The sequence below is a fragment of the Cololabis saira genome, chromosome 11 (assembly GCF_033807715.1).
Source record: "Cololabis saira isolate AMF1-May2022 chromosome 11, fColSai1.1, whole genome shotgun sequence".
Classification (NCBI taxonomy): Eukaryota; Metazoa; Chordata; class Actinopteri; order Beloniformes; family Belonidae; genus Cololabis; species Cololabis saira.
Genome location: NC_084597.1, coordinates 46018489 through 46162667, shown reverse-complemented (window position 1 = coordinate 46162667; position 144179 = coordinate 46018489). Strand labels below are relative to the sequence as shown.

At 40.5% G+C, this 144179-nt stretch overlaps 3 protein-coding genes across 3 annotated transcripts in view; 2 read left to right on the top strand and 1 right to left on the bottom strand.

The window, feature by feature from the left end:
* ccni (cyclin I) overlaps positions 1-14508 on the top strand; it is a 15823-nt gene extending 1315 nt beyond the window's left edge. Inside the window, exons 2-10 of the mRNA XM_061734608.1 lie at positions 1171-1330; positions 3078-3212; positions 8281-8355; positions 8489-8629; positions 9510-9638; positions 9789-9890; positions 11358-11520; positions 12769-13004; positions 13393-14508. Coding sequence (XP_061590592.1) covers positions 1217-1330; positions 3078-3212; positions 8281-8355; positions 8489-8629; positions 9510-9638; positions 9789-9890; positions 11358-11520; positions 12769-13004; positions 13393-13623 — 1326 coding nt within the window. The 5' untranslated portion in view covers positions 1171-1216 and the 3' untranslated portion in view covers positions 13624-14508. The remainder of the gene's footprint in view (positions 1-1170; positions 1331-3077; positions 3213-8280; positions 8356-8488; positions 8630-9509; positions 9639-9788; positions 9891-11357; positions 11521-12768; positions 13005-13392) is intronic.
* Positions 14509-16109: 1601 nt separating this feature from the next.
* Positions 16110-26374, top strand: LOC133454820 (ankyrin repeat domain-containing protein SOWAHA-like). The gene is made up of 5 exons (XM_061733547.1): positions 16110-16459; positions 18109-19150; positions 23607-23989; positions 24106-24293; positions 25190-26374. Exons 1-5 carry the CDS (start codon positions 16169-16171, stop codon positions 25638-25640), a joined length of 2355 nt encoding a protein of 784 aa, XP_061589531.1. The 5' UTR covers positions 16110-16168; the 3' UTR covers positions 25641-26374.
* A 5947-nt stretch (positions 26375-32321) lies between these two features.
* shroom3 (shroom family member 3) lies at positions 32322-130024 on the bottom strand. The gene is made up of 26 exons (XM_061733212.1): positions 129426-130024; positions 118036-118190; positions 92569-92745; positions 68232-68351; positions 65886-66101; positions 63752-64056; positions 63411-63651; positions 62023-62072; positions 61796-61926; positions 61288-61403; positions 57896-58163; positions 56890-57023; positions 56361-56498; positions 54953-55350; positions 53483-53710; positions 51838-52018; positions 50586-50871; positions 45364-45440; positions 42743-42834; positions 41224-41932; positions 39924-40047; positions 39592-39737; positions 37462-37561; positions 36428-36593; positions 36195-36319; positions 32322-33117 (listed from the first exon to the last, which is right to left on the bottom strand). The coding sequence occupies exons 1-26, from the start codon at positions 129579-129581 to the stop codon at positions 32719-32721; spliced, it is 5238 nt and encodes a 1745-aa protein (XP_061589196.1). The 5' UTR covers positions 129582-130024; the 3' UTR covers positions 32322-32718.
* Positions 130025-144179: the final 14155 nt, after the last annotated feature.

The following is a 144179-nucleotide window of genomic DNA, read 5'->3' as shown; positions in this document are numbered from 1 at the left end:
AACGGTAAAATATCACCCATTCCTAATGTAAGGCATAATCAGCAATATTAAAATAATAAAAGGCTTGCAATATTTCAGTTGATTTGTAATGAATCCAGAATGTATGACCTTTTTGTCTTTTTAATTGCATTACAGAAAATAAAGAACTTTATCACAATATTCTAATTATAATTACAGTCCTGTATAATGACTGGTGTATTTACTAATAGTCCAGGGGCCAGAGCCCAAAATTTCACTTGTCAGAACCACTCAAGGTGACAAAACTTGCTTATGATTTTTAAAAATATCCATGTCTGTAGATGATATTTTGGTATGATAAACCTTCCTGAGTGGCAGCTGGATCATAGTTTGAGTGACATTATGTGATGATTCTGTACTTGGTTAACCTTCTTAACACTATCTTAAGTACACAGAACTTGATAGCCTAACTATCATCAGATCTTGATAATTTATAATGTTTATAATGTTGTTTATAAAACTAAGCTGGTTCCTTATCTCATCGTTATGTCGTGTATTTGATGATAAAGACCAGTTTGTGACATCAGCCTAGTGGCTGGTATAGTTTCATAGGAGCCTAATGATGCTCTTCTAGTTTAAGGCTCACAATGACCTGCAACAATGATATATGAGGGGTATATTATACATTTCCTGAATCCTTATGGTCCTGTGAGTATTCCAGTTTTTGTATTTTGTGTCTCTGTTGTTCCAAGATGACACAGGGCTAAAAGATAGTATACCATTTAGGCGAAAATGGTGTAAAAATGTGTGTTGTTTATAGTTTAAAGAGCTGCAGTGACCTCAATGTTGGTCAGAAAGATTCACATCTTAGCTTGAATGAATGCTTAAAAAGTCCCCTTTAAAATGATACCAAACACAATATAGTGAAACATTGACAGATATCTTGTACATGAGTCTAAACCAGGATATGCAGCAGCATCTAAAGTGTAATTTTCTGAAGTTTCTGAAGTAGCATCTACCTGCAGAGGAGCTGGTTTAGTAGCTGGTTTAGATTATACACCTCTGAAAATAAATAACCTCGGTGTGAAATATAACACAGCGCCGATAAATGAGCATTATAAAAAAAAAAAAAATGTTTTATGTAGAATGTGTAAATCAAATTCATCTTTGAAGAATGTAATGAGTTGTTGCTGGTGATGTGTTGAAATGCAGGTTACTGTATCCAGTGGGGAGGTAGGCTCAACCCAGGGAGGACGGGATGAAATGTGCCGAACCCTGGGGACCCCAGAGACTGTCTTTTCTTCTAGAAAGGGCAGTCTCTAGGGAAGCCGAGACGTGGAGGGTCTACATGCCAAAGAAGCCCTCCTCACAGGTGAGGATTTACCTCTTTGCCCTGCTTGACGTGTCATTCATTCATACATTAACCCCACTGATCCAGGTTCTAGTTGTGAGGGCAGTAGCAGATGCCCAGACTCCCCCGTCCTCAACGATGCTCCAGGAGAATGCTTGGTTTTCCCTGGAAAAACCCCATCTGAGATGCATCATCTGTCTCGTGTGTTCTGGGTCTGGTATTACTTAAGTCAGTAATCAATTTATAATTATTTTAATTTGGGTCCAAATTCAAAGTTCACGTAATGCTGATTCACCCAAAAAAACCCAGCCCAGCTAAGAAGCTCAACGGACTGCATCTTATCTCCACTTGGCTGCACTTTCTGACCAAGCACAAGGTGACGGTGGAGAGGAAAGCTCCCACTGAGATGGAAATCAACATCCTGCACGTTGCTTGAACAGTGGAGCCCCACAAGCAGCGTGAGGCGTCAGATTAAATATGACACAAACAATGTCAGCATGTGTTGGTGGTGATGATGATGCACAATCTTGAAGATTAAAACTAAAACCAATAATTCACTGTTTCTACATGGCAGTTGCTGATGACTAAAAAGTGCATATTTTTACATTTGATATACAGGACTGTCTCAGAAAATTAGAATATTTTGATAAAGTTCTTTATTTTCTGTAATGCAATTAATAAAAAACAAAAATGTCATACATTCTGGATTCATTACAAATCAACTGAAATATTGCAAGCCTTTTATTATTTTAATTTCAAAGTTTATTTAGACGGGACAATGCATATTAATGTACACAACATTAAGCAGTGTAAATACACCGGGTTTAGCAGATATGCTAGTTTCTACCCGCAGTCCCCACAAACAACCAGACACACTCACACCTACGGGCAATTTAGAATGATCAATTAACCTAGCATGCATGTTTTTGGACTGTGGGAGGAAACCGGAGTACCCAGAGAGAACCCACGCAAGAAGGGGAGAACATGCAAACTCCACACAGAAAGGCCCTGCTGGGCCTGGGAGTCGAACCGGGAACCTTCTTGCTGTGAGGCAACAGTGCTAACCACTAAGCCACCGTGCTGCTTAATATTATATTATATTATATTAATATTGCTGATTATGGCTTACAGTTTAAGATTTAGATTCCCAGAATATTCAAATTTTTTGAGATAGGATATTTGAGTTTTCTTAAGCTGTAAGCCATGATCAGCAATATTAAAATAATAAAAGGCTTGCAATATTTCAGTTGATTTGTAATGAATCCAGAATGTATGACATTTCATGTTTTTGTAATTGCATTACAGAAAATCATAATATTCTAATTTTCTGAGACAGTCCTGTATGTAATCTTCATATATACAGTTTTTACACCCGGGGGACTAAAATACCTCAGATGCAGTGATGAAAAACTAATGTTTTAATAGCTCTGGACAAATTATAAGAGCAAACGGCAGTCCTGGCTCTTCAAATGATCTTTTTGTGTGTGTGTGAGTAATAACACAACTTTTGTACACTTGGGGAAGTTGGGGTGGTTCATATCAAACATGGTCAACTGGTTGAAGACAATGGATTCGTGTGCACCAAGCACTTCTCATTTTCCAAACCTTTCAACTTGAGGCTTGTGGGTGGTTGGGAAAAACAAGCAATAAACCAACGCTCATAAACCAAACACTACATATGGATTAGTTAATCACGTGCACCAATGTGTTACAGCACATTGCAACACAGTAATGATAACGCAGTTGTTTTGCTTTTGATTGGATCCAGGATACAGACATCTCCCCGGCCCAGCGGGATGAGGCTGTGCGCTGGTTGACGGAGCTCCACAGGAGGCTGCAGCTGTACCCAGAGACCCTGGTGTTGGCTGTCAGCATTCTCGACCGCTTCCTCGCTCCCATTAAGGTACATAAATAGTGCCAGTTCTACTGGGATCCTGCTGTCAGCTTGACTATTGAGCTGTCGTAGTGTCAAGTAGAGCCATTTTTATTTCAGTGAAAAAAAACCCACATTAATTTTTAAGCATAAATATCCCAGGTGTGAAAGTAGATAGAGTAGTTTCTTGTTGTAGTAAATGCACCTACTATCTTAGTTTCACATATGCCAAAAAAATAAACTTTAACTCATGTAGGGCTGGTTACCTTTTAAAAATCTTTTGTACAGATACGTTCACTTCGATACCAATTTTTTCTATACCAATTTTATGAAATTAATTGTAAAGAGTAAAGAATTACATTACACATTACCATACTAATGTTGACTTTTATTTTTCAATGTTGGTAATTTTAGTCCAACAAGTTTCAAACAAATACATAATTTTAGTGCAAAAGAACATTAACAAACTATAACATAAAAAAAATGACTTTTGGTGAAAAACAACTTAGTGCACATTGAGTGCACTTGCCAATATTGCATTGCGCACTAGTGGTATCAATAGGAGACATGTTTAATGGCCTCGACAACAAGACAACCCATACGTGAACCCGTTTTTGGGCATAAACACAACTAACACACGTGTAACATTACAGCCAAACACAGGCACCACCTTGCGCATCCTAGGAACCGAAAGACCAGGCATCTTTCGATTCCAGGTGGTACCTAGTGATTTCGGTCGGTGCCATTAAAGAACCAAAGTTCGGTACACAGCCCTAAACCATGACAGGGCATTTCAAGATGCTGAAATGGCATCTTTAATGCAATGGCATCTTTCGAAGCCTTAACAAGAAATCTATCAGGCAGCTGCAGCTGATCCAGAACGCTGCCGCCAGAGTCCTTACAAACACCAGGAAACTGGACCACATTACACCAGGAAACTGTACCATATTACACCAGGAAACTGGACCATATTACACCAGGAAACTGGACCATATTACACCAGGAAACTGGACCATATTACACCAGGAAACTGGACCATATTACACCAGGAAACTGGACCATATTACACCAGGAAACTGGACCATATTACACCAGGAAACTGGACCATATTACACCAGGAAACTGGACCATATTACACCAGGAAACTGGACCATATTACACCAGGAAACTGGACCGTATTACACCAGGAAACTGGACCGTATTACACCAGGAAACTGGACCGTATTACACCAGGAAACTGGACCGTATTACACCAGGAAACTGGACCATATTACACCAGGAAACTGGACCATAATACACCAGGAAACTGGACCACATTACACCAGGAAACTGGACCGTATTACATCAGGAAACTGGACCACGTTACACCAGGAAACTGGACCATATTACGACCAGGAAACTGGACCACGTTACACCAGGAAACTGGACCATATTACACCAGGAAACTGGACCACATTACACCAGGAAACTGGACCACGTTACACCAGGAAACTGGACCACATTACACCAGGAAACTGGACCATATTACGACCAGGAAACTGGACCATATTACGACCAGGAAACTGGACCATATTACACCAGGAAACTGGACCACATTACACCAGGAAACTGGACCATATTACACCAGTAAACTGGACCACATTACACCAGGAAACTGGACCGTATTACACCAGGAAACTGGACCACATTACACCAGGAAACTGGACCATATTACACCAGGAAACTGGACCATATTACACCAGGAAACTGGACCATATTACACCAGGAAACTAGACCATATTACACCAGGAAACTGGACCACATTACACCAGGAAACTGGGCCACATTACACCAGGAAACTAGACCACATTACACCAGGAAACTGGACCACATTACACCAGGAAACTGGACCACATTACACCAGGAAACTGGACCACATTACACCAGGAAACTGGACCACATTACACCAGGAAACTGGACCACATTACACCAGGAAACTGGACCATATTACACCAGGAAACTGGACCATATTACACCAGGAAACTGGACCACATTACACCAGGAAACTGGACCATATTACACCAGGAAACTGGACCATATTACACCAGGAAACTAGACCATATTACACCAGGAAACTGGACCACATTACACCAGGAAACTGGACCACATTACACCAGGAAACTAGACCACATTACACCAGGAAACTGGACCACATTACACCAGGAAACTGGACCACATTACACCAGGAAACTGGACCACATTACACCAGGAAACTGGACCACATTACACCAGGAAACTGGACCACATTACACCAGGAAACTGGACCATATTACACCAGGAAACTGGACCATATTACACCAGGAAACTGGACCACATTACACCAGGAAACTGGACCATATTACACCAGGAAACTGGACCATAATACACCAGGAAACTGGACCACATTACACCAGGAAACTGGACCGTATTACATCAGGAAACTGGACCACGTTACACCAGGAAACTGGACCATATTACGACCAGGAAACTGGACCACGTTACACCAGGAAACTGGACCACATTACACCAGGAAACTGGACCATATTACACCAGGAAACTGGACCACATTACACCAGGAAACTGGACCACGTTACACCAGGAAACTGGACCACATTACACCAGGAAACTGGACCATATTACGACCAGGAAACTGGACCATATTACGACCAGGAAACTGGACCATATTACACCAGGAAACTGGACCATATTACACCAGGAAACTGGACCATATTACACCAGGAAACTGGACCATATTACACCAGGAAACTGGACCATAATACACCAGTAAACTGGACCATATTACACCAGGAAACTGGACCACATTACACCAGGAAACTGGACCATATTACGACCAGGAAACTGGACCATATTACGACCAGGAAACTGGACCATATTACACCAGGAAACTGGACCATATTACACCAGGAAACTGGACCATATTACACCAGGAAACTGGACCATATTACACCAGGAAACTGGACCATATTACACCAGTAAACTGGACCACATTACACCAGGAAACTGGACCACATTACACCAGGAAACTGGACCATATTACACCAGGAAACTGGACCATATTACACCAGGAAACTGGACCATATTACACCAGGAAACTGGACCACATTACACCAGGAAACTGGACCATATTACACCAGGAAACTGGACCATATTACACCAGGAAACTGGACCACATTACACCAGGAAACTGGACCATATTACACCAGGAAACTGGACCACATTACACCAGGAAACTGGACCATATTACACCAGGAAACTGGACCATTACACCAGGAAACTGGACCATATTACACCAGGAAACTGGACCACATTACACCAGGAAACTGGACCATATTACACCAGGAAACTGGACCACATTACACCAGGAAACTGGACCATATTACACCAGGAAACTGGACCACATTACACCAGGAAACTGGACCACATTAGACCAGGAAACTGGACCATATTACACCAGGAAACTGGACCACATTACACCAGGAAACTGGACCATATTACACCAGGAAACTGGACCACATTACACCAGGAAACTGGACCACATTACACCAGGAAACTGGACCACATTACACCAGGAAACTGGACCACATTACACCAGGAAACTGGACCATATTACACCAGGAAACTGGTCCATATTACACCAGGAAACTGGACCACATTACACCAGGAAACTGGACCACATTACACCAGGAAACTAGACCATATTACACCAGGAAACTAGACCATATTACACCAGGAAACTGGACCATATTACACCAGGAAACTGGACCATATTACACCAGGAAACTGGACCATATTACACCAGGAAACTGGACCATATTACACCAGGAAACTGGACCATACTACACCAGGAAACTGGACCATATTACACCAGGAAACTGGACCACATTACACCAGGAAACTGGACCTTATTACACCAGGAAACTGGACCATACTACACCAGGAAACTGGACCATATTACACCAGGAAACTGGACCTTATTACACCAGGAAACTGGACCATATTACACCAGGAAACTGGACCATACTACACCAGGAAACTGGACCACATTACACCAGGAAACTGGACCACATTACACCAGGAAACTGGACCACATTACACCAGGAAACTGGACCACATTACACCAGGAAACTGGACCACATTACACCAGGAAACTGGACCATATTACACCAGGAAACTGGACCACATTACACCAGGAAACTGGACCACATTACACCAGGAAACTGGACCATATTACACCAGGAAACTGGACCATATTACACCAGGAAACTGGACCACATTACACCAGGAAACTGGACCACATTACACCAGGAAACTGGACCATATTACACCAGGAAACTGGACCACATTACACCAGGAAACTGGACCACATTACACCGGTCATGAAATCACTACACTGGCTTCCAGTGAGTCAAAGGATAGAGTTTAAAATCTTCCTGCTGGTCTACAAAGACCTGAATGGTCTTGGACCAAAATCCATGCTTGATCTGTTAGTTCCTATGAAGCTCCCAGACCCCTGAGGTTCATCTGGATCTGGTTTGTTGTGGTTCCAGAACCAGAACCAAGCAAGGTGAGGCAGCGTTCAGTTATTCTGCTCCTCACCGGTGGAACAAACTTCCTGTAGACCTGAGGTCTGCTGCAACTGTCAGCTCCTTTAAATCAGGATAAAAACATTACTGTTTACTGAAGCATATTCCTAAATTAAATACTTACCTGCTGTACTCTACTGCCCTTAGTTTTTAAGAAACTTGTGCTTTTTATTATTTTACCTCTTTTTTTATCATTTTATTTCATTTTGTTATTTCTTATTTCTATTTACCTTTATAATTGACTTGTTACTGTTTAATTGTGTCTTGCTGCTTTTAATGTCAATGTAAAGCACTTTGAATTACCTTGTGTTGAATTGTGCTATACAAATACATTTGCCTTGCCTTAATGGTCTTTAAAGAGACATTAACATGGGTTTGTCCTGCCAGCTTATGTCACGTTTTTATTAAGCAACTCTGAACATTTTATTGATTCACTGGCTGCATTTATTTAATTTATTTGAATTATTTGTTGGCAGGCCCGTCCAAAGTACCTGCGCTGCATAGCCGTCACTTGCTTCTTCCTGGCTGCCAAGACCTGTGAAGAGGATGAGGTGAACACCAACAACATGCAACAACAGAGAATACAGAGTTAAAGGATTATTTTGCAACTGCTGGAATGCATAGACAGGTGTCTGGTGTGTGTTTCCAAGGACAATTAGGGTGATTTCTGTGTGTATGTGTCAGTGTGTGCCCTCTCTAAAGGAGCTGGCTGGTGCCAGCAACTGCGGCTGTTCTCCATCAGAGATTCTGAGGATGGAGAGGGTCGTCTTGGATAAACTGAAGTGGGATCTGCACACCACCACAGCACTGGACTTCCTGCACATTGTACATCTTTCACACACAAGCACACTCTCGTGTACCTGTGTCTTTTCCATATAAGGAGACTCCAGTAGTTAATTGGGAAAAAGCATGACCGTATTTTCTGGACTATAAGCCGCACCTGTATATAAGCCGCATCCGCTCTATTTTTTAAAAGATTATAAAAAAAAAGATATACGAGCCGCATCTGCTCTATTAAGATATGCAAGCCGCAGATATTTATGTTGTTACATTAGATATTTACTACATGTACAGAAGGATTTTGAACTGTAAATGATGTACATGTTTGTACCTAAATAGATCCTTTCCTAACAGTGTCTTTTAACACGGCAGCAACTTTGCTGATTAAAACGGGACAGAACCAAGAGAAAATAACCAGTATTTATTTATCTATTTATCTGTTTGAAATCTGCTTCTACCTACTTCTATCTGCTAAAGAAGAAGTAGTGTATTCTTCTTTGCATTTATTTTGTCTTAGTTTTGATTCTAATTCTGGTTAGAGCGCCCCGAGCAGTGGAAGAAAAATCCACAGAATAGCTGCACCTTTGTATAAGCCGCATGGTTGAAAACCTATGAAAAAAGTAGCGGCTTATAGTCCAGAAAATACGGTATTTGTTTCTTAATCAGTGAACATTTCTCACATTCTGTAACAAATCAATTGGAAGTCACAGGTGACCAGTGCATAAACACTGACATCTGGGGGCAAAACGGAGTCACTACAGATGACTTTATATTCAATCCATATTAGGTACAGCAGTAAAATCTACCATTTATCAAATATATCATGTCGGGTTTGAATAAAAAATTGTAAAACCAAATTATTCAACATATAAACACTTCTGGCAGTGTGGTTTGAAGTCTTTTATGCCTTTGCTTTCTCCCGTAGTTTCACGCCATGGTCTTTTCACGTCGCTCTGGGCTTTTGGACACCAGGTTGGGAGTTAACCTATCGCAGCACCTCGCCTTGCTCACTCGACGACTGTACCAGTGTCTGGCTGACCACACACTCATGCTGGTACGCATAGTCTGGCATCACATATGCAATTTGAACATGTTTTGTGTTTTTGATCAAAACATCAAGTTTGATTGCATTCTGAGGGTTATGTATCCTCAGCCTCCGTCTGTCTTGTATCTCTCACTCACTGGTGTCTGTGTGTTCTGGCAGCTGAAAGGATCCATGCTGGCCTTGACCCTCATCACCTTGGAGCTGGGGACGTGCTGTCCTGACTGGCTGGCTTTGACCATTGACCTGCTGAGGAACGTACAGGTCTGTCTTAAGATTATGGGCCAATCCCAATACACCCCCTACTTTCTACCACTACCCCTAAAAAAGAAGCCACAAATTTTAGGGACCTTGTAATCTTCCCAGGGCCCAGTCCCAATACACCCCCTACCACTACTTTTCAGCACTACCCCTAAATTGTGCGTGCTACGTCACTGCGTGGTTTACGTTCGGGTACGTAAGCGACTGCGTAGTTACGTTTGCACAAACGTCACACCATATCAGGAAGCCCAGAGCTAAAAGCTTTAATTTCAGCTGTAGCGCTGTTAATATGCCACTTTATTAAGTTTTATATATTTTTTCAGGTGTAAAAGTAACCGTTAAGATCCCCAACCTGGGCTCAGTTTATACAAATAACGCCTGTTAAGAAATTTGATCCGAAAATTTCGGGATGAGAACAGTCTGCCGGCTCGGGAGCTGATTTATGGTTCCACGTTAAATCGACGCAGAGCCTACGGCGTAGGGTATGGCGCGAGTCGCCGCGTAACCTACACCGTAGGCTCTGCGTTGGTGTAACACGGAACCATATATCAGCCTTTATTCTGGCGTGATCTTCGCAACAACAGGCAAGCGAGTGATTATGTACATTCACTGAGTGAATATTATGAAAGTAAAATATATATTTCTCGCTAGAAATGTAATCAAAACGCATTTTTATGCAGAAACTAACTCAAAATATAGATTTTATTCACTAAAAAATAAGAAATGTCCGCCATGTTTTTTTTTTGATTCAGTCTGCAAATGATGACGTAAAGCATTCTGGGAAATTTTTCTAGCCCTCGGTCAACTAGTGTGCATCTGAAAACCCTTGCTCTGAAGGGCTAGATTGATGCCCACTAACCCTCGTTTTCCCCACTCCCCCTAGGTGGAAAGAGGAGTTGGGACACCACTACCCTCACGGGAACGCGCAAAATTTAGGGGTAGGAATGAAAAGTAGGGGTAGTGGGAGTATTGGGACTGGCCCTTTGCTTCTTTTACCAGTCTTTTATGGGTATTTGGTCAATTTACTTTGCTAGTACAAACTCCCGTGTTAGGGTTGTAGAGAGATGAATTTAAATACAATGCCTTACATCTGAAAACAACGTTCAGTAACTGTCGGTGGTGGGTCTAACTTCTGATCACCCAGAACTTTGTGAAGCACGGACCTTGTCTACAAGCTTGTTCAGAAAGCTCCCAAAAATCATTCCTGATGACTGTGATCTTATTTCTCTCCATTGATCAAAACCCTTTTGGTTTACTATTCATACATTCTCATAACCGTCAAAGTTAATTATCTGGTGCCTTTTTAAAATTGGAAACTTTAGTCGATACCGGAACTTCACTCGTGCTGCAGCCGTCTGAATTATAAACTTCTGTTTTTTACTGTCTGTAGCAACAAAAGCCTGTAAAGCCTGTTTGTTTTGCGTTCATTTATTTATTTGTGGGTTTTTGTCTGCCTTTCCCCTCTCACAGATTGACTGCTTTGAGTTGGTTCGCAGCCAAGAGCTCGTGGCAAGCAGCTTGTCTGCTAAAAAATCCCTGCCTGCAAACAGGGTGTACATCTACCAGCCTGTGCAGTGTTGCGGCCCTCTGCAGCCTCCAGCCCAGGACGCCTCTCTACCCGGCTGCACACTGGGTCTGTATTGCATTCTGTGCGTGAACTGGGATGAATAATGGGGCTAGTAGGTAATGCAGTTGAAACGCTTTTTTAATGTATTACATAATATCGGCACCCCAGTGGGTTGGTGGTCGGCACGTTTGCCTCGCAGCTCGGTCCCTGGTTTGAATAATCATCTCGGGCCTTTCCACGGGGGGGTTGCATGTTCTCCCCATTCTTTGGTGGGTCCAAATGGGGCTGGGATATGATCCAGCAGACCACTGTGACCATGAATAGGAAGAAACGGGGTACAGGTGTATGGGCTCAAATTAAAGCCATAAATATTTTGTATCTGTAAATAAACTTTGTACTTGTAGAAATATTTTGTGCATGTGCGAAACATATTTGTACTTGTAGAAATATTTTGTGCATGTGCAAAAAATATTTGTACTTGTAGAAATATTTTGTGCATGTGCAAAAAATATTTGTACTTGTAGAAATATTTTGTGCATGTGCAAAAAATATTTGTACTTGTAGAAATATTTTGTGCATGTGCAAAAAATATTTGTACTTGTAGAAATATTTTGTGCATGTGCAAAAAATATTTGTACTTGTAGAAATATTTTGTGCATGTGCAAAAAATATTTGTACTTGTAGAAATATTTTGTGCATGTGCAAAAAATATTTGTTCTTGTAGAAATATTTTGTGCATGTGCAAAAAATATTTGTACTTGTAGAAATATTTTGTGCATGTGCAAAAAATATTTGTACTTGTAGAAATATTTTGTCAATGTGTAGAACATATTTGTAGCTGTGGAATTAATTCGTCTGTGTGCAACATTGGATATACAAAGCTACAAACCTTTTTTACAAAAGCTACAAACTTTTTTTACAACTACGAGTTATGGCACTGTTTTGACGTGCCAATAATAAGAGCCAATCAGCGATCTTTGGCACGGGTTTCAAAGCGTTTCTGGAGAGCCAATCAGCACATTGCATCGCCTACTGGGGTCGCAGCCATATTGGATGTGGCAAGACAAAGTAAATTAAAAGTAAAAAGTAAATTAATACAAGTAAATGGACTTATTTTCATAAAGCGCCTTTCTACAAAGAAATTTAAATTTTAGGTCTCATTTATTCATTCACACACGCACAAAATATTTATGGCTTTAATTTGAGCCCATACAGGTGAAGTGTTTAATAGCTTGTCTGTGCATGCACTGTTTTCGTACATTGATTAAAAAGTTTTCATATTTCATATTTATATTTTCAATTTCATATTTCCAGGCACCATCACCTCCTCTACCGAGTCTTCAAGGGACCACGTTCTCACCACCACCACCACCACCACCACCACCACCACGACTGCCTGGCCACAAACAGCAGCTGGAGAGAAGCAGTGGCGCTCTGCTTCCTGCTCCTCAGACGGCAAAACCCCAACTCTCCCCTCTGCAACCAAGCACCTCTGCCATCGGGACCCGCTGATCTTCACATTGCGCTGCAAGGCTTCGGCCAAACGCAAGGTGACCCTGTCTTACTGTGTTCAAAAGAAAAATAACTCCTTAAGTAGAGCAGAAAAGTGTTATTGTCATCGTCGATGAAGAAAACAACTATTCATGACAACCCACATTAATTTTTAAGCATAAATATCCCAGGTGTGAAAGTAGATAGTGTAGTTTCTTGTTGTAATAAATGCACCTACTATCTTAGCTTCACATGTGCCAAAAAAAGAAACTTTAACTCATGTAGGGCTGGTTACCTTTTAAAAATCTTTTGTACAGATACGTTCACTTCGATACCAATTTTTTCTATACCAATTTTATGAAATTAATTGTAAAGAGGAAAAAATTACATAACAGAACATGCCAGAAATGATTTGCAGTGGTGGAACTCAGTTGTTTGCATGTTCAGGTGGAGCAGATGGACGTCGATGACTTTTACGACGGTATCAAGCGGCTCTACAACGAAGACGCCACCAACACCACCGCCATCCCAGAGGGAGCCATTCCCACCGCGGGCGTCATAGCAACATCAGCAGCAGGAGGAGGAGGCGCAGCGGGCCGTGTTATATGCAATCTCAGATCGTCCCCGGAGGACGGCTCCAGCCCCTGCCCGCCTCTGCAGCCAGTCAGTGCCACCTAGAGACCGCCGGGAAGCAGGTTACCAGGACCAGTTCAACACCAGATTACTCCTCACAAGTCTGATCCAATAATGTGCTTTTTTTTGTTATGTTTTTTCCCCCTGCAGCTGTCAAAAATAGCTAAAAAAAATAAAAAAATGAAAATGGATAAAAACATTTTGTTTGCTTAACACATATAAAACATTGAGAAATCATTTGAAAAAAAAAAAATTAGTTAATTAAACGAAAGTTAGAAATGTCTACTCTGTCCCCCGCTGACCTGTTGTGGAAAACCCTTTTGTCTTTGTTGTTTTGATCTTTAAACTCCATTCCTTCATTTCCTATATCCATGTTTTTATTTTGTCCTCTTTGCCCTTTCCTGTTACTCTTTGGTTTATATTTATAACTTGGTCAGCAAGAGGCTAAATCATCCATGAAATGTCTTTTTAGAGACAGTAATCTGTGTTTGGCCATGTAAGAAAGAGAATGGTAATGTAAACATAATTTAAATCTGTTACTCCTTCCTAATGGCTGTTTTATTCTTTCACAATTATGATAAAGGCTCAGCTCAAAGTTGTCTTTTATCTGGTTAACCAAATTATAAAGACCCAAAGAAGCTGCGGTTTGAAGTTTTTTCATTTCTAAGATTACCTTGCAACGTTAAGTGTATTTACAGACGGTGTTTGACTTCCTATAGCCTGTTTCCTCCCACCGGTTCAACGTACCACCAACCCCCAAATGTAATAGCCTTTCTAAACTCAAATCATTCAGGAGATAAGTGACGATCCTCACTTCTGTTTGGAGGTGCGTTGTCCTGACGTTCTGTTGTACCCCTTTTCTCCACGGTTGTTCAGGTCTCTGCACACGCTGTAGCTCCTCTAAATAAAGAGTGTAGAGTGTGAAATCCAGTCGACTGCTTTGTCTTTTGTTTCTCGTATGAACATATTTTACCCCAGAAACGATAACTGGTTCAACAGACTTATGATTTTAATTCAACATACCAACATGACTCATGTCGTGTTGGGAGCTACACAATGTACACCAGAAAAAAAACAAAATAAATAAATCAAATTAAAAAATAAATAAATAAAATAAAAATACTTAATATTTCTTTCTCCCCAACAAAAAACAGAATGGATATTTTCACATATATTTTACTTCTCTTTGTTTATCCCACGCTTTCTCTAAATAGTCAGCAAATACTTTATAATCAAAAATCCAATTGAGCCTCTCAGCATCACTTACCCACATCAAATCCAAATTCTGAGTGTACAGGACTGTCTCAGAAAATTAGAATATTGTGATAAAGTTCTTTATTTTCTGTAATGCAATTAAAAAAAAACTAAAATGTCATACATTCTGGATTCATTACAAATCAACTGAAATATTGCAAGCCTTTTATTATTGCTGATTATGGCTTACAGTTTTAGATTAAGATTCCCAGAATATTCTAATATTTTGAGATAGGATATTTGAGTTTTCTTAAGCTGTAAGCCATGATCAGTAATATTAAAATAATAAAAGGCTTGCAATATTTCAGTTGATTTGTAATGAATCCAGAATGTATGACATTTTTGCATTACAGAAAATAAAGGACTTTATGACAATATTGTATTTTTCTGAGACAGTCCTGTATTCAGTACTCGAGTTGTAAAAAAAAAATCATGGGGGATGGTGGATTTTATCATATGGGGACAGATAATTTGTGCTGATTACAAATATTATAATATATTACAAATAATAGCAGTGACCAAAACAGCTGCAGAAATACTGCAGGAATGACATAGCAGCAGTTAAATGCAGCCTTCTGTAAGCTTTAAATATCCACCGGGCTTACATCAAATACATCAAAACACAAGAATAAAAAACACTTTTCTGAACTTATCAATATGACTCTGTCCTTCAAAGGATAAGTAAAATGGATCACTGCAAAAACTCACAATATTAACAAGAATATTTGTCTTATTTTCTAGTTAAAATGTCTAATTTTAGTAAAAAAGCCTCATTACACTTAAAACAAGACTCATCACTGGAAAAAACAACAATTTTCATATGTTTCAAGTAGATTTTCACTTAAAATAAGTAGAAAGATCTGCATGTGGAACAAGATTTTATTGCTTGTAATGAGAGGATAAATCTTGTCCCACTGGCAGATTTTTCTACTTATTATTACTTATTATTGTATATTTCAAGTGAAAATTTACTTGAAACAGGTGAAAATTGTCAAATAAGTTATTTTTCTGGTAATGACTCTAAATGTTGAAATAGCACATTCATTGATGAAATGACATAAGGGATGGAAAGGGGGGATGATTTGGACCGTTTTTATTTCAGGGGGGATGCCATCCCCCCTCATCCCCCCTCATCTCCAGTACTGCGTGTATTCCCCCAGTCCTCCGTCAGGTGTCTCCTAACATCCGGGTGAGCAGCTGGAATGCCGCAGGTGAGTCTCGGGATAAATACCTGTGGTGGGCGGACCGCGTCCTCTCCTGGAACTAAACTACTGCCCGACCTTTGAGACTCACAACGCGGGGGAGAGACGCGTAAAAGTCGAGTAGAGAGACGACAATGGCCACAACTCTCACGCAGGACTCGGTTTTGCAGTTTCTGCAGAACAACGGCGGCTCGGTGAAAAACGCGGACCTGCTTTTGCACTTCAGAAACTTTATCCGCGACCACGCGGAGCGCGATGCCAACCGAGAACTCTTCAAAACGTTCGTGAATACTCTGGCCACCGTCAGGCAGGTCGACGGGCTGTCTCATGTGGTGCTCAGGAAGAAGTTTCGGAGAGGGGGCCACGCCGAGAGGGGGCCCCCCGGTCCCCGGCGAGGCCCCGGGGGCCGCACCGAGCCGCGCCAGGTTAGTTCAGCCTGATTTATGGTTCCGCGTTACATCGACGCAGAGACTACGCCGTGTGGTACGGCGTAGGCTCTGCGTTGATGTAACGCGGAACCATAAATCAGCCTTTAGTTAATATTTATTTCGGTCAGTCACAAGCATAGAAATCTACAAACCAGATAACAAACATCCACAGGGTTTTTCCCTGGTCAACTTTGTGATTATTTTGACCGAAAAGGTCTGGGCTTGAAGCATAAAGACGGGAAGACATAAGTAGACGGTAAATAACAAATAAAATGAAATAAAATTATGAGAAAAGAAGGTAAAATAATAAAAAGCACAATTTGCTGATTTAAGAGTATGCTTAAATAACAAATACATTAAATAAAATTATAAGAAAAGAGGTAAAATAATAAAAAGTACAAGTTGTTAAAAAGTAAGGGCAGTAGAGTACAGCAGGTAAGTATTTGCTTCAGTAAACAGTAATGTTTTTATCCTGATTTGAAGGAGCTGACAGTTGCAGCAGACCTCAGGTCTACAGGAAGTTTGTTCATAATAGAATATACAAAAAGAACAAATGAAGTATCATGAGGTTACACAAAATAATAATAAAAGTAGTAATAATAATAATAATAGCTGTAATAACTGTAGTAATAATAATGATGATAATAATAATAATGATAGCTCTGAAAACAGAAAGTGAAAAGATGCTAACGAAACCGACAAAACCAATTTAGGTTGTCATTTCATCTCATGCATGTGTACATTCTTCTTTGTTTGCTTATTGTGCTCCTATATAGGTGTCCATTACCTTTGCTTTGAATAATATCTTCTATGCTTTTATTAAGTTTGCTAATTTAAAGGGGACCTATTATGAAAAACAGGTTTTTTCTTGCTTTAACATATATAAAGTGGTCTCCCCTCAGCCTGCCAACTCAGAGAAGGAGGAAAGCAACCAAATTCTGCAGTGTCTGTACAGCCGCCCGGATGATCCATCCAGTGTCATGTGGATCTACGAACCGTTCAGATTCTGCTCCTGTCATTACGTAACGACGGGAGTGATTTCCATCGGTTGGCCTCCGATGCGTGAAACCACGCCCACAACTAACTCCGCCGGCCGGAGCTTCCACCATTTTTTGGTAGCGGTGTATCGCGTCATTCAGGCAGCCAATCAGCACAGCAACGACGGGAGTGATTTACATAGGTTGGCCTCCGATGCGTGAAACCATGCGAACAACAACAAAAACTCTGCCGGCCGGAGCTTCCGCAGCGGTGTATCGTGATGGCGTCTGTTCGAGCTAGACATGCAAATTGCTCTGTTGTTGGTTGTAAAAACCAACACAAATGTCTGTATTCTGTCTTTGTGCCCTCCCCTGCTACGCGTCATTCAGGCAGCCAATCAGCACAGAGCCTCATTATCATAGCCCCGCCCACTCAGAATCCTGCATAGATAATGAGGTTAGAGAATGGGAAGATAAAGACATGGCTCAGAGGCTGAATTTCTAATTTATTTAGCAAAAACAATCAAAAGCTTGTTTTTAAGACATTCAAGGCCTGTTTAAAATAGGTATTAGATGCCATAATAGGTCCCCTTTAAGGTCGTTGTCTAATGAGTTCCACAGTTTTACTCCTAAAACGGATAAACATCTGCCCTTTGTATTTGTTTGAAGGTGAAGGCTGCTCGAGCCCCGCCTGCGCGCACAGACGACCCGCGGCAGAAGCTCCCCCGGAGGAGGGACGAGGAGACCGCAGTCTTACCCGCGGCCGGCTTCCTGGGAAAACACGACGACAACCTGAAAACTAATCTAAACACAAAATATGAACAACCAGCACAGTCAAACTCCCCTCCTGGACCGTGTGAAGGACCAGGGCCGGCACCAGCAGGGAGGGGGGCGGGTGTCCCGGGTTTGCCCGAGGCCTCTGCCTGTGACCCGGGGGGGCAGAGGCTTGTTTCTGCCCCCAACCCCCCAGGGGTGGGACTTCCCCAGGACATTAGGAGGGCCCCTCCTCCCCATCAGGCCTCTCTTGATCCTCAGGCGGCCCCTCGCCGCGCCAGGTACAGGCAGAGTTACAAATCAGCGATGTCTCAAAGTGAAGATGATGATGATGATGGTGAGGAGGAGGATGTTCCAGTGAGGAGGGGGTCAGCAGGAGGGATGCTGCCTCTAAATGATCCTCCCAATCACATGGGGAAAGACATGTCTGCGTCCTCCCCGTGCCTCACAGACGTGTCTGGACCCCCCCCTGTTATCTCCCCGCTTTCCTCTGCTGCTTCCACAAAGAAGCTCCCGCAGATTTACATCCAACCTGCCGAGGGGGGGATTCTGACTCCTGGTACCCCCCCGGAGACGGGGCTGAAGGAAGACAGGGGAAGGTTAGAGGTGGAGGTCAGGTCCCCCCCCGGGAACGTGATGCCTGTCAGTTGCAGTCTGCCCCCAGAGCCGGAGTGCTTCGCTCCTTGTTCCCCTCAACCTCCAGAACCAGAACCAGAACCTCACCTTAACCTTTACTGGGACCAGGGATGCACGCAGTCTTCGGGGGCTCAGCTGCAGTCCAGACAACTGCCGGAGGAGATGGGACTGCTGTCGTCCAGCTGCCCCAGCGACGCCCCCTGGGCTGATGCCGGGCTCTCCAGCAGCAGCTGGTCCCTGCTCGGGTCCACAACATCCCCAGGAAGATACAGCAGCTCTGCAGACCTGGACGCCAGTGGAGGTAGGGCCGCAGTCTCCATGGCAATAAGCCCATTTCTCTTTTAAACCAATAACTGAAGTGTTTTTTCAGTGCCAGAATGAACATTACACATAAATAAAAATATAAATACATTTTTCCTTTAGTAATCCTACAATGGGGAAATTCTTCCTCTGCATTTAACCCATCTCTAGTCAAACTAGGAGCAGTGGGCTGCTGTTTTTTTGTACAGCGCCTGGGGAGCAGTATGGGTTAAGGGCCTTGCTCTGAAGGAATAAACACATACACACTGTGTAAAAAAAAACAACAAACCCAACAGTTTCATTTACACATTTTTTAAGCATATGCAGAATAGGGATGTTAATAATTAATCGATTTTTGATTAATTGCCGTTATGAAATTACCCGATTAAAATTAACGATTACAATTAATTAATTTATTTATTTTTTCGTTTAATTTCACCAGCTGGTATTACGCCCGGACCACATTTAATGCGACACAACGCGCCGCACCGCGCACATAAAGTTAGAAGAAAGAGGCGGATATGTTTGGTTTTAGTAACATCATGCTCAGGCAATGAGTCTGCAATGGCCCAGACGGGAGACACATGTAGCTCAGTGCTTAACTTTTATTTTGAATCCACTCTATATTCTTCTGGTTGTTCTCCGATATGCTCCCCTAAAGCCTGAATTATGGTTCCGCCTTAAATCGACGCAGAGCCGCCGCCGTAGCCTACGGCGGCGGCTCTGTGTTGTTGTAACGCGGGACCATAAATCAGCCTTCACCCAGTACATACATAGGTTTCTCTAAACATCTGTCCCCGCTACAGTTTTAACTAAAAGAAAATGTTCTCCAATACAGCAGGTCTCATCATTTTATTTTGAACACTGCCAAAACTCTAACTTAAAACGTAACTAGAACTTAAAATTTGCTTGACACAAATTACACTATTATGGCTGCTGCTACTACTAATAGCCTTGAAGTGCACTTTATATTATATTCCTTGTGGTACAAAAATGTCTTTTTGTTACTTTTGTATCAAATAAATATTTGATTAAGGAATACATTAAAATGTCCTTTGTATTTTATATAAGCAAAAAAAATTATGTTTGTATCTCAGATGGGGGAAAAACGCCGCTTATCAACTAATCGATGATCGATCGATAAGGTTATCAACTATTAATTAATGAAATAATCGATAATTTGCATCCCTAATGCAGAATACATGAGGGATTCAAAAACAACATTATTTTATGGCTACTCCAGTATTTCTATCTTGGTGTTTCTTGGTTACTTGGTAACTTTTGTAAAAAACTTTTATTATATATCTTTATCAAACCTTGAACCACGTGTCAGCCATAGATGTATGAAACAATAGATGAAGGATTCAGTCTCACGACCCTTTGGTTTCTGGAAACCGGGTTTCTGAAGAGCGGGTTTCTGAAGACCGCACGTCAATCAAAGTTAGCTTTTGCCTCCAACTCCTTCAGCTGAACACCAAAATATCTCCAGGGCTGCTGTCAGACTCGTTTAGCAGGATGTACCGTTTAACATGTTGTCTCTTTTAATTAAAAAAATGGCTGTCGTATTTACCCGACACCGGGTTAATACTTCACTAAGGGCGCTAGTATGACGATTACAGATGAGGAAGTGATAACACTGGCTGAGACGGCTGTCAATCAATCAATCTTATTAGAAATAAATGTGATGCTGTGTATAAACTCTCCTGGGGTGGTACAAAAACATTCACCCCCCTCAGAGTTGTCATGGCTGTGAAATCAAGTGATTGAGACCAAAATAGTTTTTTGAACCAGGCTGTAAATGTTTATTTCTTCTCTAAAGTTGGACTTTTTTTTTTTAACAATATGAAAAGTTGGACCTTTTTAAAGGAGCTTGAGGCTCCTTTTAAGAAATGACTCTCTAGCGCCACCCTTCACCACGATGGCCGTCGGGGGTACTGCAGCCAACAGTGAAGCCGGCACGGGAGAACGGGGAGAACGCACATGCAGCGTCATGTGACGTCACATCCGCAGGACAGCGCGGGAAATTCGGCCCCAGAATTGCAGCACATTTTGCAGCACACAGCCTGTTCAAGGCAACGGAGAGATACACTAGAGGGCTCATTCTTTTTGGTTTGGAACGCTTCATCTGACATTATTACTAGAAAACTTAAAACGTATACGAATTTTTTTCATAAATCCTGCCTCAAGCTCCTTTAACGTGGGAGTCAGTGGAGATTAACGCACTTTTGCGCCATCTAGCGGTGAGTTGAGGAACTGCGGTCTTTAGTTCCACATGAGGGTCAATTCAGAGGTTAGATGTTTGATGCTTGGTTTATTATACCTGTAAAACTCTTTCGCAATAGCTTTGTACCTGACTGGGTAATTTTAGATGTGTCTAAATCTTTATTTACAGACTGTTTATGTTGTTCTCAACTGTGACACATTTTCCTTAAATAGTTTTTGGGTGATCGATTATAGCCAATATTTTTTTATAGCTTTTATAGATTATAGCCTCAGTTTCCCGGTTTGGCAGAACATACGACACAGCTCTAGGTTCAGGCCAGGGGCCTCATTTATAAAAGAGTGCGTAGGATTCATACTAAAAGTGTACGTGCGCTCAAAAGCCGAAAATGGCGGGCGCACAAAAAAATCCTGATTTATAAAACCGTGTGCACGCACATCTGCACGCAATGTTCTCTTTATAAATCACAGTCCAGCTGGAAGGTTGCGCAGGTGAATTCGCCTCATATCCCGCCCTCTACACGCCCACTTTCTACCATGTATGGGCAATGCAAAGTACATGATGACTGTATTTGCGTATGAATGAGCGTGCTGAGCATGCGCAGCACCACCTGCAGTCTGTTTCTGCTGCACGTCAGGATGAATGAGACGTGTCGAGTCACCGTGCCACTAAATTGACTGAGACTGAGATGGAGATGTTGTGGATGAGGAGGAGGCAGGAAAACCACATTATTTGGTGGTCACAGTAGTAAAAAGTGATTGCCTGCCAGAATCTGATTTCTGGCCGCGGGAGCGCGCACAGCAGTCCGTTGAGCGATAGCGCTGAAACATCAGATTTTCAGATTATGAAGCTCAAGAATGAGCTCAAATCATGTTTAGGTAGAAACAACCTTTCATTAACTGTATTTGGCCTTCAATCCATTTTTGGCAGGTAAAAAGACCCATTTTCAGGGGAGAAATCAGATTCTGGCAGGCAATCACTCTTTGGCACAACACATGCACGGCGTATCCTGCACCACGGACACGCCGTGCAGGATGATTTGACAGATGAAAATACCCCGTCAGATCACGCTTCCACATAGACATCAACATTTATCTATGTGGAAGCGTTTTTTTTTCTTCCGCCAAAGCGTCGTACACATAGATCTATGGGAAGCACTTTCTGACTTCCTGCTGTTAAATCGTCTATTTGCATGAAAAAGCCTTTGAAAAACTGAGACAAAAGAAACGGGGATGGTACGGTAGTATTTTCTGCCGAGGTAGGACACCTTGGCAGAACACCGGCTTGGGTGTACATGGATCTATAAGTCTGATATGTGATGACATGAATCTGGCTTCATTAAACCGCCTGCGTCCCCAGTTCCCCATATCTTCTTCCAAATGTTTGTGCGCGAGGGTCAGGGTTGGCTTAAAGATATACAGATTTTTCGGTTAGTTTTTTTTTGTTAATCCCAACCTTTGCGTAGAAGGTGGCTTGTGCATCTTTCAAGCCCTGTTTTGTGCGCAAGCAAGCTTGATAAATGAGGCCCCAGGTCATGTCACGCATTGACTACTGTAATTCCTTGTTGGTCGGCCTTCCTGCTGCTCAGTTAAACCTCTGCAGATGACCCAGAATGCAGCAGCACGTCTGGTCTTCAACCAGCCCAAGAGAGCTCATGTCACTCTGCTGCTAATCTCTCTGCACTGGCTTCCAGTTGCAGCATCAAGTTCAAAGATCTGCTTCTGGCTACCAAACAATTACCTAAACGGCTCCTGCCTACCATCACTCCTTCATCCAGAGCTACACTCCCTCTCGAGTCTCCACAGCTCCGCTCAGCCGGTGAAAGACGCCTGGTGCTTCCACCACGCTAGACTCTAGTCCTCCATTGTTCCCCGATGGTGGAACAAGCTACCAAACTCTGTCCTATCTGCAGGGTCTGTACCTACTTTTAAGAGCAAGCTAAAGACTCAGCTGTTTAAGGAACACTTCTGCATCTAGTAAACCTCTCTGCTCATCAGAATTAGTTAGAAAATAAAAAATAAATACATTCTAGCACTAGCATGGCAGCACCTGTGTCCAACTGAGCTCTCAGCAGTCTGACCAGCATTTATCCAGCTGGACCCTAATATGTGATTTATTGCTTGTGTTGTTCTCTCAGATGCAAGTCGCGTTGGATAAAAGCGTCTGCTAAATGACTGTAGTAGTAGGAGCAGTAGTAGTATTTTTCTAATCACCTGTTAACACCCTGATAACACAGGTTATCTTCATGATGGAGGCGGGTCAAGCGAGGGCTCGATCCCCTCACCTCAGCTCCGGGAGCACCCCTCCATCACCAGGCGGGTCAACAGTCAGCTAAGGACCAGAATGTGCCTCAGCCTGGGAGCCGATCTGGACAAGCTGGTCCAGATGGAAGTGAGGGAAGGAGGAGGAGGAGGAAATGAGGTGGCCCGACTGCACCGCCTGCACCGGATTTCTTCTTCGCTTAGCCTTCACTATAATCTGTCGTCATCCTCATTGTCATCTTGCGCTACACCGCCTCGCTGCCCCAGCCCTGCCCTCCGCATCGATGGGGAGGAGAGAGGAAGGAGGAGGAACTTCACTAGGGCGGGGTCCTTGTCCTCACTTTACAATGGTGGCCAGGTGAGATGTAAAAAACTCGTCTAATGCAATCCACATGAATAGATAGATAGAGAGAGAGAGTGTGTAATATATATAATTTATTTTGTAATGATTTCTAAAATTGTTCCTGCAATCAGCCATCAGTCCCACTGGAACCCAGGGAGCATGCCTGGATGGTAAAGGGGGCAGAGGGGGCCTGGCCCGACATCTACTCCCTGTTCAGAGAGGACCCGTCGCTCCTAAACAGACGAGACTTCATCTCTGGCTTCACTGTGCTGCACTGGATCGCCAAACACGGGGACCACCGAGTCCTCAACACGCTATGGTGAGCTCCTTGGGCTTCTTTCGATTTGTGCAGCACTTCAACACAAGTTTGACATCAACTAAAGTCTCTCTCTTTGAGTGAACTTCAGACTAGGGGTGTGCAAACAAGGGTACCTTTCGATTCGATTTCGATTATAACGATTCACGATTCGATTATTAGTGCCACGATTCTTCGATTATTGTGATTTTTAATGCTTTTTTCCATACAAGATTGATTTTGTCTTCATCTGTGGCTACATTTGTAAATAAATAGCCAATCAATTAACTCAGTTCCTCTAACATCACTCATTAAGTAAATAACAAGGTTTTTTGAACATTTGACATGTATTTTTCAAAGACACAAAATAATGTATTTTATGACTATGTAAACATTTGCTCTTTGACTTACTTAACTTTGACCAGGGAAAGCTGCACTTGCATGAGAGCGCCCTCTATTGGCGGAAAACACTGAAAACGGTCAAGCCCTGGATTTAATGAGTTCATTAATTCAAGTAAACAAGATATGTACTTCCATCAAATGTATTTAGTGTAAACATATCTGCCATATTTCAAGTGAACAATAAGAAATGTGCATTCTTGAAAATGAAATGATTCAGCAGCTTATTCAGTCTGGAATCTGGATAGGATAACTTAAAAAAAAAAAAAAAAAACTTTTTTTTTTTTTTTAATTAATCGATTCCAAATCGTCACGTGACGCATCGCGATGCATCGACACATCGATGAATTGCACCCACCTCTACTTCAGACTCACTTGAAAAAATTCTTATTTTCAATGCTAAAAATTAGCTGGTAAAATGTTTTTATTGTGCTACACTCAAACCCGTGCCTTTAATTTGTGAAACTGTGGAAGAAAACTTTTGCTGCCATGAAGTGATTTTGCTCTGGACGTGGTTTCAGGTACGGAGTTGAAAAGGTTGGCTTGACCTTGGATGTAAACGCCAAGTCCACCGGGGGTCAGACGCCTCTTCACGTCGCAGCTATCCACGGCAGGAAAAACATGATGCGTTTGCTGGTGAAGAAGTACAGCGCCGACGTGAGGCTTCGAGACACGGCTGGGAGGAGGCCCTGGCAGTACCTAAGCAACGCCTCCCTGGAAATCCTTCATCTCCTCGGAGCTCCAGCCCGAGCTGCCGTGACCCGAGAGGGAATAACTGGGAAAGTGGACTCCAGCTTGCAGCCGCAGCAGCAACGCCGCCATTTGCGCCACCACCCCTCCGCCGCTAGCCCCAGAGACAAACTGCAGAGTCATTCTGGGACCACTAAAGTCAAAAGATCTTCATCTATTGCTGCCCTCCTGAAGCATAAATCTTTGCACCGGTTTTATGGCCACCGCTCCGACTCCCCTTGATCGAAAGTCTTCCTGTGGCTTCCTTTGCGTTCGGCAGCGTGATGGAAAAACCACCAGACCAACCACCTAAACTCAAACAATCAAGACTGAGATCAATGTCCCGTTTGCAGTTTATCTTTATTTTTTCCCAAGGAAAGACTGGATCAGTCGAGGAAACCAAACCGACACCTGGAAGCCAGAGTAATATAGTTGTAGGATGATGTTGACACACTACCAAACTTTTCACTATTAAATGTAAAATATGGTGCAAGATTAAAATGATCTCAAAGCGACATTAACTTGATGATTCGTACAGAAAGCTGCATGTTTTTGTTTACCGGTACACATAACTTGAACCCATTTGAGCAAAACAACTGACACAGAGAGAGAGAGAGACTTCACCAGAGGTGCAGAAAAACGCTTAAACTTGGATTTAACCAAACCTGGCCGCCTCATGTGACACATAATGGGATTTGTATGGTCGCCTACAGCAAGATGGGGCTGCAAATAATTTTTATTTATTTTATTTTTTTATTATCAAGGGAGAAACTACCTCAGGGTGTCAGACGACGTAATTAACAATAATACATGAATACAAATATTGAAGACATCTATATGTAGCTCAGATCTCCCTCCTGTACATTACATGCTCAGGGGTCCCATACCACGTGTCCTGCAACGCACGTGCCCACTCTTGACTCTGGATGCTTTTATTTAAAATATTACCAAATTTTGAAATAAAACTGTCATGTTTTCATATATTTAATATGCATATTGCAATTGTGAGGTGATATTTACTATAAAAGAACAGTTTAATTTAGAGACTGAGGGCATTTTATTTGGTCTATCTAAATACAAATGTATTGGTTTCATTTTCTTTGTTCATTGTAACAAACTGGTTGGACCTGTAAAGCATTTCTTACATAATGTCACACCTGCTTTTATCAAATAAAAAATTCCTTATAAATGACTAAGTATACACCGTTTAGGGTTGTTGATGTCATTGGTGGTGATTGATGAAGAGCAAAGTGAAAACGTTTGTCTTCTAAGCCACACGCCTTAAGTTAATTCATAAATTGGACTCCAGGCATTCAGCTACTGACCCAACCAGCGCCCATGAAGTCATTTTAGCATTGGGAATATTTAATAGGTGTTGTTACTGAAGAACATGACCCCCGAGCAGAGGGCAGGATAATCACCACACCTTCAAGATCCCCCGGGAGTCAAACTGCCGAGCTTGTAGCACCAAAAGGGAGACGGCGGGAGAATTGAGATTCCAAACGTGGCTGCAGGAGCATCTTCTGGACTCCGGACCACACGGGCGTTGAGTTCAGGTCGGTGTGAGCTGGTGCAGATGCACTTATAGGACTTGTGCACAACAGGGGCTGTAATACGGATACTTTGAAGGAGAACCTCAGCTGCGGAGTTCAAATTGTACTTACTGATGCTGGATGTGACAACAAACACAGCACATGACACAGAACAATATTTACAAATGCACAGGATATTTCACAGGTGTGTAGGACGAGATTCACAAATGTATTTCTGACGCAAACACAAATATAACCTGATTTACAGATGGCTTGTGTATTATGCCATAGTAGGCTTGAGGTCTGCTGCATTTGTGTGTGAGTTTCTTCGCCCCACCCCCCGACCTGCCTCAACCCACAGATGTCTTTTTTTAAACACGGTTGTTGGAAGCCATGTTGAACTGACTGAAATTCACATGCAAATAATGCGGTTTGAATGACTTCATGTGATTGGCTTATGAGTAAATCGCCCCCCACGTGGTCTGCCTTCTTATGATTGGCTGAAACAAGGAGGATATCTAATGGGTTGCAGATCATTCGTGTTTAAAAAGACATTTGTGGACTGAGGCAAGTCAGGGGAGTCTCAAAATTCACACACAAATGCTAAGTCCACAGACCACCAACCGTTTGTAAATCAGATTATATGTGTGTGTGTGTGTATCAGAAATACTATTTTAACTCTACACCAGGGGTGTCAAATGTGCGGCCCGAGAGAGGTTTTCATGCGGCCCGCGAGAAGTTTCCAACGCAAAAAACCGAAATGTTAATTTACTAAAAAGGAAGGCATAAATAATTGCCATGAATCGCAGCATATCCGATAATATATTTCTTCTACAAATCCATCGTTATTCCACAAATAGAGCAGTTTTCAAAATTTTTTTAGTTTTCTAGAATGCATTTGCCGATTTTATTTCTTTGTAGACGGTCGTTTATTTTTATTAACTGACTACTATTTTATATTTTCACAGGAAAAATATCACTGCTAAAAAAGATGATAGAAGATATTTATTCAGAGAATTTCAGTTTTGAATACGAGGATAGTGACAAAGTAAAACAGTTAAAAGAGAAGTGCTGACTTTTGAGGCACACTGGTGTAAATATCCGCACCAATTTAAAAAAATAAATACACTTAATTGTACTGGAAAAATCTCTCGGATGTTATAAGAAAGATTTTGCTTTTAATAAAATTTCCTATTAAAAAGCGAAATATAAAAAAAAACATACTTGTTTCTGTTTATCTTTGTAAAATGATATTAAAAGTATCTTACATAATTTGAAAAAAAAAGAAATTTCAAGAAAAGATCCTGAAGAAATATATTTTACATAATTAGGGTGTAAACAAAGTGCATATTTCCTTTAAAATTAACTAAACTGATATTGGATTAGATAACAATAGTAAAAAAAAAAAAAGAATTAGGAAAAAAAAAATTTTGCACCGTTTTTGTTATTTTGAGCGTGATGCCCGCGAGAAAAAAATTGGTCAAATCTGGCCCGCCAAGCAAAACGAGTTTGACACCCCTGCTCTATACATAAAGGATGCTTATGCTAAACTTTAGACACACATGGAACATGGTTGCACCTGAATAATGGGTTAAAATGTCTATAGTTACTGTCCAAGGAAAACAAAGTATCTCTAGTAGTGAGTGTGATATTGTATATTGATGATCTTCTGTTTCTGGTGTCTTATAATCCTGTAAGGGATGGGTCTTCGGACAAGACACAAAAATAAAACTCATTCATTCATTCATTCATTCATTCACTAGTTTTAATAATAATAATAATAATAATATATTATAATAATAAACTTGATTTCTATATCACCTTTCATACAGGAATTGCAGCTCAAAGCGCTTCACAGTAGGAAAATAGACATGTTAAGAACAATGAGAAATAGAAAGATAAAAATAACAACAAATGAGAGTAAGTGATGGAGGAGGTGAGGATGGACTCAATGATGGCCGTGTAGAACTGCACCATCATTGTCTTTGGCAGGTTGAATTTCTTCAGCTGCTGCAGGAAGTACATCCTCTGCTGAGCTTTTTTGGTGAGGGAGGTGATGTTCAGCTCCCACTTGAGGTCCTGGGTTATGATGGTCCCCAGGAAGCGGTAGGACTCCACAGTGTCTGCTGGGGAGTCACACAGGGTGAGGGGGGCAGGTGGGGCTGCGTTCCTCCTGTAGTCTACAATCATCTCCACTGTCTTTAGTGCGTTGAGCTCTAGATTGTTCTGACCGCACCAGGTCACCAGCTGGTCCACCTCCCACCTGTAGGCACCAGGTCACCAGCTGGTCCACCTCCCACCTGTAGACACCAGGTCACCAGCTGGTCCACCTCCCACCTGTAGGCACCAGGTCACCAGCTGGTCCACCTCCCACCTGTAGGCACCAGGTCACCAGCTGGTCCACCTCCCACCTGTAGACACCAGGTCACCAGCCGGTCCACCTCCCACCTGTAGACACCAGGTCACCAGCTGGTCCACCTCCCACCTGTAGACACCAGGTCACCAGCCGGTCCACCTCCCACCTGTAGACACCAGGTCACCAGCTGGTCCACCTCCCACCTGTAGACACCAGGTCACCAGCTGGTCCACCTCCCACCTGTAGACACCAGGTCACCAGCCGGTCCACCTCCCACCTGTAGACACCAGGTCACCAGCTGGTCCACCTCCCACCTGTAGACACCAGGTCACCAGCTGGTCCACCTCCCACCTGTAGACACCAGGTCACCAGCTGGTCCACCTCCCACCTGTAGGCACCAGGTCACCAGCTGGTCCACCTCCCACCTGTAGACACCAGGTCACCAGCTGGTCCACCTCCCACCTGTAGGCGGACTCCTCACCATCAGAGATGAGTCCAATGAGGGTGGTGTCATCCGCAAACTTCAGGAGCTTGACGGACTGATGACTGGAGGTGCAGCTGTTGGTGTACAGGGATAAGAGCAGAGGAGAGAGAACACAGCCTTGAGGGGATCCTGTGCTGATGGTCCGAGGGTCAGAGACATGTTTCCCCAGCTTCACCCACTGCTTCCTGTCAGAGAGGAAGTCAGTGATCCACCTGCAGGTGGAGTCAGGCACGTTCAGCTGGTCTTGGAGCAGAGATGGGATGATGGTGTTAAAAGCAGAGCTGAAGTCCACGAACAGGATCCTGGCGTAGGTTCCTGTGGAGTCCAGGTGCTGGAGGATGAAGTGCAGGGCCATGTTTACAGCATCATCTACAGACCTGTTGGCTCTGTAGGAACTGCAGGGGATCCAGTAGTGGGTCGGTGATCTTCTTGAGGTGTGGCAGCACAAGGCGCTCAAAGGACTTCATAACCACAGAAGTCAGGGTGACGGGTCTGTAGTCGTTAAGTCCTGTGGTCCTTGGTTTTTTGGGGACAGGTATGATGGTGGCGGTTTTGAAGCAGGCTGGCACATGGCATGTCTCCAGGGAGGTGTTAAAGATGTCCGTGAACACCGGAGACAGCTGATCTTGTTGTTGTGCTTCAGGGTGGATGGGGAGACAGAGTCCGGTCCTGCTGCTTTGTGGGGGTTCAGTCTTTTGAATATTTTATTAACGGTATGAGGACTGTCCCTTTGTCTTTCAAAACTACAGTAGAACTGGTTCAGGTTGTTGGCTAGGCATCGGTCGTTGATGGAGGGGGGGCTCTGGGTTTGTAGTTTGTAATCGGTCTCAGTCCCTTCCAAACTGAGCTGGCAAGGTTTATAAGCACAATATCCATCAATGGCTGAAACTCAGAAGCTCCCATCTGCAAAGTGGTCAAAAAGTGGAGGGAAAATCTTCGAATCTCCATATTGCAACGCATTAATACCGAGTCGGTTTATTTAACACAGCAGTACAGGAATTCTGTCCAAAACAGTGTAACCTTTATTGGGTATCCATAAGAAATACAATTATCCAGGAAAACAAGATTTGGTCTTGTTCTCTCAGGAGAGTGTGTTACTGATGGAAGTTTTGCATGTTGTCCATCGACATGTCCAAGAATCCTGACTATGACCAAAGTGAGACGACACGAGACCAGGCTGACCAAGTGATTTTATTAAAAGAAGAAACTTCACGTTGTGATTAAATCAGGAATCATATCAGTTCAAATGAGATTATTTGCAAAATATAATCTCTTGAAATGATTTTGCATGCAGCTGACATTATTCAGTAGATCATTTAAAGAAAACAATATTTTGAGGAAAATATGAGCAATGTGGTCATTAAGTTGTTGTTTTTTTGTTTTCTTTGACGATTATAAAAATACATAAAACTATCAATCTTTTTTCCTTTCTTTTCCTCTGAGGCATCTTGTTATTTAAAGTCTGTGGGAATACGTAAAAATACAAAATTAAAAAGGTTGTGCTTTATAGCCTTTTAAAAGCAATGACTTCCCTCTCGTCAATCTGTAATATCACATATTAATGTGAGTTTGATATACACTCCCAGTCAAAAGTCTGGAACCCTATATTATCCATTTGTATGGGAAAGGGTGTCGAAACTTTTGAGTGGGTGTATATGGAGATTTTTTTTTTTATTCTTTATATTACTTTAAAAATATAAAATAATAATAATAATGACAATAATGATGATAAACACCAAAGAGGAAATAAGCAAACGATTATTGTAGGAACTGTGGCCGCAGTAAGAAATGTACAAAAATAATTAGTGTGTCATAAAATAAAACAAGCTGCAAAACTTTCAACCAATAAATAAACTGGAAATTAAACGTTTACATTTTAGACATTAAATCAGTTATCGAGACCAATGGGAGAACAAAACTTTCAAGTTGAAAAAGCAGACATTGTCATCACTGTGAACTCTCCTGCAAACAGTAGTCAGACAGCTACAAAGTGCTAACAGCTCAGGAACTAAAAGACGTTGCTGCAGGTAGATTACGCTTGTATGTTGATGATAACTCCAGAAGCAAGCCCCCCCGCCCCCCCCCCGCCCCCCGGACATGTGTGCTTTTTCATTTGTTGTAATATAAGAGGCTGGAGCAGGGCAGATTTTGTGTAATAAACATATATATAAATATATATGTGTGGTTACTGAATGGAAACACACCAAATAAAACAGTATTTCTAATAGAAAATAAAAACAAAAACACAGTGCTCCAGAAAAAAAACACGGTGTAAAAGGTGAAAAGTACGACGGAGTATTAGGGCCAAACTAAGACAAAAAAAATTATTGGAAATTACGAGAATAAAGTCGTAATATAATGAGAATAAAGTCGTAATGTTGCGAGAATAAAGTCGTAATAGAATAAAGTCGTAATATTATGAGAATAAAGTCGTAATATTACGAGAATAAAGTCGTAACATTACGAGAATAAAGTCGTAACATTACGAGAATAAAGTCGTAATTTATGAGAATAAAGTCGTAATATTATGTGAATATAATTTATGAGAATAAAGTCGTAATTTATGAGAACTCTAACAGGAAGAGCATCTTCTCCTTGTGTTAAAATGAGGAATATTGAGCATCTTGTGAAATTATATTTATATATTTATATTTAATATTACGACTTTATTCTCAAAATATTACGACTTTATTCTCGTAATTTTACGACTTTATTCTCGTAATTTCCTTTTTTTTCTCCCTCTTAGTTTGGCCCTAATACTCCGTCGTAGAAAAGTATCTAACATTCAGTCAGGTGTGATTATAATGAGGCACATTAAAGACGGTTCTTATTTGTAAAAAAATCTGCATAGTTTTTCAGTGAGAGTGAAGCCTTAGCTTCTCAAGCTAAAGCTGCAGCATTATAGAGCATCGCTTGAGTTTCTCTTTCCTTTATTGCCTGTCCTCAGCATCACAGTGGCGTTACACTGGCGGACCTGAGCGGCTGGGTGGCAGCAGGAGTAACGGAGGGTGGAACCAGTGAGGAAAAGAGAGAAAAGCAGAGCGTGGGGTTGGAGAGGCGACAGGCCTTCAGCCAGCTGTGAGCCTCCGTCACCTCTGCAGGCAGGCTCTCCGCCAGCCTCCTGAGCTGCTCCCCACCGTGCCGTATCAGTTCATCCAGGTGCCGCTGGCGTATGAGGAGAGAGGGTTTAGTGCCGACAAAGCGGCAGTAGTCTTGGAGTTGTTCTGCAGTGAGGTAGCTGGAAAGAATGGCGTGGACCACACGCTGCCGCCGGTCCAAGTTTTCCTTCAGTTCCCGGGCGTCTTCAGTTTGACGTAGGAGTTGCAAGCGTTTGTGATGAAGGGAATCCTAAGCAGGGAAGGGAAGAAGAAATGTCATTACTATGAAAAAATGTGGACACAATTGTCACAAACCCCGCTCCAAATGAATCCCGAGTCATTGGTTCCCATTCGGTTTTGTGTTGTGAGCAGTACTGTAAAAAACATTCAGGGGGGATGGTGGATTTTATCATATGGGGACAGATAATTTGTGCTGATTACAAATAATATAATATATTACAAATAATTTGTTCGTTCGTTCGTTCGTTTTTATTCAGTTCGAACATGTATATATAAAAAAAAACAAGAAAAAAAGATAAGAAAAACAAATACAGGTGGGCATTCCACCACTTAAAGAAAAAAAAAAACCATCAAAAAACATATTTCAGTTACATGTTCGAAAAGGAGTGGGAGGAAGTATAAACTTATTGAATCCCAACCCCTTCCCACAACTAAACATAAATTATATGCCTGTATTTACGCTTTATACTCTACACTAATTTGTATAAATAAATAAATATATATCATTTTTACAAAAATATCCTGTTTAATACCAAATGTAAGCTCTATCATAAATATAATATAACTATGATATAAATATACTATGACTATGATATAAATATAACTATGATATTATTATTAATATAATACGTATATGATACAAACATACAAAGACAGCATGACTAAATAGCAGAACACACACAGCTGGTGATCTTTAAACACAGTCTTCATTTTTATACCTCAAATAAACTGTCTTTATATTTCTTTTTAAATTGTTTTATGTTTGTACATTCTTTTAACTCCAAATTCAAATCATTCCACAGTTTGATTCCAAAAACTGATACACAAAAACGTATTTTTGTTGTACACACAAATAAAGATTTGAAGTTTAGGTTTCTCCTTAAATTCTAACCCCCTTCCTTCCCAATGAATCATTTCTGAATGTTATCCGGTAGCGAATTATTTTTTGCTTTAAACATTACTTGTGCAGATTGAAATGCCACTAAATCCATAAGTTTTAGTACTTTAGACCGTAAGAATAGTGAGTTAGTGTGATCTCAATATCCACCCTTATGAATGTATCGTATTGCTCTCTTTTGAAGTATGAGTAATGAATGTAACCTAGTTTTATAGTTATAGTCACTGCAAAAAACTCAAAATCTTAACAAGAATATTTGTCTTATTTCTAGTTAAAATGTCTCATTTTAGTAAAAAAAAAATCTCATTACACTTAAAACAAGAGTCATCACTGGAAAAAACAACAATTTTCACCTGTTTCAAGTAGATTTTCACTTGAAATAAGTAGAAAAATCTGCCAGTGGAACAAGATTTTTTTGCTTGTAATAAGAAGATAAATCTTGTCCCACTGGCAGATTTTTCTACTTATTTCAAGTGAAAATTTACTTGAAACAGGTGAAAATTGTCGAATAAGTTATTTTTCTGGTGTTATTTTTCTGGTGATGATTCTAAATGTTGAAATAGCAGTAAAACCACATTCATTGATGAAATGACATAAGGGATGGAAAGGGGGGATGGCAGTTTTACAGGGGGGATGATTTGGACCGTTTTTATTTCAGGGGGGGGGGGTGCCATCCCCCCTCATCCCCCCTCAACTCCAGTACTGGTTGTGAGCAATTTCTAGGATGCATGTTTGCCACAATCATGTCATGGGTGTGCTGGTTTCTGAGCTGCAGGTGGCGCTAGTGGGCTTCCCTGGAACTTGGTTGCACTCCTGCACGGCATTAACCATCTTCTCCATCGCTATTTAAGACCAGCAGGAGCAACCAGCCTTCGTCTGATTATTCTGCGAGTCAAGCAGCTCCTCCTACGTGCGACTCAAGTAGTTTGACTTGTGATAAGCTTTGTAATTTCTTCCATCATAATAGATGTGTGCAGTAGCGCAATATGTACCAAAACCCTGGACCCGGTCCTGCAGATGTGTGATCATGGAGTCAGTCTGAAGTAAAAGGAAACTCGAGCATAGTCTAATTCACAAAAGGACAGTTTTTTTTTTGTTTTCTTTTTCTGTCATGTTAAATGTACATTTTTATATTTATTTCCTGTTCCTTGAAAAACAGCATGTTTCTAGACTGAGGAGAGTCAAAGTATTAACAACCACAGGTGCTTCCATGAAATTTTTTTAATTTTATTCCCTTTACTGTCCTTTTGATAGTATCTTTCTCCAGGGACATGGTGGATAAAATTGTGTGTGAGGACACATGCAAGAACTGAACACAGATGCACAAATAATGCATAGATTGTACAAATTTGACTAAAAAACAAAACAAAAATAAGACTAAATAAAGAAAAAATACATCCTTTATAGGCCTGTGTTGATAAAATCGATTTCCCAATTCTAAATCGATTCTCATATTAATTCCTAAAAATTGATTCATATGTCTAAAGATCTATTTTATTTTTATTTTTTTATCATTACATTACAACTTTTGGTTATTTTTTTTGTTTATCCCCAAAAAAGGAATGTTTTGTTGGACACGAGAATAACTGGTGCCATGTTTTTGCCTTTAAATATGTTTAAAGGTATGAAAACAATAAAGTGTTATAATTGCATACATTTTCTATATTTCATTACTTTATATACTGTCTTGGGGTTACATTTGCAAAAAATGCTAAAAACCAAATGCTCAAAAATTAAAAACCAAAATAGGCCAAAAATGGAACAAATAAAAACGGAATGTGGGAAGAAATAAAAGCGATTTCATCCGTCTCTGTTTCCTCCCTGGATCTGTTTGGTAATTCTGACCCACGATGTTTCTGAAAGCAGTTCTATCAGCATTCTGGGAGCTGATTGGTCCTTACAGCATCATTAGCTGCCAATACTTGCTGTTTAATCTCAATATAATACTAGTAGTAATATGTTGCATAACTACAGTCATATCATTCATGCAACAGCTGAAAAAACAGTTTTAATAACACTAACCCAAATCAATATCGGAATCGACTCGGATCGAATCAAATCTTGATAATTGATTCTGAATCTTAAGAATCGGAATCGAATCGATTCTTGACATTTGAATCGATCCCCAGCCCTATTCCTTTATGCATGCAGCTGCAGGTGTGGTGCAGGCGAGTGGGGGCATGGCTTACCCTCTCCTCTTTTGCTTCCTGTGACATCATCGTTTTGTCTTTCTCCAGAGCAAGAAGAGATCTATTGATCCTCGCCAGCCGACTACATAGAGACAGCAGAAGGTTCACAATCTTCTCCAGATCTCCTGGAAACAAATGAGAATCCAACAATGTGAGCATGTAAGCGTCTGCAACGCTGCAGGAGTGATGACGGAACAGTTATTATATTTTTAAGCTCTTGTTTGATGTCGTACCGATGAACATAATGTACTTGTCCCTCTCGTTTGTTTTGAGGCGTTCCTGTACCAGCAGCTCAATGCTGCCCCCCAAAGCCTGGTGGCTGCTCTGCTCCTCACACAGCGCCTGCTTGTCTCTCTCCAGAGCTGCCACGCTGCTCCTCAACGCCTCACACAGTTCAACCTGGTGAAGAGAGGGAAACACATGATGGTTGGAGCAATAAAATCAGAGGTCTAGATGTTGGACCAGTCCCAGGATGCTCACTTTAGTTGGAACTTGTAATGGTCAATAATAATCAGTACTGGAGTTGAGGGGGGATGAGGGGGGATGGCACCCCCCTGAAATAAAAACGGTCAAAATCATCCCCCCTGTAAAACTGCCATCCCCCCTTTCCATCCCTTATGTCATTTCATCAATGAATGTGGTTTTACTGCTATTTCAACATTTAGAGTCATCACCAGAAAAATAACACCAGAAAAATAACTTATTTGACAATTTTCACCTGTTTCAAGTCAATTTTCACTTGAAATATGTTGGAAAATCTGCCAGTGGGACAAGATTTATCTTCTTATTACAAGCAAAAAAATCTTGTTCCACTGGCAGATTTGTCTACTTATTTCAAGTGAAAATCTACTAGAAACCAGTGAAAATTGTTGTTTTTTCCAGTGATGAGTCTTGTTTTAAGTGTAATGAGATTTTTTAACTAGAAATAAGACAAATATTCTTGTTAAGATTGTGAGTTTTTGCAGTGATCCATGTTACTTATCCTGTGAAGGATAGAGTCATATTGATAAGTTCAGAAAAGTGTTTTTTATTGTTGTGTTTTGATGTATTTGATGTAAGCCCAGTGGATATTTAAAGCTTACAGAAGGCTGCATTTAACTGCTGCTATGTCATTCCTGCAGTATTTCTGCAGGTGTTTTAGTCACTGCTATTATTTGTAATATATTATATTATTTGTAATCAGCACAAATTATCTGTCCCCATATGATAAAATCCACCATCCCCCCTGATTTCTTTTTACAACTCGAGTACTGATAATAATGTATACCTTCCTAATGTTGAGGTCTTTCTCTTCCTCATCCAGGTCTGTCTCCTTCCTCCTTTGATCTGTCACCGTCTGAGCAGGATTACGGACACCAGGCTGGACCCTAAGATGACAACAAAAACTCAACTGAGGAACGGCCTCTCTGATCTTAACCTGAGTGCTATTCTGTTGTTGGGCTTCTGTGCTGGCCGCGGTTTGTCTGTAACAAACCCTGTGTCTGAACACAAGGACAGCCTGAGTCGTAGTTGAGGAGAGAAGTTGAGCTTTAAAATGATCACCATGTGGTGGTGAGTTGGAATCGGATTGTCACTAACCAAACAAATAGGGTTTGCTAGGAATATCTGGCAGAGGAACCTGTTGGACGTTTGCTCCATCACAACAAAACAAACCTCATTTGTTTTTAGCGGCGTATAGGGCTTGGTCGTCTTGACGTCATCACCTGGCGGAGCCGCCCTGTTGGATGCTACATTAGCTGCTCTTCCACTGCGCACTGTGTACAGACGTGCTCCCTCTTCGTTGTGTCTTACTTGTAATTGTTACTTTCCATTATTCTGTAAACCATAGTAACCCGTTGCTGTGTTGTGGCTGCAGCAGCTCCACACATAACAGACGTGGGGAAAAGATCCCTAATGGTTTAACTTTTCACTGCTTTCCTGCTCGGAGGCAGAACCACGGAGACCGAGTATCTGAGATAACAGAGTGAAAGAGTCGTCGGCTCGCTTGGATCGCGGCTGTAACGACCAAACATAACCTTCCACAATAAACCACAAACAACCACTCACACAGACCGGGGTCGGATCATTCACACGGGTTTTATTCCCACTTCTCCAGCTAAACGCAGTTGCTAGCCAGCTCTCTGCGGTGCAATTAACCCCAATCTTCAGATAAAACTAGTTTGTTGAGGAAAAAATATTAACTCTATTTGTAGCTGCAGAGGAAAAAATAATCCCACGAGGAAAACAAAGATATTGCTCACGCCTCGGAGCCTCTTCAGCATAATATAGCAGCCAAAAAAGAAAAGAAAAAAGTAAGAGTAATACAAAACATGTACTGTATGTTGTACTATTATACTAATTTATTGAAACACATGGCGAGTCAAACATTTACCAAAGCAGCTGCCAAACACTCCTAAACAAGGTAGCTGAAGACGTGGGTTCTGCAGAACTGCGGGAGTAAATCCTTCTAAAGAGTGGAGCTCCGACGAGGAGCTCCATTCTTTAGTAGGGATTTCATATGGATCCAGACCGTTAATAATCATTATTTTCTCCATATACCGCTCCCTGGCTTCCTTGTTTAAGGTATCCCGGTAAATTCCAGTTCCTTTCCAGCAGTTTAACATCTTTTTTTTGTGTTCTGTCTGTTCACTTGGTGCTACTACACTGTTTGTTTACACTCATGAGGCATCCAACACGGCCGCCGCGTCCCAGAATGCACCTTGGTGACCAAGCCCTATTTTCAGAACTATCCTCATATGATGAAACGTCCCGTTGTAAGGCCCTCTGAGCACGGCACCTTTTGCTCCTCCTGCTGGCAGATTAGCGCAGTGGTTCCCAACCTTTTTTCCTTGGAGCCCCACCTACTTGTGTCTAAGACCAGCCGGGCCCCCCGACCCGTACGTACTAGCACCAAAATAGTCTTTAATTAAAAAAATGAACATTAATTATGTTTTTTTGATACATTTCTCTTTGGTTTACTCTGTATACACATGACTTTGTTTTTCTCCAATGTCACCAATGTATAAAATACGCACAAAAGGACATAAAAGGACATAAAAATTGTTCTGAAAAATGTCTCTTTTAATATGAGACCAACATTTTTTTTACATTTTTCCTTTAACAACCTGTCGGAGTAGATTAAATGTTGAGTAATGATATCATAATAAGGAATGAAATCATTTCCTGTGTTTGTCACCAGTGTATAAAAAACACACAAAATATTCAAGACATTCATAAATTATTCCTAACAATGTCTTATGAATGACTCATTCGCAAATAGAATTTTTACAACTGCATAAATTCAAAGCAGACAAAGTTTTACGCCCCCCCCAGAGATCTCTGGCGCCCCCCCAGGGGGGGCCCGGACCCCAGGTTGGGAGACACTGGGTTAGCGTATAACTCATGAAAGCCATATTACCTGTCCTCCACCTGGACACTGCCTCTGCGCTGCCAACCTGATGTACCAGTCAGCCGGCTGTTCGGAAACATCTCTTCCATCAGTTCTACTATGGATTTACTCCCCCACGTGTCCAAAAAGGATGCCAGAGAGGGATCCTGCAGCACCTGAACACCGAAGATAATGAATATGATCAAATAAGGGAAGTTACAACAATGCAATATCATAAAAGCTGCATCAGAAGTAAGTACAATGATGAACCTTGAGTCAGTGGGTTGCCCCAGACTCATGTCTACTGATAAACGCAGACAATGTCAGAAATGGATTTGACAGTGAAAAAGAGAGACACAAACCAGCTGATGAGCCAGGTCCTCCGCTCGGAGCTCCTCTGATGTCTTCTCCCTCTTGGGCAGCAGTTGGTACTCAAAACCAAGGTTGTGTTCAGTTGTAAATGCTGTGACGGAGGACGGCTGCGGCCTTTGGAAAGGAAGATGGCTGGGCATGAGAGGAGGAAAAACAGAACAAAAGGATATCGCCGGAGAGGATTGACATTACAGGACTGTCTCAGAAAATACGAATATTGTGATTTTCTGTAATTCAATTACAAAAACAAAAATGTCATACATTCTGGATTCATTACAAATTAACTGAAATATTGCAAGCCTTTTATTATTTTAATATTGCTGATCATGGATTACAGTTTAAGAAAACTAAAATATCCTATCTCAAAAAATGTGAATATTCTGGGAATCTTAATCTTAAACTGTAAACTACGACGGAGTATTAGGGCCAAACTAAGACAAAAAAAATTGGAAATTACGAGAATAAAGTCATAATATAATGAGAATAAAGTCGTAAATTTACCAGAATAAAGTCGTAATGTTGCGAGAATAAAGTCGTAATAGAATAAAGTCGTAATATTACGAGAATAAAGTCGTAACGTTACGAGAATAAAGTCGTAATATTATGAGAATAAAGTCGTATATTATCGAGAATAAAGTCTTAATATTACGAGAATAAAGTCGTAATTTATGAGAACTCTAACAGGAAGAGCATCTTCTCCCTGTGTTAAAATTAGGAGTATTGAGCAGCATCTTGTGAAGTTATGTATATAATATATTTAATATTAAGACTTTATTCTCAAAATATCACGACTTTATTCTCAAAATATTACGATTTTATTCTCGTAATATTATGACTTTATTATCGTAATTTTACGACTTTATTCTCATTATATTCTGACTTTATTCTCGTAATTTTACGACTTTATTCTTGTAATATTATGACTTTATTCTCGTAATTTTTTTGTCTTAGTTTGGCCCTAATACTCTGTCGTAGTTTACAGTTTAAGATTAAGATTCCCAGAATATTCAAATTTTTTGAGATAGGATATTTTAGTTTTCTTAAACTGTAATCCATGATCAGCAATATTAAAATAATAAAAGGCTTGCAATATTTCAGTTGATTTGTAATGAATCCAGAATGTATGACATTTTTGTTTTTTTAAATTGCATTACAGAAAATAAAGCACTTTATCACAATATTCTAATTTTCTGAGACAGTCCTGTACTTTATAATTATATTATAATTATGGGTAATGTTTTCATTTCAAATCAAATGTATAACTGCAAGATAAAAAACCCTCCCACTGACTGCTGTTGGGTGTCCTGCTTCAATGGTGGAGGAGGCGGAGGGAAGTCCTCTGTAATGTTTGTCTCGTGCGTCTCTGGAAATGGTTTACAGTTGTTATTTTGGAGGAACACTTCATCAAAGTCCTCCGGTGGAAACCTTGGGACAGTTTCTAGTGGATGCTGTTGGTCGAGGGAGCCAAGAAGACTGGACTCAGAGATTCTTAGAGAGGACAGGTGCCGATGAACAGATGAACGGGAGGATGGTGAAGATGGTGCGCGCTCATCGCTCTCCCTGTTTGGCGAGAAAGTCTCGCCATGTGGTAATAATGCTGACGTGCCAAGTTTAGCCTTTTCTGGGGAATGCCTTTCTCTCATCTCCGAACTGGAGACTCTGCTTCTGCCTGTTTCCTTTTTGGTGTCATCTGATGTACTGCTGTCTCTGCTCTGTCCATCCATCGTCACACTCTTCCTGTTGCCGGGGGCGCCAGCAGCAGCAGCATCATCATCAGCAGGGCCGGTTTGGGGGATGTCTGGGAAGGTGATGGCATCCAGGTTGGCTTGGCTCAGCCTCTCACTGGCTTTCCACTCGGCGGTGCCTCTCTCTGCAGTCATGAGGGGAGAGAAGTCGCAGGGCAAGCCGACAGAGGCCGCCAGGGCAGACGTACTGTTGGCGCGCTGGCGTTCACCGTTCTTCTGACGCTCTCTACGAGTGACGGGGGTGTGGCAGTAGTCTAGGAACAGAAAACAAGAGTGATCTGAGGGACAGTTCAATGCTCCTTCCTTCCTTCCTTCCTTCCTTCCTTCCTTCCTTCCTTCCTTCCTTCCTCCTGCTCTCTCCTTCCTTCTTTCCTTCCTTCCTTTCTCCCTTCCTTCCTTCTTTCCTCCTGCTCTCTCCTCCCTTCTTTCCTTCTTCCCCCCTTCCTTCCTTCCTTCCTTCCTTCCTTCCTTCCTTCCTTCCTTCCTTCCTTCCTTTCTCCCTTCCTTCTTTCCTTCCTTTCTCCCTTCCTTCCTTCTTTCCTCCTGCTCTCTCCTTCCTTCCTTCCTTCCTTCCTTCCTTCCTTCCTTCCTTCCTTCCTTCCTTCCTTCCTTCCTTCTTTCCTTCCTTCCTTCCCCCCTTCCTTCCTTCTTTCCTCCTGCTCTCTCCTTCCTTCTTCCCTTCCTCTTTCCTACCTTCCCCCCTTCCTTCCTTCTTTCTTCCTGCTCTCTCCTTCCTTCTTCCCTTCCTCTTTCTTTCTTTCCTTCATCCTTCCTTCCTTCCTTCCTTCCTTCCTTCCTTCCTTCCTTCCTTCCTTCCTTCCTTCCTTCCTTCTTTCCTTCCTTCCTTCTTTCCTCCCACTCTCTCCTTCCTTCTTCCCTTCCTCTTTCCTTCCTTCCTTCCTTCCTTCCTTCCTTCCTTCCTTCCTTCCTTCCTTCCTTCCTTCCTTCCTTCCTTCCTTCCTTCCTTCCATTCTTCCTTCCTCCCTTCTTCTCTTCCTCCTTCCTTGACCCGAAGACAGCACAAGGTTAATACGATTAAAAAACATGTGTACGGCTCCTCTCACCTTGAGCAGACTGTTCCAGCTGGGTGACGCTGTGTGTACACTGGGATGGCACAGGAGAGACCAGGTCTCCTGACATATGGCTGCTTACAGGACTGAAGGACAGACACAGAGCGAAAGAAATAAACAGTTAACAATTTGACTTTTGGATATTTAAATACTGGCATCGTTCACCTGTAGATTTTATTGTAGTGACACTACAGACGTTTACTTTCCATAAAAGAATGGAAAACCTCACAAAGGTCACTGGTGTTAACTAGATACTGACAGAATGATGAGAAATTACAGGAAACTGACTTCTGATAATCAGACATTTCTGAACTGTGGTTCAACAGAATCATTAGAAAAAAACCCAGAATGAAACTGGCCTGGACAAAAATGATGAGACAACCAACTTAATGTTTTGGTGCACCACCTTTTACGGCAACCTTCCTGCTCACAGGTGTCTTGGTAAACTCGTCATGGGCGAACTACTGCAGATGTCTCAGGCTTGAAGTCTTTCTTCTCCAAACTGTATTTTCAGAACTTTCCAGAGACGTTCAACAGGATTTAGACCAGGACCCACGGATGCACGCTTCAGAGTAGTCCAATGTTTTTGTTCGTAGTCATTATTGGCTGGTTTTAGGTGTGTGTTTTGGGTCGTTGTCCTGTCGGAGGACCCATGACACTACTACTGAGACCAAGCCTTCTGAAACTGGGCAGCACTTTTGTCTCCAAGACAACGGATTCTAGACAGCGTACCAGAACAGAACCGAGCCTCCCCAGTGTTTCACAGTTGTCACAGTCTTCTTTGAAGGCTTCATTTTTGCATCTGTGAACCAGCAGTTTTGTCTCATCTCTTCAAAGGTTATTCTTCCAGGCGTTTTGTGGCTCGTCCGAATGTGTTTTGACAAGTTCTTGTTTAGTTATGATTTGCCTTCAACAGCGGCGTTCTACTCGTAAATCCACTTTTGGTTTGGAGTTCATCTTGAAGCTCTTTGTACTTTGTTCTTGGTTCTGTCTTTCTCTGGTCCAGTGAAGTGCACAGCATGATACCAAACAATAATGACAACTGAGACTGACTGAGAGACTGAAGACCGTTAATGTTAATTACAGGACACACTAGTTAAACTGTCACTTTGGTCAAATCTTTATAATTATCTATCAAGTTATTGTAGACCTTTCTACGGGGGCCTTGCCAATCTTTCAAGGCCCCTTTCATCATTTTTTTTCTTTTTTTAATGATAATAATAATTCAAAAGCAGTGTCTGATTTTCATTATTAAATCAGTAAATTATGGTTTTAATTCAAATTCAATTCAAAATACTTGAAGTCTCCTCAGAGAGTCACTGTAGAGGTTTATAGCTGTGGGCAGGAAGGATCTCCTGTAGAGGTCTGAAGGATCTCCTGTAGAGGTCTGAAGGATCTCCTGTAGAGGTCTGAAGGATCTCCTGTAGAGGTCTGAAGGATCTCCTGTAGAGGTCTGAAGGATCTCCTGTAGAGGTCTGAAGGATCTCCTGTAGAGGTCTGAAGGATCTCCTGTAGAGGTCTGAAGGATCTCCTGTAGAGGTCTGAAGGATCTCCTGTAGAGGTCTGAAGGATCTCCTGTAGAGGTCTGTGTTGCAGCAGATCTGAAGAAGCCTTTGACTGGACACTCTGTTGCTCCATTCATCCATTTATTATTACTTTTGTCAGTTTTGAGTTATTTCAGTGACAACTGTGGGTTTTTCTTTCTCTAATAGAATGGTACCATCACATTTTCCCTCATCTATAAGTCTGGTTAATCTTTTTTTTAACTTAAAAGACAAATTATTTTCTCGCAACAAAAGTGTAATTGAGATATAGTATGTCCATTAAGATTATGCAGTCGATATAAACAATATCCAATATCAAATTATGTGGATGAATTCCTCATTGTTAATTAATGGAAAACCCTTCTTATGGAAACATTTACAGAGTAATGGCATTGTCTTTAAAAAATATCTTCTCGATCTTTCTTTCGTATGACCATATTAATATAAAATATGGACAACTATGTGACAACTTTAAATTTTATCATTGCTCTCTGTTGTGCCATTAAACTGGAGGATGATATCAAAAACATTGAGTGACAATCAGCAGCTTGGTGCTCCAGTCATAAAAACTCTTAAATGGATATCAAAAACAAATGAGGATAAATAAAATCATGTATATTTTTTTCTTATTTAGGAAAGGTCTTTCATTATTTCCACATGCAGTCTGTTTCTTTTGGGAAGACGAGTTTAATAATTTGATCCCCTGGAAACATTATTTTAGATCTGTTTATACAACAATCGATTCATAATTCTAGAATCTTCCAGATTAAGATTTTCTATAGAATTAGGGCTACCAATGACAGGGAACACTATTTATATTTAAGGCTCAATCAAAAAGGAATTTGAATTTGTTTTTTTTTTCTAAATAAAGTGTGAAGTGAAGCCAATTTATTTAGGAAAAAAATCATTGCGATTAATCATGACAAAGTAGAAATGCATAACAGAAAATGTATAAAACTAAGTGTTGAGTAAATGTATAATTATTATATTTAAATTTCATATATTAACATCCTTTTCTGTTTTAGGTCCTGTTGGTTTGTTCGTGTCGTTTGTTAAAGAGGTTGGACATACCAATCAGCAGCATTAGCACAGCCCCCTGATTCAGGAAAAAGGACATCAACCATCCTGATGTCTTCTGGAAGGAAGCCCTGAAACACAGACAAATGCATCACTGGAAGATGCAGCTCAGCTGCGTAGGACCAGGACAAATGCAACCTCCACTTTTATGTCCAGGTTAAGCACAACGGTGGGAATTGTAGCATATATCACAGCAGTTCAATTCAATCCAGCTCAGTTTTAAAGGCCTTTGATGAGTTTTAAAGATGGCTACATCAAACTTAAGCTCCACGAGTAGTTGATCCAACAGAGGGCAGCATGGGGACTGAAAGCAGTTGCACCTTGTTGGGCTCGAACTCTGCAGATTTAAGGCACCCTCTCGGCTCGTTTTCAGAAAGCATGCTGGCTCTTTCATACTGTATTCATAATAAAAAAAACATAAGCTCTGCCCAGGAAGTTGGTATCTGAGCCATATAATCAGAGTCCCTTGAAAGCCCAACCTTCTTTTACAGTCTCTTATTGTCCACACTGACATCTCATAACACCACCTGTAGAAGTTGGACAACGTCCTCCAGACGTTATAATTCGCAGCAAACTCAGATGATGAAGTTGTTTTTCTGGTGGAGAATAAAGAGGTTGTGGTTTCTCTGGATGGCTTGGTAGATCTTATACTTCAGGGACAATACAGTGGTTCAGCAGCGGTGCGTCTTGCTCAGACCACTACAGCAATAAACCTCTAATTGAATATTTGGTCTAATTTCTTCAGCTCTTATAATATAATTAGGTCTCATATTTAGTCTAGCTAATATTTTCAACTTTGAGTGAAAGTATTGAAATTGCAACGAGCTTTCGTAGACCATAAGTGATCCATAAGGGGTTGTTGCATTGAAGACAAAACAAAGAGACCAGACGAACACGTATAGAGCGAATGTCCAGTCCCCTTTTTTGCAATAAGACAAACTATTGTGAGTGTCGGCTGAATTGGTTTCATCTTATCATAGTTCAAAGTATCAATAAAGACCACAATCTTGGAAGATTTTTTTTTTTTGGGATTGTCTGTATGAATATTAAAGATGGCAACATCATTAAGGTTTGTAACTGTGAAGCAGTGCTTCAGAAAACTCATCAGTGTAGTTTTCCCAGCGTTTTGATGATCAGTGGATGACAACTAAAAAGAAAAAACATTTTCGAAGGAGTTAAACTCACCAAGTGAAATCTGTTTGCACTGGAATGTGTCTTTAAATATGGCGGCCACACCACCTCCTTACTGACAGGCAACAAACGGAAATTTGGAGAGGATCCTGCAGCATGCTGGCGAGGACTGAGCCTCCTCCTTATCAACACTTTGTTCATGCTCTGTTATCCTGAGGGCATGATGCACGTAGGCCCCGAGCGGTCTGGATGCAAGACCGTTAAAAGTTAAATTATAGCTCCAAAACATGTTATAATTGTCAATAAACGTCCTTGCAGGTAAGACTAGCTGCTTGCAGCCATGCCCCTAGACCTGCAGAATTGGCTGAGTAATTTGTCTTGGAGTGGTGCCAGAAATGGAAACTTGTGACCAGTACTGGAGTTGAGGGGGGATGAGGGGGGATGGCATCCCCCCTGAAATAAAAACGGTCCAAATCATCCCCCCCTGTAAAACTGCCATCCCCCCTTTCCATCCCTTATGTCATTTCATCAATGAATGTGGTTTTACTGCTATTTCAACATTTAGAGTCATCACCAGAAAAATAACACCAGAAAAATAACTTATCTGACAATTTTCACCTGTTTCAAGTAAATTTTCACTTGAAATAAGTAGAAAAATCTGCCAGTGGGACTAGATTTATCTTCTCATTACAAGCAAAAAAATCTTGTTCCACTGGCAGATTTTTCTACTTATTTCAAATGAAAATCTACTTGAAACAGGTGAAAATTGTTGTTTTTTCCAGTGACGAGTCTTTAGTGTAATGAGATTTTTTTCTTACTAAAATGAGACATTTTAACTATAAATAAGACTAATATTCTTGTTAAGATTTTGAGTTTTTGCAGTGATCCATTTTACTTATCCTGTGAAGGACAGAGTCATATTGATAAGAAAAGTGTTTTTTATTGGTGTGTTTTGATGTATTTGATGTAAGCCCAGTGGATATTTAAAGCTTACAGAAGGCTGCATTTAACTGCTGCTATGTCATTCCTGCAGTATTTCTGCATATTATTTGTAATATATTATCTTATTTGTAATCAGCACAAATGATCTGTCCCCATATGATAAAATCCACCACCCCCCTGATTTATTTTTACAACTTGAGTACTGGTTGTGACACAGAAAAGTCTTTCTGCAGGATCTTTGAGGTGGAAGAACATAAACAATCGATGTACTCTGACTGACGTGTCAGTGATAGTTAAGAAATAGTCAAAAGTTCGCAATGCTTTTCCTGATCCTGTCTGGCGGTAGATTTGGTCTTTTGAACTTTAAGTCTTTAAGTGTAGCATCTCTGGGCTCAGCATTTATTTAGGACTATACCTGTATAATAGACTACTGTCATTTCTGGCGGTGGAGGGCTGGTTCGGTCATCTCAATGGTTAGTCCTGAGACATTAGGACATATCTAAGGGACAGTCTTTGCTAGGTCTGTGGAAGAAGTCTGCACAGCCAATGTAATGCCTTTAATAAAGACCTTTGAAAGTCCGTCACCTTCAGGAGGCTCAGTAGCTGGAACTGAATCAATAAAATGGTCACCATCACTAATATGATGCAGGGATCAGATTCTTATTTCCAGTTCTGCAAGTCTGCAAAGCTCTCAGTCGGTTGTTTGCATTCCAGACAGCTCCCAGGTTTTCCCAGCAACATGTCTTGTGTTTTGTTTTCCACAAGTACAACAAGACTGAGTAAGAGCAACAGTACTGAGCCGACGTCAGCACGCTGAGGTAGCAGGTGATGGCTGAACACAGAACTAAAATAACTCTTTAAATCCCTTCTTGAATAAGAATACCACTGAAATAAGTATCCAAGATCACATTTCTATAGGTTCAGTACAGAGTCAAGAAACAAAGTACAAATACTTCGTTACCTTACTTAAGTAGAAATTTTGGTTATCTATACTTCACTGGAGTAATTATTTTTCAGACGACTTTTTACTTTTACTCCTTACATTTTCACACAATTATCTGTACTTTTTACTCCTTACATTTTAAAAACAGCCTCGTTACTCTATTTCATTTGGGCCTTTAAAATAAACTATCCAGTTAAATTGCTCCATCCGGATAGAGTGAATTTGGTTGTGGTTGTTTCAGATGTTCTTGTCCAGTTTTGTTCTTACATCCGTTCCCTCAGATTCCTGCAACTAAACTTGGATGTACATTCCAATAAAGGTTAGGATAAATGATAACATGCCTCTGAAGTTTGACTTTTTGCACCATTACAATACTTATAGGCAACTAGTCATCATATCCCCTGCTCTCTGAAACACATGTTAATGCTCAATAGTACACATATATGCTTCTTTAATATATTTGCATTATACTAAGATGCATTCATTTTCAATGGCTTTTGTCCTTAATGGCTTTTTTCCCCTTACATTACTTTTACTTTTATACTTTAAGTAGTTTTGAAACCAGTACTTTTATACTTTTACTTGAGTAAAAAACTTGAGTTGATACTTCAACTTCTACAGGAGTATTTTTAAACTCTAGTATCTATACTTCTACCTGAGAAATGGATGTGAATACTGAAGACACCTCTGGTTCAGTAAAGAAAGACGACTGCTGCAATGGAGTGATCAAGTTAAACAGCAAACCCAAGCAGAGAGTAAAGTATCCCCAATGTAGCACAAACCTATGTGTAGGTGTAGGGAACTAGTTACCCACTTATTATCAATCTTTTAAAGCAGCACTGTCGCTCTATGAGCTACTTTCATCACTTAGCACTTAGCAATAAGTGTTTGTCCCAGGAGACAACTGGACACGGAGTCCAAAGTCACTTTGGCTGGTTGTTGACGTCAGTGAGAATCTGAGACTTCAACAGCCGGACAATGCTTCCTAAAAGTGAGGAAATTAAAGTGGCATGATATTTTGACATTAAAAAGCCTCTTGCACTTTTCTGTACAGTTAAACACGTTAACAATCTTCGGGGATGATTGTCTGCTCATTGAATTTTTATTGTTAACAGATAAAAACAGGGTTGACGATTCTCTGTCAGAATAAAAGCATGAAGCAAGAATAATCACTTCGCATTCAACTAGACCAGGGGTCTGCAACCCAAAATGTTGAAAGAGCCATATTGGACCAAAAACACAAAAAACAAATATGTCTGGATCCGCAAAAAATGAAAAGTCTTGTATAAGCCTTAGAATGAAGGCAAATGGCGAAAGGCGGAATGTCGAGAAAAAAGTCGAAATGTCGAGGAAATAGTCAATATTTTGAGAAAAAAGTCGAAATGTCGAGAAAAAAGTCAAAATTTCGAGAAAAAAGTCAAAATGTCGAGATTAATGTTGAAGTACAATTTCGAGAAAAAAGTTGAAATGTCGAGAAAAGAGTTGAAATGTTGAGAAAAAAGTCGAAATGTCGAGAAAAAAGTCAAAATTTCGAGAAAAAAGACAAAATGTCGAGATTAATGTTGAAGTACAATTTCGAGAAAAAAGTTGAAATGTTGAGAAAAAAGTCAAAATGTTGAGAAAAAATTCAAAATGTCAAGAAAAAAAGTCAAAATGTTGAGATTAATGTTGAAGTACAAGAGATTAAAAAGGAAAGGACGAAGGAAAAAGAAGAGAAAAAAAAAGAAAAAAAGGAAAAACAGAGAAAAAGAGAGAAAATAAAGAGGAAAGAAAAAGAAGAAAAAAAGGAAAAAACAGGTCAAACATTTTTGAAAAAGCTCCAGGGAGCCACTAGGGCGGCGCTAAAGAGCCGCATGCGGCTCTAGAGCCGCGGGTTGCCGACCCCTGAACTAAACTACTTTCTTTCCTCAGGTAAATGTAGCCGTTTTTACTGTCATGTTTCAGTTGAAGGGCAACCATGTCATAGTATATATTTCTTGAATTATTTCAGTCCATTCACAAATTGTTTTTCTAAACCACTTCCTGGTTATTGCCTTATTTGTTGTCGGTCAGAAGTATTTTTAATAAATATCCGTCTTGTTTTTTTCCTACTCCTGTTGCACATTTCTCAAACATGCCTGAAATTAAGCTGTGTGTTGATTATCACGCTACCTCATCAGGTCCTCCCACAAAGAAGCAGTTAGAGGACAGGTGAGGTTACCTGGTTGAGTTTCTCTGCTGTCGCAGAGGCGTGAGACCAGTAGTGTTGAGAAGAGGTGGGCCCGTCTTTGTAAGCCAGGAGATCCTCAGCAGACGCTGATTTCTGAGGCCGGCGAGACGAGGCCGTCCTCTGCAGCACCACGTCGTGCTCTTCAGAAACTCCCCGAGCGAGTTGAGTCTCTCTGGCCTGCTGAGGATGTTGGTGGGCCGGACTCTGTTTCCTGATGTCGGCCTCGGGGGGGAGGTGGGGGATCTGAGCACGCTCAACGGTGAAGCCAGGAGAAGCACTGAGAGAGAAAAGGGAGCATGATGTTAAATAAAAAGTCACACGCTTTTATCCAGTGGCCGCTAGGGATGGGCGGTATGGACTAAAACATTTATCGCGATAATTTCTGGCATTCATCCCAATAAAATGACGATAAAAAAAATACCAATTCAACTCCATCTTTTTAACTATAAATCTATCACCACATTCAGTCTTTGGAGCCTCCAAAATACTGCTCTAAAAGAATACTAAATGCTACTAAACTACACCAATTAAATTGAATTGATAAAAACCAATTAAATTAGTACACCTGTACTGCAAAACTGGAATGACTCAAATGAAACAAGTTTGAAATGTAAGAACAGATTCAACATTTATTCAGACTGTATGGCTTAAACAGTGGGATAACAGTGCAAACAGAAAAAGTACCATTGTCCTTCAAGTTTTCCTAGCTTATAAAATCAAAAAGTAGAAAAAAATACAACCTGATAAATAAAGAAACAGGACAAATAAATAAAAGTTCACTGAAAATAAAATCCTATCAGTGATAACCTCTTCTAATATAAATAAAATGTGCAAATTAACCTGTGGTTGGAACGTGCCACAAATTAGATACTACTGCAATTTTTTTTCGTAATAGTCAAACGTTCTTATATCAAAATGTAATAACCATTTCCTTCTGTTTTTGCAGACTCTGCACATAATAGATGTTTGCTCCTCGTCTCTCTTTAAATCCAAACCAGTTCCAGATAATGGAGCTGGAGCCTCGTTTAACAACGAGCTCCTCGCTCTCAGATCCGCCTTCCGCCATGTTTGTTACACAAAAACATCATCAACGGGAATTTATCCTTTTTACCGCGAGATGACAAATTCTTACCGTGGGGAATTTTTTTGACGGTATATCGTGAACGGTAAAATATCCCCCACTCCTAGTGGCCACACTGCCGGGCCTATGATACTGTACCAGCCGGTCTCAGGCTGTGATTACCTGGGTGCTGGACGTGCAGGAGGCCTCTGTGATGTCACCCTGCCCGGGTAGAAAAAGCTGGACTGAAGACTGTTTATGTCTGCACCAGGAGGGACGGTTGGGTAAAAAGACCTCTCGATTTGATCTGGAGCAGAGTCCTGCAGGGAGAGCTGGCTGGAGGCAGAAGACATGCTGAGGGAGTCTGAGGAGAAAAAACAGAGGTAGAGATCTACTGAACAAGTGGAGAAAAATATCCAAACAACAGAAAGAAATGAAGTATTTATTCTTGCTAACACCTGCTTATTCTTCAAATCCCTTCACTCAGTCTTTTGCTCTATCTAGATAATAACAATAATAATAAAATTATTATTAATAACAACAACATTAATACTACTACTACCAGAGGTGTAGGTAGAAGTATAGATACTAGAGTTTAAAAATACTCCTGTAGAAGTTGAAGTATCAACTCAAGGTTTTTACTCAAGTAAAAGTATAAAAGTACTGGTTTCAAAACTACTTAAAGTATAAAAGTAAAAGTAATGTAAGGGGAAAAAAACCATTAAGGACAAAAGCCATTGAAAATGAATGCATATATTAGTATAATGCAAATATATTAAAGAAGCATATATGTGTACTATTGAGCATTAACATGTGTTTCAGAGAGCAGGAGATATGATGACTAGTTGCCTATAAGTATTGTAATGGTGCAAAAAGTCAAACTTCAGAGGCATGTTATCATTTATCCTAACCTTTATTGGAATGTACATCCAAGTTTAGTTGCAGGAATCTGAGGGAACGGATGTAAGAACAAAACTGGACAAGAACATCTGAAACAACCACAACCAAATTCACTCTCCGGATGGAGCAATTTAACTGGATAGTTTTTGGGTGAAAATGTAAGGAGTAAAAGTAAAAAGTCGTCTGAAAAATAATTACTCCAGTGAAGTATAGATAACCAAAATTTCTACTTAAGTAAGGTAACGAAGTATTTGTACTTCGTTACTTGACACCTCTGACTACTACTACTACTACTACTAATAATAATAACAATAATCAAAGTAATAACAACTAAACCCTTGTGCACGTTCAGGCTGCAGTGGAAGCTTGTATGACTTGCATGTAGATTCTTCAGGCCTGGACATTTAGCAGATGACACCAGCCACGACTCTAGGGGACTATCAAATGTCGACCAATCAGATAAAGGGGCTAATTTGTACCAATTATGTTCAAGGACTCAAAACCATGTCCGACGACAACACCCACAACTCTTTATGTCAAACCATTCAAAAGTTATTGCAGAAAATAGGAACTATCGCATATCGACCAATCAGAAGAAGGGGCGGGGCTAATTCAGGCCAATAAAGGTCAAGTACTCAATACCGAGTCTGATGACACCACCCACGAGTCTTTATGTCAAACCATTCAAAAGTTATGTCAGAGAATAGGGACTATCAAATATGGACCAATCACATGAAAGGTGGGTGCGCTTTTTGGCGTCTATCGTCGCCACGGTAACGCTTTTTGACTGAGAAAAGTAATGTGCATCGTCGCATACTGATCAATAAATACATCTAGCCTTACAAAGAGCTTCTTTTCAATGCAGGGTATGGTTGTGATACATGTCTTTATGAGCCAGACGTCGGCTCCTCCCAGTGTCTGTACCAACCTGTGTGGCTGCCGTGTTCGTGGTGCTGATGAGCGCTGTGAGGCCTTGATCCACTCCGCTGCTCTCCCCCCTCTCTCTTTACTCCCCTCTTTCTGTCCACGTAGTCTGCCAGAGCATCTTGCTGAGCCTGTCGTAGTTCGGGTCTTGATATGGCGCTCTGGGGAGCCCTGCCCCCAGCATGACTTACTGCAAGTTCAAACATCCTCCGTCGGTCTGCCACACTCGTTTCTGGGAGGAAATACAGCACATAGATCATCACCAGCTGGGGTTACATGCGACTGAACATCAATGCTGAAAACTCCTCCCCTGATATCCCTGGGAAGGTATTTAGAGTTACATTTAAAGCAGCACTATGTAACTTTTCCACCTTAATCTAATATTTCATCAACATCATTGTGATGGTACATCAACTTCCAACAGGTTTAATGAACCTCTGTCATGGTCTGAGGGGTCTGTATCTCCATCACTGGCACTATGTAACTTTGAGGAGCATGGTAGGAACCCTGCCACACTAAAAAACTACACATTTTTACGGCTTTGACTGCTTTACGGCATACGTCACTTCCCCCTCCTTCCCGATTCGTAGTCCAGACCAAAGCTGGGCGGGGCGTGGAGCGCAGAGCTCAGCAGAAGCTGGTATCATGGCCGAAGCAGCGAAAAAACCCAAGAAAATAAAAGTTTTATCGGAGGAGGCGAAAAAAGGAAGCGGGAGAGTAACAAGCTGAATGCCCGGACAAGAATAAACATTGTCCCGGCGTTCACTCGCTACAAGCCCTTGTAGCCGTCGTCTTGGACAAGAGATGGTTGAAGGATGTAAAGACGTTCATCACCTTCAGGTATGCACTTTTGTCAACACCTATAGTACGTTTACATGCAGCAGTTCAATCAGGTTTTCGTATCGTACAAGACATCGTTCGGACTTTTAAACTGCATGTAAACACCTGAACCCGATCTAGTTCGGACCTATGTCGGACATTTAGTAATCGGGTTGCAGCACCTACATAACCCGTTCGCAGTCGGAATATTAACGCCATGTATACGGGGGATCGGATATTGCAGTCTGCGCATGCTGGAGAATTTTCTCTGGGAAAACAAATGCACACGACGGAGACAGGAGTTTTCCGGCAGTACGCGCTGGTGCTCATGGGAAATGTAGTGTTCTTTCTGGTAAAGCACTACCGCTTTTGTCCAAAGGAGCCGCCAAACTCAACAAAAGCTGAAAGTTACATTGTGCTGCTTTAAGCTAAAAGAAAGTTCCAGATAAAGGCTTGGTCTGGGAGGTTTCATCCATGTGTTTCCAAACCGCCAATTTAAAAAAGGCCAAGTCATTTAGTTCCAGCCAAACGGTAGATATTGGTCACCACTAGTTGTATTTATACATCTGTTCTGAATGAAATGACACAAAACATGCTGCATGTTCACTGACAGTGACAACACAATGGAAGAGGAATAGGTTTTTTGTTTTTTTACCTCCTCCACACTGGAAAAGGGCCTCGCTACCCGAAACCCCGACCTTGTTCATATTCTCGGGCTCTGAATATGAACGTTTCTTCTGATCGGCTGTCAGACGCTTGCGTCCACAGATCCTGATGAGCGGAGCAGCTCCGACTGGTGGGACACTGGGGAGGGCTGGGGGGCTCGGGCCTCGGACGTCTGGGCTGATCACGTGTCTTTCCTTTGGCGTGTGAGGGGAAGGCAGCGATGTTAGAGAACGTGGCGTGACGAGGATGCCCTGGGGCTTGGGCATGGTTTGGGGGCCTTTCTTCTCTTGTGAAAAATACTTGGTAGGGACAGTTGATTGCTGATGACTGCTGGATGAGGACACAGTCAAAGGAGCATTAGAAGGCGTGGGTTTGAGGTCGCTCTGTCTGCAAGAAGATAACCAAAGAATGTTAGACTTGAAATACTTAAACAACTATGTAAGACAGGGGTGTCAAATGTGCGGCCCGAGAGAGATTTTCATGCGGCCCGCGAGAAGTTTCCAACGCAAAAACCAAACGCAAACGCAAAATGTTGATTTACTAAAAAAGAAGGCATAAATAATTGCCATGAATCGCAGCATATCTGATAATATATTTCTTCTACAAATCCATCGTTATTCCACAAATGGAGCAGTTTGACATTCTTTTAGTTTTCTAGAATGCATTTGCCGATTTTATTTCTTTGTAGACGGTCGTTTATTTTTATTAACTGACTATTATTATATATTTTCACAGGAAAAATATCACTGCTAAAAAAGATGATAGAAGATATTTACTCGGAGAATTTCAGTTTTGAATACGAGGATAGTGACAAAGTAAAACAGTTAAAAGAGAAGTGCTGACTTTTTCGGCACACTGGCGTAAATATCCGCGCCAATTTTAAAAAATAAATACACTTAATTGTACTGGAAAAATCTTTTAAGAGATTTTGCTTTTAATTAAATTTCCTATAAAAAAGCGAAATATAAAAAAAACATACTTGTTTCTGTTTATCTTTGTAAAATGATATTAAAAGTATCTTACATAATTTGAAAAAAGAAATTTCTTGAGAAATTTCAAGAAAAGATCCTGAAGAAATATATTTTACATAATTAGGGTGTAAACAAAGTGCATATTTCCTTTAAAATTAACTAAACTGATATTGGATTAGATAATAGTAAAAAAAAAGAATTATAAAAAAGATTTTTCAGACAGTTTTTGTTATTTTGAGCGTGCGGCCCGCGAGAAAAAAATTGGTCAAATCCGGCCCGCCAAGCAAAATGAGTTTGACACCCCTGATGTAAGAGGATCAGAGAAAAGTATACAACAAGGTGATAAATGAAACGTTGGAGATCGTTAGTGCATTAAATGTCGGTTCAAAACATATGATTGGTTTGGATCTCTGAGGGAACTCTAACCTGTTAGACGACATGTCGTGCAGGGGGTCGTTCATATCCTGGATGTCTTGCCTCCAAGGGAAGTCTCTGGGCCTGGAGGAGTCCAGCTGGAAGGTGCTGCGGCTTCTCTGGAGGGCAGAGCTGGGATCTGCTGGAGTCCTGAGGAGCAAACACAGTTTAACAGCCTTTTCTGTGGAAGAAAAACTGTCACCTACGTATCAACATAATCAATGTTAAGAAAGAGTGTGTGGGGCCCTGGATGGCTCAGTGGGTTGAGGGGGCGCCATTTGTAGAGGCCAGAGGTGGTAGTAAGAAGTTACATTTACTCCGTTACATTTACTTGAGTACGTTTTGGGAAATGTTGTACTTTTAGGAGTAGTTTTGAATCACTATACTTTTTACTTTTACTTGAGTAGATTTGTGAAGAAGAAACTGTTCCTCTTACTCCGCTACATTAGGCTACGTTGAGCTGTTACTTTTGTTTTATCCCTTTTATCCACATACGCGTCAATCTCATGACATCACTGGGTGATTCTTACTGTACTTCTACCTGTGTTTCATGTATTCGCTGCTGCCTCCTCTGTAACTCATCGTCCTATGGGCTTTGATTCCTTTGGTGCTTCTCTCAAGCATATTTCTAAGATCATCCGTCCCACAGGGGCCCCCGCGGCCTTTTTCAGTCATCTGAATCAACACAAAAGCACAAAAAATAACAGTGAATCCGCAAAAAAAGCAAAAAAAGGACCAGATTCATGACATCATCAAATTTGAGTATAATAAAATCTTGAAAGGTTTAAAGATAAATAGTAGAAAGCAAACGCTTGTAAATATCTACTTTTTGTACATATTGTATAGTAGGGCTGGGCGATTTGGACCAAAAGTCATATCTCGATATTTTCTAGCTGAATGGCGATACTCGATATATATCGATATTTTTTCTGTGCCATAATTGGGGTTTCCCCCAAAGCATTATAGCATAGCATCTCTGTTAGCATCTCTGTTAGCTTCATTTTTTCTGAGGCAAACCCTTAAAAAAACAGTCAGTTTTAATACAAAGCCACTTGCCAAATGTCACACAGGTTCCTTTATTAACAGAGGTCTGCACAATATCAAAATGTATAAAACAAATGAAATAAAAATAAACTGCCTGCATATATAGAATAAAAATGCTTCTTGAATAAAATAAAACAAATATCCCTTTCCTGCATAACAATTACATTAAAATACACTGTGCAATTAATACAATGTAGACAGTAACAGGCAGACTTTTCCACTGAGGTTGACAGTTGTGCAAATAACAAAACATTTGTGCAAATCTCAAATAAAACATTCAAGTCAATTTGTCACAAAATAGGCTATACCAAAAACATAAATTGTATTTATTTATTTTTTTTTAAATCAATATAAACGATATTGTCTCGTACCATATTGCGTTTCAAAATATATCGATATATATTAAAATCTCGATATATCGCCCAGCCCTACTGTATAGTATTGGCTATGTACAAAGATCAATAAAGGCAAAGTCATAACAGATAGTAAGCTTCCCCGGTTACCCGCAGATGAGCACTTTGACCGCGCTGCTTTTCACTGCGTTCCCGACGCTCAAAACAGCTGACTTTCTCCAAAACAGAAAGACTATGGGCACACCCATGGGCACTGTCATTGACATTAACGTTGTGGTTTTTGGCGGAGAGAACATGGTCGGGGCTGGAGCACCGCTGGACCTCAGCCAGGGCCAGCTCCAGGCGGGTCAGCGGTTTTCTCTGTCGTTGTCCTGGTCTCTGTGGTTCCAGTCCTGACAGCGAGGAGCCGGCGAGTCTTTAAAGTGCTGTGGAGGAAGCTGCGAGGTGGAGGCGGGTGGCTGAGAGGGAACAGGGGGCACTGTCCCTGGGCCACCCTGGAGAAGAAGACGTCACTGGCTCTGAATGAACACTCGTCTGGTCCACTGATCTGAAAGGAGAGAAATGAAGGGAGGGAAGGGAGGAAATGCAGCACAATCAGTTACCATTACACCATCAGGACCAACGACCTTTCTTCATGATCTTCAAACGTCACAGATTAGTACAAATCTAATAAATCTAATCAGAGACACTCCTGTCCTGGCGTTCAGCCTCTCACATGACCCAGCATGAGCATCCCATTCGCCCTTAACCACTTCTCTCTCTGCAGAACTCAGTGCCAAACCGCCCAGTAGGGATGGGCGGTATGGACTAAAAAATGTATCACGATCATTTCTGGCATTTATCCCGATAACGATAAAAATGACGATAAAAAAAAATACCAATTCAACTCCATCTTTGTAACTATAAATCTATCACCACATTCAGTCTTTGGAGCCCCCAAATCACTGCTCTAAAAGATACTAAATGATACTAAACGTCATCAATGGGAATTTATCTTTCCTTCCTTCCTTCCTTCCTTCCTTCCTTCCTTCCTTCCTTCCTTCCTTCCTTCCTTCCTTCCTTCCTTCCTTCCTTCCTTCCTTCCTTCCTTCCTTCCTTCCTTCCTTCCTTCCTTCCTTCCTTCCTTCCTTCCTTCCTTCCTTCCTTCCTTCCTTCCTTCCATAAATCCGTCTTTACACAAAAACGTCATCAACAGGAATTTATTGTTTTTACCGTGAGACGACACATTTTTACGGTGGGGAATTTTTTTGACGGTTTATCGTGAACGGTAAAATATCACCCATCCCTACCGCCCAGCCTGTCTCAGCTCCTTCCTGAAGTTCACACCCTAGCCTTCTTTCTCCATCCACCCCACACTGGATCTTGTCCTCTCTTTGTCCTGGTTTCCTGTTTTGTAGCACCGCAGTCGTCCTACATACTACAATCCTTGCTCCTGTCACCACCCTGCAGTCTCCAGTGTTTTTCAGAGACCTGTGTGCTCTCACCAACCCTCTAATACCTCTAATACCGCACATCTCCCAGTCGGGTCCAATTTAGTGAAAAATACTTTATTAATTCCAGAGGTGGGTGGTAACGAGTTACATTTACTTGAGTAAGTTTTGGGAAATGTAGTACTTTTAGGAGTAGTTTTGAATCACTATACTTTTTACTTTTACTTGAGTAGATTTGTGAAGGAGAAACTGTTTCTCTTACTCCGCTACATTAGGCTACGTTGAGCTGTTACTTTTATTTTATCCCTTTTATCCACGTACACGTTAATCTCATGACATCACTGGGTGATTCTTTGGGAAAAATGTTTGTTTTTGCATGTTTTGTCACATTTACACAGACTCAAACACACACAGAGTACAAAGGCTTGAAATTTTGTGCTTAATTTATTTTTTTATTCTGTTATTATTTTATTTTTTTTATTATCTATTAAAGTACTTGAATTTACTTTAAGATTAATTTATTTAAGCTATTTTTTTTTTTTATTCATTTAAATTTATTTTATTGATTTAATTTGCCTGAATATGATTATTTTGTACTTTTGTCTGTTTGAATGGTTGTGTTAAAAAAAATAAATCAGACGTTACTCAACAGTTACTCAGTACTTGTGTAGTTTTTTCAAGTACTTTTTTACTTTTACTCAAGTAATTATTTGGATGACTACTTTTTACTTCTACTTGAGTCATATTATTCTGAAGTAACAGTACTTTTACTTGAGTACAGATTTTGGCTCCTCTACCAGCTCTGGTTAATTCCCAGAATGGAAAGTAACTATTGGTTCTCCTCCTCAATTTCAGCCATTTCCATCCTTTTTACAAGTCTGCTTCCAAGTATGCTTCCATCTGCCCTTCCATGTTCCTGTTCTCAACACCACATTGCCATCATCTCCTCCATTCCCCTTTTCACAAATACATACAGTGTACACAACAAATGGACATGGTCCTTAACCCTTGTGCTGTTTGGGTCAAAATGACCCAATTCTTCTATCCTTCTTTCCTCCTGCTCCCTCCTTCCTTCTTCCTTTCCTCTTTTCCTCCTTTTTTACCCTCCTTTACTCCTTTTTCTTCATACCTCCCTTACGTCATTCATTCCTTTATTACGTTCTTTGCTTTTCCTTCCTTCTTTCCTTATTTTCTCCATTCCTTCCTTCTTCCCTCCCTTCTTTTTTTCTTTTCTCCCTTCTTTCCTCCCTTCCATCTTTTCTCCATTCCTCACTCCCTTTCCTACTTCCTTCTTTCTTTTCTCCTTTCTTCCTCACTTCCTTCCTTCCATCTTTTCTCCCTTCCTTACTCCCTTTCCTACTTCCTTCCTTCTTTCCTTCCTTCCATCTTTTCTCCTTCCTTCATTCCTTCTTTTCTCCTTTCTTCCTTACTTCCTTCTTTCCTCCCTTCCATCTTTTCTCCCTTCCTTACTCCCTTTCCTACTTCCTTCCTTCTTTTCTACTTTCTTCCTTCTTTCCTCCCTTCCATCTTTTCTCCCTTCCTTACTCCCTTTCCTACTTCCTTCCTTATTTTCTCCTTCCTTCCTTCTTTCCTTTCTTCCTTTTTTTTCTCCCTTCCTTACTCCCTTTCCTACTTGCTTCCTTCTTTCCTTATTTTCTCCTTACTTCCTTCTTTCCTTCCTTCCATCTTTTCTCCCTTCCTTACTCCCTTTCCTACTTCTTTCCTTCTTTTCCTCCTTTCTTCCCTTACTCCCTTCTTTCCTTCCTTCCATCTTTTCTCCCTTCCTTACTCCCTTTCCTACTTCCTTCCTTATTTTCTCCTTACTTCCTTCTTTCCTTCCTTCCATCTTTCCTCCCTTCCTTCATTCCTTCTTTCCTCCCTCCACCCTCCCTTGACCCAAACACAGCCCAGGGTTAGGTGAATGTGCTCCCTCTCCCCCAGCCCTGTACCTGCTCCTGTCTCCCCAGGACTGGACAGCTGTGTGGTGGTTGCTCATATCCTGAGAGGATTGGCTTCTGAAACTAGCGTGGACCTGGCCGATGCTCAACTCCTGGTTCTGTTCTTGGTGACGTTCCTGGGCTGTATGGGAGTGGGAGCCCTGGTAGCTCTGACTGTAAGGCCATGGTGATTTGGACGCTTTTGAGCCCCAGTCTGTCCATCTGCTTTCCCTCCTTTAGTTTTCCCGTGTGGTCTGCAGGGTCTGGTGCTGGGACTCCTGATCCTCGAGCCTGATGAAAGAACAAGACCGAGCCAAGATGAAAACACACTCATTAAGATGGAAGACTGAAATTTGAAAAGGTGGCTTTGATCAGTTAAAAAATGACAATATTACCTGTTGGCCTCATGTAACTGAGAGCTAGGCTGCCTAGAGGAAGATGTTGGATAAGAGGAGTGGGGGTATGGTGAGGAAATGTTATTTCGGTGACCATTTTCTATTGACATCTTCTCATCATTCCACACGTCTGGTACTCCTTCATGCGGGCTGCTTCTGTCCCTGGCGAGGGGAGGGTAAACTCCAGGAGGACTGGGGGGACTGTAGCTGGGTAAATGTGCATAATGGTGCTCAGGATGAGCAGCAGGGTTCATGCTGGGGGGCTGGTGGTTGGGACTTGCAGGCCTAGAGGAGTTTCCAGAGGAGAAATGGGGCTGGAGGAACCCCCCACCTTGCCGGGGGTTTTGTGGTTGGACTGCTTTCTGGACTCTTCTCGATGACGGTGTGGAGCTGACCCTCGATCCCATACGAACCTTTACCTGGAACAACAGTGTTTACATCAGTCATGATATTTCTTCTCTTCCCCCGACCCCTCAGATCATGTGTTGTTATCAGATAATAAACTACAACTGTACCCGAGGCAACAGAGCTGCTGGAATGATGCCAGGAACCTTTCTGCTGAGATCTGAGTGAAATGCATTAAAACATATTTTAATCAGGGTTTATAGCAATATTTGCAACAGTGGCGGCTGGTGATAAAAACATTTTGGGGGGGCGCACTGGCGAGTGGGGATTACAACACAACTATAACTCTACTTGAACATACATTTTTTTGTTTTTTTTTATTACATATTACTACATATAGTACATATACATATAAATATACTACATATACATGTAGCATATTTTACATAAACATATTTTACATTTCAAGTAACAAAATAACATATTTGAACCATTTTTCTGATTTTTTCAGTTATTATATAGAGATATTGACAGATATTGTCCTGAAAAATGGTTCAAATATGGTTTTTTTGTTATTTGAAAAATGTAAAATTTGTTTTGTTGATGAGAAAATATGTTTCTCTATTTTTCTTATTTTCGTGAGGGGGATATATATTGTTTTTCGGTACTACCTTGTTCTCTATAGCTGATATAACATGAATTACTCCTATGTGGGATCAAGTTCTTATTTTTTGCCATCTCAGAAAATTAAATATATTATATTTGGTGCCTAACTGTTTCCCAAGTATATTAGTATATTATTAGACGTAAAACGTACATTTCTTTGTAGAAAGGCGCTTTATGAAAATAAGTCCATTTACTTGTATTAGTTTACAGCGCAGGTCTTTGAACATCCAATATGGCGGCGACGTTGACGTATCGCAGCAGCTCAATTGGAGGAGGAGGAGACCATGGATATGGCTGTGACTCCGTTTGTAGCGAGTGACAGATACAGTCGCGCGTCTACACTGTCAGGGTGTGACTTTGATTGACAGCTCATGAATCAATCAGATTGGATGAAGAATGACAGAAAACACCCTGATTGGCCACGGGTGCAGAGAGCTGCGCCCCGAGGAGAATCTTTGAGTAACCAATTAGAGACCAGCATGAAGTCACATGGAAGAAAAGTTTAAGAACATACAATACACACTCATTTGGCCATTGAAACCTATGTATTTCAGTCTGCACAAAAAACAACTCTGAATAAACCCAGTATGGGATGGGAAGGCTTGAAAAATTAAGTCAGACACATTTTATGAGTGCACAGATGTGATAATTACTTTTATTACGTAATTTATGTGTACTGTGTCCATATTTTTTTTTTTCACTGTAATTTTAATGGGGGCGGCGCCCTAGCGCCCCCTATTGACAAGCCGCCACTGATTTGCAATATACAGTAACATCAAAAAAGAAAGTACACCATCTTGCAAATTTAAAAGACAGACAAAGGAAATGTGTGTTTTTGATTGTGAGGTATTCTGGGCATCATTATGACTTTCATTTGACGGATCCCGCTCACCTGAGCGACCGGACATTCTCCAGACTAGACCAGGAGTTTGGTCTGTCGTGGTTCTTGATGGCGGTGTAGCTGTCGCTGCGTCTGGGTGGAGCGGGCGCCCCCTTCAGGCTCTCATAGGAGCTGTGTCTGGAGGTCGATCCCCATATCGGCCCCACACTGTGTCGGTTTGAAACTGACGTACCGCTGCTGTTCCTGCAACTAGTCTTCCCACTGCTGGTCCCGCGGTAGCACACAACACCACCTAAAGTAGGAAGAAAAACAATAATCTCATAAAGTGACATTATAACACCAGAAAACCTTTCAAGACACAGAAGCGGCGGTGTCACCTGGAAGATTTGGACTTGGACCTGTTCTCACTCGGCCTCTGGAGTTGCTGCTAGTCAGCAATCCGGTGGAGGCGGAGCTCAGCTCACGGTCCTGAGAGCCTCCATGTTGGATGTCATACGGCGTACGGGCGTGACGTATGTCAGCCTGCAGCATCTCTGCACTGCCCCCCCCTCTCTGAGGGACAGTCTCCATGGAGTAGGAGCGCTCTGTTCTGAAACAGGGGTTGGAGGCCAGGTAGTCTGGGATACTGGAGCTGGTGGAGAAGGAGGAGTACGCAGAGTCTCGCTTGCTGTGCGGGTGGTCAATGCTGTTTGACGACCTGAAAAACAAAAAGTGGTTTAAGTCGAAATCCAGAGAGTCTTGAAATCATGGTCTGTCAATCATAGCAATGCTGAGGTTATTTCACAGATAAAGTAGGGACAACGATGACGGAGCAGCTAGACACTTTACACACATGGAAGAAACTTCAAAAGGATCTAAAAATAACAGAACGTATTCCATTGATTGATTTTAAGTCTAGAATGAGTGCACTTGAGACAGCATCTCTGATTTGTAACTGTTTTAAATGATTTCCATTTTTTTTGTTTTATTTCCATTTTTTGTTTCATTTGATTTTATTTGATTTTAATATTTCACATCACACCTCTGTAAATTTTAATATCTGAATTCTCTTGCTGCCTCTTGGCCAGGACATCCTTGCAAAAGAGATTTTTAATCTCAATGTGTTTCTTTTCCTGGTTATATAAAGGTTAAATAAAAAAAAAAAATCTTTGAATAATTTTGACCCTGGAAAATTTTGTGTCAATTTTGTTTTTAATCCCACTTTCAAAAGTTCTTTTTTTTTAAATGTCTTCTTCTTTTATCTTAATTCTTTTTTATTCTGTTTAATTCATTTTCTATAAAACTCCCGAATATCTGGAAAAATTAGGATCTGATTTAACCCTTGTGCTGTCTTTGGGTCAAGGGAGGAGGAAGGGAAGAAGGAAGGAAGAAAAGAAGGAAGGAAGGAAGAAAGAAAAGAAGGAAGGAAGGAAGGGAGAAAAGGAAAGAAGGGAGGTAAGAAGGAAGGAAGGAAAGAAGGAAGGAAGGGAGAAAAGAAGGAAGGAAGGGAAAAAAAAAGGAAGGAAGGGAGGAAAGAAGGAAGGAAGGGAGAAAAGAAGGAAGGAAGGGAAAAAAGAAGGAAGGAAGGGAGGAAAGAAGGAAGGAAGGAAGGAAGGAAGGAAGGAAGGAAGGAAGGAAGGAAGGAAGGAAGTTAGGAAGGAAAGAAGGGAGGAAAGAAGGAAGGAAAGGAAAAAAGAAGGAAGGAAGGAAGGAAAGAAGGAAGGAAGGAAGGAAGGAAGGAAGGAAGGAAGGAAGGAAGGAAGGAAGGAAGGAAGGAAGGAAGGAAGGAAGGAAGGAAGGGAGAAAAGAAGGAAGGAATGGAGAAAAGAAGGAAAGAAGGTAGGAAAGAAGGAAGGAAGGGAAAAAAGAAGGAAGGAAGGAAGGAAGGAAGGAAGGAAGGAAGGAAGGGAGGAAGGAAAGAATGTACGAGGGGAGAAAAGAAGGAAGGAAGGAAGGAAGGAAGGAAGGGAGGAAAGAAGGAAGGAAGGGAAAAAAGAATGAAGGAAGGAAGGAAGGAAGGAAGGGAGAAAAGAAGTTAGGAAGGAAAGAAGGGAGGAAAGAAGGAAGGAAGGAAGGAAGGAAGGAAGGAAGGAAGGAAGGAAGGAAGGAAGGAAGGAAGGAAGGAAGGAAGGAAGGAAGGAAGGAAGGAAGGAAGGAAGGAAGGAAGGGAAAAAAGAATGAAGGAAGGAAGGGAAAAAAGAATGAAGGAAGGAAAGGAGAAAACAAGGAAAGAATGTAAGAGGGGATAAAAAGAGGAAGGGAGAAAGAAGGAGAGAGCAGGAGGAAAGAAGAACAGGAGAATGAGGTCATTTTGACCCAAAGACAGTACAGAGGTTACAGTAAGTGCATTCAGATCTGCCGCCGTATATCCAGGTATCAAACTGTTAGACACTCCCTCTCTTCATAGCTAATCACACTTTATTTTTAAATCACCTGTTTTTGGATATTAATAATCAATATGAGACGAGGACACCCCAGCTTCACTGTGAGATGACCTCAAGCGCATCTTTACGTTGTTTCACGGTAATAGCTCAGTGAAGTTTGTACCTGGCAGAGGACAGCTGGTGGCAGGAGTAGGCCGGGTGGTACCCGATGTTGGCGCGGTGTTCCAGTGGGTGGTGGTGCTGAGCTGCAGAGTGGAGCTGGGAGGACGGAGGAGGGTCCAGGCTCTCCATGCTGCCCCTGGAGCTGTACTGGTCCGGGCTCTTCCTCAGGTAGCTCCCGCTGGAGTCAAACCCGCCACACAGGTCCGCTGTCGAGACACTGACATACAGAGGCAAGTGTGTCACAGCTGCAGGGGAACCATCAGTACTGGAGTTGAGGGGGATGAGGGGGGATGAGGGGGGATGAGGGGAGTTGAGGGGGGATGAGAGGGGATGGCATCCCCCCTGAAATAAAAACGGTCCAAATCACCCCCCCTGTAAAACTGCCATCCCCCCTTTCCATTCCTTATGTCATTTCATCAATGAATGTGGTTTTACTGCTATTTCAACATTTAGAGTCATCACCAGAAAAATAACACCAGAAAAATAACTTATTTGACAATTTGCACCTGTTAGAAGTAAATTTTCACTTGAAATAAGTAGAAAAATCTGCCAGTGGGACAAGATTTATCTTCTCATTACAAGCAAAAAAAATCTTGTTCCACTGGCAGATTTTTCTACTTATTTCAAGTGAAAATCTACTTGAAACAGGTGAAAATTTATGTTTTTTCCAGTGATGAGTCTTGATTTAAGTGTAATGAGATTTTTTTTACTAAAATGACACATTTCAACTAGAAATAAGACAAATATTCTTGTTAAGATTGTGAGTTTTTGCAGTGATCCATGTTACTTATCCTGTGAAGGACAGAGTCATATTGATAAGTTCAGAAAAGTGTTTTTTATTGTTGTGTTTTGATGTATTTGATGTAAGTCCAGTGGATATTTAAAGCTTACAGAAGGCTGCATTTAACTGCTGCTATGTCATTCCTGCAGTATTTCTGCAGGTGTTTTGGTCACTGCTATTATTTGTAATATATTATATTATTTGTAATCAGCACAAATTATCTGTCCCCATATGATAAAATCCACCATCCCCCCTGATTTCTTTTTACAACTTAGTACTGGTAACAATACTAACTAGTGGTAACACCATTACTGTTATTTCTACTTAGTCCTAAATGTGGGTCTACATACAAAGTAGTGATATATCCAAAGTGATTACATTCAATATGGTACTATTCATAAAAACAAGATTTAAAGTAAATGACACAGGTGAAATATCATAAATACTCGAAGCTGCTTCATCTTTTGTATCTTTTGTAGGAACACTTGAGCCTTTCTTTTAGTGAATCTACAACTACATTACATGACACTATCTCTATACGATATAGAGATGAAAATGGTTCTGTTCATTTCTGTGGATGTTGCTCGTTAAATTACTGATACAGTTGCATGAGTGTTGAGGTTTTTTTTTGTCTTTTCTTATCACTTTTTTCCGCTTAGCATGAACAGTATTGACACATAATCGGCCATTATTGTTTATTCAATTGCTTTTGCTTAAGAAAGATAACAAAGCAATGACTTTGGCTTTGTGTTTTGAATAAGGTATGTGAAGTCTTGTATTGCTGTAGATTTTCAGGTCGGTCTACTGGAGGACGTACGAGCTAAGCATGTCACTGTGATCCTTTTGAGACTGCAACGTTTACCCAATGACATTGTACGTGTTTTCCTTGAGCTGGCTGTAAAGGTGGTGCTCTGCAGATGACTGTGCTGGTTTCTTGCTCTAAATGACTGGAATGTGAATGTGTGTGCTCGCACAAATGTCCACGTCAGAGTTTGACCCAGGAAGCCCTTCAGCTGAACGTAATCCAATTACAGTCCTGGAAAAGACGGTGTTTGTATTTCTTATTTTCTTTGTTTTGTGTCACCAACCCTTCTGGGTTTCAGGGACTTTCTCAGTAACGCAGGGCTGCAGGAATGTTGCCATACGTAAGTAAAGTCAGGATTGTGCACATGTGCGAGGAGGGGACGGGCCAAGAGTGTTGCCATAGGAACGGATTGTCTATCAGTGGTCAAAGACATCAGTGGCCCTTTCTCTCTCTTCACGCACACACACACACACACAGGCTTTGAGAGCTAGTTTTACTGTGTCGTTGCACCATTGAGGGTTTTATTTGCCTTTGACATCTGTTTAAAAGAATTAGGGATGTCCCTTCTGAGGAGCTGATTACCTGTAAACTAGCAGCTCCACTAAACATACACACAATCAATGTTTTATCCCCCAGTTTTTACTCATTTAAACCTTATAATGGCTGATGTATATAATAATTAGTGTTAAATACAATTTAAAATGCTGATAACCTCTGAACCCTGATAAAAGCGACTGGACGTGCTCTTTTTACCAACCCACCTGGAATGATAACTCTGAGGCCAGGCGTTGTTCATGGTGTCCATTGCTCCCTGGTCCTGCTGACCTTCACCAATCTTTGTTGAGTGCCATGAATGAGGACGAGAGGAAGGTTCCCTGTGTCTGTGGGAATAAAACGAGGTGATGGGTTTAATATTAAGGCTGGGGATCGATTCAAACATCAAGAATCGATTCGATTCCGATTCTTAAGATTCAGAATCGATTATCACGCTTTGATTCGATCCGATTCGATCCGATATTGATTTGGGTTACTGTTAATAAAACTGTTTTTGGTTTTTAACATTTATGCAAATGTAACCCCAAGACAGTATATAAAGCAAAGAAATATAGACAATTTATGCAATTATAACTGAAAACTTTAATGTTTTCATACCTTTAAACATATTTAAAGGCAAAAACATGGCACCAGTTATTCTCGTGTCCAACAAAACATTCCTTTTTTGAGTATAAAGAAAAAAGTACCAAAAGTTGTAATGTAATGATGAAAAAAAAAAAAAAAAAAAAAAAAACATTTTTTTTTTTTTTTTTTTTTAATCGATCTTTAGACATATGAATCGATTTTTAGGAATTAATAGGAGAATCGATTTAAAATCGGAGAATCAATCTTTTCAACACAGGCCTATTTAATATATGTGCATTACTGGCCACAGTGAAATCAAACTTAGGTACAAGCCGGACCTAAGTGCCAACAACTTCCGGGTAGAAGCTCATGTGGAACAGAGAGGCTGGACACAACAGTGAGTCAATCTCCACTGACTCCCATGTTAAAATGTGCAACTTCACACCAGAAATAAACATACTTACAGCCTGGTTTAAAAAACTGTTTCGGTGTTTATAGTTTGATCTCAAACCCATTACAACCCTGAGAGGGATAAATCTTTTTGTACCACATCAGGGGAATTTATATAAAGCCATACATTGACTCTAATTAGATTGATTGACAGCCATTATTACTTCCTCATCAGTCATTGTCATGCTACGCATCTAAGCAACGTAATCAACAGTTTATACTGAACCAGATTCAAATACAGGGATAATTTTCAAAATCGCCACGTAAACAACATCTTACATGGGATATTTGTCTGTAAACGTCCGTCTGCAGCTCTGCAGCTATATTGGCAGGAATGGGCTGATGGAGCGGATAGCCACAGCTAACTTTTTGTTTTAATATATTTATTAGGGGGTAAGGCACAGTAGAACAGGAATAAAAAAAAGATATACAGTCAACCTCCTAGGATGTTTTTTTTATTTATTCAAGAACAGAACAAACATTCAACAAAAATAATGACAAATAAATGAAAATTATTTCAAGTAATATTTAAGTATTAAAGCTACACAGTAAAAATTAATAAATAGATGAATAAAAAGGGGAGAAAAAAAGAAAACAAAAAAAACCCAAAGCAAAATAAAAAAAACCCAAAAACAAAGGAAAAGTAAATAAATAGATAAAAAGGAGGAAGAAAGAGAGGAATGAGAGAAGAGAGGGAGGGGGGATCCCTCTATCAGGAGGCAGGGACTGGAGAGAGTGGAAGAATGTAAGAAAGGGAAGCCACTTCTAGCCGTTCAAGACGTTCACTTTATAGCCTGAGAATGACCCAAATCTCTGGAAAGCAGATGAAATTGAAGGAATGGAGAGGACAGGATCCGAGACATATAACAATGAGTCATCAGCGTAAAGTGACAGCTTAAATTCTGTTCCCAATCGGGAGATCCCAGCCACAGCTAACTTTGATTGACATACGATGGCTGTGATCTTGTCACTTTCCTGGTCCCAGTAGGCTTCAAAATGACCCCTCAGTCTATGAACTGGACCTGGTTAGCCACCACAATCAGCTCTGGCATTATTCATCAGAGTCAACGCTCAGCAAAGACAAACGTAACCCTTTCAGTCATTCAATTTTGAGAGCCCGTTTATAAAGCTGTCAAAGCTGTTCTGAGGGAGGCATCGAAAGAAGTGTTAGTGTTACTTACCCCTTAAGATAAGAAAACGTTAGGAGAGTAAAAAAACTGCACACGTAAATAATAATTCAAATCCAAAATCAAATGTGCTCTTCTGTGAGGCATCATTAAGTTCTTCTGATGCTGTTTGGCATGGCACACTCAAACATTAAGCAACTTACAACCTTTAACCACAAAGCGGCACTATGTGTATCAGTAAAAAGGAGCATATGGACGTCATCAGAGCTGGACTGTGATCGTATGCAGGATCGCCAGAGTAAATAGTTTGTCCACTAAGCATTCCAGAGTAAGCTATGGTGTTCCACAGGGTTCTGGACTTGGACCATTTCTGTTCAATCTGTATATGTGTACATAACTTTGTAACAGATTGTTGAATCACAATCTAAAAACAACTTTTAATCAGCACTGACGGCAGATGAATATAGCAAAGTTTTAAATACAAAAATAAATAGGATGAATGACTTAATGCTACTTCCATTTTTTTTTTTTCAAAAAGGCACCAAAGTTGCTATAAGCTTAATGCTGCCAGCAAATGGCATTTGATGTACTGTACATCATACATAACCAAACTTGGCTAAAAGATTCCAAACTGCAACCAGACCTCTGACAATTAAAAGGGTCTCAATACGTCTCCAGGTGGCGCGATGATAAGTCAATTTGCCTCATATCTCAAGAATCATATACTGTAGGCAAGAACAAGAATACCTTTTTCCTCCAATTCCTTGTGGCATTCATATTCTGACTGGCCGAGCTATGCTAATATCCATCTGCATCTTGACCAATTACTCAAGACACATGAGCTCATTTCTGAAAAACAAAAAACAGAATGTTTTTGTTTAACAGAGAATTAGCAGAAATGTTTTGTCCAGGTTTGTCAACCCGTGTGTGGTGGACACGTCATACGAGTCAACATTGGTAAGTGAGTGTTGTATGTCAATACAGGTAAGAAAAAAAAATAGTGTGCAACCCCGGTGGTGCTTTTAAACTGGTATGGGAAAGAGGAAGAACGAACGGACGGCAGAGTGGATTCGGTCATAACAGCAGATAACATCTGTGAACTCACACGTGGACGTGAGCATGCAGCAGTGTCAGATATGTGTTTATTTCATGGAATATTTATTTATTTCAGAATTTATTTACTTTACAGTATTTATTTCCCCCATACTTTGCAACATGTTGCCAGTATGAGGAAAAAGAGGTTCCAAAAGCGCTTCTCTATAGTATAGATCAGGGGCCGGATTCACAAAACATTCTTAAGAAGAAAAATCTTCTTAAGTTTCATTTTTTTTCTTAAGTTCTGTCTTAAGAAGAAAATAGAGTAAGTCATATTATCCAAAAAAGTTCTAAGTATTTTCTCAACTTTCTTAAGTTTCTTCTTATGAAAAAACTTAAGAATAAATGGTATTCTTGAAATAAAAGTCAAATTTGTTCTTGACTTTTTTCTTAACTTTAAGACAACCTTGACCCGTCTTAAAATTTCTTCTGTGAAAAGGTTTAGCCTCTAATATCACCTTTTTCAACACATTTTAGACAAGTTTAGACTAGTAGGTCATAGTTTGAGGATATACTTTGTAATTAATCACACAAAGAGCCTGTTAACTGTTAGTTAGCATGTTAGTTAGCGTGGTAGTTAATTGTTAATTTTACCCAATAGTATTTTTTTTGCACATTAATCTCATCCACCATAACCTTGAAAAGTTCCTGCATCTCTTTTTCTCCTTCTCCATGTTTAGTGAGAGACTGACGGTTAAGACACAAACTACCTATAAATGTTGTTTGTTGGCGCGTGCAATATGACGTATTTTAAGAAGTTCTTAAGTAGGAAAATAAGAAATTCGTAAGAGATGACAGTTCTTAAGACGGTTCTTAGGAAAATATTGAGGAATTTCACTTAAGAACTTTCTTATGAACTTCTTAATTTTAGATCTTAAGACATTTCTTAAGATCGTTCTTAAGAACATGTTGGTGAATCCGGCCCCAGTGTTTCCCAACCCTGGTCCTCGAGGCAACACTGTCCTGCATGTTTTAAATGTTTCCCTTCATCATCACACCTGATTCTAATTAATGGTCCTAATTAGCTTGTCATCAAGGTCTGCACAATTCTGTTAATGACACAGCCACTTGTATCAGTTGTGCTGGAGCAGGGAAACATCTAAAACATGCAGGACAGTGTTGCCTCGAGGACCAGAGTTGGGAAACACTGGTATAGATGACGTCACGGAGGGTTTCTCCACCGCTATTATGGAGTCTATGGTTTGGACTCTGCTGGAATAGCAGGAGGTCAGAGGTCGACACAGAACCACAGCCACCTACCACACCACTTCTGACATCCACATCTAATACAAGGCATTTACAGATGGATCGCCACAGAACCTGACACCATCCACTTCTAGTTGAAGAAGTACTATGTAATCATGGAGTGAGAGTAGCAGCCCAAGTGTTCAGCCATCACTTGGACTGAACAAGGTAGAGTAATAACGAGATATGTCAAAGGCTCAGTGGGCCTTTACAAACAACACTAAACATATCTACCGCTTGATGAAGGGAGCCGTCCAAAACTAATACTGGCAGTCCAGCTTCAGCCAGTTCAAACAGAAGAAAATGTAGGGCTCATTGTCACACAGATGGATATTAAAGCGCTTGGCATTATAGAGAAGTTACAATTCACTGTTAACTAGGGGTGTAACGATACACTAATCTCACGATACGGTACGATACACGATATTGAGGTCACGATACGATACGATATTATAGCAGTATTTTTTTAACAACCTTGAATGAGGAACATATGACTGGAAAAATTTGTCTTTTATTTGAAGGACACAAAATACAAAACAATACTGTACGTTTGCCCTATTGTTACAGTTTGTAATGCTTTATAACTGTTTAAGTTTTAAAGAGAAAGCCAGGCCAACCATTTTCCACAAACTGAACTAAAAGTAAATGTCAGGTTTGCATTATGCATCTTCAGTTTCATACAAGTACAAATATTTGGCCACAAACTGAATAGTTTCTCTCATGTATTTTTTCTTTTCCAGAAATGTAACAACTAAAAATTAATTAAATAAATAAAAGTAAGTTTAAAAAGGGGGACCGGAGAGTGTGTTCCAACTACAGGGGGATCACACTTCTCAGCCTCCCGGGGAAAGTCTACGCCAGGGTACTGGAGAGGAGATTACGGCCGATAGTCGAACCTCGGATTCAGGAGGAACAATGCGGTTTTCGTCCCGGTCGTGGAACACTGGACCAGCTCTATACCCTCCGCAGGGTGCTTGACGGTTCATGGGAATTTGCCCAACCAGTCTACATGTGTTTTGTGGATCTGGAGAAGGCATTTGACCGTGTCCCTCGTGCCATTCTGTGGGGGGTGCTGAGTGAGTATGGAGTCCGGGGCCCTCTACTAAGGGCTGTCCGGTCTCTGTATGATCGGAGCAGGAGTCTGGTTCGCATTGCCGGCAGTAAGTCAGACTTGTTCCCGGTGCATGTTGGACTCCGGCAGGGCTGCCCTTTGTCACCGGTCCTGTTCATAATTTTTATGGACAGGATTTCTAGGCGCAGCCAGGGGCCGGAGGGGATCCGGTTTGGGAACCTCAGGATTTCATCTCTGCTTTTTGCAGATGATGTTGTCCTGTTGGCTTCATCAGACCGGGACCTTCAGCATGTGCTGGGGCGGTTTGCGGCCGAGTGCGACGCGGCAGGGATGAGAATCAGCACCTCCAAGACCGAGGCCATGGTTCTCGACCGGAAAAGGGTGGCATGCCTTCTCCGGGTGGGTGGAGAAGTCCTGCCTCAGGTGGAGGAGTTCAAGTATCTCGGGATCTTGTTCACGAGTTAGGGAACAATGGAGCGTGAGATTGACAGGCGGATCGGTGCAGCGTCCGCAGTAATGCGGTCGATGTACTGGACCGTCGTGGTAAAGAGGGAGCTGAGTCGAAAGGCGAAGCTCTCGATTTACCGGTCAATCTACGCCCCTACCCTCACCTATGGTCATGAACTTTGGGTAGTGACCGAAAGGACAAGATCGCGGATACAAGCGGCCGAGATGAGTTTCCTCCGCAGGGTGGCTGGACGCTCCCTTAGAGATAGGGTGAGGAGTTCGGTCACCCGGGAGGAGCTCGGAGTCGAGCCGCTACTCCTCCACATTGAGAGGAGTCAGCTGAGGTGGCTTGGGCATCTGTACCGGATGCCTCCTGGACGCCTCCCTAGGGAGGTGTTCCAGGCATGTCCCACCGGGAGGAGACCCCGAGGAAGACCCAGGACACGCTGGAGAGACTATGTCTCTCGGCTGGCCTGGGAACGCCTCGGACTCCCCCCGGAAGAGCTGGAGGAGGTGTCTGGGGTGAGGGAAGTCTGGGCATCCCTGCTGAGGCTGCTGCCCCCGCGACCCGGGAACGGATAAAGCGGGAGAAGATGAGTGAGAATAAAAGTAAATAAAAAATACAGTTTTACATCATAAAAAGATTGATTCATGCTCACCTTATAAGTGTAAGAGGAGATTTATTTTTGTTAATAAGGTTATTTTTGTAATTCAGGGTTCATTATTTTATAAATATATTCTTTATATTCTGATGTAAATCAAGGACTATAATGACACTAGTCAGTTTATCTGTAGTGATTAGTCTGTTTTAGATTGGGCGGAGTGATACGCCACAGTACGGCACTAGGTGCTGTGTTGATGTTCTAAAATCCTACACTGTTGAGGGACATTAAAGTACACTGGAACTCAGCAGAAGTTGTCCCCGTGTTTATCCTACTCACCACCCCAAAAAGGTTTAATTTAATAAGGTAAGGCTTAACTCTACACCAGCCTTACATAAGTAAAGGTTCAGAGCTCAAAACCCTGCAAGAGTCCCGTTATCGGGACCAAAACGGTACTAGTTTCTTCTGAGCGGAGGAAGATTTTGGTCCGCGGGTCGAGGCGCGTTACTAGCCAACAAAATGGATTAATATTAATAACCCAATATCGCGATACAGTTTGTCACCTCCACGACACGTATTGTGACGTTTTTGTATCACGAAATTTCGTGGCACGATATATTGTTACACCCCTACTGTTAACTTTCATCAAGAACTTGATGCCGATGTTAAAAAACAAATAAATGAATAAATTAAACATATAAGGAAGCTAAGAGGGGCTTGCAAATGTATGCATTTTCCCCAATGCAATCCATGTGTCCCTTCATCCCCTTAGTCACATCCGCACAGTTGTGGACATGGAAACACATCCATCTACATATAAAAAAGGTGGTTATAACGGAAAAGTAAGAAACTGGCTCACTAATCCATCTTATCAGGAAAAGGAAACATCAGGAGAGGTCTTGGAATGGAGAAGTATGAGCAAATCTGTAGTCTGATTTGGATTGATGGTCTGAAGTCTACAGAAGACGAGGCAGCAGCTTCACATGCTTCACTCATCACAGATACACATCTGGATACACAGCCAGAATGTTAACTGAGCTGAGGGTTTGATGCGCTATCCAAAATGAAACAGTAAACAAGAACAGGAAGTATTGTGGAAGACCAAACCCCTCCGTGGCATGTATCATCAGCAGAAAGAGCAAGTGGTTGACATTGAGAAACCAGATGCTTGAAGCTCTGATACTCTGATACTCTGATACTCAGTACTGGAGTTGAGGGGGGATGAGGGGGGATGAGGGGGGATGGCATCCCCCCCTGAAATAAAAACAGTCCAAATCATCCCCCCTGTAAAACTGCCATCCCCCCTTTCCATCCCTTATGTCATTTCATCAATGAATGTGGTTTTACTGCTATTTCAACATTTAGAGTCATCACCAGAAAAATAATTTATTTGACAATTTTCATCTGTTTCAAGTAAATTTTCACTTGAAATAAGTAGGAAAATCTGCCAGTGGGACAAGATTTATCTTCTCCTTACAAGCAAAAAAATCTTGTTCCACTGGCAGATTTTTCTACTTATTTCAAGTGAAAATCTACTTGAAATAGGTGAAAATTGTTGTTTTTTCCAGTGATGAGTCTTGTTTTAAGTGTAATGAGATTTTTTTACTAAAATGAGACATTTTAACTAGAAATAAGACACATATTCTTGTTAAGATTTAGAGTTTTTGCAGTGATCCATTTTACTTATCCTGTGAAGGACAGAGTCATATTGATAAGTTCAGAAAACTGTTTTTTATTGTTGTGTTTTGATGTATTTGATGTAAGCCCAGTGGATATTTAAAGCTTACAGAAGGCTGCATTTAACTGCTGCTATGTCATTCCTGCAGTAAAAAGACCAGAATGTGGCGTGCCTCAGATAATTGGCAGTAGTGACCAGGGCTGGGCGATATATCGAGATTTTAATATATATCGATATCTTTTCAAACGCGATATGGTACAAGACAACATCGTTTATATCGATTAAAAAAGATTTTTTTTTTTTTTTAATGATTTTGATATAGCTTATTTTGTGACAAATTGACTTGAATGTTTTATTTGAGATTTGCACAAATGTTTTGTTATTTGCACAACTGTCAACCTCAGTGGAAAAGTCTGCCTGTTACTGTCTACATTGTATTAATTGCACAGTGTATTTTAATTTAATTGTTATGAAGGAAAGGGATATTTGTTTTATTTTATTCAAGAAGCATTTTTATTCTATATATGCGAGCAGTTTATTTTTATTTCATTTGTTTTATACATTTTGATATTGTGCAGACCTCTGTTAATAAAGGTACCTGTGTGACATTTGGCACGAGGCTTTGTATTAAAACTGACTGTTTTTTAAGGGTTTACCTCAGAAAAAAATGAAGCTAACAGAGATGCTACGCTATAATGCTTTGGGGGAAACCCCAATTATGGCACAGAAAAAATATCGATATATATCGAGTATCGCTATTCAGCTAGAAAATATCGAGATATGACTTTTGGTCCATATCGCCCAGCCCTAATAGTGACTAGTTTCAACATGTTACCAGCACTAGCATATCATCAGTTTAAAGCCAAGACTCCCCCAACTGTGACGATTTAAGGATAACCACACTATGACAAAGACTAAACGAGCCAGCAGCCAAAGAACAACAACATTTTTGTGCTCAATGACAAAAGAAAAACTGTTTCGTAAACAGTTTGTTGCGTGAAAAATCTCAGTGACGCAGTTTATGTGTCAATATGACCAAATTGGAAAATCGATTCAACATCAGCATCACAATGATTTGAATGCCGTGTCTGATAAGTTCTGATGATAGACGTCATCACAGTCGGCCTGTTGACTTCACGTTAGCATCATCATATTGTAATGTCCCACCGCTCAGTATTTATTCTTGTAGGGATAAACAGGAAATGATTTTATCTGACAAATATGGAGAGAGGAGACATGAAGTCCTGCATGTCTTTGTCCCACAGGGACCTGGATAATGACAGGACATCACTGGAATACCTTCACACTGACTCATATGTTATGGTTTATTTCAGTTCACCTTCAAGTCTGATGATATCTGTATGACTTAACAATAAACTAGTATTCATCTTAGTCATTTACAATTAATTACAGTAGTGCTGCAGCTGCAGCTATGTAGCAGTTTAATGTCAGTGAATGAGAAATATGTCTCTCCTGAAAACAAAGCAAAGCCCCAGGCCATCACAAATGTAATGTTAGGTTACGTTGGGTCATAGTAACACATCAAATTACTAAAATTATGTCTGTCTTTGATTTCTAGTTGATTAGTTAAGATTATATATTAAAAACAACGTGTTAGTAACTGGCAGAAGAGCAAGCTCATATCAATAACCAATGACCTGGACCCATTATTCCTGTCGACTAACCAATTTAAAATGACCACAGATTATGTGAAGTATCTGGGAATTAAAATACCCCAAAAACCAGGGGCTGTTTTCAAATTAAACTTCACAGAGAAGCTAAACAAACTTGAGAATGTGGAAAAATGGGGAACACTATCTCTGTCCTTGATTTGACGTGTAAACGCTGTCAAGATGGTTTCTTTACCGAGATCTCTGTATTTATTTCAGAATGTACCCATTTTCCTTCCTAAATCATTTTTAAACGTCTTGATTCAATTATCTTGCCATTTGTTTGGGGATACAAAGCCCATAGGATTTCTAAAAGCCACCTCCAAAAGTGGAGAGAGTGTGGAGGGCTGGGTTTACCTTGTTTTCTGCATTACTATTGGGCTGCCAATGTTAGATCCATGGTGTACTGGCAGTATGGATTTGAGACAGTGGACGAGTTTACTCCCCCTTCTTGGCTAGCCATAGAAAAAAGTTGAACCTGTAAGACTTCTCTTCCTACTCTCCTCTTATCACCCCCTAGGCCACCTGTGGCTTGTCGGAAGGATCGTTTTGTCTTGTCGAATGCGAGGATCTGGAAATAGATCAGAGAGTGCTTTGTGCTTCCAAACACCTCGGTACATGCTCCACTTTGGCAGAATCATGCTTTCTTGCCATCTCTTGCAGACACTGTCTTTAGAGAGTGGAGTCGTCTGGGCATTCGTAGTTTAAAATAACTTTTTGTTAATGGACACTTATGCTCCTTTGAACAATTACAAGTACAAGTATTATCTGGTATAAAATCATGCTCTGTTAATGCTAGACTCCAACTGATCCAGTCCAAGGTTGTTCATAGATTATACTTCTCCAAGACAAAACTGCACAGAATCTTTCCTAATGTTTCTCCACCTTGTAATAGGTGCAACACTATGGAAGGCTCTCAAAACTAGACACTTTTTGGTCTCTCATCTTTCAGCAGTTTTCCTCTGTCTTCAAGATTACTATAACACCTGATCCTGAAACCGCTCTATTTGGACATTTTGCTACTATGGAAAACTTGGACCATAACATAGGTATTGCCCTGACACTTGGCATGATGATCGCCAAGAGATGTATCGTAAAACTGTGGAAATCTGATTCAGCCCCCAAGTTTGAGGCTTGGTTGAGGGAACTCATAAGCGTTTTATATGTTGAAAGACTGAGACATGAACTATCTGGCAATCTTCGGAAGTTCTCCAGGGTATGGAACCCAGTACTAGAGCATATTAAGGACGTTAAGATGTTTTGAAAGGTTGGTCTGTAGTGCAGTGGAACTGGTGATATATATATATATATATATATATATATATATATATATATATATATATATATATATATATATATATATATATATATATATATATATATATATATATATATATATATAAAATTTATTATTATTATATATATATTTGTTTGTTTTTGTTATTGTGTTCTGTTTGATGTAAAAAATTTATAAATAAAATGTTTAAAAAAAAAAATACACAACGTTTTATATATCCAATTGTCGCGTCTGAGTCACGGTTAACTGTCTGGTTGAATGATGACATCTGTTACAAGTCTTAACTATTGTTAACCGTATATATCAGTGGTTTTAGTTAAAGTCATCATGTCCTGGTTAGAAAAATTAAATCTATGCTTAAAAAACAAACAAAAAAAACAAAAACAAACCTTACCAAAAAACATATGAAAGCAAACCATCATTTGTGTGTTAAAATTCAACTTTCAGAAAAATATTTGACCAAATAACTAAAATGGTTTTTTTTGTAAGGTTTGCCTTGCTGACCTTGTCGACCTCCGTCTCCTGACCAGTTCTATGTTTTCTCAATAAACAGGTTTGTGGTGTTTTTTACCTGGAGGTGAATCTGAGGACTTTGGATATGAGTCCTGTTGCCAGACTGTTGACGCTGGCCTCTGACGGCGACCGACACAGCGCTCCTTCAGAGGTACCCAGCTCACGCTTTTTCTGCTTCTTCCTGAACTTTCGCCGGTAAAACACCTCCAAAAGCTCCATTGCCACAACTTACAGTCCAATGTGTTATACTTTCTTCTTCGCTGGGTTCTCGCCGTCTTTTCCTTTTCTAGATCCCTCTCCTTTGTAAAGTCTCAGAAAGTTCCATCTCCACACCTTTAGCCTCGATTCCTTGGGGCTTCCTGATCTATGTCTGTCTAGAAATCATCTACAAAACGTATCTTCATATTCTTTTACTCAACTCTGCTCTTCTTAACTGGTTCCTTCATCTCTCACTATGCTACTCATGTCTTCTGAGGAAACGTTGCAGTGCTGAATGGTGAAAAAAAAAACCTTTCCCAGTCCTCTGTGGCACCAAAGCTCCAGTGAAAAGACTTGTCTCACTCGGTCGTACTTCTGCTATCCCAGGATCTGCCCTTTTTTGCAGATCTCCCTTTAGCCAGTGGCTGGTATAGGTCAGGCTGAATCTTGCCGGTATCTGCCCCAAGTCTGAAGCTCATCAAGGAAATGAGGCAATTAAGCGTCATTAGGCCACCATACGATAAAAGCATGAAGTAAACATCCTCGGCACTACATGGTCTGGACAGTAGCTGTTGCTGTGTGTCAGTGAAATACAGGGCAGAGCAAGAAAGAGGAGAGGAGAGAAGGGGGAGTAAGGGTGAGGAATAGAGTCATAATGAGCTGCAAGACAGGGAGGGAGAATGAAGGGAGGCAGATAAGTGTGGCTAGTTTGTTAGGGTGGAGATATTAAGGAATGAAGCAATGATTGGACTGATAGAGAGATGGTAGACAGAGGGGAAATGGTGAGAGATAAAAGAGAGGGAGGATGAAAAGAGGAATGGGAGAGGGAGCTTTCCTCTTTTACACCCAGAGCATTAAATAAGAACTTGAACTTACTTTTTTTTTATGCGTCTGTCCTTAAGTGAGTTCAAGTGCAACGGCAAGATGGAGGGGGGGTGAGGAGGAGGCAACTGGAGGAAGATGAAGAGGGGGGGAAGACGAAGAGAAAGACAGAAGGACTTGCGGAAAAAAGGAAAACAGTGCATGATTGTAGCAGTGTGGCTTGCAGAGCCACGATGCGCCGCAGGACCACATGCTGCATCCCATGATGCAGCATGTGGTCCTGCAGCAAACAATACACTGATTATTAGGGAATACTGTTGCGTAATAAACATTATTCAGAACCATAAGAAGATCTTTTTACAGAGGCTATGATCACTGATTACAGATGCCTCAAAAGTATGAAAGAATAAAGTATAATAAATGTAAGGAGGAGAGTATAAGTAAGATCTTGATCTACTTCTATAATCAAAAATTACAAATTGATGAAAACAAAAAAGCACTTGGTGTTGGAGAGTATTTATACTGTTTCATTGTCACAGCTTCAAATGCATCATCTTATCAATATAGAGTATTATTGATCTTGATTATCAAAAACCTATCTCAGATTTCCTTAAACTAACCACTCTAAAACTAAGACAACTTCAACCCTGCTCCGAAACAGACAAAGAAGAGATTAAAAAAAAAGAAACACACATACACACACACATACACACACACACACTCATACCCACACACATACATACACATAGCCACATAGACATATACACACACACAAACACATATACATATATTCATACATGCACACATACACACACATAGCCACACATATACATACGCACACACACACTTAACCACAGATACATATATACACTCACACACACACACACACACACACACACACACACACACACACACATACAGCCACTCAGACATATACATATACACACACACACATACATACGCATAGCCACACACACGCACACACATACACAGCCACACAAACATATACATACACACACACATACACACACACACACACACACACACACACACACACACACACACACACACACACACACACACACACACACACACACACACACACACACACACACACACACACACACACACACACACACACAGCCACACAGACATGTACAGTACATACACACACACGTATACATACACAGGCATATACATACACCTACGCACACACACACATAGACATACACACTGGCTTGTTCACCTGCATGCTTGCTCTGTAGTTTCTGGGGTTAGTTAGCGGTAGCTTAGCTCAGACTGTGATCAGATCTCGAGATTTGGGTCGATTGCTGCTCGTGTTTTGGTACGTGTCGGTATGTGTATGCGTATGTATGCGTATATATGTATATATGTTTGTACCAGCATGGTATCAACCATTAATATGTGTGCAGACATGGTAAAAAAAATTAAAAATTAAAAATTAAAGACAAAAATAAAGACTGGTTTAACGTTGTTAATAAAGACAGACTGGCTTCTACAAACGCTGGGCTAATTGAAGAATTCAGTGTCCACGACATAATTCGCCCATCTCAGCTTTTTGATCAGCAAACACTCATTTTGAATAATTGTTTAACAAGCAATACGCTGCTGCACCATGTTGTGTTTCACATAAAACTATTTCTGGCTCAGTTGCTTCTCTACCTGCTTTTCAGTAAGCATAAGCTGAGCAGCAAACAGGGGCGGGACTGCGGAGCAACAGTGTCTCTTCACCCCTGATGTTGACCTGCTTGCTGCTCTGTAACACTATGTCGTGATTATGAATTTATGTGGAATTGTGATGGTAAAGAACCCCAGAAAGAAAAGAAAGAAAAGAAATGTCAATGCAAAACTGAGGGACAGAGTAAACTACTTCTTGGGTAAGTTTGAGGAAGTCTGGGAGGATGAAGTGCAACTTTATCTGTAGTTATCTTTAGTACCAGCAGCAGCAGCAGATCAAATAACCGAAACCAAACAAAGGAACAAAGAAGGTTGGCTCTGCTCCGGGGTCTCTTCTGGTGCCCCTCCAGCCGATTGTGAAAAGAAGATTGCAGCAGGAACGGCAAAACATAACATTACATCGTTACATCTCAGTGTTAAGTCTACATGTTCACAGCAACTAAGAAAACATGGGGTACAAGAGATCCTTTTAGCCAGCTGTAACACTCCATAGTGGCTCTTTAGGATCACTGTAGTACCCACTGGTTTACTTAGTTCTGCAGAATATTAATTTCCTTAAGAGAATAAAAAGAAGAATTAAAATATAATGAAATAAAACTGTTGCAAAGTGGGAAAAATATTGTCCACCAACAGTGGATTTAAATCCTTTTTATTTTATGTCAGTATTACAGAGAAGAAATTAAGACTTATCACGGTGTTGTGTGTCAAGTGGTGATGCCACCATAACCTTTGCCTTTTAAGTAGTTTTGAGGGATTTTCTTCAGTTGATTAAGCCTAATTATTTTGTCAAAATGATCCAATTTTGTTGCGAATTCCCAAATACACAAATCGGATCCATCTGTTGGGCTATAGTACTGATCCAGATACAATGGCCTCTGTTCATATTACCTCCCATAGCAAACTGAGCCGTTTGTATGAGTGGGTTCAGTCAACTATCAAGTTTCCGGAATCTGATGTTGCTCCGAAAACCGGTCTTCTGCAACATCCGACAACCTTTTGTGGATACCTTTTTGGAGGAAACCAATGACAGAGGAGATGTTTCTGTCCTGTGGTGATGCGGTGTTGCTACCTTTGTCATTTGTCTGTTCGCTGGCTTTCGTTTGGATTACAGTGTCCAAACAGTGTCGTTAACATTCAACCTGAGCTAAACTTTTATTCAACAGACTTTGTGCTCCGTTCCACGGATACCTGGCGCTGTGATGGGTGTGCTGAAGCAGGGAAACATGCAGAACAGGGTTACTCCAAAACCAGGGTTGGGAAACACTGGCCTAAGGGACTGTCTAGGTCAGGGGTCGGCAACCCAAAATGTTGAAAGAGCCATATTGGACAAAAACACAAAAAACAAATATGTCTGGAGCCGCAAAAAATGAAAAGTCTCGTATCAGCCTTAGAATGAAGGCAACACATGCTGCATGTATCTATATTAGTTATAACTGGCTACTCGGCTTCAAATATAGCATGCTAGTCTTTCCACATGACCGTTTTGTTATCGGACAACTTCTTGCTACAGAGCAAACATTCAGGCAATTAATGCAAATGATTTGCTCCAATAAACGTTGAATCCTCTACGGAAGAGTATTAGGGCCATGCAGGAGAAAAAATATTTGAGAGGGGAAGATTTTTTTTTATTTTGCACTTTGAGAAAAAAGTTGAAATGTCGAGAAAAAAGTCGAAATGTCGAGATTAATGTTGAAATACAATTTTAAGAATAAAGTCGAAATTTTGCCTTTTTTCTCAACATTTCAACTTTATTCACAAAATTTTGACTTTTTTCTCATCGTTTGACTTTTTTCTCGAAATTGTATTTCAACATTAATCTTGAAATTTCAACTTTTTTCTCAACATTTCGACTTTTTTCTCGAAATTGTATTTCAACATTAATCTTGAAATTTCAACTTTTTTCTCGAAATTTCAACTTTTTTCTCGAAATTTCAACTTTTTTCTCAACATTTCGACTTTTTTCTCGACATTTAAACTTTTTTCTCGACATTTAAACTTTTTTCTCGAAATTTCGACTTTTTTCTCAACATTTCGACTTTTTTCTCGAAATTGTATTTCAACATTAATCTTGAAATTTCAACTTTTTTCTCGAAATTTCAACTTTTTTCTTGAAATTTCAACTTTTTTCTCAACATTTCGACTTTTTTCTCGACATTTAAACTTTTTTCTCGACATTTAAACTTTTTTCTCGACATTTAAACTTTTTTCTCAAAGTGCGCAATGAAAAAAAATCTTCCCCTTTCAAATATTTTTTCTCCTGCATGGCCCTAATACTCCTCCGTACAAATCTCCGTTAACAGAAATGTTGAAATGTAATATTTATTCTACACATTTTTACACCATTGGAAAACGTTAAGAATGTTTGTGTCATGTTTGTCCTCCTACAGAAACCATATGAAAACAAAAAATATATTTCCCTCCCCCATCTATTTCCATTTTCAAACATTTTTGAAAAAGCTCCAGGAGCCACTAGGGCAGCGCTAAATTGCGTGCGGCATGCGGCTCTAGAGCCGCGGGTTGCCGACCCCCTGTCTAGACTCTATACTAGACAATACGGTTTGGTTTGTTTTCAATTTCATGTCATGATCTTGATGAATATATTGATGTGGTAACGTCTTAACATTAACTTCTCATTCCAGCTAAGTCTGTGATTATATACCGTTACAAATAGATATGCTTCAGTAGTGAGATAATACAATTTTTTAATAATAAGCACACTGCCTTTCAGGGTGATGATAGGGAAGTGTATAAGGTGGCCTAACATGATGCAGAGAGCTGTCAGAAAAGCAAAAGCTGTCTACAAATGCAAACTGGAAAACAAACTCAAGAGCCATGACAATAGGGGTGTATGGCAAGGCTTTAAACATATAAACCAATCAATGAATTCTGTTGCTGCTTCAATAACAACCAAAGCCTAATAGGACAGCTCCCTAACTCCACCTTTTTCAAAGAGGAGTATGAGGTGAGGAACCTGCTGCACAGACAGAACAGCAGAGAGCAGCGGGCCCTGATCTTGTATCCGCTGCCATCCTAAAATATTGTGCTAAAATAAACTCACTTCAGTCTTCACTGATATTTTTAACAGGTCTCTGAGGGAATGTAAAGATCCTGCATGTTTTAAGCTGCTTTCATATTCCCTGTGCCTAAACAATCAAATACCGGTCGTCTGAATAATAACAAAGCTTTTACATTAACATCTGTAATAATGATAATCTCTGAGCATGTAGTAGGTAAACACTTAAACACATTCTAGACTCTATACAACATAGACCACAGGTAGTCAAAATAAACAGACTTTCTACAAACCCAGTACATGTACACTGGTGCCCCTCAGGGCTGTGTACTATCACCTCTCACACAAATGACTGTATCTCACATTGTCACTCTGTTAAAATGTTCAAATTTGCTGATGACAAACAAGTGGTAGGGCTGAGCACCTTGCAGAAATTAAGTCTTGTCTCTGATTGACTGGTGCTCTCTCCACCACTTAAAACAGAATATCTCGAAAAATAAAGAGCTGGTGGTCAACTTTTGGAGAAAAGGGGGCTCCTGCCACTGACCATCGATGATCTGGAGGCAGAAAGAGTGGACAGTTTTAGGTTTCTCTGAACCTCCACTCTTAAATGGGCTGAAAATTCAATGTGCATCATCGAAAAAGCCTACCCAAGGCCCTTTTACCATGGCCAGCTTTGAAAGTTTGGGGTGGCCAGGAAGGGGATGCTTCAGTTCTACACAGCAGCGACATATACATATACAGGTATCTGGTATGGCAACGCTACAGCTGAACAGAGAAAGCAGCTGGACAGTTATGTGCAGCATCTCAAAAGTCATTAGTTCCAAACTCGCCTCCATCTTTCACTCGTACGAGACCTGCATTCGGCACAAAGGCCTAAAATACTTAATGACTCTACGCAGGCTGCCTTGCCCTCTTACCAACTCTACCCTCAGGGAAAAGACTCAGGATATTCCGTTTTCCTCGACAGAACTTATTGCAGGGCCGTCAAATTACTAAATGGTTCCTGAATCCTGCACCAGCACCTTATGAACATGAAAGTGAAACATTTTAAAGCACCAGGTATCCTATTCTTCTTTGCAATAGATCATACTGTATTTAATTTTATTCTTGTGTCTTACTAGATTTCAAAGCACTTGACTTTTCCTTGCATTTTATTTTTATTAGCTTTTATTTAATTGTACTGCTACTTTGCACTACATCTCACCGTTTTTCTTTTACATCTCATTTTATTAGACAGATATTTTATTTTTCTCTTGATCTTATAGCCATGGATGAATGGGAAGGGTGTGTGTGTACGGTATAAATTACCGTAAAACCCCAAATATAGGCCCGGGCGTTTATTAGGGACCTGCGTTGTGTGTCTCCATTCAACCCAAATCTTGTTGTGCGTCTTCAGACACTTAACCTGTCCCTATTCAGGAATCAATCTAGCCAGGCAGCACTAGCCGCGAACAGCTTCTCGTTGTAAGCTATGGTCTGATACAACTCTTTTCCCGTTACTCATATAATCTTCAACGACTCCCGCTGGTGCCTACCCAAGTTAAGGGAAAAGAGAAAAAAAAGGAGAGGAGAATAGGTGAGCAAAAGGCTAGAGTCTACGAACCTAAAACTCTTCGCTCACCTTTTTTCCCTCCTTTTTTCTCTTTGATGCACGAGCCGCTCAACTTCATAATAAATAGTCACACACTTTTCATTTTCTTCAATGTTATTTGTTTGTGTTTAGGTAGGCTATATTTGCATACGGTAGAATAATTTTTAGGCAACAAGATAAAACAATGTTTGAGCTGGCCTTTATTTGGGATGGGCGTTTAATATAAAATGTATATTACTGTATATTATGCTACACCCGGCAGATAATTGGCACTCTGCCATTATTTGAAGTTTTAGGGTAGAGGTATTTTTAAATATACACTTTAAATTAAAGACATCATTCTCTGTGTATTATTTTATATGTCACGCATTAACGGGTGAAATAATTATGATTTAAACTTTTTTTCCCATGGTCTAGCAGGTCTGGTGTCCTGCTGGTGTGTGTTAACAGGTTCCTTGTAAATTGTTACTGCGTTTTCCTCAACAATGTGATTTTAGAAGTATTTGGTGATTCAGACAAATAACCTCTGAGCCTCTGCCTCAGAGGGCTCTGATGGCCCACTTCCTGCTTTTGACTTTTCTGTCCCCCCTCCCCTTCCACTCAACAGCATCTGATAACCCCGACCCCCCAGGGAATAGTGGGAGAATTGAGTCATTCTGTCTGTTTAATCTGACAAAGTGAGACCAACGGCAGAGTACATTTTAATGGCTTTGCTGTTATGATAATCTCCCAACATGTAGTTTAACTCCTCTGTCATCCATCCATACGTCCTGAAGCTCTGCATGTGGACGCACAAAGAAACACATATAGAAGATGAAGCTGGCCGTAGAAGACGTTTGAGAGTGTGGAGACAGAAACACCGGGGGTGGTGGTTCACCCACAGCTCAGTTTGCTGCCTCATAGCGACTGTGTGTAAAGGTGTGCCATTCCCTTAGACCAGGGGTCGGCAGCCCAAAATGTTGAAAGAGCCATATTGGACCAAAAACACAAAAAACAAATATGTCTGGAGCCGCAAAAGATGAAAAGTCTTGTATAAGCCTTAGAAACACCAGCAAAAATATTTAAAAAAAAAATGAAATAAATAAGGATTTAATCCAGATTTAAAGTAATTAAACCTTCATATTGTTTAGTTTTTATATATTTTAAGGATTTGTTTTTTAACATTTTTTTAAATTAATTTATTTATTTTAATTGTAGTTTTCAATTTGTTATTACGTGAATTATTCAAGTTTAATCCACTTTTTTCCACTGTAATTTAAATTACATATTTGGGTCAACGTGTAACAAACATGACTCAGCATATATTACATAAAAACACAAGCAACAATATTAAAACAAAAAATTAAAATAAAAAAGGATTTAATCTGCATTTAAAGTAATTAAAGCTTCATATTGTTTAGTTTTTTCCTATTTTAAGGATTAGATTTTTTTGTTTTTTAATCCTCTTTTCTCCTGTTATTTTTCTCTTTTTCCCGTTGGAAACAATCCCTTTGGCCGGTTTGTTTTACAATAGCCACCTGCCTGGCGCCGCCCTGCTGGTAGAAACGCGTGGCTATAACGCAAAACTTTGTTAACAGAAATGTTGAAATGTAATATTTATTCTACACAGTTTTACAGCATTGGAAAACGTTCAGAATGTTTGTGTCATGTTTGTCCTCCCACAGAAAACTACATTAAAACCAAAAATATATTTCCCTCCCCATCAATTTCCATTTTCAAACATTTTTGAAAAAGCTCCAGGAGCCACCAGGGCGGCGCTAAAGAGCCGCATGCAGTTCTAGAGCCGCGGGTTGCCGACCCCTGCCTTAGACAAATGCAGAGAACTGCTATGCATATTTTTCCTTACCCCTCAACCCAAGAACATGTTGATGACCTGTTCGAAAAGAGATTTATTAAAACTTAAATAAACTGTTATTTTACTTTGACTCAGGAGTTTCTTTGAACCAAGAGATATCGTGGTAGAAGTTGAGGGGAAGCGATTACTCATTAAGGGGGGAAAATGAAGAGGAAAACACATCTAACTTGCTGACCCTGATTAATGTCTCCATTTAACAGCGCCGCCTTCATGTTCATAGCTGTCAGGATAACAGTATACACAAACTAAAACGATCCTGAGATGCTTCATCTGCTTGCTGTCATCTTTCCCCCGTCCTGTCTTCTGTAGCCTTGAAAGATTGGCAGTCAATCCCTCGCGCCGTCTATGTTGAAGTGTCCTGGGGCACGCCGCTGGAGGTATGAATGTGAAAGTAATTGCTCTGCTGTGTATAAAGTGAATATTAAAAGAAGTGCTGTCGCATGGGTGTGTTTGTATGAATGAATGAATGACAAATTCATTGTAAAGTGCTTTGTAGAACCTGGATACGATTAAAACCGTGATATGTGGGTGCATTTATCAGCCACAGAATCCTCAAACCTGTTTTTACTGTGAAGCATGTACGGTTTGACGTACATGCACGAAAATCGGTACACACCTGTATCATGTCGCAACTTAAAGAAAAGTCTCTTGGCGCCATGGCCGAAACCGAACAGGAAGTTGGCCATTTTGAATTCATTGTGTAATTTTGGCGCAATTTATGCCATGTCGAACCGTAACGTGCACCCAGGTGTGTTATACGTCAAAATGTGCGTCTCCATCCTGCGACGACGTGCATTACTTTTCTCAGTCAAAAGCGTTACCGTGGCGACGCCACAAAGCGCGCCCCCCCTTCATCTGATCGTTCGATATGTGATAGTTCCTATTTTCTGCCATAACTTTTGAATGGTTTGGTATAGAGAGTCGTGGGTGGTGTCATCCGCTAAATGTCCAGGCCTGAAGAATCTACATGCAAGTCATCCAAGCTTCCACTGCAGCCTGAACGTGCACAAGGGTGCGAGGGCCCGTTCATCACTGCTTGCAGCTTTAATTATTATTATTATTATTATTTAATGTCCTGTACTTGCAGCTACTCATTCTCAGGGGCTTTTTAACAACGCTTGCTTATTTTTCCAGAGAGAAGAAGAGCTGGTCAAAACGAAGAAAGATTTGATCGTGAAAGGAGAAGAATCATTTGACTTGGGTACAATAGGCGTGGAAGTATGTTCATCTTTAAGAGATTCACTCTTCCTAAGAGACATAAAGCCAGCGCTGTCCCCCAAGCTGGGCTTTCTTAATCTTATAAATCAGTGGTGTAAAGCTTGCTCCATAAAGATCAGTGTTTAACAGGGAAATGAGTATTCCTAAATACATACATTCAGATCGAGACCAGAGCTAATGGGATACAAGGAAAGGTGACGGGTCAAAGACACTGCTTAAGATTTAGTAAAACCAGTCTGGTAGCTTGAAAACTGACTGAAGGAGTTGATTATCTCCATCGCTCTGACCACAGAGGTCTGCGGCTTACTAAGATTTAAAAGAAGGGCAACATCACAATACAAAGAAATGTTATGGTGCATGGGGCCAATCTCTACCTGACACCAGAGACTCACTCATAAAGGCTGGAGGGCAGACAGTAAAAAGGCTCACTGTGAATGAAAGCTCTCAGACCACTGATGCATGTGGGGCAGCGTAAGGCAGAAACAGCCAAGTTTATTAGGTTGTGTTGTTTTTTTATCCCCCCAATATTAAAAGCAGTCTGGTCCACTAAAATAATATCAGGGAGAACATCTTTAAGCATCTTGGTTGATACTTTGGTTAGTAGTTTGTGGCCTACAGGAAGCACAGTCAACAACAGGCCCGGCTTTCTTAAGAGCACGGGCATCCAGAGAACCACAAAACATTATGTCGGGATCCCGCCCAGGGCATTTCCTGTCTCGCCTTGAGAAATGAAGAGAAGAAGAAGAGTTTCCCAAAATACAAGGCTGTCAGAAAGTCCAGGAGAGAGTTAGAGGACAATTTACAGTTTATTTGTGAAATGTTTATTCAGATGTTCTACTCCTCACCACTCCTCTTCATATAAATTCAGTGGTAGAATTATTGGTATTGTTGATACCATTGCTCCCACCAAGGTGAAGGGGATCACTGATAAACAGAAACCTTCATGGAGAAATTCTGCACGAAGCTGAACGCAGCTGGAAAACTAAATTACAGGTTCATTGTGACATTTATAAAGAGAGACTGAACAGATATAATATGGAGCTGAAGGATGCAAGGCAATTATATTTTTCTGATATTATTGCCAACAGCAATAATGCACTTTGTTCACTACTGTTGCAGGCTAACGACCCCCCCTGAGTCAGTGGACCCTGAACTTATATCCAACCATACCTGCAGTGAGTTCGTATCTTTCTTTACTGTAAAAAAATCAGAAAATCTGTCAGTCAGCCAGTGCTCCTATGCTCGACACAGGATATGTAAGGCCTCTGTGTCCATGAGAGAAACCATGACACAATTCTGTCCAGTCACCCATTAGACTAGGGAGGGGGATTGATTCAAATATCATGAATCGATTCGATTACGATTCTTAAGATTCAGAATCGATTATCACGCTTTGATTCGATCCGATTCGATTCGATCCGATATTGATTTGGGTTAGTGTTATTAAAACTGTTTTTTCAGCTGTTGCATGAATTATATGACTGTAGTTATTCAAAATATTACTACTAGTATTATATTGAGATTCAACAGCAAGTATTGCAGCTAATGATGCTGTAAGGACCAATCAGCTCCCAGAATGCTGATAGAACTGCTTTCAGAAACATCGTGGGGCAGAATTATCAAACAGATCCAGGGAGGAAACAGAGACGGATGAAATCGGTTTTATTTTTTCCCCATTTATGAGAATTTGGTTTTTAACATTTATGCTAATGTAACCCCAAGACAGTATATAAAGCAAATAAAGCAAAGAAATATAGACAATTTATGCAATTATAACTGAAAACTTTAATGTTTTCATACCTTTAAACATATTTAAAGGCAAAAACATGGCACCAGTTATTCTCGTGTCCAACAAAATATTCCTTTTTTGGGCATAAACAAAAAAGTACCAAAAGTTGTAATGTAGCCTAATGATGAAAAAAAATAAATATTTTTTTATTTTTTTTAAATCCTATTTAATTTAGACATATGAATCGATTTTTAGGAATTAATATGAGAATCAATTTAAAATCGGAGAATCGATCTTTTCAACACAGGCCTACATTAGACCCTGGATGACATCATACACCACCTGAACTTCACCACTTGCTGCCTTGGGTTTTTAAAATTGTTCCACATTATATGTCCTCAGATCTGCTAGATATTGTAAATACATCTCTGCTTTCAGGTATCTTTCCTCAGTGCCCAAAAACACCTGTCATTAATTAGAAAAAGAATAGCCTGGACACGTCACTTATGAACAACTGTAGACCCGTATCAAACCTCCCCTAATGTGGAAAGGTTTGTTCACTGCTTGAAACCGGGGTGCTTACTAACAGCTGCATTACTGCTCTTCACGTCAGAAGATGGTTGAAACGTCAGCCGATGGAAAACTTAAGCCCTTACCCGTTATTTATGATGAGGTGGGATGCTGATCCCCAGCTGTGATTGGATGAGTGAAATGTTGGTTGCAGGGGTGGTGACGAGGGTGGTAACTGAAAAGAGAGAGGAGAAGACAGGGGAAGAACAGGAAGGCAGTTTGTTGCAGTAACAAAGTCCTCCATATTTCCAGGATTAAACCCCCTGTGGAGAGAGAGAGAGAGAAAACATTTACAAATTTTTACTGTTTTTTCAGCAAGATGTTTTATTTGTTTATATCTTCAATGTCCTGATATCAAAAAGCATCCAATAAATATTAATTGAAAGAGTTCATGAAAACAGTGTACATGAAGACAAAGGTGAAGCTATACATAGACGTGTCTTCAAAAATGACTAAAACCAGCTGTAATATATGAAACAAATAAAATACAACGAGCACAAAAGCATCAAAAAGAACAAAGATAAAAAGAAATCATATAAATAGATCAGATAAAAATCAAACATGCTGCTTAACTGGGACTAACAGCCAAGGAGGGAAAAAAAGGGGGTTTTGAGGTGTATTTTAAAATCTGGTCTGCTCTCATGTACAGGACTGTCTCAGAAAATTAGAATATTGTGATAAAGTCCTTTATTTTCTGTAATGCAAAAATGTCATACATTCTGGATTCATTACAAATCAACTGAAATATTGCAAGCCTTTTATTATTTTAATATTGCTGATCATGGCTTACAGCTTAAGAAAACTCAAATATCCTATCTCAAAAAAATAGAATATTCTGGGAATCTTAATCTTAAACTGTAAGCCATAATCAGCAATATTAAAATAATAAAAGGCTTGCAATATTTCAGTTGATTTGTAATGCATCCAGAATGTATGACATTTTTGTTTTTTTTTTTAAATTGCATTACAGAAAATAAAGGACTTTATCACAATATTCTAATTTTCTGAGACAGTCCTGTAGATGAGGCAAAGACTAAACTTTGTTTTTGAGCCTGGATTTTGTCATGAACAAGAGTGATCTGTTTGTGGACCTAAATGTTCTGTCCAGGCACTGGAGGAGGATGAGCCTCCGAGCCTCTGATGTTATCGAGCTGACATAGTCGGCACGCCCCTGCAGCATTGCACATACATGGTGGTTCCCTTGTCAAGCGAGTGGCTGTAGGGTGTCTCCAGGGAAATTACACTACTATGGACTATGCAGGGATACTAGAGAAGGAGATGGATTGATAGCTGACTGTCAGGATCAGGAGGAACAATGCATTCTGCTTGTGTAACACTGGACAAGGTTGATTCTCTTGCACATTTGCAATCCTGGGGAATTCGGTCACTATTGCACTGTCCTCAAGTAGATCCACAGTATAAATATTGTGCACGACCTGAGTTCTGCTCCCCCTTTTTCTTCACCATGTAGTCCTTAATAACAAAGATGTAAGAGGGTGATATCTACTCATTGGTCTCTGCGCTAGAGTGTCCAAGCGCTCTCCTGCCAGTCAGGCTTCATTCTGGGCTTGACTTCCACCCCTGCTGTGAGGCTCATCTTGACTGTGATCAGACCAACCCCAGACCACCTGCCTCCACTCCCTTAGGTGGAGAAACAGCATTGTGCAGCTGCTGCCGCAGCACTACTGGAGGTAGGATGATAGTGATGAGTCCTGGGCAAGGTGAGGCAGCTTCTACGGTGGCCGACAAGGGCCAAACGCACTGTAACGGCCTAATGCGTCTCAGTTAAGGAAAATGGCTTAAGTACAGAAACGATTCAAATTCACAAACTCAAAATGAGGTACAAAAAGAGGAACGTGGTGCAAATGAAAAACGTGCTGCAAAAAACAAAGACAAATGCAGCATCATCAAACGCGCTGCAGGGGGCGCTCTCAGCGTAACAGCTCAATGGACAGACACACGGGATGTAGAGAGAGACCGAACAGCTGACTGTAACGTTAAAATATAATAAAGAAACGTCTCGTAATGTACAGCGTTGTACAGTGATATAAACATCGTATATAAATATAGTCAGATAAAAATCACATTACCGTTCGCGCTGTATGTTTAAACCATGGATGTAAACACTGTGGTTCAGTCAGCTGTTCGGTCCCTCTCTACATCCCGTGTGTCTGTCCATTGAGCTGTTACGCTGAGAGCGCCCCCTGCAGGTTTGGTAACCGGTTATGAAGTGTTTATCTTTTGAAGATGGTTTCTTGTTTTATATCGTTTTGTGCTTTGCATCGTTTCTCTATTTGCAGCGTTTGATGATGCTGCATTTGTCTTTGTTTTTTGCAGCACGTTTTTTCATTTGTACCACGTTCCTCTTTTTATACCTCGTTTTGAGTTTCTGATTTTGAATCGTTTCTGTACTTGAAGCCGTTTTCCTGAACTGAGACGCATTAGGCCGTTGCAGTGCGTTTGGCCCTTGTCAGCCACCGCAAGCTTCTCAGTGGAAGTCACTCTCTGGATGCAGAGTGAGAGTCCTCCGTCTTCCTCCCCTCTGGAGCTTACCATGGGGCCGGCCTGCATCTACTGCTTCCTACCACCCCACCACTCAAGGAGCCCGAATGGCTCCCTGTCCAGCTCCAATTTAACCCAATATGTCCTTTCCTCACAGAGGCAGTGGCCAACCGGGCAAGATGAAGATGCCGGTGATTCGTTGTGGCTTTGCAGAACCAGTGCAGAAGTTGATGCATGGTAGTAATGGCTTCATTGGCTGCATTTGTGAGGGTGTGAGATCATTTCGCTGGCAGAAGGCTCACCAATCTGGCCGCTGTTTGTCATGTTGCTGGCTTCCTGACCCTTATTGCTAATTTTTAATAATAAAATCGTAGCTTTCTTGATTTGTTAATTCAGTCTCCTTTTTATGTTGCAGCACAACAACCGGGATCATAACAGTTGTGAGCTGTCACGAGAGTCCACGGGGACACAGAGTGGAGTTTTTCTGCTGTCCAACCCCTGGAATCCAATTTGTTGGTGCTATTGTTCTGTTTTATGGCTGACATCAACCTATTTCTCCCTCTCCTCGGGATCAGCAGAAGCTGTCAACCACATGTAGCTCTCCTGGCTTCCTCCATTGCAGCTCAGAAGCGTTCCCTCATTTGGCAGATGGAGTCACCAAAGCCTGGGCTGTAACTCTGAGTCTGGGTTCTGAAGGGGCTCCGTCCTGCTTCAGAACTTGGATGATGATGCTGTAGATTAACCCTTGTACTGTCTTTGGGTCAAAATGACCTCATTCTCCTGTCCTTTTTTCCTCCTGCTCTCTCCTTCCTTCTCTACTCCTTTCCTTCCTTCTTTTCTCCCCTCGTACATTCTTTCCTTGTTTTCTCCTTTCCTTCCTTACTTCTTTCCTCCCTTCCTTCTTTCTTTCTTTCCTTCCTCCCTTCTTTTCTCTGCAAGAATGACATAGCAGCAGTTAAATGCAGCCTTCTGTAAGCTTTAAATATCCACTGGGCTTACATGAAATATATCAAAACACAACAATAAAACACACTTTTCTGAACTTATCAATATGACTCTGTCCTTCACAGGATAAGTAAAATGGATCACTGCAAAAACTCAAAATCTTAACAAGAATATTTGTCTTATTTCTAGTTAAAATGTCTCATTTTAGTAAAAAAAATCTCATTACACTTAAAACAAGACTCATCACTGGAAAAAACAACAATTTTCACCTGTTTCAAGTAGATTTTCACTTGAAAAAGGTAGAAAAATCTGCCAGTGGAAGATTTTATTGCTTGTAATGAGAAAATAATTTTTCTACTTATTTCAAGTGAAAATTTACTTGAAACAGGTGAAAATTGTCAAATAAGTTATTTTTCTGGTGATGACTCTAAATGTTGAAATAGCAGTAAAACCACATTCATTGATGAAATGACATAAGGGATGGAAAGGAGGGATGGCAGTTTTACAGGGGGGATGATTTGACCGTTTTTATTTCAGGGGGGATGCCATCCCCCCTCATCCCCCCTCAACTCCAGTACTGGGTGCAGCCCTCAGAGATAGAGGCTCCACTGGTCCCACCTGTGTCAGCTGAAGGAAAGCTGGCTAACTGGGTGCAGAACTCATGTCCCGACTAGGGTTGCCACCCGTCCCGTAAAATACGGAATTGCCCTTTTATTTGAGAAAAAAATGTTGCTTCCCGTATTGAACTAATACGGGACACGATTTGCACCGTATTTTCATTAACTTTTACACCATATTCTAGTTGAATTATTGAAATAAATTAACTTTTACACCATATTCTAGTTGAATTATTGAAATAAATTAACTTTTACACCATATTTTAGTTGAATTATTGAAATAAGTTAACTTTTACACCATATTCTAGTTGAATTATTGAAATAAATTAACTTTTACACCATATTCTTCACCTGTAGGCTATATTACATCTGGGTTGATGTGGACATACGTAGCATAGGAGGATATTTCAGTTGCTAGTATGGTTGGCTGTCAGTACAGTCATGCAAGTTCAATGCTATTATAGCACTTTAAACTTTAAATCAAAGCATTTTTTTTTTCATATAAAATAAACACATTTTTATTCAGTTTAGAAGTTTTGGGGCTTTTTTTTGGCTCCTGCGCTGCTGAAATCAGGGTGTCCCTTATTTGTATTTCTGAAAGGTGGCAACCCTAGTCCCGACCTGTATTTATACTGTAGGGAGAACTGTGTGATGCACAAGGTGTGACTCAGTTGTTCAGGACTGTGCATGTGCAAGGCTATTACCCTGTTGCATGGATAGACAAAAGGTCATACAGTGACCACTGATGATGCAGGCTTAATTTGAATACTTCTTGACCAGGATTACCTAAAAAAAAAGAGATCTGCAATCTGAGTGGGACCTTGCTGTTTAAGGAATGACAAAATTAAATAAAATTAAATAATATAAAAAGCAATTCTAAGAAAAGTCGAAAATATGTAGCTATACCTTTAACTAAGGTAACGCCCTGTGACCACTTTTACAAATTTTGATGTCGTGTACAACTTAATAAGACAGCACTGCCAGTATAAAACACCGTTGTACCAGTGATTTATAGCCTATAGTCTAACACAACACCCCAGGCTGTTTGTGGGAGTTGCTGATTTTCTGACATGGTAAACTGCTGACTGTCATCATCCCAGAGTTAATCAAGATATGTATCGCAATAATTTAGAACAATTAGAGCTTCATGATGCTGGTATGTCTCGGTTAGCAGGATTGTTTGTCCCGATTGACGTCTGAAATGACTTACCCAGAACAAATTCTTCACAAGTACAAGGGCTGCATGTATAATCCTGGACATGCTAGATTACTAGTGTCAGAATTAAGATGAATTATTGTCTCAGAGTAAATTCATTTTACATTTCCACCTTGTTTTGGTACGCTGCACGTTAATATCAGTGCTTCCTAGGGTGGACAAGGATTGTCTGAACCAACAGTAACTCGCTCAGCCCCCTCTACAGGAGGCCGTGCTGGTACGGAAATCATTTGATTTTATATTTTTTCCAAATCAATAGTTTTAGATTTATGCTCCTAACACACAGTATTATTGTATTGTTATTCAGTTATGAATCATCTGCATCGTTTCCAGATACATTTCCCTGAATCGGGTTAATAAATGATTAATAAAGCTGACTGTTTGAATAAATGTACAAAATATACATAAAAGGTACAAATCAATTAAAGATAAATAAGAACATGAACAAAAACTACAAATATTGGCAAATAAACATATAAATACAAACATTAGCGTATTATTATTATTACAAATTATATTATATATTATTATCACATCTTATAAGATCACAAATAATTTTTTCACCATCTTGACTTATACCTGCAGTATTTAGCCTGAGTGGTCTAAAGTATTGCAATAACTATAGAGGACTGTCTCAGAAAATTAGAAATTAGAAAATTCTGTAATGCTATAACAAAAACAAAAATGTCATACATTCTGGATTCATTACAAATCACTAAAATATTGCGAGCCTTTTATTATTTTAATATTGCTGATCATGGCTTACAGCTTAAGAAAACTCAAATATCCTATCTCAAAAAATTTGAATATTCTGGCAATCTTACTCTTAAAATGTAAGCCATAATCAGCAATATTAAAATAATAAAAGGCTTGCAATATTTCAGTTGATTTGTAATGAATCCAGAATGTATGACATTTTTTTTTTTTTAAATGCATTACAGGAAATAAAGAACTTTATCACAATATTCTAATTTTCTGAGACAGTTCTGTAATTATCATGATTAACTTTGGGATGATGACATTAGCAGTCACGTCAGACGATCAGCCCCTCCCACCAACAGCAGCAGGTGCTGCAGCAGCTGGATTAAACTCTCCGTCTCTGGAAACACTGTTGTGGACGTTCTCTGCACTTTGTGTTTGGACACAGAAAAATCAGGGGTAGCCAAGTTAATGCATTGGAGGAAGACTGCTGAACATGGAGCTACCAGCAGGAGAAAAGGGGGAAAAGAAAAGAAAGGATGTAGAAGTCAGGGTAAGAAGGAAACAAATGTGGTGACACCTAAATGGGAGAAGTGAAGGAGGAACATTTTAACATGAACTCCTTTGTGTTGCTTTAATGTAAAATATCCACACTCATGTTTGAGTCTTTATTCTCAAATACCTCCACAGCAAATCTGCCTTGTTTTTACCCATTTCACTGTAACATTTCCTGCAAGTGTCTCCTTGACTTCCTGAAAGCCATGTTAATTGTTAAACTGTTTCTTCAACTCTTCAATTTTTGGGGTGAGACTGGAATTGCCCAGGCCTGCAATCCCTCACTTAGCAACATCCGGCCAATCTGCAAGTCTGCTCTCTGTTCTGATTACATTGTTTTAACAAATTACACATTTATCAATTACTATTCATCACAGTGATTCACACAGCACATCTAATGAGCTGCAGTCCAAACAGCACATGCTGCAGCGGAGGCCATGGCGTTGTCAGAGTTCACAACAAGGAGGGAGACCACTCACTCTCTTGTTTTGTCGTAAGAACAACGGCTCTCTGTTCGTACGTGCGGGTGAGGGATTCACCCAACAGCACGCTTTTACAGATGCAGACTGGCTAAAAAGGTTGTCAGGTGACTGCTCAACGAGGCTTCATTGGTACTCCTGAACAATAATCTGAAAACTTTAGTTTCCATCCAAAGAGCAGAGAATCCACAGTAACCATGTGATAAAACAATAAATCATACAGATATATATATATATATATATATATATATAAAAGAAAAAACATTATGATGGGATTATTATCCTCTTTAGAGAAACTATTTCTACTTCTAAAGAGGAAGAACCTGGAGGAACTTCAGTGAGTAAAGCACAAAGGTGGAGGCCTGCATCAAGTCCCTGGGGGTCCAACCACAGACGACCTCACCTGGTCCACTCAGTCATAATATCTGCATCAAACACGGCTCCCAGGTATTAGCAGTTAGCAGTACTCGAGTTGTAAAAAAAAAATCAGGGGGGATGGTGGATTTTATCATATGGGGACAGATAATTTGTGCTGATTACAAATAATATAATATATTACAAATAATAGCGCTGACCAAAACACCTGCAGAAATACTGCAGGTGTTACGGTGTCACCTCCACTCATTCCACCTTCACCCTCCACAACAACCAGCCTGCCCCACCCCCACAGCTCGTGCACAGCGTGCTCTTCACCGCAGGTGATGTGAGTTGTGGGTGATTGGGGAAGGAGCTTCCAGCCAGGTCCAGCACAGCTGCAGCCACTCTCCTCATCAGATCCCTCTGCCCATTTAAACCCCGGTTTTCCAGTCATTCATCGTCAGATCTTCCCTAAGAATGGCCTGGCAAGTATCTCGTCTGTGTTTGTCGCATACATAGCTGCTCGTTTATATGTTGACACTCCTGAAGCTACCTTTTGTGATTTTTTGATAACTGCCTCCTTTTTGTTTGCTCCACAGTTTTTGCCCTCACCGTTGTGCTGCAGTCTGGCTTGACCCCTTACCCACCTACTCCACTCCTTCACCCTGCTGTCACCCCAGCCTGCCAGGCCTCAACCCTTTTCCCCCCCAAACAGCAATAAAGGCCCTCCCGGGCATTAAACCCAATCTCTGCCATCCTGTGTCGTGCACTTGAGCCCAACGCCTACAGAGACATAACAGCAGGAATGACAGCAGCAGTTAAATGCAGCCTTCTGTAAGCTTTAAATATCCACTGGGCTTACATCAAAACACAAAAATAAAAACAGTTTTCTGAACTTATCAATATGACTCTGTCCTTCACAGGATAAGTAAAATGGATCACTGCAAAAAACTCAAAATCTTAAGAATATTTGTCTTATTTCTAGTTAAAATGTCTCATTTTAGTAAAAAAATCTCATTACACTTAAAACAAGACTCATCACTGGAAAAAACAACAATTTTCACCTGTTTCAAGTAGACTTTCACTTGAAATAGATTGGTAGACACCAATAAAAGAATAAAATAAATAGAATTACTAATTAAAATCACAGTTAAGTAGTGTGATCACAGACGGGAGGAATGCCTTGTAATATTAATTTTAGTTCAGGCATCTGATAACGTCGAACTGAAGGCACAAGGGTAAAACTAGGAGATAAAATGTGCTTCTGAATCAAACGTATTATCCACCCAGCTTTTCTGATGACCCGCCTGTCCCAGAGCAATGCCACGTCTCTGCCGACCACCAATGATCTGTGAGCACAGCTTAACAACGCCATTCAGGCTGCTCCTGCCCGTGCATCAAACACAGTTGCCAAGTATTTATAGTTTTCAACAATTTCGACATCTTCGTTGTGTATGAAGCTAGATACACATTTAGTCTTGTTATATGTGAAGTCTACTGTGAGGCTTTTTGGTTTTAGAGATACTCCGGTCCAGAAAGTTCACACCAGGTGACAGAAGAAGAGAGGGCGGAGCCATGACTAAACTCATCACGCTGAAGCAGAGACCTGACGGCAGTATCATCAGAAAACTTCACAAAATGTGTGTTTGGTTTCTTGCAGCAAAAAATTAAAATGCAAGCAAGGTCTTGTAATTAAAACATGAGGCTGCAGTTTGTTAGAAGCAGATGAAAAGTCTGCAAATAAAAGCCTTGCAGGTGCTTAAGGACTTTGTCAAGAATAAATACTTCAACACGTTTTCCAGGCTGATATGAAGATTGCAGTTTCAATTTTATCTGATTTGCGGTTTAAGACACAATTACATATTTTAAAGCAGTGGTTCCCAAACTTTTTTTGCCAGGCCCCCCTTTTGTACGTAACAGAATTTTCGAGGCCCCCCCCCCCCCCAACTCCAACAGACACACACATCTTTTGCATTCAAATGCGACTGCAATTTATTTCATATATTGAACATATGTGTGAAAAAACTGTCCATCTCTGTAAAAATAGATTTTCAACCTGACCAGCTCACAGAGATTGAAACAACAACAAAACAAACAGGAGCCAAAATCTGAACATTTGCTCTACAAACATGACACCTTTAATCCCCACATCTTTTCAGTGATGTGAGTGGGCTGGCTTCATGTGTGCAACACATTTCTTTTTTTTCCTTTTTACTGTACAATACAGTATGCATTAACATACTGTACATACATATATCATATACAACACATTTTTTTTCAAAAATTTATTTTTATTTTAATATTTTTTATATATATATATATATATATATATATATATAAAAACATATATACAAAAATAATATATATATATATATATATATATTTTTATATATGTATATATAAAATTTATTTTTATTTTAATATATATATATATATATATATATATATATATATATATATATATATATATAAAATATAAACATTAAAATAAATTATATATATATATAACTGTTTTAAAGTGATTGCCTAACTAGAGGTGTCATTCAGCAACATAACCATCCAAGTCATGGATTACCCTGAAAAAGCTTTGTCAAGCACTACAGTATGGAGGTACTGTCACAAACAGCATTTAAGACTTCCCAGTGGAAGAAGCGGAGTGTCATATTAACCAAGAGGTGGCATCAGCATCTCTGGGCTCGGAGGCAACACACAAGGGAAAGGTGGCCGGTAGAATCAGTTCTAAGTTTGTCCTGGCAGAAATGGGGGCCATACGCTACGACCCATGAGACCTCACATCTGAAGCAAGTCCTAAAGATTGTCTGATCTTGCTGATCACTCAAAATAGAAAATGTGGGTGTTTTCTCAGTTTTGGGGTGTTGAGTAGCTCAACTGATTAAGGCCACGTTTCCACATAGCCGGGTATTTACAAAAACGGATATTTCCCCCTCTACGTTTTGAAAAATATCCTTGTTTACACGAACCTGGATAAATACGCTGTTAAGGTGCTATGAGCAGCCAAACCTACAGGGGGGCAGTGTAACGAGAAGCATAAAGTCATGCTAGCCAATCAGAATCCTGGAAAAAAACGTCAACAAATGACACGTGTGAAGCCTGAATAAAATGGTTCTGCATTAAATCGACGGCGTAGCCTACGTACGGTGCGCGTCGCCGCGTACCCTACGCCGTCGGCTCTGCGTTGGTGACTGCAGTTACTTTCGTTCTTTCGTTTGGAGTGACAGAGAAGTGGAGTTACTTTTAAGTGTGACTTTAGAATATCAAACAGGTAAAATACAAGAAAATATGACGGTGGCCAAACTAATTGTAAACACAGGTCACACAAATGATGCTGGTGACGTTTCTGTTGCATAATGTGACGTTCTGAAGCCTAAATCTCCGTTTCCCTCCGTTTACAAGCAAATGTGAAAACTGAGTTTTTGAAAATCTCCACTTTGGCCGGAGTTTTCAGAAATGATCGTTTTTGGAGACTTTGAGCTCCGTTTTCCTGTAAACGAAAGGCCAAAACGCATGAAAACGCCACCGTTTTTGCTCCGTGTAAACAGGGCCTAAGTTGGGGCATCAGTCATGGAGGTTGAAAGTCCTCCTTGCAGCCTTCACTGCAGTTCTCTCTCTGCCCTCTTTCCTGAAAAAGTTGCTAATATCCAAATATGTCTTTATTAGCGAGGACCACTGTTTTAAAGTGATTGCCTAACTAGAGGTGTCATTCAGCAACATAGCCTTCCAAGTCATGGATTACCCTGAAAAAGCTTTGTCAAGCACTACAGTATGGAGGTACTGTCACAAACAGCAGTTAAGACTTCCCAGTGGAAGAAGCGCAGTGTCATATTAACCAAGAGGTGGCATCAGCATCTCTGGGCTCGGAGGCAACACACAAGGGAAAGGTGGTGGGTGGAATCAGTTCTAAGTTTGTCCTGGCAGAAATGGGGGCCATACGCTACGACTCATGAGAACTCACATCTGAAGCAAGTCCTAAAGATTGTCTGATCTTGTTGATCACTCAAAATAGAAAATGTGGGTGTTTTCTCAGCTTTGGGGTGTTGAGTAGCTCAACTGATTAAGTTGGGGCATCAGTCATGGAGGTTGAAAGTCCTCCTTGCAGCCTTCCCTGCAGTTCTCTCTCTGCCCTCTTTCCTGAAAAAGTAGCTAATATCCAAAGATGTCTTTATTAGCGAGGACCATGGCCCCCGGACCAAATACTTAAATGGGAAAATGAACGGTTACCATCAAGAGGTTTTTAATTAAATCCAATTCAATTACATTTTTTTTTATATAGAGTCTATTACAGCGTCTGGTGGGCTGCCTCGGGGCAGACGGCCCATTTAGATCTGTAATCTTTCTGTAATCCTTTGGATGAGAAAGATCATTATCAAACACAATAGAAATTGCACAACCACACACACCCAGGCGGACAACACTGACTGACTGAAGACATTACCCACACACACACACACACACGCACACGCACACGCACCCGCACACGCACCCGCACCCGCACCCGCGCACGCGCACGCGCACGCGCACGCGCACGCGCACACGCACACGCACACACACACACACACACACACACACACACACACACACAAAGAGGTGCTAAAATAAAAACTTGTTGAAGCGAAACCGGCTGAGCTGGTCAGAGGAATGCATTGCAGCCACAAATACCAGAGGCCGTTTGTCACGAACCTCAGCTTGAAATGAGCACCGGTTTCACGTTGGTGAATTTAAGTTTCAGTTGGCAAAATTACCAACACGGTGGAAGTGTGGTGAAGAACAGTTGAAATCTCCCGAGGCTACCGAGAGCAGAATGGGGCGTTGTGTCTGTAGCTTAGCAACAATTATGCTGATGACATCATACAAACCACTGGCCCCAGCTGCTGGAGGAACACTTTTCTGTTCATATTTTGTAATTATATATATTTTTTATTTTTTACTTTTTACCCCTCCCCTGCATGTGTGTGTTATGTGTACTGCTGCCAACAAAAATTCCCCACTGAGGGAGAAAATAAAGGATTATCTTATCTTACCTGACTTTCAGACAGGCAGACAGAGATTTGAAGAGCAGGAGATGTGTAAGGGAGGTTGAACTACAGTGCTGTGTGTGCACGCCTTCAGCTGCTGCTCGTGCGTTGTGTGATGTCATTGGCTCAAAATGCAAAACCAAACGTTTTAAACATAGTTTTATACGTACTGCTATAACCCTCCTAAATAAATAGATATGGTTTCAGCCTTTTATGTTGTGATTATGGTTTATGTTCATGTTGTATGTTGTATGTATGTACTGATGGTTTCTTGTAGCTGGACTCGCTAAACCACCTTATTGCAATAAATTTACCTTCAATAAAGTTGAACTGAACTGAACTGGCTCAGTTGCTACAGACACATCCATTATTGGCAAGCCCTTTGACAGCTGGGTTGGATGCATGAGAAAATAAAAGATTGGTTCCGGTAAGACAGAGGGTAAACTGTGCAGGAATGTGAGCAGGCGGTATCAGTGTTTGAATTTTGCAACAATGCTGCAACCTTGTGTGAATGGCAGAAGCACAAAACTCCCACTCAGTCACTCTATCACACACACACACACACACACACACACACACACACACACACACACACACACACACACACACACACACACACACACACACACACACACACACACACGCATACGCATGCGCATGCGCACGCACACGCATACACATACACATATACACACACACACTAGAGTGAAGGTGCATGAGACCTACAATTTCCACACGTTTATTAGGCCTGGGTCCAGTGAAGAGCAAGGTCCTGTAATCCAGGAGCGGGGAACCCTGGTCCTCAGGACCCCGTGCCCTGCATTTAGACGTCTCCTTGCGGCAACATAGCTGATTCTAATTAATGGTTTTCGTTAGCTTGTCATGATCTGCACCAGTCCGTTAATGACGCAGTCATTTGTATCATGATGTGCCGAAGCAGGGAAACCTTTAAAACCTGCAGGAGTGGCCATGGAGACCAGGTTACCCACTCCTGCTTTATGTAATATTAATGTAAAGAAGGGGGGAGGAGACAATGTGTGGTCAGTGGACATGTGCTCTTCACAGAAATTAACCAAGGTCAATGATTAATCTTCTCATTTGTCTTTTCATAAAAATTCAAAAAGTGATCCCACAGACCCAAGCGTCACACAAAGGTTAGATATTTTTATTTCAATTTTCGGGGGGACGGACATAATAGTTCAGTTTCGTTTTTTTTTGTACAACTTATCAGATTTTTTTCTTCACTTCATTTGGATTTGCTGGAGAATTTGAAGTCTTACAAGAGTGGCCTGAACAGCTGAAAGTCTGAATAGAAAGATATGGTTACTGAAGTGGAAAATAATAGCATGAAAGCCCTGTAAGCCCTTTACATAATACAGTTTTATGAGTTCTGATTAGAGATGACAAACTGTTTATGAAGAGCCTGTAAAAGTGTATTGATGATGATTTCAAATATCCAGCCGTCCGACCATTTCCCTATCAAAGATTACTTAAATTACTTAAAACCTATCTGGCTGCACACAGTTCATCCAATTTAAATTCTTCACTTCACACGTGCTCCCAGTTACCACCGGTGTACCCCAGGGTTCTGTGCTGGGACCCTTGCTAATCATCTTTTTTATTTCCATTTGGTTTCATTTTTCATAAGGATCTCATTCATTTTATTTTCTATGCAGCTTATCCCCAGCACTTGATCTCCACCAAACCTGAGTCCACCCTTCCTCCGGGAAGAGGGAGCCTGCCTAGCCGAAATAAGATCCTGGTTCACGTCCATTTTCCTTACCATAAAACATACGTACAATGTTCACCTTACACAAACCCCACAGTTTAATTATACCCTTTGATGATTCTAGTATTTGCCCCTCCCCCGAGTTTAAGAGTCTGGGTGCCATTCCTGTCAGCACACTCTCCTTCACTTCCCACATAGTGCCTAAACCTCATCAACCACTTACGTCTTTCCCTCACACCGCTGCCATACTGGATCACAGGTCTCGTCACTTCTAGACTCAACTACAGCAACTCACTCCCATTTGGTCTTCCTCAGAAAAGTCTTTTTTGCAAGCTCACAGAACTTGTTATGACTGCAAGCTCACGAAACTCGTTTTGTTGGCTAGCAGTTTCCTTTTCATGCTTGCCAGTACTGCTCTCAACTATTGAATTTCTGCTTACCATCACAGTTTGTGCACATGTAATTAATATATGTGCATGTGTGCTTTTTGTTAAGTTTGCAGGTTTCGGCATCATTCTGATGCTATTGAATGGCTCCAGTAAATTCTGGTAAAACTGGAGATTGCTGTCCAGAAGAATCCTGTCCTGAGGAACCGAGGGGAACCCTCAAGCTTCCAAATCTCTGGTAGAGGACTCAAGCTTGGAAGGTAAATATATTAAAGCAGTGGTTCCCAACCTTTTCCAACTCAGGGCCCACTTTTATGTCTCAAAAATTTTCGCGGCCTACCTCCGACCCCATAAATACAAAGGCCATATAATGCGCTCTCAGAGCACTTTTTTATTGAAAATTGAACATAAAGGACTGAACTGAATACAGGAGAAACATGTTGGAAGCTCCACAGTCACTAACACAGCACCTGTAACATGTTGCAACACCTTCAGTATTACAGTTTTCAAGGAGCTGTCCACACACACACACACACACACACACACACACACACACACACACGAACACACACACACACACACACGAACACACACACACACACACACACACACACACACACACACACACACACACACACACACACACACACACACACACACACACACACACACACACACACACACACACACACACACAGATGTCAGAAATGACAAGCAAGGGGCTGTCTGTAACAGACTAATTAACAAATGATTAATAAATAACGGTATCCTTCAACAATGGAAAAATGCATTCTCATAACAATTTGACATCCAATATCAGATCCAAACAAAATCCAAATATCAGAAGAAAACCCATTAAATCGATAGGGTTACAAATAAACACAAACCCAATATAAAGATGATGTAAAGATGACCAAGAAGATCAAACAAATCCCAGCGCTAAGTACTCAGCACTGTACTTTCTCCAAACTCTTCTTTTTTGTTTGACGGCGGGGAGATCCCCTGTCAATTCACCGTCAGTCTCTTGTCTCTTTTTAATTCTCCCTGTTGCTAGCCAGCTATCAATATTTATACTCCAGTTTCAGGTATCAGCATCAAACGTAAATAAGTCAAGTGCAATACAGTCCCGCTGCAACGTGGTCCGACTGATAACAACAAAAGTTCCTATCGCTCATTTGCTTGTCACATGTCTAATACTTGAAGGAAAAACAAAACAAAATAATGAAAATAAATAATATTTAAACATTTTTAATATCATTTTAAACATAACTGAGTTTTAACATTTAAAACATTATTCTGTATTTTTTTATATAATTATATCCCCACCCCCACAAAAATCCTACTTTTTTGGAAATGATTTGGGGGCCCACTTGCAATACCTTCGCCGCCCACCAGGGGGCCGCGGCCCACAGGTTGGGAATCACTGTATTAAAGTATATGCAATTAATTAAAGGAGCTTGAGGCCGGATTGTGGCAGGATTTATGAAAAAAATCCGTATACATTTTAAGTTTTCTAGTAATAATGTCAGATGAAGCGTTCCAAACCCAAAAGAATGTTTCCTCTAGTGTATCTCTCCTTTCCCTTGAACAGGCTGTGTGCTGCAAAATGTGCTGCAATTCGGTCCCGAATTTCCCGCACTGGGCTGCGGATGTGACGTCACATGATGCTGCATGCGCGTTCTCCCCGTTCTCCCGTACCGGCTTCACTGTTGGCTGCAGTACCCCCAACGGCCGTCGTGGTGAAGGGTGGCGCTAGAGAGTCTCATTTCTTAAAAGGAGCCTCAAGCTCCTTTAAGCACAATGTAACTTTATTTCAAGTGACCTTTGGCAGGAGGATGGAGAGATTTAGATTAGATCAGTTGATGTCACTAAACAAGTTTGTAATATGCTGCGACTGAACAAGAATTAGAGTATAAAATAAACCAATTGACTTTGTATCAATAATGTAATTTGACATCAAATTATCATTTTATGGAACTGAATGAAATTGGAGATAAATTAAGTGTCAAAGTAAGACATAAAAGCCAGTTACTTTAGCTATATAATTTAATGTTAACAGATATTTTACTTCAAACAGTTAATGTTTATTAAATGGAACCGTAAATAACTAAGGTAGAATAAATAAGTGTGTTGGGATTGTGCGTGTTTTAGCTCAATCTTTTAGTAGACTGAGGGACTGAGTGATCTGTCCAGGGTGTAGCCCTGCTTTTTGCCTGAAGGTACCTGGAACAGGCTCAAGCTGAACCCAGTGAAACAACATGCAAATATACACCTGGTTGCCAGAGCTTCTAGCACCAGCTCAGAGTTTTCCACCACCACCCAGCTCTTTTATCCAAACCCATCACTATTTATTCTGCCATCTTTGATGTCTTTCCCTGGCTTCATAAATGTTTGATCCATCCTGTGATTTATAGTGTGCATTGCTAGAATGGGAAAACACCTTTGATTTCAAACATGTATATAAAATGAAAGTAAAAATAATAATAAAAAGATAAACATTTACATCTTCATATTCACATATGTTCGAAAAAAAGGAGTAGGAAGAAGTGTACACTTTTTCCTAGTTCCTACCCCTTTATAACTCTATGGATTTACATTATTGCTATTATTATATCTACACAATATTCATATAAATATAATCTATATAAATACTACGTAAACATGCCTTATTACATATTTATCCATATAAGTATATAGACAATATAAATATTACATAAATATTATATCAATATCTAGAAAATACAACTATTATATACATTTATATAAATATACACTATATAAACTACATAAATATCCCTATAAATATATATGTGCTACATACCCATTAAATAAATACTATATATTACATAATTTTAACTATCCCTCCCAACAGATAATATATACTACATAAATATCCACATAAATATCTAAACATATCTTAAGCAAGTATAATCTACCATTTTTCCCTATTATATTTGTTTATCACAATCCTCATTAACATGAAGCTAGTATTTCTGATTGACTAGTAGGTCTGTTGGTAGGAGTGAATGCTGGGCCTATTAGATACAGAGAAATGTCTGTTAGATCTTTGGGTGAACCTAATTTTTATTTTATTTTTTCCCTTGGCGGTCATGCCGGTACCCCGGAGATTCAGCACGGTGTGGGAATACCATCAGCCATATTGCTGTCATCACGAAAGCTACCCCGACGGTGCAATCCCATGCAACTTTAGGGCAATAACCTGCCTCTGGACAGCACAAAAACTCTGGTCAGGCATCAGCAGCCAGAGTAAGCAGGGACGTGGCTTTACAAATGAGTGAAGCCCATAATGGACCTGGAAGTAACACCACAGGAGCTAAGCACCAGCTACCGATTGATATAAGAGTTCCAAAACAGAAAACACAAACCAATCTGCACCAGCTGGATTGTATAAAACCTATGACTCAATACTGCTCACACTGACATCCGGAGGACTCTTCAAAGTGAAACAATCATCAGCCCCCTTCTCTACATGGATGATTTCAAGAAGATCGAGAAAGACGTGGACTCACTGATCAAACTCACCAGGATACACAGAAGCAATAAATGTTTTTGATCTAGATAAATGCTCAGAAAGAAAGAGGGTCAAGACGATCACATCTGAGGGTGTGAACGTCCAGGGAGCAACATAACAGATATTCAGAGCAGCTACTAACACCTTGGGATCCCTTAAGGAAATGCAAGGAAGTAGTTGGGAAAAGTAAGGCAGATCCGAGAGTCCTTGTGGCTTATTGATTAGTTAGATCTTGAACAAAATGAAGGTGAAATAGTTGTCAAAATAAAATGGCTCAAAAAATTACAACGGCTATGAAAAATGTTTTTCCTTAAAGATTACTTTATACAAAAGTTAGATGTGTAACAGGCGACATATTTTTCTTCACATGACAATATTTGTCATGATTTGTTTCCAACAGTCAACTTTATTTTACCTCAAATTTACAGCTAATTCAAACCTTTTTTTTTTCAAACTGTTTACAATAGATACAAAATGACTTACTTCTGTGTCCAGCAGCTCCTCCAAACAGCCCGGGTATAAACTTGTTGCGAGTACACCGAGGCATACATGTCATTCCCTCTCTTTCTGAGTGTGTGCATGCCTCTCATAGTCTCTTTGCTCATTTGTTTTCACCTCATCAGGAATCCAATGAATGAACCAATCAGACAGGAAGCTCGTCGCAGAAGAAAGACGACAAGATGAATAGATAGAGGTGTGGCACGTGGGGCAGTGTCTGAGAGGTGTGTTTGTAGCCAATGTCATCTTTTATGCTCCTGGCTAGGACAAATATGTACATCTGTGCACCCCCCTGCACTTATATCGTATTGCTTTGAAGTAACAGGATGAGATGACATTTTTTTTACAGGTTTAGATTTTTTACAGGAATTGTAATGTTCTGCAGTCTTTTAAAAAAGGCCAAGAGCAATGGAGATTTGGGCAGATTTCTATATCGTCTCTACAACTATTCACTATATGAAACTGGCAGAAAAAAAACTATTATTGTGATGAAACAATTTCAACATTGACATTTATGATTAACTAAAATGCTCTCGCTTAGTTGATTTATTCAACAGCCTTCTCTGCTTTCATGATAACTTTGAAAGAAATAATGTGTTATTTTTAAAGATATATTTAAAGTATCGACGATATAATTTCAAAGGTTTAATGCCATCAGCCTTTACCAGCATCGCTGCAAAGCATCCCCCCAAAAACAACCAATTAATCTCATTCATTTCCTGAAAGCACATCCAGACACTTCGGCATAATTTATTTTCTTCTTCTTTCTGACAGACATACTGTATCTAATGAAGACTATTTCTGATTGGCAAAACTCACACCATGGTGACTGTGACTCAGCATGCGTGTGCATGCCGAGTCATGCACCTGATGCACAGCCGCTGCACGTAGCCCTGCCGAGTAAATCATGGCCGTTTGTCAAACGGAGTTTACTTGAAAATGGATTTAAATTCACCAGAGTGTCAGTACGGCGTGCTTACTGCAAGAAGAAGTAAAACACAAACCGGTGTGATGACCTGTCACAGTTCAACATCAGATACTTACAGGAAGTAGATCAATCCAAAAGAGAAACCACGACTCTACTGCTCTACTGCCACGCCTTTCCCAGGGTGCCCTGTGTGTGTGTGTGTAAGTGTGTGTGTGTGTGTGTGTGTGTGTGTGTGTGTGTGTGTGTGTGTGTGTGTGTGTGTGTGTGTGTGCGTGTGCGTGCATGCGTGCGTGCGTGTGTGTGTGTTCCAAAGTCGAGTCTTGTATCTTGTAATTTAAGCTCCATCAGAAGCGTCAAAAGTGTTCACATTCATTACTCAGGTAGAAGTATAGATACTAGAGTTTAAAAATACTCCTGTAGAAGTTGAAGTATCAACTCAAGTTTTTTACTCAAGTAAAAGTATAAAAGTACTGGTTTCAAAACTACTTAAAGTATAAAAGTAAAAGTAATGTAAGGGGGGAAAAAGCCATTAAGGACAAAACCCATTGAAAATGAATGCATCTTAGTATAATGCAAATATATTAAAGAACCATATATGTGTACTATTGAGCATTAACATGTGTTTCAGAGAGCAGGAGATATGATGACTAGTTGCCTATAAGTATTGTAATGGTGCAAAAAGAAAAAAAAACTTCAGAGGCATGTTATCATTTATCCTAACCTTTATTGGAATGTACATCCAAGTTTAGTTCCAGGAATCTGATGTAAGAACAAAACTGGACAAGAACATCTGAAACAACCACAACCACATTCACTCTATCCGGATGGAGCAATTTAACTGGATAGTTTTTTTTAAAGGCCGAAATGAAATAGAGTAACAAGGCTGTTTTTAAAATGTAAGGAGTAAAAAGTACAGATAATTGCGTGAAAATGTAAGGAGTAAAAGTAAAAAGTTGTCTGAAAAATAATTACTCCAGTGAAGTATAGATAACCAAAATTTCTACTTAAGTAAGGTAACGGAGTATTTGTACTTTGTTACTTGACACCTCTGAGCTCCAGTAGCAACAACAATTCAGTAGCAGTAGCAACTTGCTCAAAGTCACACCCCAAACCAGAATCCATACCTGGCCTCGTACCTGTTAATGAATCAGACCGAACGCTAACAGATGCTGTCGTGCCATCTGGACACCACATGCTAAATGTTACCTAGTGCAGTAAGATGCAGCTGCTCAAGGTTCTCACCAGCTACAAACAACACTGACAACTGCCAGACACTATCTGTTTTATTATTGATTTTTGACTCGTTTCAGAACCGAACAGTCTGGTGGTTCTGAAACTCTTCTGGACATCAGGCCTCTCTGGTCTCGGTCTCATCCCCTTTCTGCAGCTACCCGGGTCGCTGCCACACAGCGCCCCCTACAGCTGAGCAAAAAACACACCCACTTTTCCACTCACTCTTCACATGATTGAAGTCCTTTAAATTGTCCCTCTCTCTTTGTCTTATTTTATCATTATTATTATTATTATTATTATTATTATTATTATTATTATTATTATTATTATTATTATTATTATCATTATTTGTGGTTGTAAACACGTTTCCCCACGACCAGTACTCAAGTTGTAAAAAAACAATCAGGGGGGATGGTGGATTTTATCATATGGGGACAGATAATTTGTGCTGATTACAAATAATATAATATATTACAAATAATAGCAGTGACCAAAACACCTGCAGAAATACTGCAGGAATGACATAGCAGCAGTTAAATGCAGCCTTCTGTAAGCTTTAAATATCCACTGGGCTTACATCAAATACATCAAAACACAACAATAAAAAACACTTTTCTGAACTTATCAATATGACTCTGTCCTTCACAGGATAAGTAACATGGATCACTGCAAAAACTCAAAATCTTAACAAGAATATTTGTCTTATTTCTAGTTAAAATGTCTCATTTTAGTTAAAAAATCTCATTACACTTAAAACAAGACTCATCACTGGAAAAAACAACAATTTTCACCTGTTTGAAGTAGATTTTCACTTGAAATATGTAGAACAATCTGCCAGTGGAACAAGAAACAGGTGAAAATTGTCAAATAAGTTATTTTTTTTGGTGTTATTTTTCTGGTGATGACTCTAAATGTTGAAATAGCAGTAAAACCACATTCATTGATGAAATGACATAAGGGATGGAAAGGGAGGATGGTAGTTTTACAGGGGGGATGATTTGGACCGTTTTTATTTCAGGATGCCATCCCCCCTCGTCCCCCCTCATCCCCCTCAACTCCAGTACTGCCCACGACCCGATTTCTTGATCTTGCCTCAAGCTGAACTGAACACACAAGACGCTGGCAAGGACTGGGTTAGGACTTTTGGGGGGATGTAACTGCACGGTGGTGTAAAGGAAAAAGTGGTGCTGAAATCAACCACCCAAGACAAAACAGGCAAAATATAACAACAACCGCATTGTTTTATTCGCAGTATCTTGTTTTCATCACCAAAGACAAAACTGTAGCTGAAAACATAATTCATTATGTCATAAGACAAAATGGGGATGTCCAGATCATATTTTTTGGTCCGAGTCATTGGATTTTGAGTACAGGCTGATACCGAGACCTGGTATTTTGGCAATCCATGAAAAAGAAAGGAAAGGAAAGAAAATTGTATAGCATGTAGCATAAGTACTAGTCCCACTTTGAGAACTGGGACTTGAAGTTTTCCCTCTCTTTGATTTTGTTCTGTTTAAAAAAAACTCTCTGCAGTATGTTAATAGCCTCTGTGAGCGCACAAAACTTGCAGACATTTTGCTGTAAATTAGAAAAAATTGCGATCCTCTGCACAAACTGCAGACTTTGGCAACATTTGTGTTAATTATCGCAATCGCAAGATCGCCAATTCATGGATGGATGGGCTTATATAAAGCCTTTCTAGTCAGAGGACCTTTCAGGGCACTTTTATCCTGTGAACAGCTTTCTCTGACTGCTACACACACACACACACACACACACACACACACACACACACACACACACACACACACACACACACACACACACACACACACACACACACACACACACACACACACACACACACACACACACACACACACACACACACACACACACACACACACACACACACACACACACACACACACAACAGAGACCCAACTGGCATGCTTTTGAGGAGTGGACAAACGGGAGTACCTGAAAACAGCCATGCAGACGCAGGGAGAACATTCACTCTCACAAAAAGACCCAGGTGAACCAGGATCCAACTGAACCTTCCTGGGGGGAAGTGTTGGCACTAACCCGGCACGACTGTGCTGCCTGTCAATAATAATTGCATTAAAAATACATTTGCTAAAACCCAGCATGCAAAAGAAGGAGACATGCCTGCTATGAATGGACGTTAATTATATTGGGCTTTATTCACTTTTTCTCGGTTCCACAAAAGGATTTTACAATGTTTTTTCTTTTTACGATGTCTTTCTCATTTTCTTACACAAACACTCTCACAGCACATCGCCTCTGTTATGTGTGCGCTCTATAGACAGCAGTGCAATCATACCCCAGTGAGCAGAGGAGGATGGTTCAGCGTCCTGTCCGAGGACACGTAGCAGCTCAGACTACTGGCCTTTTTGAAGGAAGCCCCAAATGACGACGAGCCTCATTATTGTAGCTCTAATAAATCAGTCTGGAGATAACAACATCGTTGCAAAGTATTTCCAATGCTTACATGGCCAACCACTTAGGGCTGGGCGATATATTGAGATTTTGATATATATATCGATATATTTTCAAACGCGATATGATACGAGACAATATCGTTTATATCGATTAAAAAAAAAAAAAAAAAAAATATGATTTTGATACAGCTTATTTTGTGACAAATTGACTTGAATGTTTTATTTGAGATTTGCACAAATGTTTTGTTATTTGCACAACTGTCAACCTCAGTGGAAAAGTCTGCCTGTTACTGTCTACATTGTATTAATTGCACAGTGTATTTTAATTTAATTGTTATGCAGGAAAGGGATATTTGTTTTATTTTATTCAAGAAGCATTTTTATTCTATATATGCAGGCAGTTTATTTTTATTTCATTTGTTTTATACATTTTGATATTGTGCAGACCTCTGTTGATAAAGGTCTGTGTGACATTTGGCACGAGGCTTTGTATTAAAACTGACTGTTTTTTTAAGGGTTTGCCTCAGAAAAAAATGAAGCTAACAGAGATGCTAACAGAGATGCTAACAGAGATGCTAACAGAGATGCTATACTATAATGCTTTGGGGGAAACCCCAATTATGGCACAGAAAAAATATGGATATATATCGAGTATCGCCGTTCAGCTAGAAAATATGGAGATATGACTTTTGGTCCATATCGCCCAGCCCTACAACCACTGCTCATCAAATCAACAACTCATTCTAGAAGCTGCTGGCATGTCCAAGTAGCTTCATCAGGGGGCGTTGTGAGCTGCCAGTAGGTACGAACTTGTCGATAAATCTGTTGGTACCCTTTTGTTAAAGACGGAAAAGCTCAAAGCAGTCACTGAAATACCCGGAAACTGAAAAAAAAGAATAATAATTTACTGAAAACTGACCAATGACAGTGAGACAGAGACCATATGTGGAGAGACTGCCCACAGTCCTCTGGACCCGGAGCTTCTGAAGTAAATTTATAACTGTAGTTACAGCAACATCCAGCTGCTTGGAGATGCTCTTCCAGCCTTTACCTTTAGCACTCTGCTCTATAATTTCCTCTTTGACCTCAGACAACTCTCTCCTCTGCTTTCTCTGGTCCAGTTTCAGCATGGTGTACTGTAGATCATGATACCAAACAACAGAATAAAGACTTTTCAACCTTTAACTAGGCAGACTGACTGATGAAAAGACTGAAGAAGGCGCCAAACTTAAGTTTAACATGTCACCAAGGTCAAATTATTTTCAGTCTTTTCTAGCGGTACCAAATCAAGAAAGTTACATTAGCGAGTTTTTAAAATTATTGTGTTCAAAGGCAAAGTCTGAATTTCATTAGTCAGTGTTCAGCAAATTCTTATTTATTACTATTCTTGTCAATTTTAAACTCTTTCAGCGACCGTTTTTGTTTTTTCTGTCCTTTAAACGAGGGGTATCAACACAAACGTTTTTTTGAATATCTAAATCTTGTGAAAATAACATTCCATATATGGGGGGGACGCCCCGGTCTGACCTCACCCCTCATTGCAATACATAAATTACTCATTTTATTTCTAATAATTATTCTTGGCATGATGTATTGTTTCATAGTTTATTATTGTATTGAGTTGTGAAATCTCATGGGACGTTAAACTATAGTATTATTATATCGTTATATATAATAGTATGGTGATATAATTTGGTTATATGTTATAATATTTTATAATATTTTATAAAAATTATGTTATATTAGGATATTACTATATTATTATTCTATATTGTATAGTGCTACACCACTCTATATGACACACACACACACACACACACACACACACACACACACACACACACACACACACACACACACACACACACACACACACACACACACACACACACACACACACACACACACACACACACAACTGATGTTGTCTTCTGTTGTTGTTTGCACTGTATGTTAATAAAAAAAAAAATTAAAAAAAAACATTCCATATATGGCATTCATGTTATCTGATAGTGACAAGCAATATTCATGTGCACGCCACATTTACACAAACGCTACACGTGGGACGCTGGCCTCTGTGTCATCATTAACTCGTAATTACTCAAAGAAAGCAGGAGAAGCAATTTGTGATTGCAGTGTGTAAAATATCCTTAAATGTATTTTTTAAGTTTTTTCTTTTATTTATTTATCTTTCTGGAGAAAACTCAGGCAAATCCAACAGAATCTGTTTGTTTTATCACAGTAAGACCTCTTGAGAGTCTTTACATACGTGTATGTATGTATGTAGGTCCAGGTTGTTAAACAAAGACGCACACAGACAGACAGACAGACAGACAGACAGACAGACAGACGGAGAGACAGACAGACTCAAAGTATCTGTACCTCCGGACAGTGAGCTCCAGAGACTTGTAGGATCCCTTGATGAGCGCGATGGCCTCCTGTCGGTATCCACTCAGCTCCACATCGTTAATAACGATGAGTTCATCCCTGACAAGCAGAGGCTGCTCCAGCCTGTTTGCTTTACCGCCCTGTTCTACCTGCAGACATGAAAACACACACTTAATCAACAAAGCAAAAGGTGTGTCTGTGTACACTGGTTCTCGGGTATTGTTCCCATCTTTAACCTGTACCTTTACATTTAACCTGTATATCAAACATATTAAGCTGTGTGCTCTTTCTATTACATTTAAACTGTCTGCAGTGGAAACGGGGCAGATGCTGGTGGTTTCTAGTGTTTTGAACATGTTTTAATCTGTTCTGTCTTTATTTCTTAATAGCCATTTCTATTTTGTTTCATTTTTACCAACAATTCCTCTTTTGTTGTTTGTGTAAAATTCAGAATCCAATTTAAAATTGTATTACTTGCGTATAAAGCCCAAAACGGCTTAGCTCCGCATTATTTGCAAGACCTGATAGTGCCTTATGTTCCTGTCAGAGCTCTCCGTTCTCAGAGTGCAGGTTTACTCGTAGTTCCTAGAGTATCTAAATGTAGATTTGGAGGGCGGGCGTTCTGCTATCAGGCACCACTACTATGGAACCAACTTCCAACCTGGGTTAAGGAGGCTGACACCACCTCCACCTTTAAAACTAAACTTAAAACATTTCTGTTTAGTAAAGCCTATAGTTAGTGTTTAGTAAACCTCTAGCTGGTGTTGGTAAATCTCTAGGTAGTGTAAACTTTAGTGTGTCAGAGTCGCTCCTGTGGTTTCTTGTGCTGGCCCCCCCTTCTCCTCCCTTTTCTCTCTTTTGTCCATGTTGCAGCATCCTTTGCCGGACACCGGAACCTGCGGGTGGGAGTGAGAGGGGCAGGGTAACGACCCCTTTTGGGCGGGGGAGAAGGTTCGTCCCTCAAGACTCCTCTCCCTGACCCTGCCCCTTTTCAACCTTTCCCCGACCCTGCACCCCAACCTGGGACTTGCTGATTGGGCCGGAGCTTCGGGAGCTGCATGCTGGCCTGCGGTCCCCACCCCTGGTCATCCTGTTGCTGCTTCCACCTGCCTGCGGTCCCCACCCCTGGTCATCCTGTTGCTGCTTCCACCTGCCTGCTGTGCTGTTGCCGTCCCTGACCCACCAGTCTGGCCCTCGGCAGGAGGGTCCCCCCTTACGAGCCTGGTCCTGCTCAAGGTTTCTTCCCTCCTAAAGGGGAGTTTTTCCTTGCCACTGTTTGGCTTAAGGTTTTTCTCCCACTAGGGGAGTTTTTACCTGCCACTGTTTATGTAATAACTGCTCGGGGGTCATGTTCTGGGTATGGGTCTCTGGAAAGCGTCTAGAGACAACTCTGTTGTATTAGACGCTATATAAATAAAATTGAATTGAAATTGAATTAAGTTTGTATTTGTAAATCGGAGCACTGCAACACAACAACTGCTGGAGAGGGATATGTTGTGAAAAAATGTATTAAAGCCTCATTATAGTATGTTTAAACCACTTGGTGAACATCTGGACTGAAGCTGAATGCATCTAAGTTACCAAGAACAACACTTGAGAGTTGAGCCAGATTTCAGTAGATTTAATTGAGCAGCTCAAGTGGTTTAGAATATACAATATTCGTCTCGACACAGACACAGAAAAAATGATGCATGATGATTTTAAAACACAATAAATGATGACTAGTCCTTACGAATCTGCTAAACGGGTCACTGTAACGTCTGAGCTAATCTTATAGGAACAAAGTATCAGTTTCCACTCTCTGTACCCGGGCCAAGGCTGGTACTTATCACAGTAGAGTTGGTTTAATCAAATGGCCAAGGCTACATTTCCATTGCAGGATAAATAAAGTCTTCTGATTCACAATGTTAAAGGGGTCCGTTGAGAGGAGAGGGCTGGTTTCAAGGAACGTTTTCCTATTCCACCATTCTGTGTTTTTCCTTTTACTTCCAATTAGGTGCACTCGCACAAATACTCCCATATATGTTTTGGAGGCGCACACGCGACCAAAACGGTTGCAGGTTCAAGCTCTGTCAGACAATAGTAATGACATTTTCACAAATAAGGTTTCCTTAACATTACATAATTGGTGTCAGTTCTAGGCATGTGTTGAAAAAATCGATTTTCTGATTCTAAATCGATTCTCATATTAATTCCTAAAAATCGATTTGTATGTCTAAAGATCTTTTTTTTTTTTTTTTTTTTTTTTTTTGATTAAATTTTTTTTTTTTTTTTTTCCCATCATTACATCTTTGGCTGGTGAAATTTAATCCCAGTAGTCCCGGTAGTTTTGAAAACTCCTGAACTAAATTAACTTTTCTTTAGAGAAAATGCTGGACATTTCAGCTTAAATTAGTTCAATGATAGTTATATTAGTTCAATGAAGTTCATATTATCTATATTTACTAGAGCTTGTTTGGTTTCTCTGTTATCGGACACGGTTTGTCATGAAATACCTGAAAAATGCCGGGTGCTTCATGGCAAGCTGTGTGTCTGGGAACAGAATAAATCAGACAAGATAAAATAATTTGTTTTCTGCTTGAGCTGTTGAGATTTCTTTATTTCTTAGTTATTTCACAATAATGATTGTGAAATTATTATTTCAATAGTTATTTTACAGTCATATAATCCAGGAAACACTAACCCAAATCAATATCGAATCGGATCGGATCAAATCAAATGGTGATAATCGATTCTGAATCGAATCGATTCTTGACATTTGAATCGATCCCCAGCCCTAGTCAGTTCATGTGACTCTGGTGTTTGATGATCAAAACAAACTGCTTTGCATTGAACTTTGTTGCATTAGAGGTGCTTTAATGTTCAGATCTATATATTGGTTGGATGCCCGAGTTAAGTGTTTTTGGTTTCAGTAAAAGACAAACTACAGTAACTTAAACAAATCCCATCAAAGGGAGTCCTACAGATAACTGCACTGCTCAGCACTAATCTTGTCAAAATCATGTTGACCGCAAAGGTGAACTTTGGCAGCTCACATCAGAAAATCACCTCCTGAGAAATGTTTTCCTGTAATCGGGAAAAGTCTACTACAATAACCCCCACCCGTCTGAGACCCTCCACATGTTGACACAACTGACTTTCAAAGACACACAGACCTTTTTGCAGAGTGTGTCTGGATGAGTTACTTGTGCTTTTATCCACACAGGCTTTGATATTTGATCACCACAAAAATAAGGAATTCAAATAAAACAAATGTGCGTCGTATACAACGGCTCAGTCTAATGTGAGGGATTTTTTAAAACCCTCTTCGAGCTGTGAGGAAAACTGTGTCAAAATGTAAGTATTTTCTGAGTTTTCATGATGGGGTACATGCCCACAGTGTTTGTGCTTTTCAAGAATAACTATATCCAAATAAGGTCCAGAGAACGGCTCAGTAGCTTCCTAAGAGCATGTATGTGTCATTAATCTCCCTATTCTGGCTGAAATTCATTATGCTGCAGACAGAAAAAACAGAGTGGCTCAGCCTGTTCTTACCGTGACCAAACTAACATACCTCCTCTTATCAATAAAGATTACGACAGTGAAAACTATTCTCAGAGAGCAGCGGGGCTGTTGTGGTGGGAGCGCAGCCAAGGAAAAACACTTGGACTGAATTTCATGTTAGAGCTGGCTTCCTTAATCTCTGTGGCATTTTAAAACTTAAAATAAACCAAAGGTGAACATTTCCAAGGAAATAGTAGGAATTACTGTTTCTAATCACAACTTAAAATTATTTACCGTGAACAGTGGAATCAAACGTTTCTGATCTTGGGATTGAGATCATGAAAAATATAATAATTCACTTGTTACCTTTCTGAAAAAACTGTATCTACGGTACCAGATAGAAGGTCTGATTTCCACGCCCCAAAAACACGTTTCTGAGAAAGAAAAAGACAATTATGGACTATTTTGCTACTGTAGTTCTCGTTGAGAAATATTTTCTCACCCTATAGACAAAGTTATTTTTGCGTAAAATGAGACAATTTGGACTAGGTTCATGGAATATTGTGCTTATTTCAAGAGGGGCTGTTCTTGCAAGGTTGTTGGCATCTAATGCAACATAATCATACCACTGATGTAAAAGAGTGACAGACAAAGCAGAAAATGACAGAAATTAACCGGTAAATAAACACATGCAAATCTCCACAGCATCTATTGGGATTTTATGCTGTTGGGTTTTTATATTAAAGTTTTTTTCCCCACTAGCTGTGAGTTTGATTTGACCTGATAGCTGTCTCCGAAGCCATCACACTGAAACACAGTGGCCTTATCTCAACACTGTCTGCTTAAATGTTCGAGCTGAGCAAAGTCCTGAAGACAGCAGAAGAAAAACAAATAAAGATAATAAAAGGACACACATTTCCAGAAAATCTTAAAACGTGAAAAAAATATACTTTTGTAAAAAATATTGCTCCGGAAGTTCTGGATCTCACATTTCCAACAAAGTATCCCATTAGTATCTTTGCCAAAGTGCTCCTCGTCTTCCCGTCCACATTCATCCACAGTAAATAAGACTGGCTTTCTAGTATCTTTAATGTTTGCATGTAGGAAAACATTCCAGTTTTACCTTTGAATTAGAAATGGGCGATATTTTACCATTCACAATATACCGTCCAAAAAATTCCCCACAGTAAGAATTCGCGGTAAAAACGATTAAAAGAAAGAAAGAAAGAAAGAAAGAAAGAAAGAAAGAAAGAAAGAAAGAAAGAAAGAAAGAAAGAAAGAAAGAAAGAAAGAAAGAAAGAAAGAAAGAAAGAAAGAAAGAAAGAAAGAAAGAAAGAAAGAAAGAAAGAAAGAAAGAAAGAAAGAAAGAAAGAAAGACGGATCTGAGAGCGAGGAGTCGTTACAGTTTTGCAGTACAGGTGTAACTCATTTAATTGTTTTTTATTAATTCAATTTAATTGGTGTAGTTTAGTAGTATTTAGTATTCTTTTAGAGCAGTGTTTTGGGGGCTCCAAAGACTGAATGTGGTGATAGATTTATAGTTACAAAGATGGAGTTGAATTGATATTTTTTTTTATCGTCATTTTTATCGTTATCGGAATAAAGGCCAGAAATTATCGTGATCATTTTTTTAGTCCATACCGCCCATCCCTACTTTGAATATGGTTTGTTTGTTGTCCCACTACAATTTGCACAATTTATGTTAATACACTCAAAATAGGTGGGCGGTGACATGTTTCATCTTTAATAATGGTGGCCTCTAGGGATGGGCGAAAGAAAGAAAGAAAGAAAGAAAGAAAGAAAGAAAGAAAGAAAGAAAGAAAGAAAGAAAGAAAGAAAGAAAGAAAGAAAGAAAGAAAGAAAGAAAGAAAGAAAGAAAGAAAGAAAGAAAGAAAGAAAGAAAGAAAGAAAGAAAGAAAGAAAGAAAGAAAGAAAGAAAGAAAGAAAGAAAGAAAGAAAGAAAGAAAGACAGACAGACAGACAGACAGACAGACAGAAAGATAAATTCCAGTTGATGACGTGTTTGTGTAACAAACATGGCGGAAGGCGGATCTGAGAACGAGCAGCTTGAGTCATTTCGTCATTTTTATCGTTATTGCGATAAATGCCAGAAATTATCGTGATACATTTTTTAGTCCATACCGCCCAGCCCTAGTGGCCTCACATTTCTACTAAACTTTTCAGAAGTCAGGCTCATCCCTGGACCCACAATAGACTGATTTTAACTGGGTAGCATCCTGATCTATGCTACAAGAGATCCTTCACACCTCTACAAAATATCCTTCCTGCCAATGGCTATAAATCTCTACAATGACTCTTTGAAGAAATGTAAATCATGTTCACCACTGCAACAATTCATTTCCCCTAGGGGATTAGTAAAGTATTTTGAACTTATTGTTAAAATATAAATGCTCCTTGAGGTTATTTAACCTGAGCTCCACTGCTGACCTCGGTCCGCTGGCAGAGTATGGCAATAAGTGGAAGAACATGGCATGTGGTCAAACATGCAGAACTTAGAACATTGATGTAAATCATAACAAAATAAAAGCAGGAGTTTATTCAAAAGCACCAAGGAAAACACATTATTCACATTCTTATCTGACAAACATTTGGCCTCCATCTCAGAATAACCTCAACACACAAACATGCCTGGTTATTTTTATTTTATTAAAATTATGCCATGATGTCGACAAGGAAATATGAGGCATCACTGCAGTCAGAGAGGGGCAAATGCAACACAGCTAATGTTTTCTGTTCTTAAGGTGCCATTCTAGTATTTATAAAATTAAAAATGTATAATATGTATAACTCACAATAGAACATTTAAAAATTCGGACATCTTGTAACCTTAAAATAGCATGCTTATGACTTTCACGTCATTCAGTGAGTGGGGATTTATAAATACACTAATCAGACTCAGCCTTCATCCTGCCATCTGTCAGATGATCTGGCCTGCAGTTCTGATTCTGAATATGCAGTGGCACAAAAAGTAACATGAAGGTACATCAGAAGAGTAATGTCTTCACAAGAAGGAAGGCACAGACTAGGTATGCTCCACTGGCACCAGTATTTCCTTTAACTTCTACAGCCTTTCTACTCCTGCCTTATTCTTAAGCTTTTTCAAGTGCCTGTTATTCCCTCGTGTGGATGTTGTGTTGCTTGGGATTAAGACATCAAATCACCACTGCACGTATCTGGGGGTTTGTCAACTGCAACCATATCTAGCTACTTAACTATCAGTCTGGATTTTGAAATCCCACAGAATCTTTGCCCTTTCATTGTGTAGCACCCTTGGAGGTGTTTAGACTTTAAATCCACTGGACTCCTGTGCCTGTACAACATCCCAGCTATTTGGTGGTTCACATGTGCTGCACCTTCCAGCATCTTACACACTGCTGTAGTGTGCTGGAGTGTCTGGTGTCTCAGGTGTAGCTAAGCACAGCCTGGACCTGGGATTTTGTCTGGTGTGGGACATCTCCATCATTTATCTCCATCAGTGTAGGTAGTCTCAATCATTTCATCCATGACAAGAAGAGTTTATATCCATCCATCCATCCATCCATCCATCGTCCGCCGCTTATCCGTTCCCGGGTCGCGGGGGCAGCAGCCTCAGCAGAGATGCCCAGACCTCCTTCACCCCAGACACTTCCTCCAGCTCTTCCTCCAGCTCTTCCTCCAGCTCTTCCTTCAGCTCTTCCTCCACCTCTTCCTCCACCTCTTCCTCCACCTCTTCCTCCAGCTCTTCCTCCAGCTCTTCCGAGAGGAGTCTGAGGTGTTCCCAGGCCAGCCGAGAGACAAAGTCTCTCCAGCGTGTCCTGGGTCTTCCCCGGGGTCTCCTCCCGGAGGGACATGCCTGGAACACCTCCCTAGGGAGGAGGGACATGCCTGGAACACCTCCCTAGGGAGGAGGGACATGCCTGGAACACCTCCCTATGGAGGAGGGACATGCCTGGAACACCTCCCTAGAGAGGAGGGACATGCATGGAACACCTCCCTAGGGAGGAGGGACATGCCTGGAACACCTCCCTAGGGAGGTGTCCAGGAGGATCCGGTACAGATGCCCAAGCCACCTCAGCTGACTCCTCTCAATCTGAAGGAGCAGCGGCTCGACTCCGAGCTCCTCCCGGGTGACCGAACTCCTCACCCTATCTCTAAGGGAGCGTCCAGTTTATATCAAGCATTAAAATGTATTTCTAATATGACTGATTGAAAGTTGGCTCAGCCTTCATCCATAATCGTCACGCTACCATGCTTAGCGAAGCAACCCCCATCTGTATTAACCGTATTAATAAGTGTCGGCCGGAGGAATTTTTGATTCAGCCGTTGAATCAAAATGTTAAACAGTATATTCTGCTGTAAACATCTACCAGTGCTTCTGGAGATATTTTCGTGGTTTCCAAACCTAACTTTTAGAATGGGCCAGGTGACCTAATGCTTCTTCAATTGTGTTTACAGTCCATGGTTATCCCTACATTGGCAGGATGAAGTCCACTGTCAGAAATTGTGCAAGGCATTTTACCATTTATTCCATGTCCTTGATATCAGACCTCAGATTTCTTCACTGGTTGTTTCCTCACCATTGGTATTTAGTCCAACTAGTAGCCCTTGTGACAATCTTCCCCTTCGGTTGTCAGAGTGATCATTTAGTGTTTTATCAGATCACTAGTAAATCCAAAAGATTTACTACTATAAGTAACACATTCTGTAGGCCTTACTGCTTAACAAGTAAATATTTTAGTTGAATTAGTTAACTATAAAGAATACATTGACTTTGATTTATTAAATAGTGAACAGTTTGGCCTGTATAATTGATTAGTGAACTTTTTATTATTCACTAGTTTAATAGTGAAGATTTTTTTCTTTTTAACAACTAGCATAGTTGCACTACTAGTAAACAAGTGAGCCACATTTGCTTTACTATTTAGCATGTCAGATACTGTGAAGCTCGCTAATTAACTAGTACATTATACCAGTTTATTAGTTTTGTCCAGAGGCCCACTAGTGTATTGAAAAGGTGAAGCTTGGACATGCCACTAGCACAACATATGGCCTCACTGGTATAGCCTCTGCCAAAACTAGCAGGACAAAAGTGTCACTAGTTTCCTAAAAATTGTGGCCATGTTTAACCTTTTCTTCAATTAGCGCAACAAAATGCTGAAATAATGCAAGCAAATGTCCAGTTATGTTAGTCCGAGGGTCGGCAACCCGCATGTGGCTCTTTAGCGCCGCCCTAGTGGCTCCCTGGAGATTTTTTCAAAAATGTTTGAAAATGGAAATAGATGGGAGAGGGAAATATATTTTTTGTGTTAATATGGTTTTTGTAGGAGGACAAACATGACACAAACATTCTGAACGTTTTCCAATGCTGTAATAATAATAAGCTTTATTAAGGACACAGGCTCCATAGCACAACATACAACAGACAAAGGGTACAAAAAAATAAGGATAAAATCCACAGTAATCACATCATATTTACATAAAGGCAGATACGCCAATGATTCCAGATTCTGGAAAAGAACCTGACTGAGCTCTGTGCAGGGTTAGACAGTGATGTTGGCTGTAAAATGTGTAGAATAAATATTACATTTCAACATTTCTGTTATCGAAGATTTGAAAAAATATTTGAGAGGGGAAGATTTTTTTTTTATTGTGCACTTCGAGAAAATAGTCGAAATGTCGAGAAAATAGTCGAAATGTCGAGATTAATGTTGAAATACAATTTCAAGTATAAGTCGAAATTTCTTTTTCACGAAATTTTGACTTTTTCCTCACCATTTCGACTTTTTTCTCAACATTTCAACTTTTTTCTCGAAATTTTGACTTTTTTCTCGACATTTTGACTTTTTTCTCAACATTTCAACTTTTTTCTCGACATTTCGACTTTTTTCTCAACATTTCGACTTTTTTCTCGAAGTGCATAATGAAAAAAAAATCTTCCTCCTCTAAAATATGATTTTTATTTTTCTCCTGCCCTAATACTCACTTACTAAAGAGTAAAGTGGAAAGACATTAGCTACATTTGCAGCCGAGGAGCCAGTTCTAACTAATATAGAAACATGCAGCATGTGTTGCCTTCATTCTAAGGCTTATACAAGACTTTTCATTTTTTGCGGCTCCAGACATATTTGTTTTTTGTGTTTTTGGTCCAATATGGCTCTTTCAACATTTTGGGTTGCCGACCCCTGGGTTAGTCAAAGTGCTAACTAGTAAAGAAATCTGAGGTGTGATATCAAGGATATGGAATAAATGCTTCAACAGCTTGCCATACGGCGAGTGTACGTTCATCTGAGTGGATGCTGAGGGGATGGAGAATGGTACCATGCTGCAGGGAAACAGTGTGGAGTTGTTCAGGAGCATGTGAATATCCAAGCAGATTGGGGCTGCAGGTCACGGACCATATTGCCCAACACCTACATTTGTTCAGCCGCTCCCATCTGTCAGAATCCCATCTCTGTTGTTAGTTATCAGCCGTTTCCCATTGAAAAAAACCCCAAACAAAACAACTCCCCCCTGGAGGGTTGCACTCAGGTTACAACGCCCCCGTTCATTCTGTTTACATTTGGCCTAACCCACATTTAAGTGTACCCTCGGAGGCACAGGTGTCAAACTGAATCCCAGAAGGGCCGGTGTCCCTGCAGGTTTTAGATGTTTCCCTGCTTCATTGCACCATGATACAAGTGACTGTGTCATCAACAGAACTATCCAGACTTTGATGACAAGCTGGTGACGATGATATCAGGTGTGTTAAAGCAGTGAAACATCTAAAACATGCAGGACACCGGCCCTTCTGGGATTCTGTTTGACACCTGTGTTTTAGATGTTTCACTGCTTTAAGACACCTGATTCTAATTAATCATCGTCACCAGCTTGTCATCAAAGTCAATTATGTCATGGTTTTACTAATTGTTTGTACCCTGTGCTCTAGTGTTTTAGTGTGTTCTCCTTCAATGTTTTTTATATATGCCATCAACCTGCCAGAGACTGCAGATGTAAATGAGCCTGTATGGCTAAATCTGGTACATTTACATGATGGATTCAAGTGCTCATGTCAATTAATGTGCGTTGTCCCTTTTTAAATAAATAAATACATGAAATGAAAATACTATGGGGGCTAGCATGTTGTAAGTCACGTCCTCTTCAGGGTTTTGGACAGATTCAAACAGGTAAGTCACTGGTTTCTGGCCGAAATGAAAGGCTATTACTGAAGTGGAAGTAGTGGAAGCAATGTTCTCCCAAAAATAATAATTAAAAAGGGCTGGTACTTTTGATGGCCTCAAGTTTCTCAGAAGTATTTAAGTGGGCTACTTTAGCTTAATTAAATAGAATAGAAGACTTTATTTATCTCCCAGAGGAGAAATTTAGTCGTGCAGCAGCCAAAACACACACACACTTTATACAAAAAATGTAAAATAGAAATAACCAATAAGTAGTTAAATAATAAAAAGAGCAATATAAAAAGTAGAAAAAGAGTATGTACAAGAGAGAAAAAAAATTGTAAACACCAAAAAAATGGATAATATTTACAAAATCTTTACAAATATTTTCAAAAATACTTGAGGTATTTGAGGTATTTACTGGTTATTGCACTTATAAAGAGACAGGTTTATTGCATATGGGTGGCTACAGTTGGTTATTATAGAGTATAAAGATATGCTTATTATTTTCATTTTCATTTATTCATTTATTTATTTTTGTGGGAATAACATAGGCTACTACTTGGGTCACCCCAGTCTAGGTTTAAGGCATATGGACATAAGCCCAGCTGATAAATAAATAAAATTCGTAGCCTATCCATAATTGGCACCATTTATTTTTTTTAATTTCTGTCTTTTTTATTCCTGGCTTTAAGTCATGTGTTGTTGAGCAGATGGTAGAATAACATAGAAATCAAGTGAACCTACCTTGGAGATGACCAGCGCCTCCCCGTGCTCCAGGCCGCCCTGCAGGGTGAAGCCCCACGGTGCTCCTCCCTGCAGCCGGGCCTCCACCAACATCCAGCCGCCTCCTTCCCCTTCCCCGTCCGCCGCGCGGAGCCCCGCCCGGGCTCCGCTCTCCATGGCTGCGCCGGCGGAGCGCTCTCCCTCCGCCCGCGCTCCTCCGTCCACAGCGCGGACGGACGGCGTGAGGTCCAGGGGAACTGGACTGGCAAAAAATATCCTTCACCAGCGCATTTCTTTCATTAGTTTCTAACTTCTCATGAAGGAAAATGAAAGCAGGAGTTGTTTGGGATCCAGACGTCGATCCCTTCAAAGTGCATTCCTGCAGCGCACAGTGCGACAGGCAGGCAGGCGGACTCCACTAACACCCCCAACTTTCCTCCGGAGTCTGGAAAGCTAAAACATCAAGAGGAAAGTGATCAAATGTGACGGAAGTCAGGTCTGATCACATCTTCTAAAACATACATTAAAAGCTCGTCTCTCTCTGTCTCTCTCCGTCTATCTCTCTCCCCCTATCTCTCTCGCTCTCTCTCATCCGAAAATCAGTTTAACATCACAATAGAATTTACTGCAACTCAGTAAGCACGGAGAAAAGAGGGACGGAGAGAGGAGGTGTGCAGCTGAGGGAGCAGGGAGTTTGGGAGGGGGGGTAAGAGAGGCATGACACGGAAAGAATGAAAAGACAAACAAAAACTAAAAAGGTTGTGGTGTAGAAAAAAAGGAAATCAAAAACTTATTAAAAGATTGTGTAATGAGATTTTTTTATAACACCTGCTCAGAAGAGACACCTAGGAAGTGGAAGAAGTTGTTGGAGGATGTGTGGTTCAGATTTAGCTAACCATTATCATTTATTTTGGGATTGTCCAAAACATATTTCAGATTACTGTACAATTTGATGTCAGCATAATTCAATTCAATTCAATTCAATTTTATTTATATAGCGTCTAATACAACAAAAGTTGTCTCTAGACGCTTTCCAGAGACCCATACCCAGAACATGACCCCCGAGCAATTATTACATAAACAATGGCAGGTAAAAACTCCCCTAGTGGGAGAAAAACCTTAAGCCAAACAGTGGCAAGGAAAAACTTCCCTTTAGGAGGGAAGAAACCTTGAGCAGGACCAGGCTCATAAGGGGGGACCCTCCTGCCGAGGGCCAGACTGGTGGGTCAGGGACGGCAACAGCCGCCATAATGTATTTTGGTACCATGGCACTGCATACTCAAGCGAAAGCAGATAAATATCTAATGAAGATGTTATTGATTGGAGCGAAGAAGGCCATAACAAGGAAGTGGTTACAACCCAATGCACCGACAATGGAAGACTGGCAAAAAACTGTTCAAGAAATCTATATTATGGAGAAATTGACATTTGCTCTAAGGCTACAATCAGAGACATTTGAGAGATGGTGCTACAAATGGACAGGATACATAGGAGCACGGAGACCTGAACTGCTATAAGTACCTTTGTGCATGACTTGAAGTACCAGATTTTTGACTTTCAGATCTTGGAAAGGAAGTGTGAGATCCATTGTTCCTATGTTCATGTTATATTTTGCATATTACAAAATGAAAGGGAGAGTAACAGAGGGAAATAAGTAAGTCAAACTGTACACATCTGTTTGTCTTGCTGTGAAAGTATGGTTGTGTTGAAGCTATTCTGTATCTCAGAAAAATAAAATGATAAAAAAAAAGAAAAAAAAAGATTGTGTAGCCTATATAATGCTGTGTGAGTTTTTAGAACTTCTAATGTACAGTAGGAGCAGTGCTGCTTCCAATAAAAACCAGTTTGGACAAAGTGACACAATTTTACCCAATCAACTACAAAGATCTGGAGGATATTATGGATCAGCTACACTCTTCCCCCATTGTCTCCATATTTTACCCACATCTTCCTACAAGAAAGTTTTACCCGTCATGGCGTCTGATCTGATTCAAATAGTGAACTCATCACTTTTGTCAGGTGTTTTCCCCCCAGACTTCGAGGACAGCAGTCATCAAACCACTGTTGAAAAAGAAATCTGGACAAGTTTCTAATGGAAAATTACAGACCCATCTCAAATCTTCTGTTCATCAGTAAAGTTATTGAATAATCCGTGATTCAACAGTTAAATAACTTCTTAACTCTGACCAAACACTGTGACATCTTCCAGTCAGGTTTTTCCTGCTCGCCACAACACTTGTCGAGACTGCACTTGTCAAGGTGTTAGATGACATCCACATGAATACAGACTGTGGAAGAAAACTGTGGAAGCACTACAGTGCTGGTATTGTTGAACGTCAGTGCAGCATTTTGACACTGTTGACCATGGTTTATTACTTGAGCGACTGGAGCATTGGGTTGGACCTTCTGGCACAGTACTTGACCGGTTTGAGTCTTACTTAAAGGACAGGGAATACTTTGTGTCAAGAAATAACGTTACATCAGAATCAACTAAAATTACATGTGGAGTTCCCCAAGGTTCTATCCTAGGACCCCTCTTATTTAAAGGGGACCTATTATGGCATCTAATACCTACAGTATTTTAAACAGGCCTTGAATGTGTTAAAAACAAGCTTTTGATTGTTTTTGCTAAATAAATTAGAAATTCAGCCTCTGAGCCATGTCTTTATCATCCCATTCTCTAACCTCATTATCTATGAGGGATTCTGAGTGGGCGGGGCTATGATAATGAGGCTATGTGCTGATTGACTGCCTGAATGACGCGATACACCGCTACGAAAAAATGGCAGAAGCTCCGGCCAGCGGAAACCACTTTACATATGTTAAAGCAAGAGAAAAAGTGTTTTTCATAATAGGTCCCCTTTAACATTTACATGCTTCCACTAGCCAAATAATAATAAACAACAAGATAAGTTACTATAACTACGCAGACTACCCAGATGTTTACATTACAATGTCACCAGAAGACAATGAGCAAATACAAATGTTGAGTAGATGCATCGAACAAAACAATGATTGGATGTGCCATAATTTTCTTCAGTTGAACAAAAACAAAACTGAAGTTGTTGTTTTTGGACCAAAAAGAGAGTGTTGAAGAGTCGGCACAGATTTTCAGCTATTACAGCTACAAACCACTGATAAGGCCTGATATTAGGGTGTAGTCATGGACTCAGACCTGAACCTTCAGAGACACATTAAAACGATTACAAAGTCGGGCTTCTATCACCTGAAGAACATCTCCAGGATCAGAGGACTAATGTCTCAGCAAAACCTTGAAAAACTAATCTACCGGTATGCCTTTATATTCAATTTGATTACTGCAACAGTGTCTTCACAGCTCTGCCTAAAAAGTAAATCAGACAGCTACAGCTGACCCAGAATGCTGCTGCTCTGTTTCTCACCAGAACCAAGGAAGTGGACTACATCACTCCAGTTCTGAGATCTTTACACTGGCTTCCTGTACCTCAGAGAATATTTATGGTTTAGGACCAAAATACTTGTTATATCAACCATCCACACTTCTCAGGTCTTCTGGTCTGTGTCCCCAGAATCAGAACCAAACATGGAGAAGCAGCATTCAGCTTTTATGCTCCACAGATCTGGAGCAAACTTCCAGAAAAATGCAGAAAAAGCTGAAACCCTCAGTTCCTTTAAATCAAGGTTAAAAACTCATTTGTTCACAGCTGCCTTTGACTAACTTATTTAAACTATTCTGAATGTAACTTTAATTTTAGTAGTCAATTGTTAATCTAGTTTAAAGGAGCCGTCTGTAAGAAATGGCCAAAATTGGTACTGCAGTCACTTTCAAAATATTGTTGAGCGGCGTGTACCCTCCCATTCCTCCCCCTGACCAGAGGTTGCCAGGTAGGCTGCAGAATGCAGCAGGAACGTAGGCTGCCATGGCTGCCATAATTAGAGCTGAGCTGGCAACCCGGATGCCGAAACAATACTGACTTCGTGATAGGGGGAAAGGTGGAGGGTGGAGCTTCAGAAACAATACTGACTTGGTGATTGGGAGATAGGTGGAGGGTGGAGCTTCAGAAACAATACTGACTTGGTGATTGGGAGATAGGTGGAGGGTGGAGCTTCAGAAACAATACTGACTTCGTGATAGGGGGAAAGGTGGAGGGTGGAGCTTCAGAAACAATACTGACTTGGTGATTGGGAGATAGGTGGAGGGTGGAGCTTCAGAAACACTACTGACTTGGTGATTGGGAGATAGGTGGAGGGTGGAGCTTCAGGCCAAAACAAAAAATGACAACATAAACATCAGTTGAGGGCTGCAACTCCTCTTTTTAAACTGGAATATCCTGGCTTGAGTGCTGTTGTCAGTGACATAAGTATTTGAAATGAACATGATTTTTAAATGTCTGTTGACATATCGGGGTCATTTTATGATTCGTTTTATTATTGCTCTTACATACAGCTCCTTTAAGTCTAACTTTTCTTTATTATGCCACTGCGCTGTAGCTTAATTTTTTTTCTCTCTTTACTTGTTTTTAACTATGTAGAGCACCTTGAGTTGTCTTGTTGCTGAAATGTGCTGCACAAATAAACTTGCCTTGTCTTGTTTTATCGAAGTTTTAATAATGCCTTTATTCATTTTCCAGTCTCCTAAGTTGACAAACAAAAACATGACTCTTTTAAGTCAAAATTTATCTTGAAAAATGAAAAGTTAAAAAGCACAGACTTAACTTATAAAATACTCTGCTCAGTTATTCTGAGAGATCACACTAAATATAGATGTTTGCCCACTGCTTGTGGGATTGTCAAGAGATCCAAAAATTCTGGAACTCTGTTTTAAAGTATCTCTCTCAAATTACGGCATCCCCTGTACCTTTATGCCCTAAGCTGTGCATTTTAGGCATCTATCCTGATGACTGTGGTCTGTCTTGTAAAGAAAGAAAAATGGTTGACCTATGTTTATTACAGGCCAAACGTTGTATTGCATTATGCTGGAAGAATGTTGGTTGCCCCTCTTTTACTCTCTGGCTAAACAATTTAACTTCAGCACTTGCTCTGGAGAAATTGACCTATATTATCAGAAAGAAAGCTTCTGAATTTTATGGAATTTGGAAAATGTTTTTGGACCTTTTGAGGGTTGGTGACATAGAGGGGACAGTGGAAAAATAGGACAATGGAATAACACCTCATTGAGTCTCAGGAAAGCGTGAAGTTACAGACATTTGACATTTTTGGTGTTGCTGTTTAATTATTATTAATTTTTTATTTGTTATTTTCTTTCTTTATTAGTATTATTATTAATGTAGAACATGTTGTCTGGCTACATAAATGTATCTTTAACATCTCCTGGGTACAACCACATCAGACAGTACTCTGTTTATTATTATTATTATTATTATTTTTTTTTTTTTTTTTTTTTTATTTTTCCCCACTTCTGAATTAATTAATTATTAATATGTGGTACAATTGTGTACGAATTTATTTATTTTACATACTGCCAACTGTTTTGTTGTTATAAGTGTTGTTGAATGTTACTATATTACAAAAATCAATAAATATATGTTTAAAAAAAAATATATAGATGTTTGCATGTTCACACCAAATATTAATTTGGAGTCCATCTTGGAGTCCTCGGCAGTTGTGCTGGTAGGTTCTCTGGAAGGCAAATCTGTTGCTCTACTTCATTGATCACGTGGGCAGTGTTACCCGGAGGGCTGATTGAGTGGAACAAACTCTGATTTGAACACAAGTGAGCTTCTGTCTTTAGATTTCTATGTTTTTTCCATAACAGGCGCCATATTAAATGTTCAAACAGTGACGAGTTTAGATGTATGTTTTGGTTGAATTTGGCAGCAAATTTTCTCAATATTATTGCTTAGTATACTGACATAATCCTCTTTTCTTTTCTTTTCTTTTTTGCATGACTTAATGCATCCAAAAAAAGTTCCTTAAGCCTAAAGTAGCAAATCAGCCTGGGACCTATATCCTCGCAAAACACACCATGTCGCACTTTGGGAACTGCATTTGGTTGAAGGCCTCTTCCTTCCCCTACCAAAACAAAAGCAGCATCAATGCATGCAAGAAGCTTTAGTTTAGTCAAATCAGACCAAAGGGCAATCTTCCTAAATTCTAGGTTTCAGACAACATGGGGAAACGTCAGTCTGGTTTTGATGTTTGTCTTTGCAAGGAATAAAGTTCTTCTTGGAGTATGATCTTTAAACCCACCATAATGAAAAGCTGTTGAGGCCAAAATTGATGTTGGTTAGTTTAAATATACTTTATTTACTTAATCCTTTATTTGAAAGGTTTATATGAATTGGTTTTGTGGGGACATAATATTGTTTGTGTTAAGGACAGATAAGTTCAGGAATAATCATTTTTTGTTGGTTTGTTGCGTTGTCTTCGCCCCCTCCTTTGCGTCTGCAGTGATTTAATGCGTGATTATTGACACCTGCAGATGAAAGCCAGAGTGTGAGAGTGGGAAGCGGGACAGTTTTTTGACTGCAAAGGGCAGATCGCAGAAATAAATTAAGAAGCTTTTTTTGCCTTTTTGATGGATACTTTTTGTAAAAGTTATAATCTGGACTATCATTAAATTGCATTAATTTGGAGGTGACGCTGGATCCGCGTCTGTCTTTTGTTTTGACTGTGTTGACCCGCTCAGAAGCGGCTCACAAAAGTTTTGATAAAGAAGCCGCAACATTAAGTCAAAAAACTGTCCCGCTTCCCACTCTCACACTGCATGGACACGCCGGAGCGCAGAATCTGGACCGGTCGTGAGTAAATGAGATGAATGAAGAGCGCTGGTTTGTGGATACGGATTGATACGGATACTGCTTAAGGATTGCTGGAAAAGTTATGGAATGAAAGTGATGACGTGAACTAAACGGAAGAGTGGGAGGAGTGTCTGTGAAGTAAACTGAGGTTGGATGTGTCTGCAGACGCCGCACTTGATGAAAGATAATTAAAGGAGCGTCGCGCGAGCACGGTGCTGCTCCGTAAACAAACGGATAAACAATCGGATAAAATACAACAGCATCAAACAACAGTGAAAAGCAGAACAAAATATAAACAAATAAAATAAAATAATAAAATAAAGAATGGACGTCCCAGAAAACGCACAGGAGGCAGAAACCATGTTAAAAACACTTAAAGCGTCCCGCAAGGGAAGACTGGGCGCGTGCACGAGAAAAATGAATGAAATCAAAGCATTACTACAGGATGGTGGAAGTGTTGATCATGTTAATGAGTGTTTGAGATCATTTCATGAAGCCATGGAGGAATTTTCTGCTGTTCATAAGTCTGTGCAAATGCTCTTATCAGAGGAGGAGAGAGAGGAAGATAATGTGGACTGGTATGAGCCTAGGATGACTAACTTTAGTTATTGGTTAAAAGATGTTGAACTGTGGAAGAGAGAACAGATTGCACAATCGAGTGTTGAGCCTCATGACAGTATCTCCAATGTGTCTAAAAGGACAAAAGGATCTAAATCTTCCTCAGCATCCACCAAAACGTCATCCTCAGCCTCCTCAGCAGCCAGAAAAGCAGCTGCTGAAAATGCTGCCCTGCTGGCCAAAGCTGCTGCATTAAAGAACAAACATGCACTGCAGCTGCAAGAAGCAAAGATAAAGACAGAAATAGAGACTTTGGAACTCAATGCAGAAATTGCAGCATCAGCTGCTAAAGTTAAGGTTCTACAAACCTTTGACGTGGACAGTGAAACCCAAGAGGATGGAATGAATGCATATCTTGAAGCAAGTAAACAAAAGAATACAGACTTCATGGATCCTGATGTGTCACCTGCTGAGTTTCTGAATATGGGTGCAGTACCTAAAACACCTCTCCAGACAACGGTTGGAAACATGCAATTTCAGAAACCAGACCAAAAAGGTTTTCAGCAGCATGACCCATCACTGCCAAAGAAATATTATTCACCATCTAGACTGCACCGTATTGAGGATTCAGTCCAGAGCCCTATCCATCATGATGACTCAAAGCAAAGACAACAGACAGACATTGCTAAACTCATAATCATGCAACAGAAATTATCCATGCTCCCGACCATGGAGGTGCCAGTATTTGATGGCGACCCACTGGCATATACATCATTTATTCAAGCATTTAAGCACTTGATTGAGGACAAAACAAGTAGCAGCCAGGATAAGCTCTACTTTCTTGAACAATTCACCTCAGGACAGCCCAAAAGCCTTGTAAAAAGCTGTCTACATATGGATTCACACAGAGGTTATAAGGAAGCTAAGCGATTATTAAAAGAGCATTATGGAGATGAAATCAAGATATCAAACGCTTATTTAGAGAAGGCATTGAACTGGACAGCCTTAAAAAACCGATGATGGAAAAGCGCTTCATGCCTATGCAATGTATTTAAGGGGATGCCTTAATGCTATGCAGGATTTGCATCATATGGATGAACTTGATATTCCCTCCAATATGAGGTCAATGGTATTCAAACTTCCTTATAAACTGCGAGAAAGATGGCGAGTGACAGCTTATGATGTTCAACAAAGAACAAATAGGAGAGCTAGATTACAGCACCTTGTGGAATTTATGGAAAAACATGCAAAAATGCTTATGGACCCATTGTTCGGAGACATCCAAGACCATCAACTTCCCAATAAAAGAATGGTCCCAAGAAATCAAGTGGTGTCTATAAGAACACCTAAAAGTAAAGGAAGCAGCTTCGCCACCATCGTGGCAACTGACAGCGGTGCCCCACCACCCTCAGATACATTACAACACTGCACATTCAAACAGCAGCCACCAGGGGGCGGTCCTGTGTCTTCATGGTGCACTTTCTGTAAAGGAAAGCATGTGTTAACAGATTGCTCACAATTTAAAGCTCACCCACACAGGAAGAAAGTTGACTTTCTAAAAAGCAATGGTCACTGTTTTGGATGTTTGATAAGGGGGCATTTAAGTAAAAACTGCAAACGAAGGCTGACATGCCAAAGGTGTAACAGGAGTCATCCAACAATATTGCATATAGACAAGCCAGAAGTGACAACACAAGACGCTACACAAAATCCTCAGCCAAAGGCATCCGATACAAAGGACGCAGCCATCAGTAGTGCACTGGTTTCAGCTGGAGAAGTAACTGGGGCCGGTAAAGACTGTGCATTAGCCATTGTGCCAATTCGAGTGAAAGTTGATAAAGGACAGAAATTCATATCGACCTATGCATTTCTAGACCCTGGCAGCTCTGCCACATTCTGCACAGAAAATCTGATGAGACAGCTGAACCCCAAGTCACGGAGAACAACAGTCGTCTTAAAAACGATGGGTCAGAACAGACCAGTAAAGAGTTATGAACTTACTGGATTGGAAGTTGGCAACATGGACGGCAGTACTTACCTCAAGCTGTCAAAAGTGTACACGCACAGTAAAATACCTGTCTCAAAAGATAATATACCCACCTCAAAGGACCTGGAAAAATGGCCGTATCTGAGTAGCATACAACTGAACGAAATTGATGCTGATATTGAGCTGCTTATTGGAGTCGACGTTCCTAAGGCAATGGAGCCATGGGACATAATTAACAGCCAAAGAAATGGACCATATGCAGTCAAGACAGTGTTTGGATGGGTGGTAAATGGTCCACTCAATTCTTGTGCTGCTATGGAAGCTGGACCTGTGGCGGCAACGGTCAATCGAATAGCAGTTGAACAACTAAAAGATCTTCTGATAAGACAATATAATCAGGACTTCTCTGAAAGGGAAAATGAAGAGAAGAATGAAATGTCAGCTGAGGACAGAAGATTCATGGAGATAGCCACAACCTCGGTTGAGCATCTAGATGGACACTATCATCTACCCTTACCTTTTCGCCACAAGGAAGCAGTCATGCCTGACAACTGTGAAATGGTTAAAGAGCGCACCTTAAATCTTCTTAAGAGGTTCAAGAGAGATGAAAACTATGCTGTGGACTACAAAAAGTTCATGGACGGGGTGTTCATGAAAGGTTATGCCGAGAAGGTGCCACTTAAACAACTAGACCGCAAGGATGGACAGGTATGGTACATACCTCACCATGGTGTTTACCATCGTCGAAAGGGTAACCTTAGAGTGGTATTTGATTGTGCCGCATCATACAAAGGCACCTCTCTGAACAAGGAACTCCTCCAAGGTCCCGACCTGGCGAATACTCTAATTGGAGTTTTGCTCAGGTTTCGCCAAGAGCAAGTTGCTTTTATGGCAGATATCGAGGCAATGTTTTATCAGGTGTATGTTCCTGACAAACACAGGGACTTCCTCAGATTTCTGTGGTGGCCTGGTGGAGATACTACTAAACCTTTGGAGGCCTACAGAATGAAGGTCCATATCTTTGGAGCTGTTTCTTCACCCAGCATTGCCAACTTTGCTCTGAAACAGACAGCAGAAGACAACGTCTACAAGTACGACAAGGAAGTAACCGAAACAGTCCAACGCAACTTCTATGTCGACGATTGTCTTAAATCCGTGGCCACAGTGAATCAAGCTGTTAAGCTTATCAGAGACCTCAAAGATGTTTGCTATCAAGGAGGCTTCTCATTGACTAAGTGGGTCAGTAATAGCCGGGAGGTTTTGCTGAGTATTCCTGAGTGTCAGAGAGCCGGTAATCTCAAGGAGCTAGACTTGGATAGAGAGCAACTGCCCATTGAAAGAGCACTTGGGATCCAATGGAATACGGAAAGTGACACATTCACATTCAAAGTTGCTATAAAGACCAAACCGCTTACCAGAAGAGGAATTCTCTCCATGGTTAGCTCTATTTACGATCCGTTGGGATTCCTTGCCCCATTTATCCTCAAAGCCAAGCAGATACTCCAAGAGCTTTGCAAATTAGAATGTGGATGGGATGAAATTATCCCAGAAAAACTCGCTAAGAGATGGCAGATATGGATCACAGAGTTGGAGCAACTCAAGAGATTTCAAGTGGACAGATGTACAAAACCTAACAACTTTGGCCTTGTCAGATCTGCAGAGCTTCATCACTTCTGTGATGCCAGTGAGATGGGTTATGGCACAGTCAGCTATCTCAGGTTCACAGATGCAGGAGAGATCCATGTCACATTCATCCTGGGGAAATCCAGGGTCACCCCCCTCAAACAGATTACGATCCCTAGGTTGGAGCTGGCAGCAGCAACTCTTGCGGTAAAGGTGGACAGGATGTTAAAAAGAGAGCTCCAAACGGAAATAGTAGACTCTACTTTCTGGACAGATAGCACCTCGGTGTTGGGATATATAAATAATCGAACAAGGAGATTCCATACTTTCGTGGCCAACAGACTCTCAGTAATCCATGATCTTTCTCAAGAGAGACAGTGGAGACATGTTGGCTCTAAGGACAATCCAGCTGATGCTGCATCACGTGGGCTGCATATCGAACCCTTTCTGGAATCAAGATGGTTGAAGGGTCCCACGTATCTGGAAAGGCCGGAAACGGAGTGGCCTGAAATCCCTGAAAGGTTGGGACAAATTCCTCCGGATGATTCAGAGGTAAAAGATGAGGCATCTGTTAACAGTGTAAGCATTGAAGACACAAATCCAACCAGCAAGTTGATCGAATATTACTCTTCATGGAGAAGACTACAGAGAGGGGTTGCCTGGATATTAAAGCTCAGAGAACTTCTTCTTCTATTAAATCAAAGAAAGAACTCTGCAAAGACTGACATAAACTCCAGTTGGACACTTGTGAAAAGCCTGAAAACCAAAATGAACCTGCTCCAGGTTAATGTGAAAGTGCATCTGTCAGTGGAAGACACAAAACAGGCTGAAAGATCAGTAATCCTCTTTGAGCAAAGACGTTTCTTCAAACAGGAACTCGCACTGCTGGAAAATGGGAAACGAGTGAAAACAAGCAGCTCAATCTGTAAACTGGATCCCATGTTGGAAGGTGGCCTGCTGAGAGTAGGAGGACGGATAAGCAAATCAGCAATGCCTCTGGACTTAAAGAATCCAATCATACTGCCCAAAGATTCTCACATATCCAAGCTGATTTTACACCATATTCATCAGCAGACTGGGCATTCAGGGAGAAGTCATATGCTCTCCCGACTTCAGCAAAGATTCTGGTTGTCTCATATCAACTCATCTGCTAGACGCATCATCAAGAGTTGTGTATTCTGTCGACGTATGCAAGCGAAGGTTGTTGAGCAGAAAATGGCCGACCTTCCAGAAGACAGAGTGTCCCCGGATCTTCCACCCTTTACCCATGTGGGTATTGATTACTTTGGTCCCATAGAGGTAAAGCGGGGCCGGGCACATGTTAAACGTTGGGGCGTGATCTTTACTTGCTTGGCGAGTCGAGCCGTACATTTAGAAATGGCTAGCTCATTGGACACTGACTCCTGCATCAATGCGCTACGCAGATTCATCTGTCGCAGAGGAACAGTAACAACCATTCGCAGCGACAATGGAACAAACTTTGTGGGGGCACAAAAGGAACTAAAGGACAGTCTTAAACAGTTGGATCATCACAAGATGCAAAGTGCATTAGTGAAGGATGGAGTAAGATGGCTGTTCAACCCACCATCAGGAGCCCACTACGGTGGAGTATGGGAAAGGCTGATCAGACCTGTGAAAAAGATCCTTTATTCGGTCCTAAAAGAGCAAATATTGGATGATGAAACCCTACAGACAGCACTATGTGAAGTGGAGGCCATAATGAATGACAGGCCAATAACGACAGTGTCATGTGACCCTAACGACCTGGAACCCCTTACCCCAAACCACCTCCTTCATCTTAAATCGAAACCAATCATGCCACCTGGACTCTTTCACAAGACTGACCTGTACTCAAGGAGGAGATGGAGACAGGTACAGTACCTTGCCGATCTTTTCTGGCGTAGATGGATCAGAGAATATCTTCCAATCCTTCAGCGGAGAAACAAGTGGCATCACCCTAAACGGAGCCTCTACCAAAACGACCTTGTCATCATCGTGGACGATACAGCACCAAGGAACTCCTGGCTCCTGGGCCGGGTTGTAAAGACACTTCCAGGGTCCAAAGGACTTGTAAGGAGCGTCTTGGTGAGAACCAAGAACAGTGTTTTACAAAGACCCATTGACAAGCTCTGCCTACTCCTGGAAGCAGCAGATTGATGGATTTCCATATATATTCCTATGGACCAGGAATCACATGAACTTTTATGGACTATGGACTATGAAATACTTTTGAATTTGTAAGATTGATATTTGACATGTGTATTGATATCGTATGAGAACCCTGCCTAAGTTTGTTTCTTTTTTGGCCTTTTTTTTTTGAATTTGTATCAGTAATTGTGCTGCTTTAGCATCTACAATTAGGGGCCGGTTTGTTGAGGCCAAAATTGATGTTGGTTAGTTTAAATATACTTTATTTACTTAATCCTTTATTTGAAAGGTTTATATGAATTGGTTTTGTGGGGACATAATATTGTTTGTGTTAAGGACAGATAAGTTCAGGAATAATCATTTTTTGTTGGTTTGTTGCGTTGTCTTCGCCCCCTCCTTTGCGTCTGCAGTGATTTAATGCGTGATTATTGACACCTGCAGATGAAAGCCAGAGTGTGAGAGTGGGAAGCGGGACAGTTTTTTGACTGCAAAGGGCAGATCGCAGAAATAAATTAAGAAGCTTTTTTTGCCTTTTTGATGGATACTTTTTGTAAAAGTTATAATCTGGACTATCATTAAATTGCATTAATTTGGAGGTGACGCTGGATCCGCGTCTGTCTTTTGTTTTGACTGTGTTGACCCGCTCAGAAGCGGCTCACAAAAGTTTTGATAAAGAAGCCGCAACAAAGCCGTCACCACAATCACATTTGAAACATTGAGATTTAATGAATTACTGATGGTAATTAATGAAGTATTTTAGAATTTGAGACTGTTAGAAACAAATTTATTTTTGCCTTTGCAGGAGTTGCAGAGAACTGGGACATACATGTAGATTAAAAAGGCTCAAACATAATTCATGTGTAGTAACCTTGCTCACGTTCTTACACAGGCAAGCCTGCATGATATGGAGGTATCACACATGTATTACTTATTGCAGCTCTTAATCACTTGAAGAAGTTCCCTTATCTCAAGCAAACATTGACAGAGAGGAGTCAGTCCAGACTGGTTACTTTAGTTAGTACAAGGCCAGATCCACGATGTTTGGAGCGAAAGAAAACGAAGACAGTGATTGGGACCAATCAAGGCTGCAACAAAGGGAGGGCTGAATCTAAACCACGGTTCCTCCCCATCCTTTTAGCCAATTATATTGTAATCATTTATCTAATATTTGCATTTTTGTCAGTAGAAAACTGTGATGCATATTCTGTTCTGTGGTCTTTTCAGGGAGGTCTGTCCAACAGAAACAGCCTGTGTGTAAGTTTACTTTGAATCTCCAATAAGAAAAACTTTAATTGAGAGAAGTTGTTTGTCTTTATATCTACTAAGTATCTTTTTTCTCATATCAACGAGCATGCAAGTTTAAAATACCTAACAATTTGCTGACCCCGACATAATGTGAGAAGAAGTCCTTTAGTTCCAGACATTGCTGATTGAACTCCGGTTCGCACAATAAAGAATCCTGGGACTCCGGCGTCAGCTTCCCGAACCCGTCGGCACTCACAGGCCCCTCACATAAGGTAAGCAGAAACCTGTTGCTGTCAGATCTCTGAGAATTAAATACTCTAAAATGTATGAGTGAAGAGGATGTAAGATTAACTGACCTAAATTGTTAAAATATAGCTTTTGTAGTTCAAAATATAGTGAAAATAGTTGCATTGTATGAGTAATATAGGAGATTCAAGGTACTGTAAATACTGTAAATACTGAAATCCTGTAAAT

Excerpts from the sequence above, each read along its gene's own strand:
- shroom3 (XM_061733212.1), bottom strand. The coding sequence starts at position 129,581 with ATGGAGAGCGGAGCCCGGGCGGGGCTCCGCGCGGCGGACGGGGAAGGG. Across the intron at positions 66,102-68,231 it reads CCTCAGAGTTATCATTCCAG|TGTCTCGACAGCGGACCTGT; the intron begins GTGGGTTGGTAA and ends TCTGTATGTCAG. Across the intron at positions 61,404-61,795 it reads TTCTCCTCTGGAAACTCCTC|GCTCGAGGATCAGGAGTCCC; the intron begins TAGGCCTGCAAG and ends TTCTTTCATCAG.
- LOC133454820 (XM_061733547.1), top strand. The coding sequence starts at position 16,169 with ATGGCCACAACTCTCACGCAGGACTCGGTTTTGCAGTTTCTGCAGAAC. Across the intron at positions 16,460-18,108 it reads GCCGCACCGAGCCGCGCCAG|GTGAAGGCTGCTCGAGCCCC; the intron begins GTTAGTTCAGCC and ends ATTTGTTTGAAG. Across the intron at positions 24,294-25,189 it reads CGAGTCCTCAACACGCTATG|GTACGGAGTTGAAAAGGTTG; the intron begins GTGAGCTCCTTG and ends ACGTGGTTTCAG.